Source organism: Myiozetetes cayanensis, unplaced genomic scaffold, assembly GCF_022539395.1.
Source record: "Myiozetetes cayanensis isolate MyiCay16 unplaced genomic scaffold, myiCay2020 scf1, whole genome shotgun sequence".
Taxonomy (NCBI): Eukaryota; Metazoa; Chordata; class Aves; order Passeriformes; family Tyrannidae; genus Myiozetetes; species Myiozetetes cayanensis.
In genome coordinates this window covers 10,511,739-10,645,718 of record NW_026086604.1, presented here as the reverse complement: position 1 = coordinate 10,645,718, position 133,980 = coordinate 10,511,739, and the positions used below count along the sequence as shown (strand labels likewise).

Genomic DNA, 133,980 nt, shown 5'->3' with positions numbered 1-133,980 from the left:
CTACCTATCTACCTACTGCGTCCATCTGCGTCAAGAGATGTGCTCAGATAAACACTCCTACCACACACTGCACCCTCTGCAAGTTTGGGGATGACACCAAGCTGAGTGGTGCAGGTGATTCACTAGAGGTATGGGATGTTGTCCACAGGGAACTGGACAGGCTGGAGGCCCATGTGAACCCCGTGAAGTTCAACAAGGCCAAGTGCAAGTTCCTGCGCCTGGGCTGGGGCAATCCACAGCACCTGTACCGAGTGGGGTGAATGGCTTGAGAGCAGCCCAGAAAGCCAGCTGTATCACTGATGAGGCAGGAAGGTCAGCTTTCTCACATCAAATGAACCCCTCTGGGGCCAGGGCTTGGAGGTGTCCTCTCCTGAATTCCAGGCACTCACCTGACACAGAACTACACAAAGTAGTTGGAGTACACAAAAGTACACGAAGTTGATGGAGTCCTAAAGTACCATCAAGTTCCTTCCAGTTTCCCAGAGTATCTCTCACCAGTAAACCCCATTTTACCTTTCCTATTTAACCCCCCAATGACTGATGCTGTCCCCAGAATTAGTACCTTTCCTGGGAATGTGGATCTTGCAAGGAAAATGGGGTGAACTCACCCAGTACTGGCTGTGTCATATCCCATCACCACGCTCACCAGGTTGGGAACTCACAGAGTCCCACCTGGGTTCCCAAATTGTTACCAAAATGGATTTGCTTGCCGCCTTCATCAGGTTTTTGCGTGTGTACACCAGAAAGAAGGCAGGAGAAGTTGGCACCACCTAAAACCCCTTTGCTACTGCCAGCAATAAAGGTGGCTCTCAGCTGGGAGCACAAGCAGGACCCCATGTTACAACTCTTGATTCCTTATAAGCAACCTGAAGACTTTTCACATCCTCATTTTTACAATGACATTGACTTCTGTTGGAAAGTAAATATGGTTTTGTTTTCCTCTGTTTTCTTGTGCAGACTTTGCTTCTTCTCTACTAAATCGCTTTTATCGTGAACCATGGCAGGAGGGTTGGAACTAGATCCCCTTTGAAGGTCCCTTCCAACCCAAACCATTTGATGATCCTGTGATGAAGAAAACTGTACACATCACTAGTTACAGCACTAACATGTTCCCTCACCTCCAAGCCAGCAGCAAACACTCAATAGCAAGACACATAATTAAGAGTGTGTTTGTAGACAAAAATTGTTTCAGGACCATCAGAAATAGGGCCAGAGAGTCCTTCCCAAAGCACCTGTGCCACAAGCAAGTACTGAAATAACAAAATCAAAGCTCAGTAACTGTTAAAGGATTCTCACTTGCAATGTGCAACACTAAAATTTGCTATTTAACTCAGCATGGAGTACTGATGCATGTACAAATACCAACAATAATATCGTAAGAGCCAAAACATGAAGAAATCTATTACAGGCAGATGTAAAATTATGCAGAATGTAGAAGCAACAATGAAGCATTCAGTGCAAGATGGAAACACAAAGCCCCCCATGAGACATGACCAGAAACAGAAAACTGGAGTTAGAAGAGGCATGCCAAAAAAGTGAGAAGGCGACCAAAAAAGGACGAACTGAAGTAGCTGAGATGAGAGATGGCCAGGCACAAGTTGGACAAAGGAATATTTTATAGCCCCAGTGCAATAAACACTGGTTATTTGGAACAGTAACTATGTGACACATACAGAACAACATTCATCTTGTTTTCTTTGCAGTCGTTAAAACCAACATTTTCGCTTGATTGTTATGAGAAAATACTGCCTGTTCTGAAGAAATGCCACTTGCCTTTCACTCCTGGAGCCAGTGGGAGTTAACCATTGTGTTGCCAACCTGAGAGACAACCTCATGTCAAACAACTTGCACACACACCAAAAAGTTTCCAAATCCCCTGTATCTGTTTCCAAATCTGCCATGTATTTTGGACATCTCCATCACAAAATGACAACATTTGGCAAGTATTTAATTTGCTGCTAAAACAGTTCCAATGCTATTTGTGGAGCCAGATCTTGTGGCGAATTCCCATTAAATATCTATACAGACCTGGTTCCATAAAAACTGTGTTCTGGTGCCCTAACTACTGAACCTACTCCACAGCTGAGGCAGAAAAAATGACAGCCTTTTCATGTGGCTACTCATGACCTTAAGTTTAAGAAGAAACTGGGAGATGTCCCTGTTTCATTTTTTTGCTGACATATTTGGCATTAACCTTTCTGTATTTGCTGTCTTTGCTGTAATATTCTACTGTTGATGCCAACATTGTAATTAATTTACAGCACGTTATGGACAGTCCCTACTGAAAACTTACACCACCACTTAGTCTTGAAAGCATTCCCAGCCCTTCAGGTGGCCTTCGGTGCCACCCGACCATAGCGCTGCACAAACGCACACAAAAACCTCCACCTAGCGAAGCACACGCATGACTAAACCAAGGACTCTGCAGTACACTCTGAGTGCACTAATGCTCACCAAGTGTACCTGCCAACTCATCATCTTTCGTAATGGGCTGACCAGGATGTGGTTTAATCACATTAGCTCACCAAACTATCAAAGATAATCTGACGTGGCTGAAGCTGATATTCCATTTTTCTGGAGAGGTTTCAGTCGACTTAGCAGAGGGCTACGCCACACCAAGGGTTCAGTCTCGTCATCAGTGACACAGACAAAGGGATCGAGTGCACCCTCAGCAGGTTTGCAGATGACACCAGGCTGAGTGGTGCAGTTGACACACCTGAAGGGTGGGATGCCATCCAGAGGGACCTGGACAAGCTGGAGAAGTGGGCCATGGAATCTCATGAAGTTTAACAAGACGAAGTGCAAGGTGCTGCACCTGGGTCAGGGCAACCCCCCAGTACTAGTCCAGTCTGGGGGATGAAACAGATGGAGATCAGCCCTGCTGAAAAGGACTTGGGGGTGCTGGTGGATGAGAGGCTCAACAGGAGCCAGCAATGTGAGCTTGCCCACCAAAAAAGGTGTTTTGGGCTGCATCAAAAGCTGTGTGGGCAGCAGGGCGAGGGAGGTGATTCTGCCCCTCTGCTCTGCTTGGTGAGATCCCACTTGGAGCACTGCATCCAGCTCTGGGGCCCCAGCAAAGAAAGGACATGGACCTGCTGGAGCAAGTCCAGAGAAGGGCACCAGGACGATCAGGGGGATGGAGCACCTCTGCTATGAGGAAAGGGTGAGAGAGTTGGTGCTCTGCAGCCTGAAGCAGGGCTGGCTCCAGGGAGACCTTACTGCAACCTTCCAGTACTAAAGAGGGCTATGAGAGCTGGAGAGGGACTTTTTACAAGGATATGTAGTGACAGAACAAGGGGGGGACAGTGTCAAACTGAAAGAGGGCAGATTCAGATTAGATATACAGAAGAAATCCTTTACTATGAGGGTGGTGAGGCACTAGAACAGGCTGCCCAGAGAAGCTGTGGCTGCCTCATGCCTGGAAGTGTTCAAGGCCAGGTTGGATGGGGCTTTGAACAATCTAGTCTAGTGGAAGGTGTCCCTGCCCATGGCAGGGGCTTGGAACAAGATGATCTTTAATGTCTCTTCCAACCCAAACCATTCTGTGATTAGTGACAGGTTCCCTAACCAGTATTTTCAAGATTGAAAATTCACCTAAAAGTAGTAGAAACAATTCACACATGGTGAATTACCATTCAATTGAGAGCTATTTAAATTTTCAGCACTCTTTAGTAATTCAGAAAGAAAACACAGGAAAACATGAATAAAAGTGACAGCAAAATATGTCTAGAAGATTCCTAGTTTTAAACTACATCCATTATAGAACACTTTTATAAAAAGGTACAGTTTAAGAGAAGATGGGGGAAGAGCACACCATGTACATCTGGTATGTAAACTATTTCCAGTGAAACAAACTACAGGAGAACCTTTGCCCTTTTCTGTAGAAGCCCAAAGCACCACAGCATCGGTGTGCTTTGGGCTTTCTTTTTGCATCAGAAAGCAAGGTGGTGTCTCTATCAACTGAATGCACATACGAGGCAGAAACAACACTGCCAGTTTTCACAGCAAAGATCTTCCTTGCAAGGCTTTTACAAAGGATATGATCTGACTAAACACTCTTCAGTACACATATAAACAACCTTGACAGTTTTTCTTCTCTCCCATCTAAGCACACTGAAGACAAGACTATAGCTTGTTCTACACCTGCTTTGAAGAGAAAAAATAAATCTCCTAGTTCTAAGTGAAATATTTACTACTTAGATTTTCTTCCTAAAACATATGGAATTATTCTTATTGACAGTTTCTCATCATAAATATATTTAGGATTTCTAGGTATCCATCTCTGAACAGAAAATTACTATTACTTAAATTGCCTAAGAAAATGGCTAATTCCATGGCTCTAAATGCAACAGCATTGAATTTGATACCAAGAAACTTTCAAATTGCACATCATAAAGGAAGCCTTCCATCCCACTGGCATTCCAGGCCTCAAAAATATCACAGGTGCTTCAGACACAAATTGGTGAGGTTTATGATGGAAAGTTACCTCTGAAAGCTGAATTAAAAGCTTGATTTTATACTGGATTCCTCATAATTTTAAATACAAACCACCAGTGAACAAAGAAAATGATGCAAGGTTAAGAGTTTAAATGCAGAGATTTATATCCATTCCTGAAAGACATACAAAAAGAATTCTTAAAAAATGCAATATGAACTTTATTGTATGTATCATGCCATAATCATTTGGAGATACAAGAATAAATACAACAAAACCTTTAAGTTACTAAAGGTGGGAGATATATATCTGAATATAATTGACTGTCAAAGTGTCATAAATCATCTTGGAGATTACCGAACCATTTGACTTCAAATTCCATGATCGAAGCATTTACCAGTGATGACAATGCTGAAGGGCCTATGCATTTTACCTCACCCTGAAGCTCCTCTTTTAATTTTTCTGGTATAAGATCCTGCCCCATAACCTGCAAAAAGAGTAAAACAGATGACTGGAAACAAGAAAACAACTTGCAGAAAAAAAAACAGGAAACGTGGCATTAATAAGAGATCTTTATGAGTAAAGCCCTTGTCACATGAATCACACACCATCCTGGAGAAGCTCCCAGGTCATGCTCAAGTTGCCTGCCTGTGGAATTCTGCAGTGCACAGGGAGAGCTGAGCCCAAGCCTCACAGCTGCACAACCCCTCCCAGCTTCTGGCTACACTTGCATGGTGGGGTTTCACTCCGAACAGCAGTGGAATCTCAATGCCAACTCTGCATTCAGTGCTCACCTCGCATCAGCATCAACACTCTGAGCTCCTCCTGGGGCGTGTCCAAGAAAAGGGAAGTTTCGTTGCTTAGCCTTTTCCAAACCTGAGACAGCCTGCATGCTACTGCCCTCTGATGGATGCAACCCCACAGACTGACTGCCAGCCTGGCGGTGTCTCAGCTATCACTGACTAAAGCTGTAATGCTGGCAGCAAAGTTAGAACCTTGCTGGCTCCCTTCAGTTCCTTAAGACAGAAGTCAGAAGCTCCATAAACAGCTCTAAAAATGTATCATCTCTATGAATAAAATAATGCAATATTATTCTTTTCCTTTGTATTTCTTTAAACTAGAACCCAGTACATCAAACAGAACAAAGAAATGTAAAATATCGTCTCTGTTTTTTTCTGAAAATATGTAATACATTTTCTGGAAGTGTTTAATACTGCAGCGGCCAAAGTAATCTCCACTTCCATTTCAGACTTGTGATTCACTTTGGGGCATCTAAAACTCCTGAGATAAAATGTGCATCCCAGGAAATGCACAGCAATGATGCATCTGCAAATACAAGTCCAGTGAGAAACTCAACAACCCTGAACATTCCTGAAAGGAGAGTCTCAGCAGATCAGAGATACACCTGTGACGCAGGGCAGAGCTCCGTAGGCATCCCTGTCAGATCCAGAAAACACACTGCCAGCAGCCCGCCCCAGCTAATTTCCCTTCTGCCCTGGCACAGTTCAGTAGCTCAGCAGAGTGTCACGCTTACAGGACAACCAATCTGCACAGAGCTGAGAACCTGCACACAACGAAACACCCCCTTACCTTGGTCATCAACAGCAAGGAGTTTTCATCAAAACCAAGTCGTGCCACTTTGTCATCGATTTCTTTTTGGCCTTTTCTGTTGTTCTCTAGCACAAAGGACGACTGTTGCAACTGGGTAAGCTGAAACAGAAGCCTGGAAAAAGAAAAGCAGTTAAAAATTGGCACGGCTGGCAAAAGAGTCAGCAGACCTAAACCCAACTAATATAAAACAGCCATTCCTGACTTTTGCTGACTGAAAAAAATAAATACATCTGTATTAATCTACCATGACTGTAACGTATCTGTGCTATGACAGAGCTGCTGAGAAGTATTTTTAAAAAACAACATGCCGAGTATCTCTGGTTGCTCTGCACAAATGTTTTTCTGCCCATATATTTGTCACACCGTTCAAAAGTGAGGCTCAGACCTGTGATGATAACTGCACCCACCAGGTGTCCCACGTCCTTACTGCAGCCTAACAAGACAGCAGCACGTTTTTTCCTATGCAGTGATTGTTTTTTGTAACCTGAAAAGCTAGAAATTTGGGGGTTTTAGACAAATATCGAACATCCTCCCCACACAGGCCAAACCTGGAATATTTTCTAGAAGCTTTCACGGCAGTTTTATGTGCAAGCAGTGCCCCAGAAGTCACTACCACCATTCAGTGAAGGGTAGACATTGTGCTCACGACATGGCTTCGTGCCACAGAGTCCCATCACCAACTGCTCAGCTAGAGAGAGCAGTGGCAGTTTCCAGAGTCCTCCTCACACAAGGACTGTAAAATGTCATCAGAGGAAATATTCAGGTATCCGTACGTTTGTCTCAAATCTGCCTGTCAGGTGGATTAACAGGTAATCTTCTTATTTTACACTTCTAGGAACATACAGAGAGATTGCATGATTTCCTGTGAACTCTCTGAAATTCACAATGGGCATTATTGTAGGGATAAATATTAGAGATTTTATTATGGTCCAGAGAAAGGCCACAAAGATGATCAAAGGACTGGGATGCCTGCCATTCAAGGAATGGCTGGGACAACTGGGTTCGTTCAGACCTGAGAAAAGGAGTCTTAGGGGAGACCTTATCACTGTGTTTCAGTATTTAAAGGGTGGCTACAAAGAAAATGAAGACTTCCTTTTAGCAAGGAGCCTATATAATGTGTAAGCCCTGGGCAGGGAAGAAGCTTACCCTGAACAAGTGTATCTGCAAATACACAAAGCACAGTAACGCTCTGTGAAACTGCAGCCAAGCAAGGAAATCCCACCATTTATAATTGGCTCAATCCTGAACCATACACGTTGAAACATGCAACACAAATTGTTACTATGAATGTAGCTTTAATATTCAATATCAGTACTAAATCAGTTAACTTCTTCCAAGTAGCAATTAAAGTCACCATCTCTTAGTCTGAGTTAAAAGCTACTGCATGGGTTTTTTTATATTTCCTAAATCTTGCCCTAACAGGACAGTTATGAAGTGTTCTCTGTAAACATTTGTGGAAGTTCCTAAGATGCCTTTAAATACCATCAGTGACTAATATATTACTGAGAGGCAAGAGGGGGAACAAAACATCCAAGATTATTTTAATAAAACCAGTTCCTAATTATCTCTTTGAAGGATTATGTTTTGGGGATTTTTGCTGTGTGCAAGAGTTTTAGGAAGAGGGGAAAGAAAAGGAAAGATCATTTTAATGCAGCCCTGTCAATCAGCTGTCACAGAGTTCATTTTTCAACCTCATCCATTATGCAGATTGGGGTATTATTATGAAATGCATTTTCACTCAAGCATGAGGCTTCAAGCAAATAAGACAGGTGGCACTTGCAGAAGGAAGACTGGTTGTGCCTTCCCTTTGGGGCACTTCTGCTGCTGCATCTTTAATATCAGCTCAGGGATCAGCCATGGTCTTCAGCATTTTTTGAAGAACACACCCCTTTGTACATAATTACTTGAAAAGATTCACATTATAAGCTCATTAAAAAACGCTTTACTTCTCAACTGTGCATGACACTGGTTTATTCTTTCCACTCAGATTTAGACTCTTCAAAGCTCCCATGCTAGTAGACTTTCCTTTTTAGACCTGCAGCAATAGCAGAGTGCTTCTAAGTCAGTGCTGCCAACTCTGAAACAAACATTTAAACTGAAAATGTAATCTGAAAACAATAAGGCTGGGAAAAATATGCTTTACATTGCTCTCGACTGGGAGAAGTTAAGATTATTCTAAGAATACGTATGGTTACCTTGCTCTGATAAAAGAGGCACAAGCCTTTATCCCAACTTTCTTCGACACGTTCTGCTTCCCAGGACTCGGAGTCTGCGCATTTCCCTTCGTCCGTCCTTTCCAGTTCTCCCAAAGTGCAGAGGAATTCTTTCACCACTTGGCTGCTGCTACAAGTCACTGCATTCTCCCCCTTTGTTTCTGCAGCAAGGCTGGACCAAAGGCCTTCTTTCTGGCCGTCTGATTGGTGAGGCTGCAAATTAATCTCTCTTCCAGTCGGTGTTTTGAAATGACTGTCACTTACACTAACCTCTTCAGAACGATTTCGATTTGTTCCTGGAACGACTAATGGAGACAAATTCTGTAAAAGGCCCATATAAGCTTCAGCAAGAAATTTCCAGAACCAGGGGTTGAAAGGATGTAAGCAGATCAGTTGCTGCAGACACAAGATCTTTTTTTCTACGTTTTCCACACCCTGGTAAATGGAAAACTGCAGGTTGAGAACCGTCGTTAAGTGATCTGTGTTGGTAGCGCTGTTTCTCTAGAAACAAAAGATAACAGATTAAAAACAGGAGTAGAAGAGAATCATCCTTCAGAGTGTAAGAAAATGTCTCCCTAAATAAAGACATACAAACATCACAAGGTAATTTTTAAATTGTACAAATGGTGCTCTTAATTTTAAATGATACAATGGGATACAGATCTTGCATGATCGAGCTGACAGCGCTCCCTCAAGCTGCCTTGTCCCACTCTGAAGGCAATAAGGTCCCAAATGCTGTCATTTGTTTATTTGCCTTCAGTGTTACACAGCTGCCTTTCTTTGCAGTATAAATACCTTCTATATAAAATAAACAGCATCAGTAAAATTCTAGCAGAATTCAGAGCCTCTAGATATTTTCCTTTAAGGGAAAAACTCAAATTGTGCCCAGATACTCTTCTTGGTGGCAGTTTGGCAGTAAGTATATGGAAATAAAAGGGAGTTTTAAACTGTCACTTTTAAAGTGGAAAGATTTAAGCACTCATTTATCCCCTTTCTTATAATTCCTATTACATTGCATTAATTCTGCCTGGCAGAGCATGATATTTAGTCCCTTCCAGGACTACCAGCTTCCCTGCACAGGGAGCTCATTGTGGTACAGGGTGTTCTGATTTCCAAAGAGTGATTATATCTGCAGTGACAGTTACCCTCTGTTTACCAAATACTCTGAGCACTGAACATCCTGAAGGATTATACAAATGAAAATTATTTTTCCAGAAAATGGTCCATATAAAAGAACTACTGGCAATGTTTTAAAGTTCAAAGCCTAAAAGAAAGACTGCATTATTTACCATGTTTTCTGCAATATCCAGAGCCTCCTTGTGCCTTCCTAAGCGAGATAAACACCGAGCCTGGCCCTCTTGGACATCCCGTCTCATTGCGATGTTGCCGGGAGGTAAGAGCTGTAGGCAGTTTGAGTATTCACACAGGGCTTTCTGGGAGCATCCATAAGAAGAAAAACCAAACAAAACAGCGAGAGATTTTAATTTAAAAGCAAGCCTGACAGTATGATTTGTTTATGACTACGGTCACAAAGGGAATTCAGGACCTGAAGTCCATATTTTCCTTTCTCCAGACTCAGCTACCACCTGTGCTAGCAGCAGACGAGGCCCCAGTACAGCACAGCCAAGTCTAGATGGTGATGAGCAGCCTCAATTCTAACTCATGTTTAGGCCACAGCAGGATTCACCACACACCTGTCCACCTCTCTCCCACCAGCCTGGATCCAGAAGGGATCATTTACTAACCTGGGTAATACATGACACAGGGCATCCTTCTACCAGCTACCAGTGCAATGATCTGAGCACTCATCCTAAATCTGGGGGATCTTGTTTCAAATCCATGATCTTCTCCATGGGAAGGTTTGAACCTGCAAGGACCTCACCTCACATAATCAGTAACTCAGAGAATACAGCAAGGAAGTTGAATCTCCATTGTTTCTGTAGGGTGGTTCTAATGTGCATGAAATAAATATTAATTGGGCTAAGAAAAAAGACAAGAATGAGTAATACTGCTGTAGCTTAATGCTCAGGGCACTCACTGGGACTCCAATTAACATTTAAATACATTAAATTAAGTATTCAGTGGAGCTAAGTCTAGAATCTTGATTCCTCCCCCTTTGTGTAAATGCTCAGATGAGAAGACTAAAGAGCAGTGCTCATTCTCCCATCTCTCAAAATGAATATTTAATTATTCCCTGCAAACTTTAATGGTTCCAACAGAAAAAGCTTCCAGGAGGCATACCCTAAATACTTCCTAGCAAAATGGCTGAAACATTTTTCTTCCCTGGTGTTAAGCTCACATTCCTTCTCAAGCAAAAGAGGGAGCTCTCTGCCCAGTGCGTGCAGCAGCCACTGGTGAAAATGGATCAGAGGGTTTGCGGACAACCCTGTTTGCCTTGTTACCTGAGAAAGGGATATAACCTGGCAAGGATCAAGCATTATGAATCCCAAGCAGATTCTACAGTCCTAAAAATGGGCACAGCTTAGATCCCTGCTGTCCTTGGCATTTCCTACCACGTGGTCTAGCCTGAAGTAAAAAAGCATTCACAAAAGTGAAGAGATTACTGCCCCCATTTATATATTTCCAGACCCCTTTCTAAGGCCAGTGCTTTCAAATCTTTAATTTTATGTGCAGTCTAGTTCTGGTTCTTGTTCTGCCACAGTGATCTAGGTTAGCAGTAAGACTGAAAACATTTTTAACATGGATCACCGCAACAAAAAAAGAGTATGTTCCATTTAATAGATTTGAAGAGGTGTCATTCTTTCCTGAGAGGGAACTACAGTGCACAAGGAGAAATTTGCTCTTCCTGAGGGTCACTAGCCAGGTCTGACCGCAGCCTGAGGCATCTCTCCTCTCAGCACACTTTTATGAATCCCTTCAGGGCATCTCAGCTGAGAGTGGAAAACATCTCTCAGGTATACACAAGCCTGCAGTACTGCTGGAATAAGAATAACATTATGGTCAGTGTGGTCAGTGCCAACTGAAGGTACTAAAAGATCCACAAATCCAATGGGCAAGGCAAAAGGAGCAGGGTCCGAAGTCAGCTGAGGGCTTTGAAATCAGGGAGCCTGTAATGCAAACCATGGGCTGGAACAGGAAGCTATCACAGCTGAAACACGGGCAGGAGATTCTGATTTCAACAAGGAATCAAGGTAACCGGATCCTGCAAATAGCACTGCAAACGGCAGGGAAGCATGGATGATGAGGGGCACCATCAGGGCACGGCAAAGGCACAGGCACGGGCAGCCATCCGGAGCGGGCGGAGGCAGCAGAGCCGGGGCTGACACTACTGCTACCTGACAGCGGGAGGAGCTCCGAGAGAGGTGACCCGCAGCCAGGCTCCGACAGCCTGTGTGGGACACGGCACCATGCGCAGGAGCTGAGAAACCCACACGCCGAGCTCTGTCTGACCACGACTCCCACGGCCTCGAACACCGTCCCCGCTCATGCTGAGCGGCTCAGACGCGCACGCCGGGCCGGGATCAGTTCCGGGGCAGCGCAGGTTCCTGCCCGCTTTGCTCCATGCTGGCTCCAGGGATGGATGGGGGCGGCACGGACGAAGCCCGGCCGGGGCTGCTTTCACCACGACCCAGGAGCTACCGAGCCGGCCTAACCACGGCACAGCCGCCGGGGCCGCGGCACATCCCGCACGTTCGTGCCGGCTCAGCGCGCCAGGGGCTGCAGGGCCGCCCCGGGATATCTTCCCACAGATTCCCCCCCCGCCCCGGCCCCCGCTCTGGGCATACCTCAAAGTCCCGCTGCCGGTACGCCCAGTCCGCCCGGAACTTGCTGCCCGTGACCCCGTCGGCGCCATCCCCGTCCCCGCCGTCCTCGCCGAGGAACCACTGCGGGCACACCGAGCACAGCGGGCCCGTCACGGGCTGCGCCGCGCCCGCCCCGCCCGCCCGCGCTGCCCCCGCCGCCCCGGGCCCTCACCCGGGGCTCGCAGTGCCTGGCGCCGCGGGCAGCCCCGGCCCCGCCGCCCGAGCGCCGCTCCCGGCTCGGGGAGAACAGGGAATCCTCGAACTGCGGGCCCAGCTCCATCGCTCCCAGCGCGCCCTCCGCCCGCCCCGCGCCGGGTCAGGGGGAGGAGATCGGTCCGCGGGCACTGGGAGGGGAGGGGAGGGCTCTTTATTAAATGCTGAACCGGAGCCCCGTGTGCTTTGATAAATTAACTGCGTCACTGTGGAGTTGCTCTGTGAGCATCTCGGCCCGATGCCAGCGCAGGGGTGAGGGGGAGTGTGTTTTCGTTAAGTTTTTCCTTTGGTTTCAGTTTTGCCCCGAAGCAGAAGGGGAAACTTTTGTGTAACCTGCTCTAGGTGACCATCCTTTGGAGTTGGACTAGATCTCCAGAGGTCCCTTCTGACCCTAACAATTTGGTGATTCTGTGAAATATTAGGCTTTCCACAACAGGCTTTTCCAGAGGCCCCTACACTGTGCTATGGGAGATGGGGACATGACCAAGTGAAGACTGATCCTAGACCTTCAGGATGTCAAGAGTCAGGCACAAGGACTGCTCATTGACAGTGCCCAGGTGAGGCTGTACCTGCCTCAGCTGTCTGCCCTGGCTCAGGGTACTACTGTGCACACAGTGCTGTTTTAAAGGTACTGTAATGCTGTTTCTTCTCTCCACCTTGCCTGTCCCTCCATCCAGGAAGGTCCATTTTATCTCATCTAATCACCACACAGGTCTGGAGGTGGTGAGCTGAAAAATTCTTCCTTAACCTGCAAAATGGAGAAATAAACTTCTCTATACCACAACAGCTTTTGAGGCCAAAGCACTGCTTGTATGGGTAATTGTAAAAGTTCCCTTCTAGTACACATGTAAAATATGTGCTCTGGAGTTGTTAGGGTTTTGGGGTTTTTTCCATGTGCTTAAAATACCCCTGTGCATACCAGCATAGCTATGACTGAATATAACATGACCTGACAGAAATGCCAGGGTAGAAACTCAACTTTGGCAGGTAGATTTGCTCAGAAAAATAAGTGCAGATTGAAGTTTCTTTTGCTTTTAAACTCGCTGTTTGGCAAAAAGCCCTCCAGAACAGAGGAAACTCTTCAGCAAGTCTGGAACGAATCAGGAGTTTGCTTGACATGCTTCAGTCTTTCTGCTACAAGTATCAAGGTAGTTGAGGACAGAGCTGCTTGTGTGTGCACACCAAAACCAGCTGGCTTCCTCCTGCCCACAGGCCAGGACTGGCAGAGCACATCGGAGTCAGGCTGTGGGGGTTTGCACAAGTGACTGAACAGTTACAGCGCCTGGAGGTCTCCTCACATACACTGGACACACACATTCCTTTCCCACTACCCCAGGACTGCAGGTCACGTTGCAACACACCAATCTAATGAACGAGGCACAAAAATCCAGAAAGACAAAGAAGAACAAATCAAAAAGAAAAACAAAAAAAGAAACATGAGTAATCAAAATGAAATGTGGCCCCAGCTCAAAGTAACACACAAAGAGCAAGGCACTCCCAGGGGCAAATCCCACAGCAGCTGGTTGGCTGCCAGCTTGGATTGCAGAGTCCTCCAGGGCTGGGGGTTTCAGCCATCATTTCTTTTGAGGATACAAAAGTGGTCTGCAAAGGCTCTGTGTTGCAATGCAGAAAAGGCCTTTGTCTGGTAAGTCAGTGATAGGAGAGCCACGATTCCTGAGTGCCACACAGGGGGCCTAGCAGCTGACTGTCATAAGTCATAGGCGTAATATTGCTTCTCTTCTTCTTTTCTCCCTTGCCTGGCTCTCCCCTGCCCCTGCCTCCCCTCAAGACATTTAAAAAGCTCCTCATGTATTAGTTACAGAAATAAAAAAATGCAACTTTAGGACATTCCTCTGCCTTGTCAGCACCAGAGATTTGCTCAATTTCTCCCCTAAGACCCAAGTCATCAGTGTAGCTGCCAAATACAAATTCTCACTGTACTTAAGGAAAGCTGTTTGCCTGAGTTTGCGTGGCATGATTTGCCGTGGTGCTGTTAGCCTTGGCTTCACGCAGGAGAAAACATCATCCCTGGAAGAGGCAGCTTTGAGGGGGCTCAGATACACAAGCCCTACAACAGTCTGTGCTGCTGCAGCTGCTGTGTGTAGGCAGCTTCAGGAATAAAAAGAAGCTGTAGATGAATCTCTTCCTAAAGACAGCCAAGGTCTTACTCCAACCCCAGGCTAAGCCACCAGCTCAGCACATGAACACCAGACCAGTAAAACAAATGGGCTCCAGTAAGTTGTGGTCTCCATGCAAGTTCCTGCATCAGCAAAGCTATTGTGGCTGTTCACACGAGCGTGCCTCGTGATGGCAGCAGCGAGGGGCTGTGACCCAGCTTCAGCCTCGGTGAGCAGGGGCAGGCAGTGACCGTGCTTCATCCTGCAGTCAGGGTGAGCCCAGAGACAGCCCAGGCGGTGGAGACAACTCCAGTGATAGGCAGGAATTTGTCACGCTGTGCTACTGCCCGAGTCCTCTGGCCAGGGAAAGAAAACGGAGCATGGAAGACTGAGTTTGTGTAACCTTCTTCACCCTGCTTCCCAGTCTACTCTGAGGAAACATTAATTCAGAAGAATTCTCCTCCAGTGCTTCTTTAATAACTGATGTTATTATTTGTATTGCGATAGCCTCTGGGTCCTCACCACAGCCCAGACACTCTTGTGCCAGGAGAACACACATCACAAATGTTTCAGAGACCATCAAGCACACATGGTAGAAAAAAGAAACCTCAGTCAGCAACTAGGGCCCTGTCTTGGTGGGCACTACCCACACACAGTGGCTAGGGAATAATGCAGTTCTCATATGGTTTACAGCTTTATTTAAATACGCTAGAAAGGAGCTGTCTTTGGAAGAAAGCAAAAGAGAGACTAGTTCCCTCCTCAAAGCAAGAGACAGCCTGTAGTGAGGAGGGCATAAGGCCCACGGACAGCATTCCTCAAAGGATGGGGTGGTTCCTGAATTGTGAAGTGGATTCTTCCAGACATTGTGAAGTATTCATACCTTGAGGGAAGATTAGTTTTCAATAGTCACAACAGAGGCTCTTCCCTAAACACACTCATGAAAAGAGGGGCAGCTCTATTTGCTGACATTGTCTCACTGTCCTTGTCTCAGGCCTTTTATTTAGACAGCAAGTTCTTTACAGCTTCATCTTCTTTGCATGATGTCACACCTAAGGGGATATTGTCCATGACTCACTGGGAGGGTAATACAAATAACAACATTTCATGGCTGGGGGCAGACAGAGGTTATCACTACTACAAACTGCAAACAAAACTGCAGTTAAAGCTCCCATGAGCTTAGATGAACTCTAGCATATCTTACTATGATGGTAGTTAAGTTCTAGTTCTAGTAAGACACAACAAAAATTGAGTGGGGAGGTGAGTGGCTGTGCATCATGGAAACCAAAGAGTACAAACTGTTGTTAACAGAAGCCAAAAGTTTTTTAGGGACCCTTAGGACAGACGGGAGAAGACGCATCCCCCAAAAGATGGTTCATTTGCCTTCTCTACCTTAAGGCAGTGCAGACTTTCAAATCCCTGGCAAGCCATATTAACTAGGCCATAATCCTTCCCCCTCAGGCCTCACAAAACCCAGTAAAGTTGTTATTGCCAAAAGGGTGCTCGGCACACAGATGTGTTCAGCTATTAACAGGCTCTACAACTATTTTCTGTCTAGTGAGATAAATGGTGAGCAGAATGAGCATGCCCCTGGGTTCTACCAGAAAGCTGTTGAAAAGCTGAAAAAAGCTTTCTGGGAAGACAGAAAGGTGGTGGTGATCAAATGCTAGAACAAATCCTAGAGCAGTGATCTTCCTGTGCAAGCCTGCACATTTCCAGTACTGATGTGACCGTGTGTCTTGTCTGAACTGCTTCACTCAGCCATGTTGTACAAGCACTAAGGTTGTACCTTGATGGTCTGTGGATACAAGCTCGATGCAGATGTCATGGCAGAGGGTGGTTATCTCCAATCTACTGCTCTAATTGGAAAAAACCCCAACAGACCAGTGGTAAAACCCATGGGAATGGCCTGAAGTTGTGTCAGGGGAGGTTTAGGTTGGATATCAGGAAAAGGTTCTTCACCCAGAGGGTGGTCAGGCACTGGAACAGGCTCCCGAGGGAAGTGGTCACAGCATCAAGCCTAGAGAGTTCAAGAAGCGTTTGGACAATGCTCTCAGGCTCATGGTGTGACTCCTGGGGATGTCCTGTGCAGGGCCAGGAGCTGGACTCGATGATCCGTGTGGGTCCCTTGCAACTCAGCATATTCAGTGATTCTGTGACTCTCTGTTGGGCATGGTGAAGTTTGTATACCTTCTTCTGTGCCCTTTTTTCAGTTTTATCAGTTTTTCTGAAAACTCATTAACTCGCCCTGGCCACTGTTAGGCTGGTTGCTTAATTGCTACTTGTGATGAAACCAGGCCACAGAGACCACAGTGGATTCGTTACCTCTCTAGGTTAAAACTTTACTCCTGTGGTTTTCAAGACTGCACAGGACTAAGTACCCCTGGTGGTAAATCCTCTAGGACATCATTTAAGACCTCTATTGTAACAATATCAAATAAACTGAGCTGACTTCCTACAATATTGCTGTCTTGCAGCAACAAAGAGAAACAATTTAAAAGAATTAGAAAAAAATATGCTACATTGAAGAAATACACCCAGAGCTTCAGTACTGGTCCTCAGTGACCCTCACAACCCATGGGCTTTTTCTGTTCCACTCTCCTTTTCCATATGGAGGCTGTCTCCACAAGGGAAACAGCCACACTGTTGATTCTACACTGCCTCATTTCCCATGCAGCTTTTGCACTCTGGAGAGGACCAGTGGAAACTGCTATTAAATTTAGCTTCTGCAGCTTCACATTTGCCTTATATAAGTATATAGTGCCCACAGAAAGTGTGAGGTGCAGCAGAGAGAAAGCACTGCTCAATGAACACAGGCAAACAAAATGCAGAAATCCAGAATGGACTTTGCCCACAGCTGCTCCCTTCCCCCAGTTACTGCACTTGAAATTAATTTAGAGCAAAGAAAACCATAAAGTACATCAGTGATGCAGTTTTCAAGTCTGTGGCGTCACTAAGAAAAGCAATGAGCCACTTCCATCACAGGGCTTCCGTGGACCTCCATTTCTGCACTTTGGGGGTGCCAGGAGTGATGCTCGCACAGAAATCCTTGCAGCTGGACTTCATCTGGAGCCTCTGGCCAGCCTGCTGTAAAGAAACTTCAGAACTGAGAGCAGTTACAACTGCAATACTATTTGTACCATCTCCTTCAGTTCAAAACACGTCACTGCTAGAGGCAATTTGTGGGCCCTCTTCCATATCTGCCTCTTAAGACTAACTTCTTAAGAAATAACTTCGCTGCAGTTATGTTATTTCCCCTCTTTGGCTTTCATTTAGGAAAACTTTTCAAAAATCACTAAAAGGAGAATTACTGCCAACACTGACCTTTATTTTCACCCAAAGGCACAAATCAACTAGGTGTGACACACACTTTCATTCCCTTTTTCTTCCTTTTCTTTCTTCTACCAAATATTTTAAAGTAATGAAGATCAGCTCAGCACTGAGCCTGCAAAGAAAACGCACATGGGAGAGGAATTACTCATAATGCTTACAGTTCAGCATTACAGCAGTAGAAACATATATTTAAATGTCTCATTTTACAGTATTTTGAGTGCAACAAGTCATTTAACCACCAAAATGTTAGAAACCACCATGTGAGACTAAAGACCACCACAAACAATATTTCAAATGCCAACATTCAATATTTCAATATTTCAGTATTTCCACAATGCCAAGCCCACAGGGAACAATTTATAGAGGGAACTTTTTGGCATACAAAGGAAAATAAGGCAGTGAACAAAGTGGCTTGGTATTTTAAATTTGTAAAAATAGTAATTGACAGTATTGTTATGAAAACAAATGCAAGATAAAAGAGGCTGGGAGAGGAGGCTGAGAGAGGGGAAACAACCCACAGGGCCAGCTGGTCTCTTGTGAAAGTATCTACTGAACTGCAGAATTTGGAATGGCTGGTGACACTTTACACAAATAAGGTACCTTTTAAAAAAAGGTGACTGCACACATAACCTGGAGTTTCTCATAACTCCCTCATTAGTCGATGGATTCTTGAATAAGCTTTTGTTTTTACTGAACTAAGTAAAACTATGTGGCCAAGCACGAAGCTGTACTGACCACTTGTGCTCAAAGCAGTGTGCGTAGGTCACTGCTCCAGCTCGGGATGTAATGCTTCACACTACCATGAGCTGCAGCACAGAAACCAATCTATGGCTCTAAACATCTTTTTCTAGGGCATAGGTCCGTAGGCACAATGCCGAGTCGTGCTGGAAAAACCAGGTCTCGAGCCTCTCCAGCTGCAGCACAGCAGCTGAAGGAGATGGGTGTGATGAATCACCCAGTGCAGGACATGGCACTGCCTCCGGCAGGGAGCTGTAAGCGATGGCAAAGGCAGAAATGCAGAGCTCAACAGCAGCTCTTGCCTCAGACCCTTCTTCTCTGAGGACAAGGCACACGTTAGAGTACCCATAAAGCATCATGTCCAACCGACAGGGACCTCAGCGAGGAGGTGGTTCTTACTCACCCCTACTCTTCCCACCCCAAATATTTAAAATGCCTTAATAAAGACAATCTGCCTTAATGAGAAAAATCCCATGAACGTCCCTGGGCTGCTAACATGGCAGAACAGTTCAGCAACGAGCAGCTGTAGTGACTCACACGTGAAGCTGACCTCACGCTAGCTGTTCAGCCAAGCCACTTCTCTAAATTCAATGCATCTGAGGAATTGGGGAAATTCACTTTTTGTGTAACAGGAGAAAACATATTTGAGAAGATCTGGTCCATGACATGTTCATACAGACATGATTCCTGGTTTCCACACCACCTCTTAAAACCACACACACTCAGTAAAGAGACATTTATTCCATTATTTCTGTTTTCAAATTTTTGGTACAAAGTTTATTTTCAGAAGTTCTCACATGATCCTTTCTTCTATCAGCGTCTTTTAGGATTTTTCTATCTCTGATTTATTTTCTTTATCTGTTGAAGCAAAAGCAATAATTGCTACAGAAAGCAATAATGGCAATATTACAAATATTTTACAGCAGCATCCATTCGTTTCTTTGCCTCAAAAAAATAACAAAAATAAATCCAAAGACAAGATCCATTCGGCCACAAAGGCTTAGGTTTGTAATATCCGGAAGTATGCTGCGTTCCCATATATGAGTTGTACAAGTCCAGCACAACCTTCCAAGTTTGTGCAGAGCCTGATAAATAAGACACAGAAATATCAGTTACGTTATACTGTTTCTAAGAACTTTTACTCTGTAAAATGTTTGGTCACTCAAAGCTATAAGCTTAATCACATATCAAAGAACACAGGCAATAAAGCCCATCTTACTAGAACATATAGTATTAGGCCAAACAAAATATAAGAGGACAAAATCTAGTGGTCACTGAAGCCTCTTCAAAAAAGGTCTAAAACAGAATGTTTCCATCATGTATCAGAATAAAAACGTACTGTATTAAAATTTGATTTTTTTTTTTTTACAAGCTGTCTTTTAATCAGTCTTCTATTTACAGTGCAGAACTGCCAACTGCAGTAGTTTAACTTTGGCACAACACTAAGTTCCAATCCTTTTGAGTATTCAAGTCCTGTGTGTGTCCAAAAATTTTCTTGGTTTCACGAAAGATTAGGCCCATTCACAGTTAACCAGTTATCTTGAACTTTTTCAAGAATTGCTTCCCCTTCACCACACTGGGCAGCTACAAAGGAAAGACATTGTAAGCTATTGCATCATTCAAAAGAAACTCTTCATTCTAAACAGTGACAGTATTGTTGCTTCCTTTAACATCACATACACCAGACAGATCACACAGACAGCTACATACTGGACACCTTTCTAAAAACCTTGCTGGTCGTTAGTGAATCATCTTCCTCATACTTCAAATACATAACAATGCATTAACTTAATTTCATTTCACATGTCAAACAGGACATTTAAATATATTGCAATATATTATAGAAAATTGCAAAGCGCCATCATTTCTGTAAACGAGACTGACACCTGTTAACTCTCCTGTGCACATGAAGAGCAGTACCTAGTGCCACATTTTCTATACAATATAAAGCCTTCCCAGGTAGGGCAACTCATTTTAGTGCATTTCTGTACAGACTGTAAGCATACATGCAGATAGCCAACTATGCAGGGTTGGAAATACTTCTGTAAGCTGAAACTGGAGGGTGGGGGGGGAACATTCCGAAATCATAGCAGAGCTCTTGTGGTTCATTGTTTTGTAGCTTAGATGAAGACTTGAATCTTCTGCTGTTCTAGCAGACTCTTTAGGGAGAGTTTCCTGATAAGTATCTAGTGTTGAATAAGCATAAGGAAATACTTTCATCAACTGAGACACAAATATTATGTGTCCTAACACATTCTAGGTTATGCACAGTCCAATGTTCACATAGTAACCTCATCTCTAAAACACTTGAGAAAACCCAAAGCATTTTTATGCCACAGTATTATAACCAAGGATCAGTTACATTACCCATCACTGTAGTGCTACCTGCTCTAGAATATAAAGAAAAAAAGAAAAAGGGAAAAAAAAAAGAAAGGCCTCCCGTCCCAACAAGCATCAGGTTGGAAGCAGAGGTAAGTACCGTTGCTAACCACAACACAAAGCTCAGCGCTGCAATCCAGACAGAAGATCCACCTCGCCTCATGACAGGTGTCTGTAGTGTCAGTGGCTGCCTGCAAAGCCACGTGTAAGTCAGGGGAGCTGGGGAGCAGTTCATCGACCGACTCCAGGCTCCAGGATGAGCAGGTTTGCATTCCTTGGCTGTACTTGCCCCAGTGCAAACATCAACATGCAATCAGAATCCCACCTTAATTCAAGAAAAGTGCTGTGGGATCCTCAGTTATCACTCTATGTTTTACAGTGTTGTGTAAGTCCATTTTGCAATGACTGTTCACTGAAAAAGTGCAGATGTTCTTCATCACAGAAAGAGAAAACTCCCCCAAGAGCTCCAGCCATTAAACTTACAAATACTGGCTATAACCCACCTGTGTTTCAAAATCTCCCTTTTTAGAAATGGGGAAACAATGCACAAATTTGATCTATTGTGTGTAAGTAGCTATTGAGGGGATTTTTCACTTTCTGTGGCAACTTCCATTTCAAAATATTTTCCTACAGAATACATCACCAAACCTCAAGTAACTTCATCCATAAGTCTGTGTCATGCTACTGGGTAAATCTACTTATCCTAGGATATCACAAGCTTAATGGAGAATACAGGTGTAACCTAGTACTGTTTAGTGTAGGGAACTGAGCCCTCTACTAGCTCTTTCCATCTCTAACTTACAAAGTCATTCCAGGCATTATAGACAACTCCCAACAGTTTTACTGCTCTCTGGTCATTGATACTATCTTTCCATTACTACTGAATGCAAGCAAAAATATTTTCAAAGAAAAAATAAATTAAATCAAAGAAAGTAGCTATATAGTTCATTGCACTCTATTTTTGTGCCTTCCGGTTAGGGCAGGGATATTTAACACTACAGAAGGTTAAAGATTATCTTCTCTCCTTGGGAGATATGAACATACACGGGTATGGGGACTCGGGTGCAGGACGCAAATCGGTACTATCATATTTACAGAAGCAAATAGTGACATCCAGCCTGAATACACAGTACTCTGTCAAGTGCAAAAGGGAAAATGCTCCCCACCTTAAACTACAGCCTCGTTACTCAGCAGCCAGAGACTGACTAGTTGTCAGAGTTACGGCTGTGCTCTCATTTCAGAGGAAAACAGAGGAGGAGAGTGTCTGCATCTTTGGGCTTTCTGGCCTATGGGGACTGCGTAAGGCCATGAATCACTTTGTACGGGATCCAGAAATGCTTTCTCCGCTCTGTGGAGGAGAAGGGAGTGCATTTTCCTGCCTCCAGAGCTCACTGGTGAATGAAAGAAAATCGGCTTTTGTCCGAAGTCAGCAAATCATGCATCGGGAAATTATTTCACATAATGTGTGGACATTGCATGAGTTTCCTTCCCAATGATCAAAGTTATACTCAGACACCATATTACATATAATGTAATGAAAAAGCCATTTTCAAAATTGCACTGGACAAGGTTAAAAAAGGGAATGGCCTCATTTACTATAGTGTATTAAGAGATAATACACTAAATTCTAATCATTAGGTATTAGATACCTCTTTCTCTCCTTTGCTTTAAAACAAAGCAGATATTTCTATGTGCTAAAAATTAGTGATTGAAATAATTTGCTCTTTCTGTCAGAACAGAACGGGTTAAAATTGTTTTGTTTATCAACTTCTACATAAGTAAATTCTGCAGGGCAGGCAAAAGAGCCTTCAGGCTTCTGCATTTTCCCTTCTTTCCACTTCTTACAAGCCAGCACTGTTAGATCATTCAAACCTTAAGGGAGGAACAGGTCTGACTTTATTTTTACAACACTAATTCTGGGGTCACTGAGAGGCTGACACTGGGAAGACAGCACTTTTTAAGATGGAACAGTGCTCTTTCACTGCACTCAGAAGCAAGGGCGAAACATGCCATGAAGGGGACAATACTGGGATGTCTCACCCAGCTGTGACATTGCTTTCTTTCTTTTAGCTCTTTTCCCTCTCTATTCTGGCTCAGGATTAAGTGTATTCTCTCTTTAGCTGAACTCCAGAAACAGCACAAGTAGCATCATCAGAGCAAGTACTCCTGGCAGAAACAGCAGATGAAGAGGAAAGCACCAGCTTAGCTCTACAGGAACTGATGCTCACAACTGAATTCTGAAAGAGTGGTCCCAACAAATACTGAGAAACCAGCCATCTGGGGGTAAGATCTAAGCAAGATCAGGGTTTCTTCATCTCACTGTCAATGACAATCACTGAAACCTGGCTCATAATGAGCTCAAACCCAAGAGGTGAAGCTGCACAGAAATACAGAAAACATACCACAGGTTCATCCAGACAGAGTCCTTTACCAGTCAGGAAAATTAACAAAAAGCCACATGGGCAGTCATCCCTGGACAGATGTATTTTCTTGCCCCCTCCCTTCCCACTGTCAATACAGTTCAGTCCAAGTGGCTTCCAAAACACCTTACAGGTGTGTATAAGCTACAAGAAGGAGCTGGTCTTGCAGGGGTGCACTGTCACAATAAATTAAGACACCTGCTGATGTGCCTGAAGTTCAGGAAGTTTCCTGCATGTAACGAGTAGAATGAGAAGGTGCCATATCAGGCAATTTCTGTTTCTCTCAGGTGACTGAACAGTGTGCCCTGGGCCCCCAGGTAAGGAGCAGAGCAGCCTGAGGTTGGCTGAGATGAATCTGGACTAAACCAATTGTACCAATAGCTTTGAGTTCCTACCACACATCACAAATACAGCTGACCAGCATGCTGACAGCTCTTTCCAATGCTTCTCCTGTCAGGCCTGACCTGGGAGGCCTCCAGAAGGAGTTTCCCTCTCTCCCAGCATGCAGTGCAAATACACACATGCTGTAAACACGAAATAAACTGGTGATTAATGGACTCTGCGTGTTCAAACAGGTAACAGTCAGACTATGAGCAATAATGAATGCACACAACTTCTGTCTTCAGGCTGAATCCATCCAGATTCTCCTCACCCTTAGCACAACTGAAAGGCTTAAAATGTGCAGGTTGCCCAAAGGAAACGTGGGGACTCTGCATCTCTCATCAGCTGATCCACAGCACATGGTTTAATTTAAACTTTACATTCTGCAAAGAGACAGTTTTCTCAGTGAGCTGTAAATACTACTATAACCAGTGGAATACATGGAACTCTTAATATTTACAACAACAGAAAATCTGGCCCAGTGTACATCAGCCACTGTCTCTGACCATTTTACGGAAAGAAGACCTCCAATCCAACTATATTTAGTCTGACAAACAATGTATTTCCTCTTCCTGTGTTTCTGAGACCAGATGTGCTAAGGCCTACTGCTGTAGCTGTTATTTCACAGAACAGTGCCAAAGTAGAAAATATTCCAGTTTAATCATGTAATTAACTTGGATCTTTATTTTTTTTCCCGTCTTTTAAAGAAGGTAAGATTCCCAGCTAACCTAAATGCAGTCTCTGCTAACAAAAATGGAGATACTTATTTGGACACATCGCTTGGTTGTTGTTTGGGGTTTTGGTGGAGTTCTTTTGAAAGAAAATTAATTCTGGGTCAACCTTAAGGATTAAGGCAACTGCAGATTTTGCCTGCTAGAGGCATATTCCCAAGGATTTGTTTTAATGTTTTTGGAAACTTAAAAATAGCATCTATTTTCATTCTAGCTTTTTCCTTTCCTACTCAGCAAGCACAGATTCTTGACCCTGTATTCCCAGCAGAACTTAAAGCCAGTGTGAGTCTTTTTTTATATCTGCTGGCATCTACAACAGCCTCATCCATACCATTACCAGCCAAACAAGAATCTCTCCCAACCACATGGAGCAGTCAATGCTGAAAAGGCCAGATCCTGATCTCTCTTTCACCATCTCCCATCCAGACTCACAAACACTCCCCTGAAATATGCTGACAACATGGGTTTGCTCCTCTCCCACCCCAATGTTAAACTGAAGGGATTCTTTGGCTAGTCCTCTTTAGTACCACTGGCTGCTCTGTGCCTCACCAACTTGAGTCCTCCAATCTAGGGAATAATTTTCATCATCACATTCATGATACACACCATAAGCTGCTGCCTTTTTCTCTCCAGTAATCTGAAGCAGACAGAAGAGCTTGCCCCACTAAATGACCTTCATAAAGAACATCCTTCCGCAGCTCAGAGAGACCGTTCAATCTATGAGAAGGGCAACTATGAGTGTTCAGAGACCAAGGTGAGCCTGGGAGGTTAATATATGTTTTTTAGATATCATTTCCTTTCTTGCTTTGACTTGGGCTTCACTCATAATCAAGTATGAAAACCAGATGTAACACAGACTCCTCTGCCTCAGAAAATCATGACTAAAAGGGCTTTCTTGGTCTTTTCACAATGTGGGAGAAAGAATAATTCTAGAATAGGTTCTTGGAGATGGGGAAACATTAGGACACATTTTCTCTATACTAATCTCTATAATCACCAGATGCAGGAGCCTACAGAGAAGATGCTGACAGATGTGCAAAAGGAGACTGCTAGTATCCTTTCCATTAATGCCAATGTAAAAAGCAGACAATGCTGGTGACAGCAGCACCAATTCATCTTTTGACATCTAAATATAAAGTAACTTATCCCTAAAACTGCAGGCTGCCAGTAGCAAGAACACAAACTACTCTTCCTCAGAGCACCCATTCTCTAGGATGCCAAACATCCGCCTAAACCAACTTGTGTGAATTTGGCCCACTGCCTTTAAGTTCCTAATTCAAACTGTACTACGATGATGTCACTGTCTCGAGACCAAATTACTTTCTCTTATTCTCTTTTAAATACACATACTCATGATGTGGATGTTTTGTATCAGATTAGACTACTTCTGGAGTTCAGTTCAGGTAACTCAAACCACCTCTAAAAATAAGTGCGCTCACCCAGCAGTGCTAAGAGCAATCAGCCCAGTGGAAGTTCAACAGTTAGGATGAATTACAGTTAAACCTGCACACAAATCACTCAACTGGGCTATCACTGAAGAACAACTCAACACTACTGCGTTTATAATTCCTAAGCATCTAAAAGCCATATAACTTCATTTTGTTTGAGAATTAAACACCATGTCATTGCCATAACTTACTTGAAAACCTTTCTTAGTAGCACCAAAAGATGCTTTTCATCTACGTATCTGTGTACTCTTACAAACCCCTAAGCAGCTGTGAATGACTTTTAGGCAGTTTCTACCTCATGTTTACCTTAAAACTCAGTGTAAGATTTCAAGAAATTATTCTTTTTAGCTAGAAATACACATACTTCTCTTACCATTTCCAACAAAGGAAAGAATGCACAAGCTAAAAATGAGTGTTATTATCAACTGCATCATGTCTGTCAGGCATTTAAATTAAAGTGATGTAGGATACACTGATTAACTGTAACAAAAAGCATCTTCTAGCATCAGACTCAGTTAGCTCGTAATTATCAATAAGGAACATTTCAGTCCAAGTTCTGTAAACCCCAAACACTGAAGATAAGCAAAAGGTGCCGGTATCACCTTATTTTCTTAAACCAATCAATCCTCACCCCTAGGTTCATTGATTCCTTTTGTCACACTTTTCCCCTTCTCTTTTTGATTCCAACTCTTTCCTTAAGAAATAAACCCAGGCCTTGAAACCTTTCAGATGAAGTGATGTTTGCAAAAAGACATCTAAGGTTTTTGTGTTTTCCTCCTTCATGAGCAGGCAAAATGTTCTCCAACATCAACAAAAAAAGGTGTCTGTGGTTTTTTGGAATTAAACAACATAAGGCAATTAAATATTGAGAAGCAGTCACATGTATGATGAACATGAACCTTCCCATCAGTGATGTGGAAAAAGAGCTGAACTTGATCTGATTTATAACCCCCTGTCCTAGGCTGGGCCTGAGGATGTTCATCTCTTGTAGCAACGAAGCAAGCAGTTGTTGCCCACACAGGTAGCACCTCGCCCATGTTCTCGTAGGTGGAAGAAAGATGCTAAGCAGCTGCTTGCTAAACTGAAGGCCATGAAAAATCATTTGGCTCTTCACTGTAACATTAAACCTAATTAATAGGTTTTTGGCCCCCAAATCTCAAACTGTACATCAGTCCGTTTTTGAAAGTTTACGTTTAACATGTCTGGGGGGTTCCCAAGTATCACTATCATCTGTTTCTTCTTCATCTTCCTGATCGTCCAGCATTTCATCTTCCTCCTCGTTCTCATCAAACAGCTCTATTCCAAGATCTAATCTTCTTTGCCTCTCTGCAAACCACTCTCTGACCTGCTCATATCCCATGTGAGATTTGGCTACCAGTTCATCGAGGTCTTGCTCATTAAGGAATTTGTGCTTCATATAGTAGTCCTTCAGGATTGCTGTTCCAGTTTTAAATTTTATGACAGACACACCTCTGTCCCAGCAATTTAACCTCTTGCTTCCCCGAGGCCTCCCCCGAGGCCTCCCTCTCCCCCTCCCTTTTGGTCTTCCTCTCCCTCTCTTCCTGGCAAAGCCTTGGCCATTCAGACTGTTTGCACTGGCGCTCTGGTAATAGTAATACCACTTCAATCCACCATTTTTCCAGGCATAGCGAGTATCTCCAAACCAACTCACAATTTCCGATCTCGGAAGCCCGGTTTCTTCTGCCAGCTTGTTGTATTCTTGTGGAGACGGCCACTGAGTACGCACAAAGGAACTTTTGAGCATGTGCAACTGCTCTGGTGATTTTTTGCCTACTTTGCTTGAAGTGGAACACCCTGATTTTGTTCCTGCTGCTCCATCTCCCACAGATGTTTCTCCAGCCTCTTCTTTTGAGCTGCCAGCATTGCTTTCATTCAAGTCAGCTCCCTCTTCCTTCGAGACATTTGATTTCCTCTTTTCTGCAAACCAGGCATCAATCTCTCTCCTAGTCAGTTTGGTTTGGGCTCTTAACCTATTCATCTCTTCATCAGTGAGGACAGGGTTATTAAGAAAACTTGCTTGGAGGACTTGCAGTTGTTCAGCAGTCTTCTCTTTGAATTTCTGTGGGGTGAAATCAGGAAAAGCACTCCATGATGACTTGCTCTGTGGAGTGACTCCTGTTGGGGACTCGTTCATTTCATCGCTTGAATCAATAACAATGGTGGCACATGAATCACTGTTGAGGTGAATCCCATGATTATTCTTTGAGTTTCTCTGATTGTAGCGTGTATCACTGAACCACTTTTTGATCTCTCCTTTAGTCAGACCTGTTATTTTCATAAGTCTAACAATCTCCGAGTCTTGAGGAAACTGATTTTTAAGGTAGCTGACTTTTAATTCTGCCAGTTGTTCCTTAGTTTTTTTTGCTCGGATGCCAAAGGAGTCAGGATTCATCACCGTGGATTCATTTTTGATGGGCTGAGGGGCTGGAACGGCAGCTACTTGTTTGGTTTCTGCAATAGGCTGAGCACTGTGAATCTGACTCTTCTGTAGCTGTGTTTGGTTTGGGACTCCCGCTACAGTCAAAGCTATTGGGGCTGTTACTGGTAATGTATTTGCACCTGCAACTTGAGTGAGAACAAGTCCTGGCTGACCAACTATTTGGCATGTCTGTAAAATGGAAGGTAAACCATTGCTAGCGGCAGAAATGTGTGCAGGAATAACGGTAATTGTCTGTGGCACAGTATGCACTGTGCCATTAAATTGTTTCCTCCTTGCTTCCTCCACTTCCTCTGGCGTCCAGCTCACACCGTGCTTCAGACGCTGGGCAGAAAACCATATTTTAATCTGTTCCTCTGTGTACTTGGCTTGGGTGGAAAGAACAGTGATTTCCGACATGGTTGGATATGGGAATTTGTTGTAGGTGTTAAGCAAAAGAGGATTGTTATCCAAAGCAGTATTATAGGCTGGAATGCTATTTACAGGTATTAGGACTTTTGGGATCAGGTTTGAGTTCTGTGGGGCTGTAACAGCTGTTATAACCTGTGCCACCCCAGGCTGAAGCACTGGTGCCGGGGTCACCACTGCACCAGCCACATCTGCTGCACTGCACACAACTGAATGGCTTGGTTTTGACTCAGAAACTGCCGGTGGGGGGTTTTCTACTGCTTCTTCGGAGTTTGGCTCATTTTCAGTTCCCTTTTCTTCACCAGGAATGTCATCAACTACATTGTGGAAAACAGCGATACGTTTAGTCTCGGTTTTGTTTTTCATCATTTTCATGATAGGAGTTTTGCTAATTGAGATCCCTGATGAGGGGACCTCAGAAGAGTCGGCCTGTCCAGCATTTTCCTCTCTAACAAAACTTCCATCAAAAGTGAGATCATTTACTGTTTGTTCAAAGATTGTCTGATTATTACGTTTCACCATGGTCAATTTAAAATTCTCCTCTCCAGGGTGGTGCTTCACATTATGCTCTGAGAGGGCATCATATCTTTTGGTAAGGAAATTACATTCTAAACAAACATAGGATGAATTTAACACTACGTTGGGATGTTCTGAATCCACATGAAAAGTAAACATATTGAGATCTGGAGTCTGAAAAGTACAGTATTTACACTCATAACCACCTTCTACTTTATTTGTATTTTTCTGATTGTCTGAATCCACATACTCATGAACATCCTCATCACTTGTTACACTTTCTGCTGGAGGGTTTTCTGCTGGCGTGAGCACAGGTGGTCCTTCCTCCAGGTCTGATACCATTTCCAGATCCGGGTCCTGCTCATTGGCTAAGACCATGCACGGTGTTGTTGATTTTCGTTTACTTGCCATGACTGTTACTGTGAAAACTCTACTGACTGGTCAGATACAGACTTTGCTTCCAGCTCTTCTTGACTAATAATAATAGTAATAATGGCTTTCGGTACTTCAAGTCAGTTCTTGTGAAGTCTCAACATTTATCCCATTAGCAGCTTTTCTTCTGTAGTGCAATCAGATTTAAAATAGATAGTTGAGGATGAGATGTTGAGACACGATGGTTTAAAGTCCACATCCACTACCTGTAGCAAAGAAGAGACAGTGAAATTAGTTCAATTTAAGGAGTAACTTCTATTCTGCTACATATTATGGCTTAAGGTTATTCAGTCCTTTGAGGTTCCATTGTTATCCCCTGAAACCAGTAGACCCATTCCAAGAGGAGATAATCAAAGCTAAGAAAGGCAAAATCCAATCAGCTTATTACAGGCTGAAATTTGTTCCAGTTCACGTAAACACAGTGAAAGACATAAACAAACAATGGTATAAAACAGGTAACTTCCTGACTGTTTCCCTTTCTTCAGAAGCCTTTTTCTTGGCACAGTGCTGGGGTCACTCTTGACTTTGGATTGCTTTGCTTAACCTATCACAACCTCTCTCCACAGCTCTGTGAGCTCAAGTCCTTCCTATCATTAACTTGAGCCCAGTCTGACACCTCCACTACCAACTCTGTCATGTCTTTTGTGTCAGAGGCTGTGAGGAGTCCCAGAAAAGGCAGGTTTAGAGAGTTTTACTATTGCATCATACACGCAAGCATGACCATGTGCAGGGGTCTTTCTCTGATGTCTGAAAACAGGCAAAACAATGTCTTTTTAAGGCACTTCAACAGACAAAAGACTACTATCCTTTCTTCATAGCTTCCCAAATATCATTCTCCAATTGAAGACCAATCCCAAACCAATAAAAGTTGGGTGCTAGCACATGGCAATTAGCTGAAATCTGTTTTCATGCCTCTGTGCATTAACAGAGAGATGACTGGTTGTGTGAACATACCACAGAGAAAGAGAATTAAAGACGGATATAGAAAGCAGAAGCCAAACAAAATTATGTATTCTCTGTTCAGAATTCTTTGTGCATTTCTAAGAAAAACTGAAGTACCACCAAATAAAGCTGAGGCTGACAGAAATTCAGAGAATATATTCTTATATTAGCATAGACTGAGGTGAATTTTATCCCAGAGACCACAACTAGTCTGCTGGAAGTGATGCACAAACTTATGCAGAGGGTTATAAACTCTGTAATAGTTTTCTTCTTGAATTAAAATCCAACACTGATTTCTCATACCAAAGGTCCCATAGGTACAAGAACTCTGAGACAGTGGAACATCATCTACTTCCCTAAGTGGGGGTATCCTCAAGTCCAAGAGGAATGCATCCCCAAGTAGCTGTTTCAGAAAGTTTAGAAAGGGAACAGCATGTAACAGGTTAAAAAACAAAGGCCATTTTTGCATGACGAGGTAGAAAAAGAACAGTGTAAAAGGAAGAAAGGCAGTTATAAGGAATGGGAAGGGGAAAAGAAATACTATTTTTCACTGTATGATTATTCTTTTTTGATTATGGGAGGGCAGAATAGGAAGGAAGATAAATAGTTCTTAGCTTCACATTTTTTCTTGCAAAAGACAAAAGTGTTCATCGATAGATGCCACCCAGAGCTGCTCCATAAGCTCTGTTTTTGAAACTGTGTGTCTCACCTCACTTCTTTAGAAATATCTTCCCCAAATGTTTTTGTCACTCTCTGCACTACTTCTGTGACTACATCCAAAGTGCACAGCCTCACATGATACGCTTTTTATGCCAAGGATATGGTTAAATGGCATTAAGGACACTGACAATGCTCAATAAATCTTGGGTAATCATCATTGCAGGATGACAATTACTTAATGGTACTGGAGTAGAAAGATACCCTTCTTCAACAAGTTAATAGAGGCAGTCTGTAAAGCTGAGCATAGAAGTGCAAAAGACATTTATTTTAATATATATACAAAGAATGTATTGCTGGCCACCTCATTTCTCCCATCAATGAGAGAACCATGAAGCAAAACTAAATGGATCCATTTGTCTCAGCGTCTTGAGGGACGAGAGGTAGAGCATTACTAACCGTGCTGCTTCTCTGTGGGGCTGGAGGGCTCTTGACAAAAGAAAGACAACTGCCAAGACAGTGTTGAGCAATGCTCTGGGGGAAGAGCTGGGTGGTATTACCTAATCGTTCTGTGATCTTGAGTAAAATTTCAGAAATGCCAGAAATGCCCATTTTCAGAAGTGGCTGCACAGCCAGTTTTGCTGACTGAAGTTGCATTTTGAGAAGGGACTGTGGTGCTCTGCAGTGCCTCCTCCCAGGACAGCACGTAGGATCTGTACACAGGGCAGCCTGAGTGAGCTCAGGGCCTTGCCAAGGATCCCGCTCTGGGATGGCCCAGAGTGCAAGTGAAAGCAACATTTGACCTGACTTGCAGTGTTGATCTATGCTCAAGATAAGGCTGGAGATGAGGAATAAAATGGGAAACCTGTCCAAAAAAATGATCAATTGACGTTTTTCCCCAGTCCCCTCCTGTACCCAAAGGCATTCAGAGTCTGTAAGCACACAGGTCCACGTGCAACTGCATCACCTGCAGTCTTTTAGCTAAGTCTCTGTATCACATCTCTGCTGTGGTTCAGTTTTGCTCATAGTTCATAGGCAAATTATCCTATTCCTCTATTGTTTACCAACAGAGGAACACGTTTCTTTGATGCAAGCAGGTCTCAGAAGAAGAAAGCTGCATCTGTGCTCTTCTGATTACACTGTGTAAGATTTTTTTTTTTAAAGGATGTTGTGGTGTCAAAACCCTGCTTAATTCAAGGCTATGAAGTGCTACGACAGCATTCACTAAAATCTCAACAAAGAGAGATGCTTGCAACCCTTCCCAGCCTTCCCTCCTCTACAGATGTTACAGAAACCTCCATTCCCTTCTCAGTGCTGTTTATGTGATTATTCCACCTGTAGTACCTTGCTTGGCATGTTCTCTCAGGTTAGCAGGGGATTATGAAACTCACACTTGAGTAGTTTATCAAACCAATTAGGCATCACCCTTGGAACCTACAGTTCCTCTAAAACACCTCTCCTGTACTGCTTACAGGAATGTCAATTGGGACCTTGCCATGTATCTTGATTTCAGTAAGGTTTGCAACATTCCATTCCAGTAGGCCAATGGCTCCAAGAAAAAATTAAATCAGATTGGCTCGACATAGCGTGGTTTTGACAAATCCACCTTTGTAAGAACCTTGTTACAATTCTTTAGGTTCTTACAGACTGGTTTTTAGTAAATTCTTCCTGTGTCGTCCCGGGAATGAAGACCCCATTAACCAATCTGTGACGCACTATGTGTTCTCCTCCTCTGCTTAAGTGTCTCCCTTGTTTAACAGTAGGTACTACGGTACTATGCTTGTCTGTCTGAAGTCTGTTGAGACCTCCTCCCATTTTCCATGAGTTCCTGAAGACCATCACTAATGGCTCAGAGATTGTGTTCCCTTGTCCCTTACATATATTAGGGTCCAATATGCGACTTAATATTGTTAAAGATTTTCTATTTTGATCTGGACTGTATTTTTATCCCTCGCTGTTAATATTGACATTATATTGTAAAATTTGGTTTGTAATGAAATATTTCAAGGTGTTTGCTTTATGTCACAAGCAGAATTTTTTAATAAAATAATGTGAAGAAAAATAATTTACATTCTTAATTTCTCAAGACACTTATTACTGCAATCTCCTTCTCTAATTTCACCTCAGATTTTCACAGAATTGATATTCCTAGCAAATCAGCTCACAAACAGACATTTTGCTAGGAACATAAAAACAGTAAGTGCAGGCATATTTTCTGGAAGGTCCACAATCTGGTATTTTATTTTTTTAGCAAGAAATTGGTCAGGACACAGTTCTTCAAAAACAAGTTAGCAATCCCGATTAATTAATAATTATACTAAGACAGATTAATTCCAGAGTGGAATTCAGTATTTAAAGTTGTCTCTATAGCAGTTTTAGATTAAGACTTACATAAATATTTTCTAAATGGAGGCAGAAACCTTCTGCCCATTTGATTATAGTTTGAGAACAAAAAGACGTAGAGTTGACAGCAGAAGACACACGTAAGGCACCTGCTTCCAGCACAGGTTTTTTACTCACTTCTCCCTTCCCTCCCCCAAACAGGAGTAGCTGATGCAGCAAGAAAATAAATGAGTTTACAGAAAACGCTGCATGTTCAGGGTGTATGGTTTATGAAAGGCATTGCTTCCTGCCTGCTGTACAGCTCTTCCGTCCAGCGTGCAGGAAGAGCATGCCAACAAAAAATCCAAACCCATGTAATGTGATTTTAAGAACATACACAGAGTGGCTCAGGAGAAGATGAAGCAACAGAAACTGCTTCTAACTTTTAAATCCAACTACATTACAAATTGTCCATGATCTCTCCCAACACAGAAAATGTTGCTTTCTCCTTATAATCCATGACAATGTGCAGTTGTTGATCCTTTGTTTAGTCTCCTTTTATTACCATTTATTCAGAGTAGATGTATCTATGTCAGAAACTATTCTGCAGAGAGCCCAGAATAGGCTAATATGCTCTGATTTGTGCTGTCTCTCAGTGAGAAGGGTGAAGAACTTTGTTGTACAGTGCCATTTTCTTCAGTTGTTCATTATCTGAGAAGTTCAGAAGGCTACTGCTCATGACTATAAAACAAAGTCACATCTCTATATAAATCCTGAAATATTCACATTTGATTCCCATTTTCCAATAAGGTCTGGTACTAATTCAACATGGGAGCAGAACCTGTCACACTGATTCCAGCAGGACTTCACGTGTGCTACAAAGATAAGGGCACACTCGGGGGCCTTGCCCCAGTACAACTGGTAATGAGGGAGACGAGTACCAAAAGCGACTGTGCTGCCCATGCAGAGCTTCAGGGTGTGCCAAAGCCAGCCCCGTGATGGAGCACTGGGCAGCTGACACAAAGCCCAGCAGAGGCTGAAGGGAGCCTGCCACAGGACATGTGACTAGACTTTCTCAGCTACTTCCTCTCAACACTGGTTTAATGGGTAACAAGCAGGTTCCGTCAAAGTAAATTTCAGAATTTCATGCCAGAAGTGACTACTTAATGACCTAGATTATCTTTCTCTTCCAAAATACACTCCAGCTACCTCTACAGTGAGCACAGAAACTTCTGCCACTGCTTTTGATACAGAAAGCCATTACCAGATTTTATACCTCATCATGTATAACATGATCAAATATCCCACTTACTTAACAGTCATGGGTGCACTGGTGAAGACTTTTAACATATAAGGTGCATGTCTCTGCTCCTCAGTCTTGTAAGCATGTGTTTTCTGTGAGATAGTCACCTTAGCAGCTAAACCTCACACAGGCAGATTGTTTATTTTGTTGGCTCAACAGCGTCCAATTCAAATTCTGAGCACTCAGAACTTTTAACATCAGACATCTCTACATGGTTACTCTTAGAAGCGAATATCAGACTTGTGTAAATACTTATCATACCCAATAAAATGGCAGTAGAGTTGGGAAACTTTTTTTTTACATATTTACAGCTCTGTTTTGATTGCTTTTACATAGAAAAAAGAAAGGACAAAGAAATAAATTACTGACATGAAGTTTTAATTTTAAATATTTAATTCAAGCCCCCAAAATGTTTCATACTGGTTTTAAAAAAACCAGACCAGTAAGAAATTACTCATTTTAAAAATTGTTTATAAAAAAGGTTTCTCCTTAAAACATCAAAACAAAAGATTTTATTCTCATGGGATTTCCTTCTTTAAAACGAAACAATCTGGCACACATATGACTGCACAAAATGTTCTTTCGACACGATTCTGCCTTTTTTTTTTGTTTTCCCCAGAAGAAAAATTTCTAGAGGCATTCATTTTCCCAGGCCCTTGTCTAGTACTGCAAGTACAAGACCTTCCTTTAACTTCCTGGAGTTCATATCCCCAGACACCTTTCAGCTTCTCCAGAGCCCGAAGCTGCAGTCCCACAGATGGTGTCCTCGCTACCGAGCCCGACTCATTCTCTAATCATCCCTGGTGCTGCACAGGAACCCCCGCGCTTCTGAAGGTGACACAGCTCAGCACAGATTGTCTCGCTCTCCTCTCCCCCTCCTCCACTGATTCCCACTATCCGTACGCACCCCTGTCACGTTGGAAACCACACTTCACATCGGCTGCTCTCTGCTTTCATTAATGTTTGGCTGTCACCGCTCAAAATATATTTCTCAGCAGTAATTAAGAGTATTAGAAGAGCTCTACCCTTAAAAAGTAGGACTAGGATTCAGGGCTGACCAGCTCCCAGCACCTTTATACCTTCTGCTTGGCCAGTGGTGTTTGCAGAAGCCCGAGGAACAGCTGCAGGTCAAGGATTAAACTGATGCATATATATATATATATATGATGACAATACAAGAACCTAGATAGACAGAGAGGGAGAATCCATTTAATATAGCTGCTTTAAAGCAGTCTGCAGTTGTGCATGACAGGCATAAAAGCATGATCAAGAGCAGGTAATAAAACATCCTTCAAATTCTACCTTGGATACAAAAAGGTAGTGAAATATTATGTCTCATAATTCTGTTTTTGTTTTCTTTTTTAAACAGTGGAATGCATTTCTCAGACCTCAAGGCTAGATCCTTGCCAAATTTCAAGTTCCTATGTCAAATCCCTGAGGCACAGAGCTGCTCAGAAAAAGAAAGATAATATGGCTTTTACATGGAGATCGCTTCTCTTCCTCTCCTTGCTTCCCTCCTCTCTCTGTTAATTTTGCTCTTGAACCAGCTGAATATTCCCCCAAAACTCAATGAACAGAGAACAAAAGCAGCCTCAAGACAGAAACAATGTGTGAGAAATTCCCATTTCAACCATCACACGAAACTGAAAACAAGGACTTACAGCGGGCTCACCAGGTTACACTAATACACACTGCTACGTGCTCCACGTACACACACAGACTTGCATATACTAGGATACAGGCCCATAATTTAAGTAACTTTTAAAGGATCCCAAAATACTTGAAATAAATGTATAAACTCAGTGTTTGCATCAACCAGTGTTTTATGAATGAGGAAAAGCAAGGACTTGGAGTGTCACTTGAAAAGCAAAAAAGATCACAGTTCTATTGCACTGACCTAGGTAATACCATGTCAAGTTGAAGGCTATAAGGCACATTACCAAGGCTTCAACTGCTCTTCAGAGCCTCCTCTGCCGCTGGGTCCACGATGGGCTTTTGCTCACATGTGCAGAAGAACCCTCCCTTCGTGCCTTGGACTCACCTGCTTCCCACTCCATGCCCTCCTTAAAGCCTCTTCCAGCCTCACAGGTCTGCTACAACTCTGAGAAGGTCAAGTGCAGAGTGCATAAAAAGTCCTTTATGTTCTTTGGTACATGATTTGCATCTCCACTTATGAAGCAAAAAAATGCAACTTCGGAGCTGGTATTTTAGGATGTTTTTTTAATGTGGCTCCAGAATATTTCCAGTATCATATAACAGCTTTAGAGCTGTAAGCTGAATCATGCTAGTTAAGGACAGACAAAACAAAGAACTGATCTAGTCCCTACTGACAGACTTCTCTGTACTGGAAAAATGCAGAAGAATTTTGCGTTCATGCTTGCAAGCACAGATGATCTTACAGAATTTCTCTGGGATGTTATCCTCTGACCTGAAACAACCAACGCTGGTCACAGAACAGCACATTCACAACTCAAATACAGCACACAAGTCCCCCTCTCTGTATTTAGGGTACTTGGTCACTGCCACTCAAGTGCAAGTATTCCTAGTGCAGCACTAAATTAGGGTAGCACCAAGGTGAGACTGTCAAGGTGACTCAGGCTTGCCTCTCCCTGCAACACCAACATACTCTTGGTCTGCTGCAGACAACTTTAGGGGCATGGTGGTGGTGGAGCAACAAGCACCTCAACACTGGCAAGGAATTGTCAATAGTTGTCTGGAGAGGTTGTAAAGATCTGTTGGGAACTTTTAAGGAATTTCTACCCTTGAAAATATTCAAAACTTGTTAAGACCCTGAACAACTCCATCTACCGTCACAGATAACTCTGCTTTGAGTGGGAGGCTGAACTTGGTGATCTTCAAAAGTCCCTTCAACTCTGATGTTTCTCCTCAAGATTTTGAGATGTTTCAGCCTATAACAAAGAGGAAGGAGAGTAGGCCAGCTGCCTGCATAAACACTCTCTGCAGGTCTCAACTATCTAGTAAAATGCCATTGTGTACCAAGTTAACCTTTGTGAAAAGTAAAGCGGTTTTATTTGCAACACTGACCTGACTCCACTCCCCTGCTGAGTACTGTACTGTACTTCTTGGATGCTCCCGCTGATTTCTGTGGGAGATAATGTCTTACTCCGTGTGTGACAAGACCTACTCACTCACTCTCTATCCAGCCCCCCCCCCTCATGCATTCAGAGAGTGGATAAACATTGTTTACTGCCCATCAACCAGTGACAAAAAGGTAACACAGTGGACTACAGAGCCTTTCAAACACACCCTGCGTCACTGCGGAAGTCAGAGAGGTGACCACGTACTCAAGTTACCAGGGAGTAACAAGGATCTTAAAGAGTCAGCAGAACAGAACAAGTACCTCAGCCCACGGCACAGGGAGCAGGAGGTTTGAAGTTACTGTGTTTCACATGTTCCACCCCGCGGGCTCTCCTGGACCAGGAGCCCACAGTCCCACTTCCTCCTGGCTCACCTAAACCAAGGCCTTCACTGCAGCAGCAGAGTAACCCAGCACCAATCAACAAGTCTTTCACCAGCCTGGTTCCCTGTTCCACTATTTTCCAGGCTGGTGCTCCAAACCTTGCCTGTGAACCCCATCTCTGTGACTTCCTCTGCACCAGACCCGTGACCCTTCTTGTCACTGCTCAGAACCTGCTCGAGAGGACAATTCCCGCTCTGGGAGCCACCGGCTGAGGAAGGTCAGAGGCTGCATCTTTTGCCCCGTTCTGCTGGAGCTGCCTGTCATGTGAGTCTCTCTTGCCAGAGAAACACAAACCTCCGATGTTCAGTCCTGGCAAGGAAGTAGAAGTGTGGATTTCCGAAAACAGACTACCCACTTTCACTTTTTGTCTCTCAAGTACAAAGTGTAATGGCGGAAAATTAGCAGAACAGGATTTAAGTGGAATATACGGAGTTAAGTAAAACACTGCGCTTAAAATTAATAGCTGTGGACCTGCTTTCTTCTCTTCTTGCATTAGATTTAAACACCATCAAAAAATGGATTAGTTCTGTTTTAAAAAACAGAGGTAGCCTAAAGCTTCATAAATATCTCACTGATTTAAGTGAGAATGAGTAGTAAAATTTTATTAAGAAATACTGTATGGGTTGATAAAAACACATTTAAGAGGCAATAGAAAAGCTTAAAAAACATTAGACAGCACAAAACAGCATCAGGGTTGGGGGGGGAGGAAGAGATAATAATAAGTATTGTGTTTAAACCACCTATTTAGAGTAGGAAAATCAACCTAAGTTTTACTCAGAAACACTTTGTTCATTTACATTCATGTTTCAAGGACGCATTCTCTCATACGAGAAACACCTATTTAATTTACCAACGTTAAACCAGACACACTCATTAAGAGCACCAATGACTGCCTGAAGGTCTAACTGTAAGCAGTTTTATTAACAGAATTAAAAAAGAAACTCAGCATTACAACGGTTTTAGTTCATATCACCATTTTAGTTAACTAAGTTGGAAATTCTTGGTGAAAACACTGAATAAATGGCAGTTAATGACTAACCTTTATACACAGACATTCACTTGGTAGACACTGAAGGCAGAAATTACTTTCTGAATGACAGAAGTGTTCTGCCTCAAAGTTTAAAAAGCAGGACAGGTTTTTTGTGTGTAAGATATCCAATTCAGACTTAGGGATAAGCTCTGCCAGGGCTAAAATCTTAACAGACATGGATATATCATCACAGAAACAATAAATTTAATGTAGTAAGTATAAAAAAGTATCGTATTTTGTCTCCCAAAACAGTAGGTTTAAAAAAAATTCATATTTGAATAAATGTGTTCTTAGATAGGCTATATTTACAATAGTTCAATAATACAGACATGTTATGCTGTTTGGGTGAATTTTAAATTTTAATTTCCAATCAAATGTAGTTTGACATAAATTAGGAATAACAGGAACAAATAACTAACTGAAAAACAGGATATGCATAATTCACTGTTTTCTAAGAAAATGACAAAAGCAAAAATGAATACTCTGAGCATATGCTGAGATAAAGGACTGATCAGGTAAACACTCCCTGATATAATGTATCCCTTTACAAAACAAAACTCTGCAAAGTACCACAATATCACACAATGAGAATCAGACGCCATTTGTTAAAGTTATCAGAAGCACAAATCCAAATCAAGACAAGGAGAAACCATTTATATCGAGGTTCCTACACGCAGATTTGAGCGGTGATAAAATCGCCGATTTTAATTATTCCAGTTCCTATACATCAGGATTGTTTTTGAAATAATGCATTAGTTAAATATTAACTGGGGGAGACAGGGGAATACAAATACTAGTAAGGAGAGGTAAGATGAACATGTGTAGTATTATTATTAAATCAACCAAACCAGAAGGGCCCAGGATACGACTGGGGTGTGGTACCCAAAGAGAACGTTCATAAGAGTGTCCAAGTTAAACATGGAGAATAGGCAGGCCTGGAAACCCCATGGGATTAAGATGCATCTGTTGTTGTAGGTAGCCCCAGCAAAATGTTACTGGTTCACTAGCCTGGGGCAAGCTCTTTCTTTTTTTCCTTCTTTTCCTTTTTTGACAGCCAAGTACAATATTAGCTTGCTTTTTTTTGCTTTTTTTCTTCTTCCTTTTTTTTTTTTTTTTTTTTTTTTTTGTCATCGCCAAGCTCAGGCCGGGTGAGAATATTTTGTGTCTAGACTAATAAATGTTTGTAAGGATTTTGCAAGACTGGTTTATGGGAACAGAATCCACTTTTTGTTTTTCTGCTGGAAAAAGCAGCATTAAAAGCAAATGAGCACCATCATGCATTTGTTTTAAATTGCATATTAGAGCACTGCTATTTTGTGTGCAATCAATACATAATTTGGAAGAAAAATGCTTTTAAAATTCAAAGCTATCCCTGAGCAGCTAAGGTTCTCTTGGAAACTGAAGGAGGAGTCTGAAATTATTGTTCTTTTGTTTGCATCCCCCAGTGGGAAAGGCAGCACACAACTAGAAACCACTGTGCTTTGAGGCAGCACGAATCACTAAGAATAAAGATCAACCCCCCCTTCATTTAAATATTAGATATGAAAACTGAATCTAGGATGAAGACAAACTAAACACTCCCCTTTTCAAGCAGTTTTTGGGTTAAATCAAATATCAAAGGGACTACATAAATCTTGTAACTCTCTCTACAGAAATTAAAAAAAGATATTTTGCAAAACATGGCCTGTCTAGACCCCAATTACAAGCATCAACCTAATCAGTGGAAATTACTAGGATATGCATGGGCCAAAACCTACATTTTCTTTTTAATATTTGTTTTGGAGGGCGGGGTATCTCAAGATGAAATGGCTGACTGAGCTTTTTATTTCACTGTTTTGGGTGGAAATGACTGAATCTTTCCACACAAAGTAGTGCTGAAGAAGCTGCTCTGGTGCAAAGCAATCTCCAGTCCCAACCCTCCAGCCAGCTCTCACCCTCTGCCTGCCTCTCTCTCTTGCCAGCTCTCTGCAGCAACAGGGTTTAAATGTAGCCTGGTGAGGAAGAGGGCTCCTGCTCAGTAATTCACTGATAGTAATTACTGTCTGTAATTGAGCATGACATCTGGAAATAGGATATTCACTCATAGAAAGGAGCATATAGCTGCAGATTCTGCCCTTAGAACTAGCTTGTGCCTATATGCATCTGGCTTAAACTGCAGCAGAAGTATTTCCCACTCTGTCAGTAAGCATGTGTGACATCAGAGTACGGTGTTCACACCATCACCATCATGAAAATATTAATATACTAGAAAGCTTTCAAAGCAAAGGATTCTTAACTAAAATTTCAGTATATTCAGTAATGTAAAACTTCTCCCTCTTTGGACATTATACACAATGACTAATGTATCTTGCTAAGGATGTGCATGTGTGATTATTTCTTTACTACGTGTGGAAAGAGTAAACTTACTTTACTTCAATATTACTCTTTTCTCCCACCTCTTCTCTCCTATCCCCAAAAGAAACAATAGCTGATATTAACAAAACCTTATACTTCCCCTGAAAGAACCAAAGAAGTAGAGAATTAATTAAAAATAAAAAAAACTACTTATCAAGAATCAGAGTTAAAATGAATGGTTTTGGACTGTAGGATAAAATACCCTAAGTTGTAATCACCTTACGAAAACAGTCTCCGTCCATGCTAAATTATTTCTTTTAATGAAATAAAAAAATTAGTTCTCTACTCACCAACAAACTCCAACAAATTTAAGTAAAATGTATTAAGAAGTCAAATTTGAAAAACACTCACAAGGTACAAGGAGTAAAGTTGTGTGTGTTTGCATCATATTTAAACAGATATCTACAATGCCTGCAGGGATCTTGTAAGGGCATCAATTCCTCACACTGATCCATGCATAAAAAAACGTGAACCTATGCGACACTCCAGGTATGGTGAACCTTTTGTTAGACAGATCCCCACTGAGAAGCTGGGAGGACAGAGAGCCATTAAGTATTCAGCACTGCAAACAGGGCTGAACATCGTGCAGTGCTGAACACTCCAAAAACTCCAGCGAAGCTACAAATGTGTTTCACCTTGTGGGGAACGGGAACACCTGAGCCTTCATGCTTGCTCCATGTAACTCACTTGGCAACTGCTGCCAAGTGCCCAACTCCTCAGAGAGCCCTCAGCTCCCACTGACTTTGCTGAAGGCATCTGACCCATGATTAAGAAGTCAGTATTTTTCTACTTTGAAGGTATTCTAAATATTACCTAGAAATCTGGACTTTCTGAAAAAGCACACAGCTGTAACTAAGATATTACCACCAGTCTTCTACAGCCTAGGTAGTAATAACTATTCTTTTCTGACTCCTTGCCCACTGTGTCCCTTTTACTCTTTTTTGGACACAGAACATTCCTAGATATCAGCTAACCTGATTAGCAAGAACCTTACACCCATGCACAGAGCCAGCAGGAGAGTTTTACAATCAAAGGCATTTTGACATACAAAGCATGTCTTTCCATTATAATACAGGGAGGAAATAACCACGTTAGTACCATGTTTTGTTTACATTAGTGTGTCTCATGTTTTAGGAAAGGCAAGCTTAGAAACCTCTACCAACATTGCCCTGGACTATGCAAACATGCATGTCCAGCTATGAAGTTCTCAGCAACTTTCTAAGCTAAGACAATGCTAAGATAATCACATCCTAACCTATAAGCAGTGACTCAAGCCTTAAAATCTGTATAAAATAATTGCCCAATTCACAGAATTCATTAAGCCAACAGCTATTTTCCATCCAACACGGTTCAAAGATGCTTTGAAGGTTCAGAGTGCTGGCTGGACACGTGGAACTTTTACCATCTCCATCAGAAAGCTCAAAAGCTCCTATCTGTCCTGCTGCCTGGTGGAGTGAGTTCGGCGCTCACCCCACGACGCTGGCTTTGCCAAGCAGCGAGGGCTGGCGTTACACACGCCTCGCTGCACAGCCCGGGCTGCCCATTCTTCAAACAAAACTGCCAGCCTTTGGGTCTTGCTTGAGCAACAGTTTCAAACTGTGGGTCCCTGGAAGCATGTTAAATTCCTTCAGCTCCTAGGGAGTTCAACAGACAAGGAAGGTGAGGACTGTATTGCAAAACACCACTGCGAGAAGGCCAAGCTGCACAGAGTGAACCTAAAATACCAAAATCACTTTCTTAAATGGCTCCACACATGATGTGAAACATGTTCTTTCAAAGTAGAATACACTGAGCTCCTTTAGACCTGTCAGGCACAAGCAGAGTTTCTGTGCTTTAGCATGATAATGTGTCTTTTTATAATTTTAATGGTTTAATAAACATACACTATATTCAAGTTTCTGCCCCTTTTAGATCATATTCCTTTTCAGAGAATTCTACCGAACTGTAACATTTACTACGATCTCAAAGTTTTTGAGGATAAAACAGTGGTACACATCTTCTAACAAGAGACAACAGCAGACTTTTGCTCTATTTGGGCTGATCTCTGAAGCTAGTTAGAAACAATCCACTGGTAGTAGAGACACTTCTAAGAAATATGTACCACTTCACTGAACTTTGAAGGATATGAAAAAGACTTGAGTGCACCTTCTGAACTTCCTTCCAATTCCTTGACAGCAAGACCACAGAACTGGGAATGCACCATCAGTTTAAGTGATGCAAGGCATAGAATTATGGAATGCCATCTGGGTCGCTCAGGATAAAGAAATGTATTGTTTTTGCTGGCTTCCACTTCCACAGAAAAAGAAACAACTGTTTATGCAGCAAAATAGTTTGACTAGGAAAGATCCTGGACTAGCCATGAAAATTAAAAAAAAAAAAGAAGAAGGAAAAAAAAAAAGAGAGAGAAGATGAATGGGAATAAAGACAGTAATTTTGAATTAATAAGACTAATGATGCTGACAATATAAGAAATTTAAAGAATAACAACAAAATTGTATTCTTAGGTATATATTCACCAAAGGTCATGCCACTGACAGGTGGGGAGCTACATGAGTAGAACACTAAGATCAGTACTGCTGTCTATTTAGGAAACAGCAAGAAAACAAAAGGGAAAATGGTACCATACTGAAAATTGCACCACTTGTAAACAAGTCCCTGACAGCTCAGAGGCAAACCATCTTGGACATTTATGGATCAATGACCCTGCATCTGAAGCACAAGGAGAGGGAATATTGACCATTAATGCAGAGAATAGAACAGCACGTCCGTGCACTCAGCTAAAAACGGGCAGAACATTCCCTCACGCCATGCCCCCAAAACTGTTATCACACAGGACTTCAATTTAACAGACATTGATCATTCTGTAAATGTACAGATCATCCTGTAAATTTTACAGCAGGCTCAGGATTTATAAAAATCAGAAAACATAAAAACACTGAATTTGGTACTGTGAAACCTTGACTAGACCTCAGCTTGACAGGTAAAGAGAAACTGATCACCAAAATAAAGATGAGCCAGAGCTTATCTACAAGTGATTGTGCCTTGGCTATATTTATTATGCACTAACAGAATAAAACCCAGTTCATATGTACTTGGTTTTTTTAAAGTTCCAGCTTCATAAAGCTGCAAAAAAATCCCGTACTCAGATTTGAGGAAAGAATCTGACTTCAAAGACATATGACATTTTATCAAGTAAGACTCTTTGAAAGTCACATACAAACAAATGGGTCACTGGTCACAAGTACAGGAGAATTAACCAAAAACTTAAACCTTTCCCTCAGACTACCTATAAACAAATGGAGGGAAAACTAGGGGGGACACGTCAGGATAGCAATAAGCTTAACTAAAATGCTACAAACTACTCAGTGAAGCAGAAGACACAGGAAGGAGTCTTTTTGGTGCATTAGGAACAAAAGGAATCCTAATGTTATTATGTAGTCCATTATTTGATAGGAGTTCTTCAGTACTGAGAATCTACAAAAGACAGAACTGTTCAATTCACAGCTCTGACAATCTCCAACAATAAGTATTGTGACAAACTTTGTGATAAATATTGTCTATTCCAATAACAACCTACACTTATAAATGACAGCAATTAAGGCTAGACACCAGGACACTGCCAAACCACTCACAGGTCACCAAGAGTATTGCAAGAGAAGAAATAATCCAGAAGAGAGTCATAAGAAATACTAGGAGAGTAGAAAAGTAAGCCTCACAAAAGAAAGCTCTACCTCAAAGTACTATGTTTCACAAAGCCAAGTTTGGGCACAATCACAGTATACACACGCATTATCCAGATGTGATAGCAGAGGGCTTTTCAGTCTAGCAAAGATACAAGAACCACTACCCTGAATTTAAAAGCAAGTAATTTCAGTTATACAAAATGGCACCTACTTCTAATCGGCTCATGGGAATTCATTTAACAGCACAAGTAAAACAGACTGCCTTGCTGGCAATGTTTAAACACAGCAACAAAAGGTTTTCTAAATGATGCATTCTCACTCAAAGAGGTCATAATTCAGGGCAGTCCTCTAGTCTGCATCACTCAGGACGTTTTAAACAGAGTTTCTGTAAGTACTCACAAGCTTTTTTTTTGGCCTGAAAGCCTTCTGAACTAAAACAAACAAACCACTAGTGAAAACCATCAGCACAGCTTTTAAAATTCCTCTTACATTTGAGTGAATATTTGTTTTCATGTAACAAGTCTCCTAACAAAATTCACTTTTTATTGATATGCTTATACGCAGTTTGACACGCACAATATGCTCTCTGTACATCTCTATTTTAAAATGTAGCATCTATTCCAGTTTGCAGACCCAGCCACCTCAGCCTTCAGTATTTTACCTGACACTGTGTGCACAATAAACTTCTCCAACCTTCCGCTATTTAACCTGCCCGAGTAGCTCAGAAATTGTGGGTCCCTTCCAACTCAAGAATAATCTGTGAATCTGGGCAAACAAATAAAACACAAGTACCTACCAGATGACGTTCACTATTGCAGGTTCTCTGAGCCCTTTCAGAGATCCAGAACTGCCTCCATTACATGGTTTATTGAAGTCGGTGTTGATCTCCAGTGCTGCACATCGTGGTATAGGGGAGAGCCGAGCGTGAGAACGCACCCCCAAAAACCCAGACACCCCCGGAGGAGCAAACCAGACATCTTCCCCAACTTTGCCTGCACATACACTGTGCTGCTCCTCCACGCTCGCCCCCGCACCGCAACGCCACGGGATGCGAGACAACTCTGCAGCCAGAACTTCATGGCTTGTTGGCTGCCGTCAGTCTGTCTGTCAGTCTGTCCGTCCCAGCGCTGACACCGGGCGGGAACTCGCCGGCTCCTCCGGGCGCACCGGGATTACTGAACTTCTTTGACTCTCTTTTCTGACTGACAAGTCAGACATATCTTCCCCCACCCCGTGACGAGCAAAACCCCGCACAGGCTCCCGGCACAGGGCGGAGGAGGGAGGACCGGGGAGAGGAGCTTGGGCTCGGAGGGGTTTAAACCCGCTGGGCGCCGGGCGGAGGGGACACCCACCGCCCGCTGCCAAGGGACGCCCCGGCGCTCCGAGCCCGCCCGGAGCCCGCCGGCCCCGCCGGGCGATGACCCCCGGCCGCGGGGGCAGCGCCGCCGCCAGACAATGGGGAGGAGGGCGGGGCGCGGCCGCCCCACCGCGCCCACACCGCGGGCGCCGTCCCTGCCGGGCCCGGCCCGCCCGCCCCCGCCCGCGGGAGCCGCCCTCGCCCCGGGGCGGCGGCGCTGTCCCGTCCCCGCCGGGGGAGCGCAGGGGCCGCTCCCGGGGGAAGCGGAGGCGGGCGCAGGGCACCGCCTCCCCGGGGAGCGGGGGTCGACCTCCCGCCTGCCGGCGCCGAGAGCCCCCCCCAGCGAGCCCCTACCTGCCGGCGCCGCTCCGCCTCGCCCCCTCAGCCCGCGCCGCCGCCCGCCCGCCGCCTGCGCTCACGGCCGCGCCGCCATCTTGCGCTCCACAAACTACTGCACTTCTTTCGGGGCGGGGGGGCGGCGGATGGGCCGGGAGCTCCCAACGCCGCGGCCGCCCGCGCCCTCGCCTCGCCCCGCGGCGCCCACTCGCATCCTCCCGGCGCGGCGCTGCCCCGGGGCGGGAGCGCGGCGAGCGGCGGCGAGCGCGGCCGCTGCCTCAGCCGCCCTGGCAGCGAGCGGGGGCGGAGCCGCTCCCGCCGCCCCGCCCGTCGGGCGGTGGACACCGGGCGCGGGGGCTGCCCCGGCCCCGCAGCGCCGCGGCCCGGGGGGTACCGGCGGCTCCTGGGCCCGGCGGGGAGGAGCGGGGGCGGCAGGGCCGGAGCTCCTGGGCGGCGGCGGCGCCCTCGCAGCCGCCTCTCCGCCGGCAAAGTTCGGCTCCGCGCTCGGCCCTCCCGCCGCGCTCGGGACGAGCTGTCAGGGCAGCGGCGCCTCCTGCCCCGGGAAGGCTCTTCAGCGACGCCGGCCCGGAGGTGCCGCCGACCGAGGACACGGCCTTAGGATCAGAGCCCCAAGGAAGAGAAGCGGCTCTGAGGAAAAGGCAGTCCGCCCCATTCCTTGGGTTTTTTGGGTTTGATTTATTTTTTTCGTTTTTTTTTTTTTTTTTTCCCCAGTTACAGAACTTCAAGAAAGGAGATCTCTCTCACTTTAGCCCATACAAAATATTTTAGTCAATATTTGGTTTTTACTCCCGCTGCACCCTTCTGAAAAACATTGTTTCCATATACTGTTTCTTTCATCACTGTGCGCTGCTTTGGGTCAGACACTACAATGTGGCCGTTTCCCTGAGAAAGAGAAAAATAAAGATATGGCTTGTGGGAGCCTTTAACGGTTCACAGCTCGACATGGAAGACGACGATCTACACAATCGGAAACATTTTTTAAAGATCTGCCTAGGTACAGTATCCTGTCAAGACTAGTGACAGGAAAGCATTTGATCAAATCTCAGAAGAGCAAAAGTCTTGATCCCAGGAATGTTTCTGCTTCCTCATTTCAACCCTGTCACTTCTGTTCAGTTTTCCAAACGGTTCTCCTGGGGAATGCAGTCAGCAAACCGCCCCCAGTCACACTGGAAAGCGGTGACAGCAGCCAAGATAGAGATCAAGTTAAAGAAAAGTAACAATTAATTTATTATATTTCCAATGTAATACATCACATTAAAATTTTTAATGTAAATTTTTTTTTCTGCTGGGCTTGCCTTTGTTGTGTAACATACACCAGGAGTGGAGAGGAAGCTGCTCACATGCACCTCTTTTAAAACCTTAATATCTGTGCTGGTTTGTAAGAGCAAGTTTATTAATGATCAAAATTACTCTGTGATTAAAATAGAGCAGACAACACACCACGAAAAAGAGATTAATTTTTTATTAATACCCAACCAGAGAAAAGAAAATGTGCGTAACAAACAAACGTTTGAAGAAACACACTAAAAGGACACAAAGAAAGAACACTACTGACACAGGTAAGAAACCAAACACAGAGGGATTGCACAGTTCGGCGTTCAGTATCACCACACGCTGTGTGTGAACAGCAAAGGATCATGCCACATATCTTATGAGAATGAAATTTTGTATAAGCTGTGATATTGTGAAACTTTGTCTTGGTCTCATTTATTAAAAATAATTGTCAAATTAACAGATAAATTTTCTCTGCTGGTTTGAGAAGGAACACATCTTCAAAACAGGATATTGCTTTGCTTTTACTTCGACATATTTATTGCAAACAATATATTCACTTTTATGTAATAAACAGATTTCAATCTCCCCAGGTAACTAGAAAACTATTTACAACTTAATTTAGCTAGAGGCCACCTGATCAACTAGAAATGATATTAAATGTTTTTCTCCAGTATTAAGATTGTCATTATTACAAACACAACTAAACTTTAGAAAGTTACAGTAGTAAATCTTGCTTTGTTTCAAGTTAGTTTTTCTTTTAAAGAGAGGTACTGAAATTATCTATTCAGATCTGTGTTCCAAAGGCAATCACAGCAGTACATCACATAAAAATATACACAGATAGCAGGGAAATATCAAATAAAAGTCATTAAATTACTTTATTTGAGCTTTCTTAATAAATTTTAAGATATATTTGTTTCATATATGTATAAATATATGTGTAGAACTAGTATTTATTGAGTTATGCAAAGAAAGGAGCATGCAACCAGAAGGAAACATTACAGAGTATGTGAAGTCAGGTATCTGAAATCAAGTATCACGGATAACTGAAGGCTGTAATTTCTTTCTTCATTGCCTAAAAAGAAAGAAAGACAAATAAGGAGTCAGTGTGAATACAAGCTTAAGAACCCTGTTTACTTCTTCATCAAAAGAAGCAAGAATCTGTATATACATACAATAGTTAGTAATAATTTAGCTGCTTCTGCCATCACAACAGTGTTCTATACCCATTGGCTTCAAACACATCCTTATGCACCCAAAATAGTGTAGGCTAGAAAAACTGCAGGGATCTGTATCAAGGAGCTGTGGATCTCCATCAATGGTGCTTTTAACAAATAGAAATGAGACAGTTCCTGAAGAGCCACAACTAAAAGCTGTAACTGGTTTTATTCTGAATAAATACTTTGTTAAAGTCTCTCTCTCCATACAGTAGAACTTGCTCCTGGACTGACTTGCGCTGTCATTATGAATAGGAGATATTTTTTTCATTAAAGCTCAAAGTAAAAGACAAAGAAAGAAATCCAGTCCTGTCACAAAAGCTCACAAGCCCCAAAGGTAACAAATCCTTTGTTATGCTGAAACACATCATTATTCAAGAATTTTCATTTAGGTGGGTGCCATTTTCAAGAATAGCATCCCTGGATCCAAATAATCCTTGCTGTTGCACAATCAGAGTGGAGCTTCTGTTCTAACTCCTCACTGGGCATGGAAGAAGAGATCAAGATGACCAAGGCTAAAGAGAAGAGGCTTCCTGGTTTTTTTTTAAGGAAGACTGAGAGGCATAAAGAATTTCATCTGTTCTTAGGCACAACCACCTGAAACAAATGGATTCTAGGACCTTGAAGCTGAAGACTGAATATCCAACCTATCTACATCAACTCAATACTGGGAATGCCTGACTGGGTTCCTATGGAATATTTCTGACAAGTTCTGACATGTTGGAAATCCTCTCTTAGAGGAGAATGAGATTAGAGAATTTGACTCATTAGCATTGTTAAACCATCATAGGCAGGAAGCTCCCCCTATGTGAAATTAAAGATGCTTGAGCTATGCTAGTTAAAAAGAAAGTCTGGTGAGACTAGAGACTAAAGTCTCTAATTCTCCTTATGTTTCATAACTAATTAATTTCTTTTCAAGAACAGAATAACTGCTATACAAGTGTTACCATGTGTGACTGCCCACAAGGGGAGAACAAGAGAGCGACAGACTGAGAAAAGCATCCTCCTTTCCCAGCCCCCCACCCCTGAAAAGGTGCCGGAGCAGGACTAGTGACAGGTCAACTGCTTTGAAAAGGCTCTCTGAGGGGACCCATCATTTAAAGCCTTTTCCTGCTGGAACTGCCAACACTGAAGCCAAATGCAACAATGGATAAATGTTTTCCAGACTGAAATGAACAAGTCTTGTAACACAGGCAACAAAGCAGTAAAGAGTAATGCTAAATAAGTGTGATGTTCACAGGGCACACATACACATGTGTAACACACACACACATGTAATAACGGCAGAAAATGCTCTAAGACAAAAGAAATCACCTTCACTAATTCCTTTTTGTTGCCATCTTCCCGGTGTTGGTAAATGCACTGGCTAAGAACAGCGTATAGTTTCTCCATGCGAAATATACTGACGTTCTCAGTCAGCATGGCGATAGAATGCAACACTTCCTGAAGAGAAAAATGGAAAGGAGTTCAGAATAGCACAAGATAAACTGCAAACAGAAAAGGTAGGATGTGGCTCCTGTGCATGGCCAACATCCCACGTGAAACTATTTCTAACTGCTGCTACATAGGTGACTGCATGCTCTTCTATGTGTTCATCAAGTTCTAGGCTTATTACCAAGCAAATAAGTGATAAACCCAAACAACCAAAACCCCAAACAAAAAAAATCACCCCAAACAAAACCAAGCAGCTACAGATTGGAGGTTCACCCAGCTTATTGACTGCAGGTGAAGGGGGTCTCTGGCACAAGCAGCAAGTTCCAATGACATTCGTGTTAAGGAAACAAGTTTTCTAAATGACGTATTTCGTGACAGTTGCTCTGTCCTCACAGTTGAAACATCTGTAAGGGCTGTACAATACAACTTATCCAGTGGGCAACAACTCTGCCCGTGCTATTAGCACCCTGGCTCTAGAGAAACCTATGTGGATTCTCTACACACACAGGCAGACAGGAACAAGAGCTTCCTCACTGATGGGAAGCGGAGGGGCAGGACCAATCTCTGCTCTCTGATGACCAGTGACAGAATCCAACAGAATGGCATTAAGCTGTGTCTGGGGAGGTTTAGGTAGGATATTAGGAAAAAGTTATTCAGAGTGGTTGGGCACTGGAACAGGCTCCCCCAGGAAGCAACTATGACCCCAAGCCTGACAGAGTTCAAGAAGTGTTTGGATGATGCTCTCAGTCACATGGTGTGATTCTTGGGGTGTTCTGTGCAAGGCCAGGAGTTGGACTCGATAATTCTTGTGGGTCTCTTCCAACTCAGGATATTCTATGATTCTATGAACAAAATCTCATGAAATTTGCTTGCTTAGGAAGCCAGCCTTAAAAAGTTAGTTTCCCTCTTTTCACTCAATTTCTCATCATGGCAGGTAAACAGCAGCCTGCCCTGATTTGACCAACCTTCAGGACGTCAACCTAGCAATTTCCCAAATTTCCCTCACTGCAACATCTCCTGAAGCAGGCCAGGTCATTCTTTTACCCTCTCCAATTCATGCAAATGAACTTTGTTTACCACCTGCAGCTATGCACTTTTTTGACCCTTCCCCCAGCTGTATCCTAGGATAGCACCTTCTCTCCTACAGGGGACTGGAAAAACCTTGTAACACTGTACCTGTATGAATGCAGAATTCTAACACTGGATTTTGAAAGCATTTGAGAAAAGTAGGTATTAGTATTTTATCCAGGATGAGTTTTGGGTCAACCCAAACTTCAGGTTAACTTCAGGTTAAAAGTCATCACTGCTAAAAATCAAAGTCCTTTTCCAATTCCTAATAAATGAAAACGTGCAAACAGCAAACCAAAACAACCCCCAATCCATCATAAAAATTGCCAATACATTAATAACCAACAGTAATAGCAGTGGGATATTTTAAAATTTAACAAGCCCTGTTATATTAAACTAGGGAGATAACCCAGTCTCCTGAAATTTAGTTCACCAAAAGCAAGAAGAGCAGTCTAACCAGTTGTGGAAATAATGGTCATAGTCTATTACAGGTTGAATTATTTCACAAGCTACATATCCCTCCCATAAATTGTCTGAATTCGCATTGATTAACAACTGATTTCACTTACAATTCTATACGTAGCAAGAAAATGTTCTACTTTGGTATTAATAAAATTGAAATTTAGACTTACTTTGAGCTCACAGTAATCCACAAACACGTTCTGTGTGCCAATTTTCACGGCTTTCCCGACACAAACCAGCTGTTTTTCCTCCACCTGAGAACATCTCGCACGAGTCACACGCTGTACCCATGAATCTGGAACGACAGATTCCTTAAGTCAGGATTTCTCTTTATTTGGAATACATAGTATGAATGAAGTATCCTGTACCTGGAACAGAGTACTTCTCTGCAATAACAGAGACAGAACTGCTACCATTTTTCACTGATAAATGCTTGACTTTTACATTCTTTCTTGCAAAAGTCACTTCTCCATAAAAACTAGAAACTTGCACACACACAAAAAGGCACTAGACAAAAAGGCAGGTAAAACCAGGAAAAAACCCAGTCACACTGCCAGTACAGCACTGCACAGTAAAACTCCAAAGTAATTTAGGTTAGGAAACACATCTTACACTGCAAACAGCAGTTCATCGTTTCTATTTCACACACAACCCTGGATCCTCACTGCTTGAAGTACAGCTTTTTAACTTACACTGCTTGTTGCTGGGAAGATCCTCACGCAATAAAAGAAAGCCAACAATTGTTTTTCAATTAGGTACCATTTGAAAAACAAAATTGCAGAATCAGAAATCCAGCAGTTGCAGAAAAACACAAGTTTGGCCGGCATAACTCGAGGGGCAGCACCATTATGCAAGAAACACTGCGTGCTGATTTGAGAGAGATGCAGCAGACAGAACAGAATTCAAGAAGGCTAAAACCTAGTAAGTGGTTCTCCTCAGGAAGAAAAAGGAGGTAAATGACCTGTTTGACCTTTCACTTACCATTTGAACCTCCATCTTCAGAAGTTCCAGCTTTTTGGCAATCTGGCGTTTCACTCTGCTCTCTTAGGTCATGATGTTCTCTCTTCTTTCCAGAAGGAGATTTAGCCACAAGGAGAACTCTCTCTCTTTCATTTTCTGTCCCGTTTTTCTGTCTTTCTTGAAGTACATTTTCATGTTCTTCAACAGGAGCATCCCGGGAGGATGCAAATTCAGTGCAATCCGTGTTAGACTCTTCATTACTCTCGACGTCAGTTTGGTCTTCAGGAATTTTGTTCTCTTTATTGAACTGAACATTCCTCTTTGCTGCAATACTCCACTTTCTGGTTTTTTTGCGTTTTCTTCTTGACTTATCTACAAAGAGATACAAGAAAAAGTCATCCAAAACATTACCAAAACAGTTCTTCCTTTAAAATCCAGCATCCTCATCTTACTTGACTTACAAGGAAAATGACCAAAGGAGCTCAAGTACTCAAGTCTGTCTCCCTACATACGGCTAGAGAAAAAGTTGCAATTTAATGGGGTCACTTTTGTACTAGATGTAAAAAAAAAAAAAAAGTCAGCTACAGAATTTCATGCATAAAACTATCAGCTTCAAGCTGTTACGAGCAGAAAATTCTTACTTTAGTTAGGAAGTATTACTGCAAAGCAAGGTCATTAGGTGACTTAGTATGCAATCTAATATAGGTGAACAACAGAAAAGCATTTGGAGAGGAGTCCTTCTTCAAAATCCAGTGCCTTACGTCAATCAGCCACTTGAACCTCATAACCACACGGAAGGAATGACCTCTGGATTTATCCCATGTTTTGATGCATATTGATAAATGTAATGCCTCTGGCATGAAGAACCAAGCATCACAGGAACATGTTAGGTCACAAGAACGGAGAATGTAACAGTCACTTCAGCACCTTCTCCAAGAAACTCTGAATAAAGTGCATCTTGCCTTTGGAGCAGGGGGTACTGGCATCCACAGGCACTGCTGGCATCTTCGATTTTTCATTACACTTTGGGTCTGTTTTCTTACACACAGGAACAAAATCCTCCTTTGGCATTTCACAGAAGTAAGAGGAAGCACAATTTGAACCTTGCAATAAATAAGAGAGAGCAAAGAATTATGTCTTGTGTGGCTGGTTACAAGTACTGAGTCAAGTCTTTAAATCCTCAGTGTCACAAAACATACCTCTTTTCTTCCGAGATTCTTTAATTTCTTGGCAGCGTTGTTCAAAATCTTCATCCATTTCTTCCCTCACTATGGAATATGCAGTATCTCTCAAGGCACAAGCTCTGTGCCTAAGGAGACGATCTGAAATTTTACAGTCAAAAAGCAGCAGTTACTGATCAACACGTCTATCACATTTTCCCAAATAGTTTATTTTAATGCTACAGCATTCACATCCTGGCAAGAAATTGTCCTTGAGGATGTTTAAAATTGTCTAATCCCATGTCTACTGTCCACAGATGATATTTATCAACTTACACATTTTAAATTTTTACAAATTAGGGATAAAACCACATCCTCACCTCCAGGATCTTTAACTGGGTTGTACTCTAAAGCATTGCTACAGATTAGATCAATGTCTTTTAGAAAATCTCTTGCAGTTGGGTACTGGTGCATGTCAATCTTGGAGAGAACTGTTGAGAGGTCCATGGGCTGTTTAATAACAGCATTGTAATCAGGTACCTACAGAGGAAATATGAGTGCTTGTAGATTTAACACAGTAGCTACCAAGAGTAATTATTGTAATAAAGTGAAATAAGGGACTTCTTAAAAACCCCAATATGGCACATCCAAAGATGCAGAAATTACCCAGTTAGTTTATTGAAAATAGAAGGGCTATTTCAGCTGGCTTTGAAGAGACAGACTAGAAGACAGGAAAAAAAAGAAGCAGAGAGGTCAGAAGCATGTGTGAGGCAGAGAAGGGAACTGGCACCAGAGTGGGATTCATTTCACTTCTTTTCAGAAAATAACAACAAAGAAACCTCTCAGTTAAGTCACCTGAGAGTCTTTATTGTTGGCAGCAAGAAAAAGGCTGCAGGAATTGCACCTTTCAAGCACCTGTCCTAGGCACCTACTTTAGAATGAGATAACTGGACCCAGAGGTGCTGATTTCTTTATTCAGATCACAAAAGAAGCTTAATGGGTAGTTTAGATGAGGACATCTATGTTTGTTTAGATTATTCACATCTCAGAAGCTACAAGGAAAGGAAATGACAAGTCCCTGGAGGCTTAGGGGAACAGGACTTTGCTGAAACACAAAGCTATCTCTAAACTACAGCTGACTTTGAAGTATGTGCCCCAGCTTACACTTATTCAATAAACTGAGAGGTATATGGGAAGATGTGAGAAACTAGATTATTATATTAATTAGTGGCTCGGACCAACTCAAGTGTGTGTGGGGAAGGGACACACCTTTTTGTGAATGGTGAACCACTATCTTCCAGACTCCTGTAGCTGGATCTAGAGATGTCACCCTTCCAACTTTTGCCAAGTTCCCTTATTTCCTAAAGTGTACCAGTAAAAGTACACTCTGAGAAAATGTGTACAGCTTTTCTCCTATGCATTCTCTCTGAGGTGTTAAATGAGCCAAGGGCTCTTCTAATATATTTGGAGGGTGGATATTGTAGAAGCCTTGTATATTTTTTAAGTAAAACCCCTTTGGTGAGCTTGTAGCTCGAGGCTTGGGGTATTACAGAGGAAGAAAAAAATATACAAGCCCATGTGGTTGATCTTATACCAAGGAAAGCCCCCTGAGAATAGAATCTGAAAATTCATTTGACGAAACTGTTGCTTCTACTCCTGTTCTTGCAGAAACTATTGACAGATAATCAAAGGGCTTTAGGCTTTATTAAAACAGCCCTAGAGGTACTGTTTATAATTACAGAGAAAAAAGGTTTTCTGCTTTTCAGTGCTGTAACACACCTACATATCAAAGCCTTTTCATGGGCAAACTGTGTTGGCATTTGGTGTAAATGGCACTTGGACTGGATGATACTTGTTGGTCCCTTCTAATGGAAATACTCTTAAATTTTAAAGAGGTTTTAGAAGGAACACAGGAACTTCAGTGAAAACTCAAAGACCTTGGAGAGCCCCACAGAGTCAACAAAAGTAAAAGCAAAATTCACTTCCAGCTTCCTGGAAATTCAGAATATTACAGTCCTAAAAATAAAGATAAATCTTCCTAGAAAGAGCACACAAACACTGAGGAACATACACAGAGAAACTGTGAATACACACAGCTATCATGGTATTGCAGATCAACAATAATTTACCTCCTCTGGGTCAACAGGCTTTGTAAATGCTCTGAAACGTCTATCAATGACCAGTCTGTGAGTCACATCCCTTAAGTAAATCCTAAGTTCACGCAACGTATCTTCTTCCTGCTCCTCCACCTGTCTCATTTCTTCCTCTGTCAGCTGTCGAGGCTTAGGTGGTGGTGCCACAGGTAGGACTTCCAGTGGCCGCCGAGCTTCAATTAATCAGAAAATGGTAGTCAATTAGTGGCACTCAAATACAAGCCCATGAAAAATGGTTGATAGAAAATTACCCCCAAAGCAAACACTGTTAACTCACAGTTAGTAAAATTTTATACTTAGAGTATCCTCACCTGCATTGTTTTTTGATGCAGGAGGTTTAGCAGCTTGCTTCATAACTAAGTCTTCAAAAAAACTTCTTCTTTCAGCACAGGTAGGCCACTGGATTTTGAAAACTTCTTCACAGTCATTATTAAACAATACTTTTATCTGAAGCATGAGGAGAAAAAGTATTTCAAATATAAGGTCACACAGATTCTTTATATTCTATTCCAAAAAGATGAGTACCTTTCTAAATTTAACTCAATATTCATCTGGATAAGACAAGCTATGAAAAGTTTTCATCTTGGCTTTAAAAGGCTAGATTTTCATAACATGGCAAATTAAAACACCTGCTCTGAGAAACACCTTCTACAATTTAGGCTCCATGAAAAAGAGGTTATGATAAACCACTAAGAAAGGAGTCACATTCACCACCTCCAAGGCTGCTTATTTTGAATTTACCTGCCTTGCTGTCCTTTAGCTTGAATATGGTAACAATAGAAAGAATAGGCAAGGTTCAGCAGAGCAGTGCCAGCTTTTTGGTAAGACAGCTTTATGAATTTTATTTTTAATTAATTTAAGTGAGGAGTCCAAATTTGCATACCTCCAAGTTGTACTCCATTTTCCCATCTCTATTACCAGAAGGTATGGAAGGAAATTTTATTCCTTAATTTAGAAAGCATTTCTTAACAGTATAAAAACTTCTGCTACCAAGACAAAATTATCAGAGCAGCACATCCACATTTTGAACACCTTCCTTTAATGCACACTCTCAAGTGTTGTTTCTGAGATCACAGTACAGCTTGAGGGGTGCGGTTGTACCACCAGAAATGTTTAGAAAGCTCAACATGTACTTCTACTGAATTTTGTTAAGGAGTATGACTAAAAATTGACTCCTGAGTTACTGAAATGGAATTTGGATCCTAGCTTTCTAGCCTATAAAGAAATCAAAATTTTTATCAAATTATTTAAATTTGAAATTATATTCCATCAGTAAGTGTGACAACTGTACTTTTTCAGTAAAAATGTTTTCAGAAAAACAATCTTTTTCCTAGCTACATCTCAAGCACAAAGTACACACCTAACCATATTGAATCACTGAAATGATCCCTTGAAGCAAATTTGTACATTTGTCTAAGCATGAATGTGTGAGAAGGGTGAAAGAGTTGGGCCAAAGTCTATCTCTTTACTCAGAAACCACTTCAGACAAATGCTTTCACCATTGTTTTGTCTAAGCAGATTTCAAGAGACTGGGTTTAGGTGCCTACGTAATAACAGACAGGCTTCCAGAAGTTATAAATTAACAAGCAAAAAAGAAAGAGTAAAAAAGGAAGAAAAGTATCAACAGAAATACCTCTTCTGGGAGATCTTCATGTTGCACATCAGATGTTGCAAGGAGCAAAACTGGAGCAAACGTTGGAATGTTCTGCAGTAGTGTCGAAAAAACAGCTCTCACTGTAGGTCCAACAGTGTCCCACCACAAAGGGATTTGTGGGATATACATGATACTTGGTGCTGTTCTTTGAGCTTCTTGCATTAGCTGGTGAAATGAAAGCTTGGTTAAGAAAACTACATCACGTAAAATAAGCTACTAGGTAACTACCAGTCAAACTATCTTATGAAAGAGGACTACATGACACCAAAACGTCAAGACAAAACAATAAAAGAATAACTCCTTAACAATAAGGTAGAACTTTGACTTAAACATAGACATTGCTATGCAGACAGAAACTGACCTAAATCTCTGCCTGATTTCTAAACTACTTAGGTGTAAGATAACTCCTGAAGAGCCTCAGAACTCAGCCAATGTGATGCTGTGCCTGAAAAAACAGGACTAACCGTTCAGCAAGATGCATTAGCCTGGGGAAATCACCACACACTTGTGACTACAGCATTTTCAGTTCACAGCAGCCACATACCTGAGAGAGACAGGAGCACAGACTGAACAAACAAAGATCTATGTGAGAAGACAAGGGCTGGGGCATGGTACAATAAACCTGGTGTGGTGGTTTTAATCTAGGCCTTCCTTGGTTACCAGTTTGTAACCAAGGAAGAGGCAGTGTTCCCAGTATTCCATACGATTTTTACGTAAATCGGGGTATAAATAAGAAGGGAAGAGAGGCCTTCATTCTCTTCTCTTCCGGTGAGGTTTGGGAACAGTGGGTCCCTGCGTTGGTCTCGCTTATCTAAGGCTGGCTGAGGCCTGCAGCGACTGCTGTCCTGCCACGTGGGGGTTTGGAGAGTGCTGGCTGTGTCTGCCAATCCTGCTTTTCTAAGGGACGTGGTGAGATTTGTTTTACTAGTTATTTTACTAGTTCTCGGGTTTGATTGCGTATATCTGCTCGGTGTCCCTTTTTTTTGTCTCCTTTTGTTCCTTTTCCCCTTTCCCTATCCCTTCAGGGGGTGTTTGGATTCCTTTTTGCTGTGTACATAGCATCTTAACTGTAATATACATCAAATATATATTTTTTATATAACTAGCTTGATTTTTGGCTTCTTCAATTTGCATAGTTTTTTTCCTTTGCCCTGGGGGAAGAAGGAAGGGGGAAGGGGCTGTTACTGGGGGTTCAGGCATTTGGCAGTGAGCCAAGTCCGAACCATCACACCTGGTTACAATTCAAATTTTCAAGTACATTTTCTAAGAGGTGACCAGTCTTTAGCCCTCCCTGAAGAGCTAAATCACTCAACTTCTCATTAACAAAGGATCCACCAGAAGAGATGATGTGCTTTGGAAGAGCACAAGCCACTCCTTTCAGATGGCACCTCAGTTACAGAAGACAACATGTATCTACCACATGAGGGAAGTGCCAACAGTCCTTTCACACAACAAATTTCTCCATGGATCCTGTCAGATTAACAATATTCAGGGAGTTCCCGTTGCAAGGTGGGAAGTGCACGTGGTATGTCCAGGCAGTGACTAGAGAGGGTAGTTACATTCCAAAGATCCCATAACAAGAAAAGGAATTATTCCTCCTATGTGACAAACGAGTATCCAGTCATGGAATCTGTCTGTCCTGACTTGTACAGCTCCCAAACACTGCTACTAAAGGTCAAAATAGTTTGATACAAACAAAATGGATTTCCTACCTAAAACTGAAAAGAGGAAAACAGCACTAATCTGCTTATACTTAATTTTCCTAGCTATGGAAAGTGCACCAGTGTACATGAATTTCAGTGCCTTTACGGCATGTACTGCAGCAGTAGAAGCTGTATATGTAAAAAAATAAACAATTATTTTCCCCAAAGCCTTGACTGCCCTACAAACATAATAAAAGATAAGACTTCAGAAAGTGCATGATGCTATCGGGCTGATGCAGTGCCATCTACTGGGAGCACAGAGCCTTAAAAAGCCATAAAAACTTTCTGGATCCCACCGAGATCAACAGGATTTCTTGCCACAGAGAGGGCTTTATTAGCAGCATCTCCCTTCTTGCTGAGCTGCTAGCAACATCCTCCCTGTTTCATTTCAAATGGAAAATGTGGCTTTGTATAATACCTTTATACGGTATCATCTAGAAGAAAAATGGATTTCCTGACAGAAGTAAACATAACAGTACCTTCAAGTCAGGCCACCTCCAAGAACAATGAATTTTGCTTATTTCACTAGTTTTTATACACTTCATGAATCCTACAAGAATAAAGAGAAAAACAGATACCTGTGCACATGTTTCTTCCGGGGACGTGGTGCTAACAAACAAAGCAGGCAGGTCTAGGGTATAAACAGGAAACTTTTCCAGGGCATGTATTACTGCAGGTGCCAAATGAAAAGCTTGCCCACACCCTGGATCTTCAACTAATAAGAACCGTGGTCTGAAAGATGTTGGCTGGCAACGAGGATTTCTACAACAGCAAGAAGAAAACACATTGAAAAACAAGTGATTAATAAGCATACAGATGTTAAAGTTGGGGTTTGTTTTTGGTTGGTTTTTTTGTTTGTTGGTTTGGTTTTTTTGTTTGGTTTTTTTTAAATTGCAAATATGCTTCACATTCCACCAAATAATAAGCTGGTGTGTGATCAGGAAGACTATCAAAGCCTATTTTCTCACAAACTGGTACCAAACCTCTGCTAAGAAATCCTACCAGTCCCCAGCATGTCTGTTATTCCTTTGGCTGGGTTAAGTAACAGCTCTTAAATCCCACAGGGGAACCTGTCCAGCCAAATACACACATAACAATTGGTCATTAACCTGACATGGGGTAGAATTACAACTCCCTCAGCATAAAGCAGTCTGGGTCTCTTCACTGCCCATACACAACCCTTTTCAGTGTGTCTTGACTTTAAGTAACTCTGCACCTGTCGAGTGTAGCTAAAATTTGGCCATACATCCTGGAGATGGTGGAAAGCACAGAACAGAACAACATTTTTAGGAAAAAAAATTAATGTGGGCACTGAAACATGTTAGCAGTATCTGAAGAAGCACACGATTGAGTTGGTTAAAATACAGCAGTACATTTATTTTATTCCATCATTCTAATGTTTTCATCTTCGAATTGCCTATTAATTCCCTAATAATCTTGCTTTACTAACATGAAACACACTTGTGAACAGGGTTATGGTTTCTTCCACCACAATACTGCTGTACCTTCACTTGCTGAAGTCAAAGGTCCTAGAGACCTAACCAAGCTCAGCAGGTCACATCTTCTGGACAGCACAGCTATAGAAAGGGGGAAGAATAACTGACCCAACAGTGACCACAATAATCTACTGCATCAACTGTTGGTTTATATGACTGACTTCCAAAATGAAAACATCCCAAGATTAATACAAACTCAGTAGGGTAAAGGTACAAAATGCAGACACTGTTTCAGTTTCTTTCATAGTGTTTTAACAAACTATTTCTCATTCGTATTTTTTGCTGCTACATAATTTGCTACTGGTTTAACAGCCTTGGAAGGCAGAAGGGCAAAAGATGGCTACAAAAATCTACAGGGGTTTTTTTTTAAACTGAAAGGGGAGACAGTGCATTTTTTAGGTCTTGAGTCTTTCAAGGAATATCACTGATTAAATCAACATGTTCTAATAATCAGTGGATCACTTTGATGTAGGAAAATAGGGCTGGGCCATTCAGTTTGATGGGTCAGGGCAATGCACTCAGAACACGATCATCTGGTTAGATCTTTGCACTTCTTGCAAATACTGATCATCTTCTCCACACCCATCACTCCTTCACCCAACATCCCTCACAACAAAACAGTTTACAGACCCGGACATCTTAAAAATGTAAAGATAAAGGGGACAAACATGGACCTGTTAAAAGTGAGGAATTCTTCCTTTTCACGATCAGGCACTTTATGAGTTGGCCTCTCTTCAAAAATTGATGGCGATTCCTCATCAGTGTCAATCACATCATTTCCTAAAACAGGAAGACATAAGAGCTTTGTTAACCTTCCTAAATAGTCCAAATCTCACCCTTGCATTAATACACCTTTGAAATCAGTGCAGGAAACCATTCTGTTGTATTCCATCATTTTAGAGTACACACTGAATGCTATCAGGACCACAAGCCCACCTATGCTATGCAAGCCAAGCCCCAAAGTACACACTACTAAAACATTCTGATCTCGTGTGCAAGTGTACACTGTGATCCACAAATATTTCAGTTAAGAGACCATAATGGTTAAAAGTCATGATACCTAAAACTGTATTTAGCTTAAAGAACTTGCACCGTGATTCTGACATTCTTCAGACAGGAAGTAGAAGCATTTATGTAACAATACTCTTCTCCCTGCATGTAAGCATTTATTTGGAAAGAGGTGCTCATATATTACACTTTCAATCCATCTCTACAAATGATGTGATGTTAGCTACTCTCAGAAACAGGGTGCTCCAGCAGAGAACACGGTTCTCTACCGTGTATGGCGAGTCACTCACAGCTCCCACCCAGTGCCGTGCACATGCAGATATAAAACTGTCATTATGGTTGAGGGGTTTGTGTATGTTATTGCACAGATCAGAAGTTTTTGCATTGGTAGAATTTTAAACAAGTGGATGTTATTGTTATACCTTGCTGTTGGTCCTTCTTTAGTGCGAGCTCTGCGTGGGGAAATACTCTCTGCAAGCCTTGTAAAATTCTTTCCAGTGTCTTTTCCAACAGGGGTTTTAAAATAGGTGATAGCGCTCGCCCAGGTGAAGCCACAGCCCTCTGTGAAGCTGGAACAGTTTTCTGCATGGCCGTGACAAAATCCTTTGCTGTTATTTTAATCGAAGTGACGTCCAGCTGCAGTTTCTCGCTCCTCTCGTATATCTGAGGATACCGGCGGCGCAAAGCACAGAGAGCAGCTTCAGCACATAAGGCTTTGATGTCAGCACCACAGTACCCTAATAAACAAAACATGAGTCACATCTTGGGTCGGTCTCAGGCAACACCAAAATCAAGGCCAAAACTGCTAAAGTGCAACACTGGAAGACTTTGCACGCAGCCAAAAATTAACAGGGTAAGTAATAATTTAAAGAATTACTGCACTGCAGAGAAGTTTTATTATGTGGTTCACAGCCTGATATCCCGCCCTTAAGCAGCAGCCTCCTAGCCAAAACTTTGCTCCTGGGAAAGATGTCCCAAACCCCATCACTGTTCTGAGAAAAAAAAAAAGAACTTTGTTTGCTTTCAAGGCATGCCAGCTGCCCCACTGCCTTGCTCTGCAGCAAGGCACAGGAGCTCGAGCACTGCCTGGTACAAGCTCTGGCTCCCTACGGCTCAAGTCATGTACAGTGTGTAGTAACCCACACTGTTTTCAAACTCACCAACACATTTCTCAGCCAGCTCTTCAAGAAATTTGTCCACTGGTTTCAGGGTCCAGTCTCGTGTGTGAATTTTGAAAATCTCTTTTCTCGCCTGAAAACAAAACAGTTGCCCTAAGTTTAGTTTGCCCTATGTTTTCTCTTAAAACAATCACAACGCAAAACCCACAAACCCTGACGCTAATAACAAATACTTTTCTTGTCTGCTAAACTTCAAAATACTTAAGGTCAGTAATATGCTCTCTTTTTCCACAAGGAATTTTCAGTATTTTCAACTTGTTACATTAAACTCTTGCTGAGGGCTGCAGTGAAATAAAAGGCATTTACATCTTCCATAAAAAGTGAGTTTTCACAACTGTGAGACCAAATAATCCTGATGAAAAAATTGTAGTAAAAACCCCCAGACTTATGTGGAAAGAGATTTTTAAAAAAAAATTCTCTCAAATTCAGCAAAATTTCACAGTGACAATCTCATTAGTTCATCAAATCTGCTCTTCTGCCAGCTCATCCAAGGAAAACAGTACTAGCACTCCATTTCCAATTGCTACAGTAACTACCAAGAAGAACAATAATTATGACTCAAACGATTGTCACTCATCCAGATAACATCAAACGTTGCCTATCCCCATCTCTGATCTTAGCAAGACTTTCACTGAATTATTTAAGTATTTTCAAGTACACAGACCAATTATAGCAGATTTCTAGAATTCTTTCACAGTAGGAATTGTGTATTAGATCTGTTTTATGGCACCTTTTCTCCTGTTCCTGAGAGCAGACAAAAACTGGAGACAAATGTTTGTTTTAAATGCACTGTTTAGTGCACTTTTACTAGACTTCAGACCAATATGGTTTTTATCCTCTTTCCAAAAAGTGCTAAGAAAAAGAAATATCAGCTGAATTCAGAAAAAAACCAGAGTATTCCAGTTTTGCCCACTGCCCCCTCCAATATTTTTTGGTTGCTAAATACATGGGTTTTTTAATTGCTTAGCTATTGCCATTGAACTGAAAGCTTCCCAAGCCCTGCCCCTGTGCAGTGACTTCACCTTTTTTTCCAAGCCCTTATTACTAAATACCAGTGGAAATATCACATCCCAACATACTTCATTTGCTCCAGCACCAGCCTTGATCAAAGTTTTTGTTACCAAAAACGAGTTCTTGTCTGTACACAATTTCTTTCACTTTCACAGTGCTATAGCAGTACTTTGTAACTAATTTGCACATACATTCTTAAATATTTCAGTGACTAGTAGCACCCCATAACCCCATAGTCTTTGCTGGTCACCAAAAAGAAACCAAAACTAAAGCACTAACTGCCTTAAACTAACAGTAAGATGTTGCAATCATCTTACTGACAATATATTGAGTGCCAGGTCTGCCCTCCATGGTACAAGACAGTCTCTCCAGACAGCCGTCGTTTGTCCAAGTTGTACAACACTGACAGAGACTGTCACTGCTCCACAACACTGCCCTGTTACAGGGGTTGGGTTTTAAGATGGACTCTACCCCACTGGCATTAAGGTGGAGCTGAAGTTCTGACCTCTTTGTTTGGCAAGCTGAAGAGGAACTCTCGATCGAAACGTCCCGGTCGTCGCAAAGCAGGATCTATAGAATCCAGTCTGTTGGTGGCTCCAATCACCACAACCTCTCCTCTGCTCTCTAAGCCATCCATAAGGGCCAGAAGTGTCGATACAACAGAGCTAACAGAAAAGTACAATTTTCATTCAGCAGTTTAGTAAATCATCTTGAGTTCCACATAGATCAGGTAACACAGACCTTGTGTGCTGCTATCAAACTTAGCAAACGGTTTTTAATTAGTGTTTAAAAATAATCTGAAATTCAGTAGTACTGAGTTACTAGTCTTCAGGATAAATGAATGTGCCACATCAAGTTAAATAGGTTTTCTTTCCACAAAGATCAAGCAGCCTTCTACACAGATACAAAACATGTCCTACCTATGAACTTGGTCTTGTTTACTGGACCGTACAGGAGCAAGGCCATCGATCTCATCAAAGAAAATAATTGAAGGTCGCATCTGGTAGGCCTACAATGGAAGCATAGGAATAGTAACACCAGGAAAACTATTTGAGGGAGAAATGCAGGAACAACATTATGGTTGTAAAGTCACTGGAACTAGATTTTTGAGGCCAGCATCAGGGATCTCTACTAAGATCACCAAAGATGTTCATAAGAAGGCAGCAATTTATGTCAACCCATTGAGATTGGCCAACAGCAAAATCACACCAGCAGTTTTTACAGCTATTTAGCAACCACCAACAACAGAGCTGGGACTTAATTACAGGTTCTGGAAGCAACCTGTTTTACCAATTTAAATGATCATGCTTTTAGCCTGCCTCTGTTTCCCTCTGATCTAAAGCCACCACCTCTTGCCTCTTGAAGCCTTTTCGGGGGGGAGCTTTTGTAAGGCAAGGAGTGGCAGGTGTGTGTTGCTTTGCAAGGTTTTATTGATTTACTAACCTTTCACAATACATCTCAAGACTTCAAGTCCCTAAAAACCCCACTGACAAAGGAAACACTGACAATTCCATTTCAGTGGAAGGAGCTGACAAAACATGAAAAAGAATGAGTTCTTCTTGACCACGGAAAATTAGCTACAGCTCAGATAGAACACAGGGCATGTTTCAACCTTACCTGATCAAACAATAAACGAAGCTGTCGTTCTGATTCCCCAACCCATTTACTCAGGCAGTCGGCACCTTTTCTCATAAAAAAGGCTACTCTCCTGTCACCTTGGCTGCATTCATTAGCAAGTGCACGAGCAACCAGTGTCTTTCCAGTCCCTGGTGGACCATAGAATAGACAACCTCTGCAATTCAAAAAAAAAAAAAAAAAATTCCTGTAAGAAAAAACCATCATGGAAAAGTACCTGTTACAACATTCATCCCTAAAACATAGAACTATTCTTGCCTAAATAAAATATCCTTTCAATTGTTTGTAATATTTTTAAAGTTACTGAAAGGAAACTTTCCAAAGTCCTATTTCAATATACCATGCCTGAGTTTTGCTGACCAAGAAAACATAAAGCTAACAATTAAATCTCTCTAATTTAATTTCGTAACACAGAACTAATTTAGCCCTGTAAGAAGTGGACAGATTCTTATTTTAGCTCAAGCACAAAAACACTGCAAAGTTCTAGCTGCAAGTTCAATCAGTTGTAAAACTGATCCTGGAACTCTAGGAACAAAAACAGAGCTGGAGGAGAGACAACTGGACTTCCACAAAACAAACTGCAGTTCACTACCAATAGATAATTCCTTCCTGCTTACAAACTGATCAAGTCCACTTGCACATAGAACTCGGAAGAAAAACACTCCAACCCCCCCTTTTAAAGGCAACACACTTTTAAAGCAGTCTTGTCATGCAGTAAATCTCTGAACCTACATGTACACTGGATTCTATACATTTTTAAAAATTACTTTTTACTACTGCTAAAAAAAGCCTCATCAACACTGCTTAAAATTTTGAAGCATGGAAATATAATGATACCTCAGTTGAATATTTTCCTGAAAATTTATAGTTATATTATAGTTTTAAACAACATCTGTTACCTTGGAGGTTGAATTTTGAACCTCTCAAAGACTTCTGGATAAAGCAATGGAAAAACGACCATCTCTTTTAAAGCTGAAATGTGGTCAGAAAGACCACCCACGCCATCAAATCGTACCTAAAGATGAAATCAACAGAACACATTTTGTAGGTTAAAGAAAGTTGCAACCTCTGTAAGGTTCCATCAAGAATTAGATGTCAGCACAAAGGAAATGTTCATGCCAATTTTCAAATCTCTTGAAAGAAAACTGTAAGCCAAGGTAGGTGTAGACAGCCCATTACTGAAAGCTTTCATAAATACTGAAAACATCTCACAATGAAGTAAAAATGCTTACTGAACAATCTATTTTCACTGGATCAACATCAGCCAGACTTGTTCCAATTTTCATGCGGTCCTTGTGAGCTCCCTTTAAGTCACCTTTCCGAAAGTTGCCAGGAAGAGACCTGATTTGAAATAAAGAGAAAGCTGCTTTCTAAGTTATTACACAGATTTCTGATTTTTTAATGATAGCAAGTGAATGCAGACAGTCTTATAAATGAGCATAAACTTCCTGAATAGTTAAATATTTGTTTAACCTGTTTTACATTTACTGGTCATGAATAAATAAAGAAAAATGGTCACTCCAGACATTAAACTCAGTTGATTATTTTAACAGCTCTTAGCACTTAAAAATATCCATGCCAGTCAACAAAACACATATAGGAATACAAGCTTATTCTGTTATGTGTAGACCATGGACTGACACTGATTTGTGTGATGGAAGAAATTGCCTCCCCCAAGCACACTATTACCTTTCAAATTCTTTTAGCTTCTACACTTTATTAGTTACAGCCCAAGGCAATACTTGTTTCAGTGGGGATTAACATTATAAAGGCTGCCTGGCACTGCTGGTCTTTCCCAAGGCCTATGGAATGTGTGTGCCAGAAGACGTCTGAAAGATGTCAGGCTGAAAACTCATTTGTTAGAATTTTATTAAAATAGTTTTTCTAGAGCATTTGTTAAGTAACAAAACCTCCATCATTTTCTCTATTTTTAGCATTCTCTGTTATGGTGGCTTTCTTTATGAATCAACTACTGTAAAGCACAGGAACAGTAGAATTTTACACTAGGAAGTTACATCAAAGTGTTCCTACACCCATTCCCACCTAGAAATCAAACTGCTTATCAAAATCAATTGTGTAAATCCAGTTGCAGGGTCCAGTTACAGTTGGCAGCACCAACAGACAGGACTGCCAGGAATTACAAAGCATACAAGGTAAAGATGGCAACACTTCACAGTTAGGCAGATGTAAAGCCCTCCCAAGTAGACTCTTCCCTCCCCTATTCTCCACTTTCATTAACCTTCTTAAATTTCTGTTCTTCCGCTGCCTCTCAAAATCCTCTTCATCATCAGATGAGGAAGAGGAATCACTGCTGGGGACTGTGTGTCTCCGTCTGCAAACATTCAAACAAAGATGTGAAAAAAATTCAAATATACAGTAAGTAGTATCAAAGTTTAAAGTGAGATCTATTACATTTCCAGATCATTGTACTCCTTATGAATCTCATTTCAAAGTACATTATGTGATTTTCCTCGTGACAGCAAAATTTGATTTTCTCATGAACCAGCATGCAAAGAAAGTTCCTAACCAAGTTACTCCTTTTGTCTACTTACTCTCTCACACAGACTATAAACAGAGTTGCACTTAACATTATATATCTGCTCTGTGAAACATCAACCTTTTTAACTTATTCCAAAGAGAAACCAGAATCTGTATTCAGGTGATTAAAAAAAAAAATAAATCATTACATCCTTGAAACAGGTTCCCTCTTCTAACTAAATTGTCTTTGGTTTAGAAAAAATAATTTGTATCCTTCAAGATTAAATAGTCTATGTTTTTCAGAGGGAGATTCTGGCTTCAATTCCAGAAAAAACAAATTTCAGTTACACAGTCTCAGCCACAACCCACATCATCACCTTTTGAGTGACCTGAAAAAACTGCATTTTCAAATAAAATCTAATGGCTAGTAAAAAGGATGGGCTATAACCAGTGATACCATACTGTTAATAACCATATTAACAATACGGTTAATAATAATTATTAACCATATAATAATTAGCAACAACTAGACTATTAATAACCAGCAGTAACCATACTGTTAATCTCTAATTACCACCAGTCCAAAAACCCTTGAAAGCTTTATTCAGTCATGTGACTGACAGCACTACTGAGAAAGAAGAGCTACCACTAACTGTACACACACCTGTTCGTTCCTTTGCATGAGTCTCTCTGTCTGACAGGTGAAACCCGGTCTGAAAAATACATCTTACGTTGTCCTGGTTCTATTGAAAGTAGAGAATTTAGAATAATGTTACAAAAAAGTTTAAGAGAAAGTAGGATAGTGAAAGAGGCAGAGAATGGGATGTGTATCACCCATCTCTAAGTTGAGGGGAAGTTTCAAGAGTGGAGGGATGGTGATTTTTTTTTTTTTTTAATCAATGCACAATAAAAGTGAAAAAACACATACATGATATTAAGGAGAAATGAAAACCATAAGAGTAAGATCATCAAGTCTGTTCAATTACTATTCTTTCAAGGACATATAGATAATATTTTTCCTGAAAAACAATAATATGGATGCCGAATAGCAAAGAAATAGAATGTGCAGAGGATACAGGCATTTAATAAAATTCACTTGCAGGTAAGGAAAGACATTTAAATAGAAGTTGAGTGTGTGCAAGTGCATTTTCCTTTTAAAAAAAAACCCCACAACACTCTCACTTCCATGCAAGACATTAGTTCCCAAGAGAAGCTGTGCCTATAACCTACTTTGCAGTGGTGCTTGATAGCGCTCAACAGTTTTCCTCTGCCGAAAGGAGTAACGCTTCCGGGTGTCTCCACCGTCGTCTTCTTTTGCTTCACTTTCTTCTGATGAACCATCTGAACCTCAACAAAACATTAGACTGTTTAAGTTCTGCTGCAAATGGTAATAAATTCAAAGTGCACTACACAGCATGTATTCCCACGCGTCCACAACCTCTTATCTTGTGTTTTGGAAAAACACTGACTTTTTTTTCCCCTCTGAATACCTGTTCAGAGCTTACAACAGTACAGTCCTAGAGTCTGTGACTATGGCTTGTAATGTCAATAGCAGCACGGATTTCTTTAATAGATGAAAATTACCCAGAATTTTGCCCCATCTCCGTTGTTTAAGACAAGGTTTTTGGCTAGAGCATAGTCAGGAAAATTTAAAAACAGAACTAGCCTACAATGCTACCTTGATTATCAGCTGTTTCTTCGTCAGTCCGTTCCGTATCGAGGCTTTCCTAAATAAAAGAAACAAACACCAGTCCCAAATATGCAGAAAACCCTTGGGCATATTTGATGCCCATATAGTATCATTACCTAGGCACTCCATATACACAAAAGATTTAATTATTGTATGACAGGAGAGAAGAACATCATCATTCTGTCATCCAGGATTAATAACAAGGATTTCTGCTCTAAAATAGGAATTCAGATCCAAACAAAAACTTGTGAAAGTAGACCATGAAGATGTTTAAAAAACAAAGTGACTGCCATTCAAAATAACATTGGATTAACTTAATTTATAGAGCAAAATTAAGACAGAAGAAATATGATGGCTGTCTATCACTTTTAACAGTAGTTCCTCTCAGGATAGGATAGTTGAGCTCACAGGCAAGGTTGGCACAAGAACACACAGGTAAACCAGGTATCAGTGAATTCAGGTTTTAGTAAGATTTGAAGTGAAAATCCAAGCCCTGAAACAGCTGTTTGTAAACAGTGTCCAATCAAAAATCATAAGACAATTCACAAAGTGTAGCATAAGACATTTGTTGCTATCTTTCACTGCTACTTCTTGTCTTCTGAAGTTATTTCTTCCACCCTTACAGCACAGTTGTGGCATGACTGTAACAGTAAGATGTTAAATTGTATCATTATAGAGAAAAACAAGTGTTATTTTAGACCACTCTATGCTTTGGATGAAGGTTTTATTCTGCTGAAGTAAAACTACAACTAAATAATTTCCCTATGTGAAATACCCTACTAATACAAAACCAGCAAAAAAAATTAGTATCTACTTCTTCTGTATCGTGGAACACCTCCAGGTCTCCCATCCTTCGCTGTTTACGCATCTTCTCCATGTCATCCATTTTTTGCAAGACTGCTTCTGCAGTACTGAGATACAAAGTTGTCATATAAGAGCAAAAATAGGCAAGTACAAAAAAAACCCATTTAAAACAACACACGCAATCATCACGACATTTTAATATAGTGTGCACAAAGCAAGAGTCATTGACCCTTAGCCAAGCTTTTCTACAATACTTAAAAATTAGGTCAGATGTTTACTTTTTTACAGAATTAAGGACAAATGTTTGAGGATTTGCAAACATACACTGCTCAGGTTTATTTTCCTCTCTTGCTGAACACAGTAAAAAACCCAACCCCAGGAGGAAAAAAATGAATTCTGCAGATAGTAAGAGCAGATATTATGGCAAGTTTTCATAGTATTTAAGTTGCTCTGCACGATAATATTAAGTCACTTTTGGTTCACAGCCTTCTTCAGACAACAGGTTGCTTATTCTTCTCTAAACTGCAATTTAAGTTTTGCGTTGATTTTCCATGACTGTATATGCTAGAGAAACCACCCTACTGCTGCTACACTTCACAAACCTTTCAAGGAAAGCAGTATCTGTTTGGGCTTCACGGAGAGAATTATGCCACAGACAGACAGGCAGAAACAACAGGACTGCTTCACTCTGCCTGTATCCAACTTTCCTTAGCATCTTAAGCTAAATATACTCTAGGTCACAACAGAAACTGAGTGTTCTGGTTCACAGGAAAACACATAAACCCACACAACCTGTATGTACCAGACCAGGTTGCTCAAAGCCCCATCCAACCTGGTCTTGAAAACTTGCAGGGACGGGACATCCACAACTTCTCTGGGCAATCTGTTCCAGAGCCTCACCACCCTCCCAGTAAACAATTTCTTCCTAAAATCCAATCACTAGGATGTAACATATACATAGTGGTACGTAGGGAAGTCTCAGCCAAACCACTGAATGCATTTAGCTCTTGCTGCCAGGAGCAACAATACCTTTTTCTCTTGTCAAAAGGAGGAAGTCTCTAGCCAGTATTTTGCCACAGGACAAGGGGTTGCTAAAAAGGCTCATTGTAGCACCTTTGCAAGACGAGAGAAAACTACTTACTTCGTTACAAGTTTGTCAAACAAAACAGACTGATTTGCAGAAGTGTAACGGCTTTGCTGGAGTCTGCAGCTCCGGCGGACCTCCAAATCCCCATTTTCTTCATGGACTTGTTCTGCAGCTTTTGCCTCAGCTCTGGTCTTCAGTGTTCTGGTCACTGAAAAGCAATAATACGTAAAACTTTCTAGGAAGGAAAATATGTCAGTCCCTTTATTTCACTGTTGCTCTAGCAAAATGTAAAATCCCCTACCTTTAATCGATTTTTGCCTTTATTTACTGAATTAAAAGTTACTGTTGTGGTCACAGCATTCAACTTAAAGTCCTTATGTTTAAACTACCTTTTTAGAAGTGTGATTTATATAGCAGCTTCTTCATAGACTGGGAAGCCAGTATGATGAAAACAAACACCTAGCTTTTGTTCCATGCAGAAGGCAAATTTATTCCAGTTACTTCTCTCTGGAAAAGTAAAAACAACAACTACCTACCTCTAAAGTGTTTTTACTCCATTCACGTAAAATTGTATCTGTCTAAAAATTGCTTATGTGGAAGTCTCTAAAGAGGCATGTTTTTAGTACACTGTTTAAGCATGCATCTCTTCTATTTTCTGCGTTGTGACACAAAAGCCCTAGAAGATGAGAAATGCCTTGAGATAAACTCCCAGATACAAAAGAACTCAAAATGCTTGCTTGTTTTAAAAGAGACCTGCCCAGTATTTACCAGACAGCATCCTTTGCCACAGGTTTGATACTTGCACTATCATTAAAACAGTTAAAGAGCTCAGTGAGAGAGTAATAGATGTATCACCATGTTAGTTTAGACACAGGTGGGTTTGATCTCATCATCACCAACTATAAAACTATCTTTGAGCTCAGGAAGTAATATTTTACATTGCACAAGTAGAATTTGAGCTACTACACACAAAGTGCATTTTGGGTCCCTTCCCATGTTCAGCCTGGAGTCGGCAGGATGCTGCCAGGACCTAATGGATTTTTCCAGCTGCCACCAAGTCCACTTGTGTACTCAGCAAGGCAGTTCAGCTCCAAGGTAATTTGCTCAGCTTCAGGGACACCTTCCACGCCCATGGGTTTGTGCATCTCATGACTAAATTACTTCTAACTCACCTGTATTACGATACTGCAATTCCTTCCTACTTACAAGACAGATTTACACTTAACCTGTGTTCTACAGACTCTAGAAAACCCATGTCACAAAGGAAACCTGAGCTAAGGAACAGATTCTCTAATGCCTGAGAATTCAGGAATTCACACTGCATTCTTCCCAAGCCTGAAAGGAATTAATAACATCTCCTCCTATTTGCACCTACATCTTTTGATAGAACTCAGTGGAAATTGTTATCTTTGAGATATCTATTCTCATAACTTCAGTTGATTTTGGCTGATGAATTTAGAAGTTTTTGGGGCCAAGTTAAATGGACAGAGTGACCAAATGCAATCCTTCTCAGAAACTAGACTAAAAAAGAATCCTAAGGTGTTATCACTACTTACCTTCTTTATAGTTGTCTTTCTTTGCGTCTGATTTCGGCTTTGCCAGCTGCCTGCATTAAGAAAGAGGGCAGAGAAAAGGAGAACAGAATTGTTGTATTACAAGTACTGTATGGCAGTATTATATTGCATTGCATTGTACAGTCCCCCCTCAACACTGGGGAACTTCTCCAGGTTTATAATCTGGTGCTACATGTCATGCAAAGAAAAGCCTGTGGACCCCAGGGAGGATTCAGATCCCAAGTCTGCTGTGTACCATATGCACACAGTTCTCTAAGGACAGACATTTCCTAACTTGCTTGTCTGGATGTCTCAATAGGGCAAGTAATATCTCAGTAAGCAGTGGAGGAGAAACCTCAAAGGACAGATCGAGATACAATGCTTTGTATACAAGCTGAAAACTTTAACTAAGAAGAGTGATTCCAGTTCTAAGACACTGGCACTAACATACTCATGTTCCCCTGTGGATTTTTAGTTGTTGATTTATCTTGAGAAGACTCACTGTGCATTCTTTCACTTTTCCTTTTCACTGTATAAATTGAACAGAGAGTGAACACCCAGAAATACGATACCTCGAGAAGTGTCGGTTGACATTTTCACTCAATATTTCCATACTTTTGTCAAAGCTGGAGTCTGAACAGGGCGGCATGTTTTTTCTCATCGATCTTAAACAGTGTCCATTGAAACATTCAACACTGCCAGAGGAAAATTCCTAGGAAAAGAAGGACAAATGTATTTATGTAACCACATATATTGCCTCATTTGGGCAAGTTTATTCTCTTACACTCCTGACTCAAGAGTGATGTGACTGATTGTAGGTAAGCCTCAAACCACTTCTGCACCAAAAAGTAGCTCTCAGGAAAAAAAACCCCACACCAGATTTCGAAGGAAAAAAACCAACAAAACCTTTGATTTCAAACTTGGTACAGTGACCACAGTAACCAAAAGCTCACCTGTAACATGTAATTTTTCCACTCCTTTAAGAAGGGAGAAAAATTATATCATAAAAGAAGGAGGGGTTTGGGGCCAAACAACCCACAAAACAATAGGGAGTGAAGAAGCCTCTCTGCTTGGATTGGATCAGTTGAGGGACTGTGTTTCTCCTCTTCCCTGAAGGGATGCCTTTAGGTGAGCTTTGTGCCTCCCAACTGTTTTGGAGCAGACCCAGGAATACTCATTTAGATAGACAGACACACTGCTAATAGATCTGTCACTACTCCTTCTTAGCAGCACATACTAAGACTCTGCAGTTGTTGCATTTACCACCAGCAATTCAGGATCTGCTTTCCAGTTGCTTCAGTGAACAGGGCTAGTCACGAACCTGGACCATGTAAGTTCTTACTGAACTTGGCCGGGCTGACAGTGCCGAATTGGCTACAGTCAGAAATTAGACCCAGCTGCACCCAGCCCCTCTGATCTCTGAGGACCAGCTGGAATGCAAGGGGTTCGTTTTCTGCCAAATTTCTATATCTTTAATGCAACAGAAAAATGGCTTGTCCCGGGAGAGTTTTTCTCCTGTCTCTGTTCCATTTATAACAGCATTCAGAGGGACATAAAAAGAATTGCTTTGGGAGCATGGCATTTATCCACAGACAACCAAAGGGAACCAAAGATATGCTTCTTCATGGTTGTTGGTCTTATTTGCATTGGTGTTTCTGCAAGGAAGATGATACTACTGACTTTTACTATGTGAGGAAAGCTGTGATGACCATGGGAGGGGGCTTGTTCTGTTTACAACCCAAGGTTTCATTACAAATACACCAAACTAAATCTTACACTGAAAAGGGCAGAAAACAGACCAGATTCTTCTAGTTCTTCACACTAATGTTACCAAGAGGTAATTCCATTACTTGTTGATGGAGGTGATGACAGAAGAGTGAGGAAGGACTATATGAGGACTACAAGATGTGAGGAGGTTACACGGGGAGAAAATTACATGGACCAAAGCCCAAGTAGAATTTAATCTGGTTACTGCTGCAACAGACAACACAAAATGTTTTTACCAATACATTAGCAACAAAAGAAGGGCTAAGGAGAACCTCTATCCTTCACTTGATGCACAGGCAAACGTATGACAAAGTACAGGAAAAGGCAAAGATACTTTGCCCAGCTTGTAACAAAGACCGGCAGTCCTCAGGGTACCCAGTCCCCTGAGCTGGAAGACAGGGATGGGGAGCCCCATAATCCAGGAGGAAATGGTCAGTGACCTGCTACTTGGACACTCACAATTCTACAGGCCCTAATGGGATCCACCCAAGGGTGCTAAGGGAGCTGGCAGAACAGCTTGCCAAGTCGCTTTCACAGAATTATTAAGATTGGAAAGGACCTCCAAGACCATCAAGTCCAACCTTTGACCGATCACCACCTTGTCAACTAAACCCAGCACTAGGTAGCCACATCCACTCGTTTCTTGAACACTTTCAAGGATGGCTACTCCACCACTTCCCTGGGCAGCCTGTTCCAAGGCTTAACCACTCTTCCCACAAAAAAATTTCTTCCTGATGTCCAACAGGAACCTCCCCTGGCACATCTGGAGGCCTTATCCTCTTGTCCTGTCGGTAGTTGCCTGGGAGAAGAGGCTGACCCCTTACAACCTTCTTTCAGGTAGTTGTAGAGAGCGATAATGTCTCCCTGGAGCCTCCCTTTCTCCAGGGTAAACAACCCCAGCTCCCTCAGGTGCTCCTTACATAACTTACTTTCTAGACCCTTCTTGCCCTTCTCTGGATACATTCCTGCACCTCAGTTGCCCTTCTTGTTGTGAAGGCCAGAACTGGACAAAGCACATGAGGTGAGGCCTCACCAGTGCTGATTAAAGGGGGACAATCACTGCCCTGGTCCTGCTGGCCACACCATTTTCAATACAGGCCAGGAGGCCCAGACAAAAAGGGAACTCAGGAGTACACTGCCCTCAAATACAGGTCACCAGACAACAAGCTTGGTCAGCCCGGGGAATTACACCAGGGCTATAGACCTCGAGGGACAGCAGCCACTTTGGATCTCACTGGGAAACTCACTCATGAAACTTACTGAGACTGGAAACTTGGAAGAGGATGAACCCAGCAGATGTTGGTTTACCTTTCACTTTCTCCTGCACGCTCCTTACTGTGTGGATGCAATGAGCTGTATAACTGAAAATAACTACACAACAACATCAGAAAAAACTGCAAAAGCTGCCACCAGCAAGTCCTCACACATGAACGAGACAGGAAAGAGGTATTAAGGCTGGAACACGCAACCACCACCAGCATCATGACCTCTGTCAGCTAGGGCACTTCTACATTATCTCTGCAGTTAAAACCTCCAGCAGAGCCCAGCATTCTACAAATGAGGTAATGACTCAATGCCTCGAAGCATGGAATAGGTCTACAAAAAAGGGGGGGGGAGAAACCAAACCAATGAACAACGTTATAACCCGTTTCATAACAATGATTCTGCTTTTGTTTCAGGGATAAGTTTACATTTAGCTTCCTCATTCCTTTTCTCCACACTGAGAACACATGCCAGTTGTGCTATCTGCTTAACACTGCATAACCTTCCCCTCAGAGCAAAGGGGAGCTGCAGAGAAGAGCCTGACTTGAAAAGAGCAGAGTTTTAGCTTTTGAAGGCTATGTTAAAAACAGTGAACTTCTGAACATCTCAAAATGAGATGATTCGGTTATTAAAGTGGCGGCAGAGAGGCAGGTTTGTGTTCCCAGGGACCGGCTCTGAGGCCGCTGCCAAGGCCGGTGCCGAGCCCCCTTCAGCCGCGGGACGGCCGGGACGGGAGGGCCCGGCTGCTCCTGCACACGCACCCGGCCGCGGGCGCTTGGCCCAAACACGCCTTTTCCCCCTTTTTTCCCTCCGTGGGACCTGCTCCCCGCCGCTTCCCCAGCTCTCCCCACACCTCCAGGCCGCCCCCCCGGGCCAACAGTCCAGCGCTGCCCGGCCCCGGCACTCACGGCCTTCCCGGCTCTCCTGGACCCCGCGGCCTTGGCGGAGCCGGAGCGCGTCCAGACGCCGCGGCTGCTGAGGGCCGGGCCCTCCAGGGAGATGAAATCGGAGCTGGATTCCAGCAGGTCGAAGGGGGGCCGGCGGCAGCGGCTGTCGCGAGCGGCCATGCGTGCCGGGCGGGCGGCGCTGCTCCGCAGGACCACCATGGTGTGTGTGAGGGGGTGACGGACACAGGAGGGACCAGCCCCCGCCTGGCCTGGCCTGGCCTGGCCTGGGGCGGCCGCCGCTCCGCCGGCTCCTTCCCGCCCCGCTCTCCCTCCGGCCGCTACTGCCGGCGCGCGCGGCGGAAGGACACGGGGCGCGCAGCGGCTCCGCCTCGCGCGTTTGGCGCCCAAAAACTCGTATCGCTACGCCCGCCGAGCGCGAGGCGGGGCTCGCGCGGAGGCCCCGCCCTCCCGAGGGGTCCCCGCGGCCGCTCCCGCCGAGCGCGCGGGCCGGGCCGGGCAGGGATGGCGGCGGCGCCCTCAGGGCCGGCGTAGGGGCCGCCCCGCCGGGCCCAGCGCTGCCCGCTCGCACGGGCCATGGCGCGGCCCGCGGCCGCCTACGAGGCGGCGGTGCCGGCCCGCCCTGCCTGCACCTACACCAGCTGCTACTGGTAAGGAATGACGGGGACGGGGACCCCCGCACCCCGGGGAGGCGCTGGGGTGGCCGGAACCGCCGGCGGGAGTGGCGCGGCTGCCGGCTGGCCTCACGGCTCTCGCCTCTGCCCTCAGCTCGCTTCCTTGCACCACAAATAAAGCTGGAGGGGAAAAAAAAATATTTTTTTGTGTGTGTGTTTTGCAGCGAAGAAAATGTTTGGAAGCTTTGTGACTACATCAGGAGTCAGGATCGATACCCCTTAGAAGAGTTTTACGCTGTTTTCATATCCAATGACAGGAGGATGGTGAGTCAATGGGATGTGATCGGTCGGCCCTGGAGAGGCTCGGGCCTGCAGAGCGCAGCCCAGAGTAGGTGAGACGTGGCCGCAGCGATTCAGCCACAGCCCAGGGTAGGTGAGTGAGCCTTTAGCCCGGTCTCTTAGTGAAACACAGTCCAAACCCATGTTATAGATCACTTTGGCTCAGAGGTGTGCCATCCACACCACGTGAGGTATTTTAATTACGCACTGCATCAAGGACAGTGGGGAAGAGGCGTGGTGTCCCTGTGAGCTGTGGGGTAATTCTTCCCTGTAATCTGTCAATTTAGGAGAATGGTTATCTTTGTGGAATCACAGAGCCATTAATAACCATAAGGTTGGAGAAGACCTGTAAGATCAAGTCCAGCTGTTAACCAAGCACCACTGCATTCACCATGAAACCATATCCACAAGTGCTCCCTCCTCATGTCTTTTGGACACTTGGAATCACAATGGTGGTTTGGAATCACAATGGTGATTCCACCACTTCTCTGGACAGCCTATTCTAATGTGGCCCAGGATAGTATCTCAAACTCCATGCTTCTGAGGGACAAACTGGAGAAAATCTGACTGCAGCACAGATTTAAAGCGAGGAAGTTGATAGGTTAGCAAGGAACTAACTAATTTACCTGAAATTAATCTGTATTACTCTGAAAGATTTTATTCACTTCAGATTCACCTATAACTTGCAGATTCCCCTCTGGAAGCAGAAATCTGGACATGGAGATGAGCCCGTTGTCTGGGTAAGGCATTCGTTCTCTCTCAGTAATTTCGAGTTTGTGCCTCTGTAGTTGACAGCTGCAGGATCAGATACAGGTATCTTCACTGTGAGAAATTGTTCCATCTGAACGTAAAGGAACAGTTTTTTTGCTGTGAGGGTGATGGAGCACTGGAGCATGTTGCCCAGGGAGGTTGTGGAGTCTCCATCCTTGGAGATGTTTCGAAGCTGTCCAGACACAGTCCTGGGCAGCTGCCTCTAGGTATGCCTGCTGGAGCAACAGGTTGGACCAGATGACCTCCTGAAGTCCCTTCCAACCCCAACCATTGAATAGTTTTGTATTAATTTTTATTATTCTTTTACAAAAGATTTATAGATAGCTTAAATCTGGTGCTCCTTTGTACCATCTATCATAAATTAACAGCAAGATGGTAAAATCAACAGAAGACAAGTCTTACTTTGGTAAGAGTACAGATTAGTGAAAATTATTATCTGGGTATCGAGGCTGCCAGCTTTGTAGAATTATGAGTAGATGACTGTACTTGTAAGAAGTAAATGGTTGAAAATATTTATGTAGGCTTGCTAGATGACAGAAAACTATAAGCAATATATGTATTCTGGTGTCAGCAATTAAACTGACCCATAAATGGCGGCTTTGGAGTGTCATTTGATCAATTAATGTAATTCAGTGATTGCTGCTACAGAAGTCCTTGGTATCATTACAGAGTGCTTCCAGTTATCTGGCACAGAAAAAACTATTTCTTGTGGCAATTTCTATTTCTGAAATTCTGTGAAAGAATCTGCGGACTTCTGAAGTTCTCTGATTTCTGAATCATTCATTCTCTCCCAAAATGTTGGTCTTTTTGCAGTACAAAAAAAGATTTAGTTTAAAAAGAGATCCATGTGTAACAGAGATGACCTAAAAAGAAATAGGAGAGTCTGGAAAGGCCATGGCAGAATGTGGATTTCTCATAAAAATTCATGTATTGGAAGGTATTTTAACTTTGTTTCAATGGATTGTAGAATATGTAAGGCTTGTAGGTACTTTTTCTTATAAGTTTAAAGAGATTCTTTTAAATACTGCTGGATACAGTTGTAAATATTGGCTTGGTGAAGTATCTTGCCCAAATCCTTTTCATTCGAATCCCTTTGTGGTTTTAATATTTAAAGTGTTGAAAGACAGTGCTCCAAACCCTTTTTGTGAGTGGATTCAATGTAAACTTCAGTAAGCTGTTAACAGCTGCCCTCAGTTTAATTTTGGAAAACATCAGTGAACATACCTGACTCCTGACATAAGTAACTGCAGTGTCCCCAAACCTCCACCACACCTGTGTTTCTTAGAAGTTAAGGAATAAAACTGCACCCCATAACCCAGGTGTCAAGACAAAATAGTTCCTTTTAAAAAGTGTGCCATATGTGTTTTCTCCCTGCTTCAAGAGCTGCTACAGGAATTTGTCTTACTCCTGCAATCCTCTTGATCTGAGCTGTTTGCTGGTTCTTCAGGTGCTTCTGGCACTGAACACTCAGCATTCAAATTCACAGACTGTGTTACTGCAACAGGTACAAAATCTCTTACTAGAAGAGATCACTAGAAAATTTTAATGTAAAGCTATCATCATGTCTTACTGTGAGCTTTTGTTTAGGACTGGGTCTAAGACGAAAATCCTTGTCCCATTCAACTTCTGTGTTTTGGTGTGGAACACGAAAGAGATTTGCTGTCTTAGGAGTAAAGTACACTTTAGTTTAGCTGTCTAGGCTTAAATCAAAGGAGGCTGCAAAGAAATGGAGAAAATACCGGTGTCTGGAAAAGCATGATGAGCAAGACAAGTGTTAGAAAAATCTCTCTCCTGGTGCCAGAAATGTTACAGGCTCAATATTCAAGGACAGAAAGCAGGGTTTAAAAAATGGATCTGAACTTCTGCTTTTAGGAAACTTTTTTTTTTCCCCCACTCCTTTTCGAGTTTCTCGTTAATTGCTGTTTAACTAATAGCTATTGCCCTTCTTCCCAGGACTACCATGTTATTCTACTTCATGTTTCCAGCGGGGAGCAGAACTTCATTTATGATCTTGACACAGTGTTGCCATTTCCATGTCCTTTTGATGTGTACAGCGTGGAGGCCTTTCGGCTGGATGACAGCCTTCGTCCAGAATTTCACAGGTGATGACATAAAATACAAAGACTCTGAATGGTATTTTGTGAACTCGAGGTTTTCTTTGGATATGTGTAGTGACAGAGGGTTTTTTTTGGTTACTCCAGTAAAATAAATGCCCTGTGTTATTTTTCTAAAGCTCTTTACCTTAATCATCAAAAGCCCTTTTCTTTCCTACTGTAGTTTCTTGTTAACTGCTCGGTACAATATTGCCGATTTGTGTATTTAATGAAATTAATGCTTCTTAATGAGAGGAAAGCACTCTTGTTCTGAGTGACTAAAGCAGTATTGTATACACGCATCTTTTGATACAGTTTTGCATTTTCATTTAGAAAAATCAGAATGATTCGAGCAGATTTGTACTTGAAGACGTTTGCTTCAGACAGATCTCATATGAAGGATGCAAATGGGAAATGGCAGAAACCTCCTCCTCCATACCCTTGCATTGAAACTGCAGGTAAGCCCCCAGAACTCCTTATTCCTGCTTACAGCGTTGAATGACATAATCAAGGATGTACACCACAAATAAATATACTTCCATAACATCTGTCCAGCTAGCTGGGAAAAAATAGAGGTTAAAAACATTTGGCGCTCCCTTTTCTGGACGTGTAGTCTAACAGGCCTTCTGGCATTTACCGTTATCAAACATTAATTACTAATCTTCATAAACTGAGCAGAGAGTGAGAGGTAGGTAATACTGTTCTCTCATTACAGCAGGGGACTGAATCAAAGAGGCCAAATAACTTGCTTAGGGGTCACAAAGTGAATTTTTTACACACTGATTATACCATGCTCTAGCTCGCAGGTCCCATTCTGGCAGAGCAGATTATGCTGCCAGGAGGAAGTTTTCGGGCTCTGCTCAGCACGATGGCTTTGCCTGGATGAGATGTTTGAGATTTCTGTACCAGGTGAATGGACCTGAGGATTGCTTTAAGGCACGCTGGCAAGTTGGCAAGTTTTTCCATAAGCCTCTTTTGGGTGGTAGTCTAGCTAATGGCCTCTGGGCCAGGCAGAGAGAGAGGTAAAGATCTATTGCCATCTATTCTATAGAACTGCTTAAACCATTCTTATCACACAGCACTTGAGCTTATTCTAATCATGTGCTTGGCAAGCTGACTAACATTTGGCACGTGCTTGTTTGTTCTCTCATTTTCTTCCAGGGAAAGCGCGGTGTAGTTTTGCTTTGGAAGAGTTTTCATGTTACCCCTCTGCATGTTTGGTTTTGCCACTTTTTTAATAATGCAGTACTGCTACATGCTTATATTAGAGAAGGCAGAGGCAAAGAAACGTATTTTGTGTTTAGGTCTGAGTGTATTGCAGTTTTAAGTTGCTGAGAAGTTAACTCTCAGTCTTTACTTTGGCTTCTAGGGAAGCTTGATGTTGCACACGAGAGTAGAAATGAACTGTGAGAGTGAGCAGGAGCACAGTCTTAGTTATGAAATTTCAGGTGTTTTCTTGACAATCCAGTCTATGATGTGCCTTAAATTCTAGGTCTTGGTTGTTATGTTCAGTAGAGTTTTATGCAAAGGTGGTGTAGGGAGCGTAGAATGCCTGAACTACAGTGGATGGTTCACTGTTAGCTGAAGCCTCCTAGGGGCTGAGAACTTTTTGCCTGTGGAAACGTTGTTGTGATAATTGAGAGATAATGAAAGTGTGAGAAATATAGGTGAGGACAGGCCCGGAAAGTGAAAAAGTTCTACTGAAATCGAAAGAGTAAAAGCCATTTACTGGTAGATAGTAAGTTACAGAATGACTCAAACAGTTGCAGATGTGTACATGTACCTGTAGCTCGAGTGAATGACTCCATAGTTGCAAACCCTGTAACTCTTGCTCTTTCCTGTCTTGTTTGGCTGAGCTTTATCTCACTGAGGAGCAGCAGCCACAGGTCTCAGCCAACCTCCAGACTGTCTCTGTGATGCTGCTAGATAGTGAAAGATACATAGCTCTTCCTTTCTCTTATGTGTTAGTTCTTTGCTCTGTATCTTGCCATGCTGAAGGAAACATCCATAGGTCACCCAGTCAAACACCTAATCAAAACAGAGGTTCCTCAGGGCTCTGTCCAGTGTAGTCTTGAATACCTCCAGGGATGGCAATTCCACCACCTTTCTGGATAGCCTGTTCCAATCTTTGATGACTATTGTGGTAAATAAATAAAAATTCCTAATACATAATCTGAATTTCCCATGTTCCAACCTGCTTTTTTAACTTGTCCTCTTGCCAGGCTCCTCCAAGAAGGCTCTGGCTTCATCTTCTTCGTATCCTCTGATCAGGTAGATGTAGGCAGCAGTAATGTTCCCCCTTTGTCTTCTCTTTTTAAGACTAAACAGACCCAGTTCTCTCAGCCTCTCCTTGAATATAATGTTGTCCTGCCCCAAAAAACTTGATGTTCTTCTTTTGGGCTCACTCCAGTATGTCCATGTTTTGGGTTTTTTTTGTACTGAGGAGCTCCAAATGGACACAGTGTTCCAGCTCTGGGTTCATAGCCTCTGGTCTCCTGGTCAGGTGGCTGAAAGAAACCTGTTACCCTGCACCCACTGAAGGTGGAAGGTGATTCACTAGGGAATTTCAAGGCCTGAGTCAGAACAGGGATAGATTGTCCCATATTTAGGATGTCTAGTTCAAGTTGTCTTTCATTTACTACCAGCTCCTCCCGCTTTATTTTTTGTCTCCCCTTGGTATTCACTGGGGATACCTTATTATGGTGTGTGCTTCAATGTGCACGGTGCTGTAAGTCTGCAAGGAGTCCGGGTTTAACTGCGATGTCTCAGCACAGTTTTATCAGGCATAAAAGTGCCTTATTTTTAACTTGTTGGAGAAGTGGGTGGTAGACCTTTTGTTATCATAGAAGAGCCTGGGGTATTAATATTCATGTCCGTGCCAAATTCCATTGCAGATAACTGTTTTCTCCCCGCCGTTTCACTTCGATAGAGTGCTCTGCTTTCCATGTTGATTTGTGTTTGTGTAAGATTAAATTGCTTGCATATTTCACATTAGAGGTGACTGCGGTTTAATGGCTGACAGAATTGACCCAATATTGTTTTAATACCAATTTATTTCTGAGGCACATTTGTATCAGAGTGGTTTGTTTTGGTTTGGTTTTATTGCTTTCATTTAGAGTAGCCAAATTCCTACTCTCTTGAGAAGATGTAAGGTTTTTAAATCACTTCTGTTTCTTAATGTCTTTTTTGATGTTTGTGTCATTTGACCCTGGCTGGTTGCCAGATGCCCACCAAAGCTTCTCAATCACTCTCCTCCTCAGCTGGACAAGGGAGAGAAAATATAATGAAAGACTCATGAGTTGCGATAAGGATGGGGAGAGATTACTCAGTCACTCACTGATTACTGTCACTGGCAAAACAGACTTGACTTGGAGAAATTAATTGAATTAGTTGAATCAAAATCAGAGCCTCAAAATCTATACCTCCTCCCTCCCCCCTCAGCACAGGGAGATGGAAAATGGGGTTACAGTCAGTTCATCACATGTTGTTTCTGCCACTGGTTTTTCTTCAGGAAGAGGAGTCCTTCTCCTGCTCCATTGTGTAGCCTTTCAGGAGACAGTCCTCCGTGAACTTCTCCAATGTGAGTCCATCCCATGGGCTGCAGTTCTTCACAAACTGCTCCAGCAGGGGTCCCTTTCCACAGGGTGCATTCCTTCAGGAACAGGCTGCTCCAGTGTGGGGCCACCATGGGGTCACAAGTCTTGCCAGCAAACCTGCTCCAGCGTGGAGTCCTCTCTCCATGGGTCTGCAGGTGCTCCAGCACAGGCTTCCCACTGGGTCACAGCCTTCTCTCAGGCATCCACCTGCGCCAGCGTGAGGCTCCTCCATGGGCTGCAGGGGCACAGCTGCTTCACCACAGTCTTCACCATGGGCTGCAGGGGAATTTCTGCTCCAGTGCCTGGAGGACCACCTCCCCCTCCTCCTTCAATGACCTTGGTGTCTGCAGAGTTGTTTCTGGCACAGATTCTCGCTCTGGTCTTCTCTGGCCACAATTACACCTGTGGAAGAGCTTTTTTTTCCGTCTTAAATATATTATCCCAGAGGTGCCAGTACCTCAGCCTTCGACGGCAGTGGGTCCATCCCAGAGCCGGCTGGCACTGGCTCTGTAGGACCTGGGGGAAACTTCTGGCAACTTCTCAGAGAAGCCACCGATGTAGCCCTCCCGCTTCCAGAACTTTTGGAATTGAATTGAGGAACCTCTGTCAGTGACCAATTAAGCACTTTTCCTACTACTAACTCAAAGGGATTAAATCTTAAAACTGTATTTGTCCCGCTCATGGGGTTGCAAAATTTGTTTAAAAACATTTTTTAAACACAAACAACCCCAGTCCAACCAATGAACGGAAGAAACCCTCCCTCAAACTCCTCAGTATCTCCTCAGAACTCACATGCTAAGCATTAGCCTTTTGGAACTGGCTCTGCTCTAGCCATTTCCCAGAGCTAGGCCTCTCTATTTATTACTGGTATTGCTCTGGCCTCTGTTCTGCTCTGTTGCCATGTGTGCCAGGAGAAGCTGGCTAACCTAACTGGGTGCTTGGTGCTTTCTCACCCTGCCCTGTCCTCAAAGCAGCTCTGCTGCAATAATCATACCTGAGCTGCAGCAGATTCCCCCCATCCCACCTGATTGCAGTGACCTCCTGTTGAAAGAAAACAGGGTATTTTGTTCAAATAGTGAAAATTAAGAAAATGTGATTTGGTGCACAGATTCATTATTCCAGGGCTGATGAGCCCAGCCTGGGGTTTTCTTTTAAATCTTCTTTCTGCAAATTAATGAGGTCTGATTCTGCTTAGTTTATGAGTCGTGATGAGATCAGCCCTCCTTACTGCAAGCCCGTGTAAAATACAGCCTGCACAGTGCATTTCAGAATTACTCAGAACAGATGGCCGTCAGCTTACAGACAACTGTTAGCAGCAGCTCTAGCACTGAAAAGCATTGGTTTGAGTTTCAGCTCTCCCAAGGTGTTTGGTAGCACACTCACAGGATTGATTTATAAAGACTTTTTGTTCTTTATATTATTATTAAAATCCCTGGTAGTCAATAATGATGGGGTTTTACTTCGGTTGGGTTTTTTTGTGGGTAGGACAGCTGAGAAATTCTGGAGGCATTGTGTATTACACATGTATGTAACAGGAAAGCTGCTAGACAAGAGGCCAGGGCAGATGTCTGCAGTTGCTTTCTGTATCTTCTCTCTGAGAGATGATGGTGGGATCATAGTGAAAGTGAAAAGGAAAGCACTGATACTGGTAGAAGTAGCTCCTCTGCACTTAATGGGAACCTTCTGCTGCTCTCATTTGAGAATAAAACTCTGGTCTGTTAAGTTAGGTCCTTACTTCATAAGCTTTTGTGGAAGTAATGAATCAAGTTGGATAGAGGCAATAAAGACACATCTAAGGATAGAAGTATTTAAATTCCCAGAGTGGCTTATTGAAATTAGTGTGAAAGATAATTTAAAGTGATGAGCTGTGTTTTACACCGAGATCAACCAGGAATGGTTTGCACAGTCAGTTGTATCTCAGCCTTGGGGACAGCACCCTCCAGCTGAGTGTGGGAAGAGTCTGTCTGACTCATCTCCCTGCTCAGACAGGGGAAAGGGATCTGCAGAGAACTGTAGACACCTACACGAGTCTGTGAAGAGCCCAAGTTTCTAAGTATTTTAGGTGCCCCCAAGGTGAGGCATCAGCAGAACTGACCTTGGAGGCTTTGTTCCAGACTTCCCCGCTTCCAGCAGCCCTTGGGCAGCTGTCGTTACGCTGAGTTAGTCCAAGGTCTGTGAGCCAAGCTGAGGCTTGGCTGAAACGTTGCTTTCTAACTACTGTTGGCAGAAGCCACAAGTATCATGGCTAACAATGCCACAGGATAGTGCGTGGCCTTTTATTTTGTCCTTGCTCTGGGTAAAAGTGTCAGACTTGATTTAAGCAAAAGTAGAATTATTCAGGAATCCCAGAATTCGCCAGATAGGTCTTTTTGATGGGATGTGTGTAACTAAGTATATTTGGGAAAAGAGATAGATGAGCTCTAAGCATACACAAATGCAAGCTAGTGTAATAGCCACAGCACCTGAGGAGAACTGCAACTGTAACATAAATCTTAAAAAAAATAATTGTGCTGCTCTTGATCTTGTGAAAATGTTATATAACACATGCTCCTTGCTTTTGTGGAGAAATCCTCTTGGTGTGTCAACTGTAGTATCCAGAGGTCTCTTTTGTAAATTCTGATGTTCATCACTGTGCATCACTAACGTTCATCTTCATCTGCTTAGGGAAGAGGACTTTGTGGTGTTTTCATGCATTTTTGCCGAGCTGTTTTCTGAAGCTGTAAGGTGTAACCTGACAGGCACGGCCTTCAGATAGAGCCCATGAGAGAGGAGCGGCATAGAGGGACTGTTATTGCATGAATAAAACGGGAGAGGTCTCATTAAGTTTTTCCCTATGGATATCTCCCGTGCTGCTCCAGTGCCATCTACTGACTGGTTCTTAGGCCATTGCTCTTCACAGGAATGGGCTTGTTTGCTTTGGTAAAACAATATTTCCTTTCTAATGGACTTCTCTGATGGACTGCGTTATGCTCTGCCACAATCCTTCTGAATTTAAGAGAATATTTCATTTCTTACAGGCATTGTGACAGCAACTTTGAAGTTGCTAACAGATCTGTGTTTGTAACTACTGAACAGTCCCCTTTGGACTGCTTTACCAGTCACAGAAAAGTTCTATGAAATTATTCTACTATGCTTGTGCACATAAAGCAGAGAATTATTTATTTATTAATCTTAAAGTATATGAAGACTCACATTACTTAAAACAACACCATCTGTGAGGAAAAGTCAAGTTCCAAGCTTGGAACTGGAAAACAGACTTACCAGTCTACCCCCAAGCAAGAGCTGTTATCCACTGCTAATTGTGCTTGAGCTAGGACAGCAAATTGCTGAGCTTGTATTTTAAATTCCCACACAGTCAGGCAGAAACTGTGCATGTGCTGCCAGACTCACTTCAGCAGTAGGACAATGGCTGGACATAAGGATTTTCCATATGCAAAGTTCAAACAGGTTAACAATAAAAGTTTTAGAGGCCAGACCTCAAAAGGGGTGAGAGTGAATAGTCAAATCACAGAGCTGTGCTGTAGTGTAGATGTGGTGCAAACAGAGGCCTTTGGGGGCTGGATTATGGCTGGGGCCCTGGGTCTGGGATTCCCAAGTCTGGGATTCCTGAACATCATCTTCCCTTCCTTGTTTATGCCGTCCATAATGATAAGCCTAATTACACAAGCTTTTTGCAGATGAAGCAAATTCCATCCTTTGGATTTTATAATCTGTTCATTAGAGCCTCCTCTTGTTTGGTTCTTAATCCTTAAATGCACACATCCATGTTAAAATAAATACTTAATACAGTGGGAAAGCTGTTTACAGTAAATCTGTAAAGTAAAGCTGTAACAGTGGCTTTACCACTCTGTTCCTTAAACTCATTCTCTTCCAGTTTTCTTTTAATGGGCATTTAAAAAGATGATTTGCACACATCATCAGTGAGAACGTAAAACAACAAGCCTTCAGATGTTTGTAGTCAGAGCTGAACCTCTGACCAGCGTGGTTCTGAGTCAGCAAGGCTTATACCAGGCCAGCTCCAGAAAAAGGATGTATAAGGCACCTAAACCCAAAACTTCATACAAGCACTTTCCAGTGTGCTCTCTGGGATCCACGAATAGGACAGAATGGTTTCTACCTCTACTGCAGGGGACAGAGCAGATTAAACTCCTGTCAAAGAGCAGTCATGGTTATTTTTCTCTTGAAATCATGTCAGTTAAACTTTTCCCCCTCTGACTTCTATTTTTGTTCAGGATTCACAAAAAATAAATTGAAGTATTTGCCCCTAGCCTAGGTTTATGCCTTCCTTTGCCTGAGCATCCCTCTAGGCTATGGGCTGTGTGAGGTCAGATATTTCCTCCCCTCTGCATACTCTGGCCTCACAGTGGGCTGGTGCACAGCAAGGACAAAGTTTGGGGCTGGAGAGAAAGCAAATACTGTAATCTGGGAGTAACAAATTGTAGGTTTGACAAGGGGCTTGTCAATTCTAAGAGACAATAAGCAAATCCCAGTTATGACTGCTGTTGTTCCTCTGTGGTCAGTGTAAAACTTGACTCCATTAACTTTAGTTCAGAACTTAGGAGAGGGAATAGTGTCTTCCCTGATTTTGAGTAATCCCATTTGTGTGAATGCAGGAAGACTATGAGCACCTGTTGCATTGCAGTTCCCTGTGTTGGTTGTTATTTGCGCTCCAGTTCTGTGACACTGCTTGGCCCTTCTAGGCTGCTGATGTAGGGAAAAATCTGACCCTTTCCTACATATAGTGGTTTCTAATGACTGAGGATGCTTACTGATCTGTAATGTGATTATTGCCATGGGCAGAAAGAGGAATCGGGGCAAAAGCAACATTTCAGAGACTGGAGATAGAAGGTTTTGTAACACCATACAATTTGCAGAATACCTTTCCATAGTGAGCTGAACTATCAAAGAGGAGTTTGGGGCATTTTCTTGATAAATGTATACCTGTGCTACAGAACCTGTATCAGGAACTTAAATATTTCCCTTTTCTGGTCCTTTTTTAGACTCCAAGATGAACTTGGATGATTTCATCAGTATGAATCCCAATGTGGGATGGGGCTCAGTGTTCCCCCTTCCAGACTTTGTGCATCGATTTGGCAGACAGACTGATTACAGCTACTCCTTGGAAGAACAGTGAAGTGAACAAAGAAGTTCTCCCTGCTTCTGTTTTGAGTGGATGTGTTTTGTTTTGCTGCTCTTACATTGTGTTTATGGTTTACATTTCTGTACATGGAATAAGTACTTGGAAAAATAGAATACCCAGTCAGAAATATCATGAACCGAATAAAAACTTTTATTTTGATTATGTAAGAATGAACTTGTTTTTTAATGTCAAATCAAAGGCAGACGTCCCACCATAAGCATATTGCCTTTCCATCTACTCTGCCCAAATGGAGAAGAGCTGTAAGAAAAGCTTTTGGAAAAATATGTGCATAAAATACTGAACATTGTAGCTCATATTGCTGCACGTTGACACATTTTAGAAGTGTGATAAAATGTGTTTTCTTTGTGTTCTGATTTCTGTCACTTATGTAAGCAGACGGTGCATCTCAGTTTACTCACTGGCTTTACAGATTAGTCCTTATTTAGCAGAAGCCTAAAGGGAACATTGATGGAGTAGCACAATCCTGAACTCCCATGCACTGTGTAAAACCAGGTGAGTGTCCAGGTTTCTGAGCTGTATAAGGGCAGGATTAAATCCTGCCATTTCAGTTAAATGTTCCAGTGCTGACATTACTGGAAGATGCAGTTGCTATTTTTGCTTCTCAGGCTGGCTGTGCATTTTCACCTGCTCCCATCTTCTTGCACTTGGTCTTAGCCTGGCCTCGTGGTAATCCAGGGTAGGAAGCTCAACTGACAGAAAGCAGGAAAGTTTGTTGGGTTTTTTCCTGCACCTTAGCTCCTTGAGCTGGCCTGCCACGAGGTCAGACAGCTGCTCCTGCTGGAGTAAGGAAATCTGCAGGGCCATATGGCTGGGGGGAAGGGAATGAGAAAGCCTACCCCACTGGGGTCACCTGCTGCTGAGTATCCTCAGAAGTGATACCAAGCTGCATCCCTGCAGGGCATCCCAGGAAAGCCATCATGCCGATCAGGGGTTTGGAGCAGTCTCCCACGCCTTAGAAGAGTGCTTTAAACATGGAATTACAGAAACAGGCTAAGATGGGGTATGTAATTCTCAGCTTTGGACCTGCTCTACTTTGCACAGTAGCACATTATAGAATCACAGACTGGTGGAATAATTCAGGTTAGAAGGGTCATGCAGTCTCTAGTCCGATCTCCTGTTGAAATCAGGTCAGACCAGGCTGCTCAGGACTTTATCCAGTCAGGCCTTGGAAACCTACTGGGGTTGACACTACAATAAATATTTGTGATGGACTTCAGTCCTGGTGAGGAAAAGCACAGTGAAGGTTTTAAGTATTATGGGATTGTTTTATTTGTAAGTACATAAAAATATAAAAACCACAAAGAAACTTATATGTATATTACTGTTACACAGCTGTATTGTTACACACAAACTTTATCACTGTATGTCACATCAGTTCCAGGGATTTTACTCAGCATGTTAGCAATGGGCACAGCTGACTGAACATCTGGGGAGTTGATTCACTTCATCCACACATCTCTTTCTGTGTCAAAGGGCTGCTTAACTTAATAATAAGGAACTGAAACTCTGTTGCCAGGTGCAGCACAGCTGGTTGGCTGTGCTGCCACAGGGATTCCTTGGGTGCCAGCAGAGACTATGGATAGGAGGCTGGTTGTTGGGGCACTCACCTGTGGACTGGGAGTTGATCTGCAGTTTCTGTCACTCTGAACCAGCTTCACTAGAATAGACTAAGATGATGAAACTCAGGATTCCTGATAAACTATTGCACAGAACCCTCCTGAGAGATCTGGATTCAACCAGATACACCTGAGTAAAAGGTCTGATTTAGCCACGTTTGATGAAACATCAGCTCTTTCTGCATGACACTGATGTGGCAGACATGCTCTGAGTGAATGAAGATGCTGTTACTTGCCATTTTTGAGTGATGTTAAGAGTGGCTGTGACTGTGCAGAGCAGCAGCAGTTTTCCTGCTCAGCTCTGTGCAGATGCCAACCCAGTGCCCGGGTCAGACGTGGCAGAAGTGAGAATGTAAAGATCTGTGGTTTAGATGAGCGCTTCTTACCCTTCAGGTGATTGATTGTCATGCACATAGAGTTCCTGTGCATTGCTCAACAGACCCTTTGTTACAGAACATTAGGTTCTCATCCCTCCCTACTTGAGTGTGTCACTTGATTTAACCTCAGCTGGTTTCCGGTGCCTGAAATCTGTGACACACTCCCTTTAGTGGGGGTCAGACACAAGAGTCTGCCTGGTTTCATCTAGTTTCAGCATCGAGGCTGTTAAGAAGGAGGACAGTCACAACCATTATTCAGAACATGCAAGTTAAAAAAAAAAAATCAATGTGTTCTTTTTCTCTTTCATCCTTCTGAACAGGTGCTTAATGTTACATGTAGCAGGCTGGGGGTGTGTGATGATAGCTTTTCTATAATTAACAACCTTTTTGTAGCTCTTGTAAAAAGTTGTCATTCCAGAGGAATCATAGAAGCCAGAGAATGATTTCTTTCAGTGCTGAGGATGGTGATTTTGTGGTGCTGCCTCTGTAGCCCTTCAAGCCTGGGAGCATTTCATCAGCATTTCAGGAGATGTGCTATCAGAAGGACAGAATTCAGGAATAAATCAAGTGCTCATTGAGGGCCCCAAATACAAAGAAGAACTACTTGCTTAACTGTAACTATCAGAAACCAGCCCTTTTCTAATGCTGATTAATTCCATTGTCCCATCAGAGGGACTAAGTGAATTCCCTCCCCTCTTTTGTCCCTTCTCTCTCCAAATAACCCCAATCCTGACTATTTTGTGGAACCTGCTGTGTTTAACCTCTCTGCTGTCACCTCATATTGAGGTGTGAGGTGTTTTCCCACTGAGCACCACAGTAAGTTGCAGAAAGAAATGCAAAGTTTTCTGAGAGTCACTTGGCCGTGTGCCTGCAGGAGTACAAAGAACTGCTGCTGTGAAGCTGATGGTGAGGACTCAACTTCGCTGCCAGACATCACTAATTATCATCTCTGTGATCACTGATGTATTTAAACACCTAAGATTGAAGCAACTTTATACCACAGGTGTATGTATGTGTGTGGGATGCACTGCATATGCACACCTACAGTCCATGCTGTCCATAGCCCTCGAGACTTTGAATCTTTCCTGTGTCCAGATGCTGTCCCAATGTGTCCAAGACAAAGATATGCTGCTTATGCACTTTAAGTACAATGACTTCTTAGTGCAGCTTAGCTTTCCATTCCCTTTCAGCCTTTTTTACTTTGTCCTTTCCCACAGTGATGCCTTTCTGCTGTCCAGTTATTACAGTATTTACGTGCTCAGAGCCCTTAAGTGGTGGCTTTCTGGACTAGGTGACTCTCGAGTTGGGTGATTGAACAAAGCAAGGAGAAACCTTTTGCCTTTAGGTCAGTTACTCTCAATCCCATGGTCTCCCAGTTTCTGGGTTCAGTTCATCCACACATCTCATCTGGCCACCAGAAATTCTCCAACACCTTTACTTCTACACATCATAGGGCAAGACCCTGAGAGCCTTATAATGAGGGGCACATCCTATCTCACAGGTCCCCATCAGGCTATTGCAGCAGTAAACTGCAGCATGAGATGGAACACCCACATCTCTCCTTCCTTCTTCCTCTTCTTTGCTGCCGCTTTTTACTTAAGAACATAGTTTATGATGCGATAACTAACCTCCTTTATTTACCTGATTGGGACTTTAGAAGAAGAAAGGCTGGTTTTTTCTGGCATGCATTTGCTTGGGCAATGCATTTTTGCAAACTTGTATGTGACCAGGTCTGTCTTGAGAAAATCCCATTTCTCAGTTGGCCAGCAGAGAGAGCAGTCAGCATTCAGTGGATGTGCACACTTGGCCAGAGGTGATCTCCTGCACACTCAGCCTTGCCAGTAGCTGTTACAGTTTAAAAAAAAAAAAAAAAATCTGAGAGCATTGCAGAGGTGATTGGTACCTCACAATGTTGCAGATGAAGGGTTACCTGTTGCCCTTGCCTGCCTGAGCCTGTAAGGTCGGTGCAAGTTCTTCCTGAGCCTCAAGGGCTATATGCCAGCATCCAAACCACCTACCAGTTTTTGGGGGCATTCACAATCCCTACCGAAATGGGTGCGTGACACCTTAGAATGTCAGACCAATTGCTTTGCTATCAATTTATGGACTTTGGAGGCTAAACTTGGGTACCTGGGATGCTGCAAACTGATCTGGACTGTTAAGGAGGCAAAGGGACACCAGGGTGCATTTGTATGAATAAAATTCCAGGATGAGATCCCTGGTTGGGACATTTTGACCTCCTCATACCCTCATTGCCCAGCCAGAGCCTCATGTGGACTCTGAAGCACCATTGATCTCCAAGAATCTACAGTAAAATGGCCATCTCTGGGGTCTGGTTGGTTGTGGGTTTTTTGTTAGAACAAGTTTGGTCCAAGTTTTCTCATTTTCCATGTTTTTTTCAGCCACCCTTTCAGGAAACCAGGGTTGTAGACTGAATGACCTGAGAAAGCTGTACCAGGGAATGGGAATGAGGTGTGAAAGTCCCACTGTGTCTGTACAGTAGTCACAGTCACCTCCCACCAAGTGCCTCGCAGAACCATTGCCGAGGCACTGTCAGTGACCCAGGGGGTGGCTGTCCCCTGTGCCTGGCACGGGCCATGCTGCTGGAGGGGAGGACCTGCAGAGCATCACTTCACACATCACCTGGCGGAGCAGATGGCTCCAGGTCTGGTGGGGCTGCCCTCATATGACACCTTGGATTCGCAGGCTTGGAGAATCTCATCTCCTCTCGAGGCGAAACCTGTCTGGACGTAAAACACACATTCAGGTAATTACCTACTCAGAGATTTGAGGGAGGGAATGCTGGTGATTTTCTTCTGCCTTCTGGCTTCCTCCTCATGCAGGAGTTGGCCTAGTTGAGACCAAGGTTAATGAAGTGTACCCGAAGAGGGACTGTCTGGAAACTTCTGCCCAGGTTTGTGCCCACTTTCCTGTGGAGCTCAGCTCTCTGGGAAGGTTTTCGTTTGTGATCCTGGAGTCAGAAGTAAAGCACTCTGTACAAATGCAGCCTTTCAATAAGTTAAGTGCAGCTGCAGTAATGGTTCTGGAAAATCTCTTCAGTTTGACCTAAGATAAACAAATATGGTTGCTTAACTATCCTCAATGTTTCCTTATACTTACAGTAGGAAATACCTTGGATACTGAGGGCAGTTAAAACAAATCTTACTTAGTTATCTAAGGCCTCTGGCAAGTCCCTGAGTTTCTGAGCAAGCTAAGCCACTTCCTTGGCATGAGGTGTACCAGGCTTCATTTTATAGCGATAAAAACAAGCATTAAGGGCCTGAGCTGTGAACTGTCACTCACAAAGTCTGAGTGAAGCAGCATTATTCACCTGAAACTCGTGACAAATGTCTGGCTGGCACAGAGGGAGATGAGCAGGGTGTTTCCAATGAGCTGGATTCCTGACATTATATTACTTAAAAGCAGGAAATGCTCATTTGGCCTGGTTCAGCGTCATACCAGCCTTCCCATGCAAGGCTATATCTGGAACCCAAACACTGCAATAAGGCAGGAATCATTATATGTTTTTTTTTTTCCTCGAACAGCCTACACAGTAAGAAGCTGGTAGTTATCTCAGCCTTCCCTTCTTTTTAGTATGCAATTATGGTGGCGTGCTTCCCCCCTGTCTCAGCTTGGCTGCTGAAATGGCAGAGCACCAGCTTGGAGCCATCCCGAGAAAACGCTCTGCTGTGGCTTTTAACCATTTAGCTGTAAAGCTCCGGCCGCCTCCACCGTTTCTAACTGCTGGGGTGAAGCAAGGGTTGCCAGTCCTTGTTTATGGCGAGTGTAATCAGTTTATTTATACTGTACTCATCATCACAGAGCACTCTGCTGTATGAAATGGTCACAGTTATATTTATATCAGTACAAAAACAAAGTCATCACAAATGGAGGAGGCGACATTCAGAGTAATTTTTCCTTGCTACGTGATACTCTTTCTTCTGCAATTCAAACATTTATCAGGCAGAGTCACTCTCCTAGGAAGAAAAAACAGCCCACTGTAAGTCAGGAATCCCACCAGTGTTTATCTGCACTTGTGTTTTTGTCTTGCATGAAGTAAATGCAACTATTTAGTCAAGTAACCTCTACCAGCTGCTACCTCAGTATGAATATGCAGGGCTGCCAGCAAAGTCCATGGAGTTGTTTTAGTACAGCAAAAGCAGAGTTTGACCTGCTTTGCCAGAGATACTAAAAATAGCTTTTAATATGCTAAGGTATGTGTCTGGCCAGGAGTTGTTTTCAAGTGCATCCTCCAAGGAGTTGCTACAAAGTAAGTGGAGCTCAAACAGCTGAGCCCCGAGATGCAAACTAACCAGTGCTGTGGGGTCCAGCCTTACTCCTGGCTGGGGTCACTGGCAAAGTGCTCCCCCTGCTTTGTTTCCAGCAGTAAGTTGGAAAGAAGGGACTCAGAGGGGATTTGCAGTGCCCTACCTGCCGTATTTGTGCAAGGCTAAGAGTTGGACTCAATGATCCTTGTGGGTCCCTTCCAACTCAGCGTATTCTGTGATTCTGTGACATTTGTTAGAGATGCTTTAGTAGGTGGCTTGTTTACTTAATTGTCATTCTCATTTATTTGATAATTGTTAAATAAAAAAAAAAACACAACCAAACAGGTTGGGTATTTTTGATATCTGAAAGGCCAGGTTAGGGGCTTTGTTCCCAGCTTTGTTCCCAGCACAGTCCCAGCAGCCCAGGCTCACCAGCCTCTCCGTGCTCACACTGTGCAGAGGCAAAGCCCCCATCTCTTCCAAGCTGAGGCCAAGGGCTGTGTGAGCAGGGGCAAAGCACTTGCCCTTCCCAGGGTGCAGAGCCTGAAGGGAACCTTTCTGGCCTTGCTGTTTGAGCTGCTGTGAAAATGCACAGCTGAGGAATGGCTCAGCCCAGCCCTGGCTGCACGGGCGCAGGTCCCCAGCCCTTACCAGGGACCATGGTGTCCCCACTGCTGGCTCCCCACAGGGGCAGTGCAGACAGTGGAGGTTGCAGGACATTACCACCCCACTCAGGATCATGGAATCATGGAATCATGGAATGGCTTGGGTTGGAATGGACCTTAAATAAGGATCATCTAGTTCTAGCTCCTCTGCCACGGGCAGGGACACCATCCACTAGACCAGGTTGCTCAGAACGCCATCCAGCCTGGCAAGGATGCTTGCTGGGCTTACAGAAATCCTCAGAAATGGGGACTATTTGTGGTCATTCAATGAGCAAAGGCCTTGCCTTAGCAGGTGGAGTCCATGGCAAAAAACCACATGTGGAGATTGCCCAGCACTGACATCTGAGGCCCAACACCTGACAAAAACAGACATGTGGGGTCCAAAATAGGTGTTACCTTCTTCAGCGACACTTGGTCTCCTCTGAGCTGGCATCCTTGTATCTCTCTGTAAGGTCCTCTGCCCAGCCCGCATAGCTCCCAAATAACACTGTAACTGCTGCTTAATGCCATTGGGAGAGTATCTGTGGAGCTCCAGTGGCACAGCCATTGGAACGGCTGGATTAGCACTTGGAAGCTTTGTTTTGAGCTGTCTGTAATAAAATACGGCTGTGCTGGGGCACACAGGCTGGCTAGGGTTTCACTGACTACTTAAGAAAATGAGGGCAAAGGGTGATTAAATATTAAGTGGGATGCAAGATCTTAGCTGATGCAGTTCATTTAGTAACCTGAGGATGGGATGGAGGTAAAAGTGGCTTCCTGAGATACCTGAGAGGGTACTACAGGAACTCATCCTGGCCAACAAGAGGAGCTTTGGGGTTCCTCTGTCAGCTTCCAGTGCCAAAAGACCTCAGGGGTGATGTGTGCGGTCATGGAGAGATACCAGGATGAGGATCCTTGGAATATCTGAATCCTTTTCCTATTCAGCTTTCCACCTCTTCTGTAAATCAAATACGATTCCTGGCCATGTTAGACTGTCAAGCAGGCTCTACTGACATCAGGCAGAAGATAATAATGAAAAAACAGAAAAGAGATTTGTGATTAATGCAGAAACGTTCCCTCCCTACCATCGAATGAGCCATGTCCTACAGCCTCTCCTTCAAGCAGACCTGCTGCTGACAAGAAAGTTGTCTGCCTTCCTTACACTACAGAGCAGGACTTCTGAGAGGCAGCTTTTTGGGGTGTGTGTCTGTCGGCAGGCGCGTGTCCGTGGGCCTCTCCATGCGTGCAGATATGGACAGCTCCTTCCATGGCAGCGTGTTTCGCAGTGGGTGTCAGTTCCCGTGCTTGCTAAGCTCACCTTGGCATTAGCAATGGGAACATTAAATTATATCCCGTTATCAGTTGGCTCTTCCTGAGGAGGACCCACACCTTGGCTGCTGGCACCTGCTCAGGTGCAAATGCTGCGAGAGCTCCTGCTAACGCTCCCTCCCTCCCTGGCACAAGCACAGGCAAGTAAATCTGGATAAATTGAGGCTCTTTCCTTTCTGGGGCTCTTAGGCCAACATTTTACCACACTTCTAGTGATTATAACTCCCATAATCCCCCTCATCACATTCACCCCTGGAAACACTTAAAGATGTTATTTTTCCCTGATATAAGCTGTGCCAAAGCTTGGTTCCTTTTAGGAAGACAAACTGGCAGTGGAAACATTGACAGCTACACAAGCAAATATTGCATTGCTTAAAAAGCTTTATTTAGATTGCACCATTGTGGGGAGGGTTGTTTCTTGGTTAGTTTTTTTTTTTTTTTCCATTTTGGATGGTGCTAAAGATGCCATAAAATTAGCTACAGTATTATCCCAGTGATTTGTACACTTCATATTCATGCAACTTCAAAATTAAAAGAAATCATGATAAAACTAAGGAAACAAACAGTCCCCATGAGGACCTAATCCCTTTCCTCCATGCTCCCAGCAGCCTCTGAAGCCAGTGGGGGTCGCAGGAGGAGGGCAGGGGTGGGAAAGCCCAGGCTGAGCGGCGCGAAGGATCCTTGGGAAGGCTTTGTTGCTCTGCCATGGGGATATTGATGTCTCTGGCCAGCTGACAGCATGTGTGGTGAGCGTAAACATTTGGCTCCAGCAAAGAGCTGCAGACAAGGGAGAGAAGTCGGGCACAAGAAAAAGAGGGTCCCCTGTGACAGCAGCCGGCTGGGCAAGGGCTGTCTGCGGCGGATGGGAGTGGGATCAGGTGTGAGGGCCTGCAGCATCCCTAGGGAAAAGTGAGCACAGACAGGCAGATGAAGGATCCGGGGGAGGACAGTGATTTTGGAGTGGAGCAGGCACTTGCCTGCTACCTCTACCTCCTCCTGGGGCCTGAGGAGGATTGAGAATGCCTTGAAAAGACACTACTGGGGGCACATTGGTGGGCTGAGGAAAGAGCTCAGAAGAAGTATGGAAGATGCTTGCAGCACCACTTTTGATTGTGGTGTCTGTTAAGTCCAAACAACAGCCATTTTGCAGGGAATGGGTGCTAAGTGATTAAAGAGCACCCAGGCCCTGCTTTCCAGCTCTTTACAAGCAGGCCAGCTGTCCACGCTGGTTCAGGCTTAATTCACACTCTGGTTTCATTGCAACAGCCCTTTCAAGCTGGGGTCTTACCCTGTAGGTCAGCAGCCAGAGCAGAATTGCTGTGCTGCTGCCTGGGGCCAATGAGCCTTCAGGCTCTTACTTTCCTGAAGAGCCAAGCAAGGGGATTTTGCATTTTTGCAGTCTATAATTCACATAAAGCATAAATAACTTTGTAAATATTTTTTAAAAGCCTTGAGGCCTTAGGCAGCCTGAGGAGAAGGGGTACAAGGTGCTGTTATGGCCGGGGGTGTTACAAAGCTCTCAGCCTGGCTCCGTGTGCCCAGGACGGGTGCTGTGTGGTGGCTGCTCTCTGGCAGCTGCCTCACGTGCTCGTGCCTGTGTGTGAAACTGGCTCACTTGGCTTTTCCTCCTTCTGAATGCTCAGCATAAGCAGGGAATAATAAAATGCAATTTTTCCACAGGGACCAGAAGAAACAAATTACTGCCCGGGTGTAGCTGAGGGCAGAGTCTGGCGCATTATTTTCTGTGAAATAATTCCCAAGAGGCCTTGTGGAAACCCAGCGCTTTTTTTTTTTTCCTTCTCATTTTTCTACTTCCTTAAACTTTCCAAAATACTCTGCTGTAACATATTTTCCTCAGTCACATGTGTTAGCGAGGAGAGAAAAGGTTAAATTCTCCTTTCGTACTATAATGTAATTCATTTCCTGTTTTTCACAACTGTCTAGACACAGATCTAACGAGCATTAACCCTGAATCCCACCATTGGGTTAAAAATAGAGGCTTTAAATATAAAAGTGCGTGGTAAGATTGTAGGTTTTTACCTACCACCAGGAGCCAGCTCTTTTAAATGAGAACCATTTAATTCTCTATAAGTAAGAAAATAAAAATTATTTCAAATTCAGAAGTTTAAAAAGGCTCCTGGTTGCTTTATATACACCAGCAGCAACACAGGCGCTGCTGAGCCATGGCACGGACAGGTTGATCCCCCCTCAGGAGTTATATTTATCTGGATTTACACCTCCCGCTATATTAAAAAAAGAAAGAATAAATTCCACTTCAGTGAGAGAGCTATAAAAAGATCAGGAGAAAGTCATTTAAGAGAGAACCCATGCTGAAAACTGTGGTCAGATTCTGGTGGGAGACCCATGGACAAAACGTGCCCCAAACCCCAAAGCCATGGCTGTGGTACCAAGAGGCACCTCATGTTGTGTCCCAGCCTAGCACAGCGTTTAAATGCTTGTACAGTCACAACCAGACCCAAACAGGCTCCCAGCAGCTCAGGTTGGGTCAGGGTTGGGCTGGAGGCTGGCCCCAGGTTAAGCCAGGCAATTGCCCCCTGTGGGTGTGTATCCTCCTCTGACGCTGGTAAGAATTAGCTTAACCCAATCCTCAAAAGCCCTGTTAAAATAAGTCGAAATTCCTGGTGTGCTGCGATGAGGAGGAACTCACATTTCCTGTGCTGACTGCGTTTGTCCGTCTATGACCGCGAACCCTGTGGGGTGGTTTGTTTATTTATCCCCTGAAGCTGGGAGTGGGTGTCTTTCCTGTCCCGCCACCCACTTCCAGCTGTCGCATGGAAGCAGCAGCACCTCTGGGGGAGGCTGGGATGGACCTGCCACCTTGGTCGCAAACCTGGAGGTGCTGCCTTCTGCATTTAAGGCCTGTTCTGACCAGGACTGAAACTATCCAAGGAAAACATATTAAAAAAAGACATTAATTTGTTTTCAACCAGAAAGTGCAGTATACTATGCATCAAGAACGGTGAGGGGTGAACTGGTGTCCTTCCAGCTTAGGGAAGGCTTTTGAACCCACATGAGTTATTTATAGAGCCTTTTAGAAAACAGCTCTTTCCAATGTCTGCAATTTGGATCACAGAAGCAGCTCTGGTTTTGTCAAAAATAAATCAACCCCCTACGTGGTTCACTGGGTTCACTCCACCCACCTTGTAAAGCAGAGAAGCAGAAATGAGGATTAGGGGAAGGTGAGGCAAAGCAAAGTCACAATTTTAATATTCATTGTGTAGTTTTCAAAATGCTTTTTGCCCAAACTGTACTGCTTTGTTAGGCTCTAAGCCAGAAAGTGAGCGCACTCCAAGGAATTATACCGGGTGACTTGTTATCACTGATCAGGGCATGACCTAACCCATGCTTCAGCCTGCCTCTCCATCTATCCCTGAGTACTCTTAAAAGGGTGGAGGTGTTAGCAGCACTAACGTGAAAATGGGAAAAATTACAGCCAGACCTCAGCAACTCAACATATTCCTAAGATCCCATATTCCCCTTAAAGGATTTAGTTGTTGTACATTTAGTCTATTAAAATAAGTAGAATTCAATATTTTCAAGAAAGTTTGAGTGAGAAGTGTGTCTTAACAACAGCTTCCTTGTCCCCTTGTTTAAAAGGCACTCGTGATCTTGTCAACTGTGCCACCCCATGTTTCCAGAGACTTGTGTCTGGGGAGTGCAACCCTCTAACTGTAGACCTGAGTCACGGCATAACTATAGAAAGACTTAGGGAACCACTCACGCATACCTTACTTGACAGTGCAAATGAGATTGAAAACAAAACATCTGCGTTTCATACTTATTTTCAGAGCTGGCATAGCTTTCACAAGGCAAGTAATCCTGTTTTACCATCATAACTTCTCCTGTTTCAAATAGAGACGTGTCATTTGCCTTTTCAACTGCTTTTCCACAATTTACTGAGAGTTGCTTCAGTGGGCTCCTACTCACACTCCTTCTGAGCAGGAGTCTGGGTCAGACTGTTTGCAGTCCTGACACTAATGAGAAGCAATTGTACCTGAAAAAAAAAAAGAGAAATATTAAAGTAATAAAAATCAACGTTACTGGATAACACATCTAGAAAAACATTTTGTAAGCCAAGAAGTTGGAGCTGAAGGTCTCAGATCATTGTGAGCACTGGCAATCTCTTCTGGGGCAGCAATCACTCCCGTGCTTTGGGTGAGTACAGATTCACGAGGACAAGCTCCATGCAAGCACAGTTTTTGTTAGACACAAAGCCTCATTTCCCTTTGAGGCACGATGAAGCAACAGCTCTATCTGGGATGTTCTACTGTGACAACAAGCCAAGTTCTGGATGTTCCTGCAGAAGAGTCTTTGCTTACAGTCACCAAAAGCTCAAGGCTGATAAGGTCACCAACTTGGAAGCAATGAGACAACAAATTCTGTGGTTCACATTGTTTGAACATTTATTGCAATTCAGTGTCAAAAATGTTTTACAAAAATACATTACTGTCTGCACAGAACAGCTGTAAAAATCAGCGTTGAACATGCAAGGGAAGAGGAAAGAAGTGTGCAAATTTATAATGGAAGGATTTTAACCACACAATAATATTAAACAGAAGTCTTATATAAGGGATGCCTTTCACTTCATATCATCTCTAGTTACAACTTTAAGGAAAAACAAACAGAACACACGCTCTCTTCCATATATAAGTACATATTTATAATTACTGTAGATTAGTTCCTAAAGATGAGCGTATTTGCTATTTCAAATTAAAATGCTCTCTTGCTAGCAGACCTGTTAGCATTCTGTGCAGCACATGATGGCTAAACAAATGCAAGTTCTACCCTCAGCTGCCCTCCTAGGAGGAGAAGCAGCAACACTTGATCAATAAAGGGGGAATTTCTCTGGTGTTCCAGGTATTTACGTAAGAGAGATTGCATGTGTCAAGGACAAGATGGATTTGTTCTCCCTACGGCCAGATCCTGCAAAGCCGATTTGCCACCGGTGAAATCACTGGAGGAAGATACAGAATAGAAATTAGGTGCTGGTAAAGACACTCAGGGAGCCCAGCAGCCACGTGCTGACAGCTGTGTGAATGGCTGACCACAGCTTCAGAGCCTTTAACCAGCATCACTATAACCAGTGGGCTGAGACACACAGTACAAGCAGAACACCAGGGTCCCAAACCTTGTACGAGGGAGTCTGTAACAACCCGATCAGCCATCAGCTCCACAGGGCCTATGCTTGTGCAAACAGGCCAGCTAGGAAGAGGGGCATTTTAATTCAAAGCTATGTCATTTTGGCAAGGTGCTGATCTACGGGGTAGCCGTGCAACAGGTTTGTAAAAACAAAAGGAGGACAACGCTGGTTTGCTGTACCGACCAGGAGATCAGTGTGAAACAGCACACCTGATTTGTTTGCTACACAACAGAATTGGAAACGTTCCTGCTCTAAATTAAATTTGAGCTACTGAAGGCCAAGGAATTTTCTGGGCAGGAAAAGCTGGTTTAGTACCTGCATATGTTCTAGAAGGTGACAGATTCATGAGAAAAACTGAAGTCAAACAGAAATGGGAATACAAACAGTTCAAAACCCAGGGGCAAATAATAAAAAATATATTCCCATATACACAAAGTGGCAGGGTGCAATTAAATGTTTACATACAAAGCAATGTCTTCAGAGCAATACATATTTTCCTAATCACTTTACATAATAAAAGGATCTAGAAACTCCCACAGTTAAAAAAAAAAAAAAAAAAAGAACCCAAAAAACGTAAGAGGATGTACACACTCTTTATGATCAAACTTTAGCATACCGTAGTTAGGATAAATGGCTTAAGGTATGTACAGCTGAAATTGTGCCTCTTGAAATGGCCATCACATCAAAACAAACTCCAAACAACTGCCTCCTCTAGAAAGCTGAAACAGATCACTGAGATCTCTCCCTTCCTAAGCCTCCTCCCTGGCATGGATCTATTTTTTTTTTTCTCTTCACAGCACCATGTTCTATGTTGCTGTACTAGTTAATACATCCTCTGAAGACAGTGAGATTTCTCTGGATATGCTGGCAAGAGAAAACCCCAAAGAGAGGAAAAACTCTCCTAGTATAAGAACCGATGCATGTCTAATGGGAATGCATCAACTGACTGGAAGGTGAAATGTCATTTGAAAAGAACATTCTATTATTTCCAAAATACAAGCAAAAGTCTGTTTTCCCTTCAACAACAGCTTTGCCACAATTGTCTTCAAATAAAGAGGTCCTTTTTGCATCACAGCAGCCTTAAATCCATCCTGCCTGGAAGCCCCTGTTATCACTGTCAGTTTTGTTACTCTGCCATCCTCAGCCAAGCAGATGCCTTTGCACTGCTAAAATACTGATTGCTTTGTTTATAAATGGTTAGAGTAAGGTATTTGGATGCAACAGCATTTTGTTTTAAATACAAAGCAAGAGGATTGAATTCACCACAACATCTCCCTGTACCAGCCACGTGAGAAACAATGAGCCTCCAAAGAGACCAAGGTCATCTTTGACAGTTGCTGCAGCAGGACAGTAATGACTGAGGCAGTAACTGAATAAGGCTTATTCTGTTTCTTTTTGCTTAGTCTGTTTTGTTCTCCAGTACAGTAGTTGCTTGGTGTTCTGCTGGTTTAGACACTGACAGCAATATCTTAAGACCTCACACAAGCAACACACAGTGTCTATGTATTAACAAATCAGCTTCAACACTTTGACCCTTCCAATGCTAAGAAGTAAAAACCACACTAATTGAAGTAAGTTTTATAAATAGGAGCCTCAGTTGCACATTAAATCTGTTGTCAGCATGATCCATGCTCTCTGGGCAGAAGACAGAATAAACTCTTTGCTCAAGGCAAGTGAAGAGTTGATAGAGGCCATGGCTACACTGAGACATTCCCCAATCACAGCTCAATGCTGGGATTTTCTGTCTTGCAATACAGGGAATGCACCAGGCCAGATTCAAACCTGAGCTTAACATTCACTCAGTGTCACAATCTCACAGTGAGTATCATCTGCTCAGCACAGATGCAGACTGGGCTTAACCCCCCAGCATTTCATACGAAAATGCTCTTGCTTCCCATCACAACAGGTTGGCTCACGATGGGTGGCAGAGACAAAACTATGAAACAAACCAATCCCAAGTCAGAACTGGAAACAGAAGATGCCAAGATGGACAGGTCCTCTCACTGCTGGAAAAAGGAGTTACAGGACCCTTCAGATTCAGTTCAGTGGCAATGCTTCACTCACTTCACTTGCAAGTTTCTGTTCTTAGCGTCCTCACTCAGCAAGCCAGATTTCAGCCTTGTCTACCCGCCATCAATGCGGGAGTGAAAACAAAAACTGGCCTCCCTCACTCACAAACATCCCCCAAGACAAGCACAAGTTTATTTTTCCAAGGTAACAGCTTTTAAATCACTTTCAGTTGACATGATTATGATCCAGCAGGCTTATGCTTTCCACCAGCAGTCAAACTGATGGAGGGGCCATCAACACCAAGATAAAGCTCCCTATCCTGCATGTTTTCTCCTCACCTTTGGAGACTGATGAGCTCTGGGCCATGGCTAAGGGTGGCACAGGCTCACAGAGCTCTCTGAAAGAGCAAAAACTTGGATTTGCTGTTAGGTGGTAGGAGAAGGGAAATTCTTGTCAGCATTTTCCTTGTTTTTCTCCCCTATTCCCCACTGCTCCATCTAGAGGCAGCTTTTTTCCCTTTCCCTGTCTCTTCCAAGAGTATGCAAAGTGATTTAGTTTGCAAAAATGCAAATACTATTATTTTTAAGTACAAACAGCTGCAGAAAAGTGTTGAAAGTCAGTTATAAAAATGTAAAAAAAGGATCAGAATATTTAACAATAATTAAGTCAAGTAGTTCTTCCTGAATTGTCCTGAGTACTCCTCTTCCTCACAATTCTTTGTACATAGTCACAGATAACCCACTAAATATTTACCCTTCCGAGGTATCCTGCTTACATCATGCACAGAGAAAGTGCTATACAGGAAATCTACTGGCAAACAGCAAAAACTTTCCACTGCAGGTTTTCAAATGGCTCTGTATGAGCTGGATTCTTCAAGCTCCACTGTGGGGAAAAGTGAAGCATTGTACACAGGAGACAGTGAGCCAGATCACAGCCAAGTGGCCACTTACTCCGCAGGACTGAAAATTTAGCTCTAGTTTAGGGTTAGAAGATCCCATAAAGCAGCTCAGCGCTGGAAGCAGAAGGGATTAGGGTCTTTGGGTCTTTGCCACCGGCGTGGAGAAGTAACCAAAGATGTATCAAGTGCCATGTTGGAAATCCCTTGCTACTCCCAGTCCTGACTACTAAATAATCCCTCCAGAAACTCCAATAGTCTGAAACTAAAGATTTTGTTGCCAGTCTTCCAGTGACTAAAAACCGCATCATTTCACAAGATAAATGGCCCAGTTCTCCCTATAGTTTACCAGCTCCAAGATGACTGAATTCACTTGACAGCAGTGGGAATACAGAGCAGCATTTATGTTGGAAAACATGGGCTTGAAAAAACAGCTTCTAACCTTACTTGGGATTTCAACCAGTGCAATTAACCCAGTGGAGCTGATACAAATTTACCTTGTGAGATTAAATCCAGTCCTTTGTTTCCCCTATAACAGAACTTCCTCCCTTATAGATTATAGTCATCCTTGTGGCTTCTCCTTTCCCTTTTGCTTAGTCTTTCATAAAGCCAACAAATTAAAAGAGGATGGAGTAAAGTCTTAGGTATTTATAAGGTGCCTATCATCTAGGCATTCAAGCACTGAGTAGAGCGAGAAAACTAATGTAAAGAGGTAAGCACTAATACAAGAAAAGATGCTTACTATCACAAGCATTTCCCTTTAAATCATTGTACAAAATACAAAAGTTCACATTGTACACTGGATTTTTGTTTGAAAAGTACTCAATCTGTTAGAGGTAGAAAGTGGTATGTTGCGATTCTGTCTTGCAAGTAGGCTAGAGTTCTATCCTAAGTATTTCAGAATGTGTCCTTTTAAAAGCATAAAAGTATTATTAAACTTGTCACAGGGATATTTTCATAAATATTTTTAAAACGTCATATTTATAAATATGTATGCTAAATAAAACCAGATGGAGGAACAGTTCAACAGTCCTAGCCTCGTATTGCTTTCTTTCTATTAGAAACAAAACAAAAGAGTTCTCAAATGGTTATGGGGCAAATTCATTTTTAACTTCTAAAAAAACAAAAAAAGAAGCTTTTTTGCCCTGTATATTGTACTCTGATGATAAAAAAGGGACTCTGTACAACACGCTGTATTTATACACCAGTCCTGTAGAAGTCTGTATTCCTTAAGTGCTGCATGTCAGTGAGCAATTTCACCTTTCACCTCCAAGATCTTCTTGTTCCTTGACTCAGGAGCTTCCAACAAACACGAATATTTACACTATTTACAAATGGAGTGTCCAAGCTCAGTGGCATAAAGTGTCCTGTAAGAATCACATAAGCTGCGGTGACCCAAGTTCAGAACCTGAACAAGTTGATAAACTCCTGTGGTGAAAGAGAGGTGGAGCAAGTCTCTGGGTTGTTGGCTGTGCAGGGGTGATCAGTACCCTGGGAAAGGAGAAAACAATTCCATTTAGAGAGACTGCAGAAAGGGTGCCAAAGGATCAGCCAGCTTAGCACTGCCCCTCTGCCAGACATCCCATGTGCAAACAGAGCAGAGCCCAGAATAACAGCTCAGAACTGGGCTTCATATTTTAGGGGCTACTGGCAAGTCATGGGGAAAAAAAAAAAATGAGCAAAGATCCAATTCATTCTTTTCCTCTCTTCTAAAGGGAAGAGAGGCTAGAGCCTGCCATCAGCTACAGGAGTTTAGCTCCAGAGACATGCCTTGGATGTGGCCACAGTGGCCAGCAGAGTTTTGTCCTGGGCCATTTTGTAGCCCATCAGCTTTCACTCCAGCTGATCCTGTTGCCAAGACTTCCACCTCCATGTAATGGGTGGAGAAAGCTGCTGGCAGTGCCAAAATGACTTTTTGCAGGCAGCCCCACAGCACACCCATCTCCCTCCCCTCCAGACCCAATGGGCACTACTTTTGTTGGAGACAGAGATGGGATCCCTGTGAAGCACAAAGGAGAAATTGTCTGAATAGCTGAGGGAGGACTAAGATGTAAGAATTCACTAGGCTATGCAGGCAAAGGAACTGCAGGACCCTAAACCAGCTGCAATCAGAGGAAGCACTGGGTGCCTCATGGCTCCTGTCCCAGTTGAGTCTGTCCCACCAGCACCTCGTACCTTCCAGGAGAGGATGTGGCAGTGCCTGCACAGCTGTAGTGTGTCACCATACTGCTCCTTCCGTGGGTAGCACCTTATAAGCTTGAAGTACATCTTTTTCCAATCCAGCTGTCCTTTGTCAGACAAGATCAGCCGTTTGCGAATCTTAAAAGATAATCATAATTGTAGCAGGTCAAAAAAAATAATAATTTGTTCTTTCCAAGGCATTTCCCCCTTCCCTCACATGTCATCCTTGCCAGTCCCATAACAGTTCCCTGAACTGTTGGCAACGCCAAGAAAAGCTCTTACTTTGAATATCCAGCTCTAAGTACCTTCCTGATGGGAACAGCCTCACCCAATACCATTATGAGGGTCTGTTCCCATTTCGTGAACTCTACTGTAGGAAGCCTGAAACCCTGGGAGCTATTTCATACTACTCTGGCCACTCTTTCTGGCTGGCAGGACAGCAAGTACAGTTGTATTTAACAGTTTTAGAAGTTGAAGTATTTTGCTTTTTCATTGACTCTATGAGTCAGTGATGTATTACATTAGCTTGGGAGACACCTACCTTTCTTTTAGGGTTCATTAGTTGCAGAGGCTGGATTTGAATTTGCTTGTTAATAGGAATAACTTCCCCAGAGTCAAAGTCAGATCCAGAGTGAGTAAATAAAACCAAGCCAATAAAGAAATCTGGCACATGTCCCCTCAAGTGCAGAGGTCTCCTATAACCACCCCAGACATTCACCCATAAACAGAGAGGGATTTTTGTTTGGTTTTAAGTTTAGACAAACCCACATGATTACCAGCCTGCAAAGGGCCAGAGATGTTTATACAGGTACAACGTGGGTAGCAGTAGGACTGTTTTCCACACACCATTCTGTCACTCACAAAACAGCTCAGAAGGGATTTCTTGCTCTAAAGGGCAAGAGAGCTCATGGACCTCACCCACCCTCTGTGAGGTGCCTGGGACATGAGGGTGATTGCTGGAGCTTGCCTGCACGTTTTCCCTGCACACGTGGAGCAAGGAGCCACTGCATGACTTGCAGTTGTTCCCACCTGGATTAGGGTTGAAGTTCATGTATGATTAATTCCTCAAGCTCCTATTTCAGGAATCATTGCTGTGGCATGTAAAATCCTCTACATAAATCATCTTCACAGCCATTCTCATGCCAGCTTGTATTATCAGCACAGTCCTCAGATCCTTGGTCAAGCAAGAGTGTCCTACCCCTGTGTGTTTGGTTGCTAGTGGGGTACAACAAGGGCCTGATGCATCCCTCCTTGTACCTGTCTGTCTGTGAAGTGGTACTGGCAGAGTTTCTTCCATAGCAGCCGGTCTTCACTGAGGACTTGCAGGTCAGGAGCCACCTGACCAAGGCTAACCAGGTCCCTGCCATCACTCAGTCGCTGCATGATGTTCAATTGTAAACACAACGGCAGGTCGGTGAAAGTGGTTCCTTTAAAGGGAGGCTGGAAGAGACAGACAAAAATTGAACTCCCAGAAGATGAAAAACCAAGAAATCAAGCTTGCAGTAGAGTTACTGCTTTTTAAGCATTACTCCTCACACAAAGAACAAAGCAGCAGTTCCTTCTTCTGAATAAAGAAGACATTTTATACAAAACCATTTGACCTTCTGCCCCAGAACAGTTTGAGATCTTCAAGGAACAGGACACATATCTGTATTACAGTAGTCAGAAGCAAAGCTGCAGTCCAAGCCTCTTTCTCCCCTTTTTATCCACCCCACCTCCATACTCGTGAAGTTCTACTCCCAGAAGCACCACCATAAGCTTTCACTACAGCAGGACATCATGGCATCATCCAGATCTCTCCACCATGAGGGAGATGGGACGTACTTCTCAAGTCCAGCTCCAGTTAACACACATTGCTGGGAATCTCATGATTTTCTGACACATGTTTTAGCTTGTGTCATCACAGGATCCTGCTGTAACCACAGCAGTGGCCGATGAGTACCCACAGCAGGATTTTTCCTGTGTGGCTTCCCACGTCACTGCTGTCAAGGCTAACTATTCCTCTGGGAACACTTGAAGGACCTGCCCCCTTCCCATCAGCTGCAGACCTGTTTATCCACGCTGTTCAGCCACACCAAAGCACACCCTAGCCTAAAGAGACAAAAGCCACTCCCATCCACCTTTGCTTGGTCTACACAGGATCCAGGATTGTTTTACAAACCCCACATGGGGAACAGCTCCAGGAAAAATTGACCACAATGAATCTGCAGGTCCTGCACTCGGGGGAAATCCAAGGCATACAGAGGAGCAAAGCATCAGCAAGGACCACAACACAGGCTCCAGCTGCTTCAAAATCAGCTCCAGCCTTATTAAGGCAAACAGCAGCTTCTAGGATTGGGCCCCAACAAAGAAACAATGTTAAATAGATGTGCCAAGTTCATCATCATCTACCCTGCACAGAAATGCTGCTATTTTAAGTTGCAGAGTCACAGCTCCCACCTCGCCTTTGGCAGAGCTATTAACTGTTTCAAACAAGCAGCACACAGACTGCCATCATCAGGGGAACACTCAGTGAGGCTGCTTTTGATCACACAGTCCCATCTCCAGCCATCCTACCGCATGTGGGACTCCACAGAACGAGTATGTCAGTGCACCAGCAGCTCCCTCCTGCCTGGACCACGCAGCACTGACCACAGCTTTTCAACCAAGATATCAGTTCTGGCCATCTCCACCAGCAAGGCAGACCTGAGACAACCCTTCCAGAAGGAGTGACCTGTCTTCAATATCTCCAGAGGACACTTCCTCCCATAACTGCCTGGGTCTTTTTTGGGGTGGGAAGAATACGCTGGATCCTTGGATGTCCACCTCCCATTAATCTCCCTTGCCAGCCTGTATTTTGCATTCTCCTGCACTCTCTCTGCATATAAGCTTTGCTAGGGCACAACAGGCAAGAATAATCTCAGAAACTCTTGGGTCAGAAGAACCCCAAAGCTCATGCTTCTGCCTTTATTCTGGAGAAACCTGTGTGACTCAAACAAATCCTTACAGGTTTTCTGAGTCAGGGCCAAAAACTTATCTGCTACTTCATTTCTCTCCTTAGTCCTTTCCAGAACTTTTCAAACATTACTTTTTTTGGAGAAAGAACACAGATTAGATCAGAGCAGATCAGTAGTATGCTGTCACTTTCTGGACAAAGGTTTGTCCTTTTTTTTTTTTTTTTTTTTTTTAAGCAGCTCTAGCACACACAATATTTTGCAAGTTTTTCTTTTTAAAAATTGTTTAGGTCTTGGGTGTTGCAAGACATTTCCCCTATCCATAAACACCACAAGCACTCAGTGCACTCTAAGTAACTGGCTGCACAGAGCTGAGCTTGTTCTTCCTTTCTCTGAACTCAGCTGGTTTTGTTCTAGCTTGACCTGAAGTTATCTTCAGAGGTGTGAATTCCTTTTTTGCAAGCTCTACATCCATTTTATTTTTGAACAGTGTATTTAAATCTATATATAAGTAAGCATGTATAAAAGGCTGTTTCATTCACAAGCAATATTTTGACTTTGGTCTGAATAGGTAGAGTTCTTTTAGGTGCTTGTCTGTGTTTTGAATCCCAGGAGGGAAAACCCCACGTTGTACTACTGAGCTGAGCAGCAGGAGGTAGATTCTGACCTCTGGTGCCCTCAGGGCAGCAGCTACCTGAGTGGAATTGCCCCGGCACTGCATGGCTCCCCAGCTCACAGCCCCAGGAGCCACCCCACCACTGGGCCAGCGGTTCCCCTGCAAGGCAAAGGGAGCTGCAGCCCTTCTCAAGAGAGGGACACCAGGAAAGACAGCAGAGGTGGGGCAGAAATCACCATCAGATAACGCACTGCTGCTTTTGCAGCTCCTCAAACTGCCTGGGACCTCCCAGAGCTCACTTTCTACACCCTGTTCCCTGTATTACTCTAACTGAAGGACTGAAGATTGTTCCCTGGTGTTCCCAGAGAACACAATCATGTAAAATTATGAAAGCAGGTCCTTTGTTTAATCCTTTGTGAATGCCTTTCTGATTGAGCCACTAGAGAAAGAAGTAATTTTTATATTCCCTTGGGCTATGCCTTGATCTGCCTAAACGGGAACGCCAGTTCACTGCAGAAGAGACCTACAAAAGGGCACACCAACACAGGTATCAGCACTGAGGGAAAGCTTCAGCATTTCAATGCTCATCAAGTATCCATCTGAGGTGGAAAAAAAAAGTCTAGAAGCAGTCCTGGGTAACATGTTGTCGGTGTCCCTGCTTGAGCTAGGGGGTTGGAGCAGATGGTCTATTCCAAGATCAAACCTTCTGTGAAATGGAGCAAGTTCAAATTTGATTCCCATGCAAAGCCACGTTAGGAATTTATCTAACACATCCTTCCCATCCCCAGAGATGCTGTTGAAAAAAACACGTGTTGTGAAAGCAGGACTCGTCCAGTTGGAACAGGTAGCTCCAGACTACTGGAAGAATAATTGATATTTTCAGCCAGGAAGCATGAAATTATGCACCTATTCAGAAATCTGCATTTAATTTACAGATTAAACAAATCTAAAAACCTCAACCATCTGATAAACAAGTTTTGAAGTCAATTTCTCAATTTGAAAAAGACTGAGTTGACTCTTCATACTGAGGCCCTGTCTCTGAAGACTGAAAAGGGGGAGATGGTTTCCTGCCCAGCTCTGTTCACAGAGCACTTCACGGCCAGTACAGAGTCAAGCCACAGTCTGTGACCAGTAACCTCGAGCATGATCCTGGGTTATGTACATTGAGTTTGAATTAAGGGACTCAAGTAATGCTAGGAATGCATTCAGTTATTTTGGCAACTTGAAGTCCTTCCACTCTGTGCTTGCACTGGGAGTACAGTGGGAAGCAGTCACCCAAACGAGAGTTGCTACATGAGAAGGTTTCATGAAGAAGCCACAATATTTTTAGCTTTCAGGGTTTGTGCTTACCCTGGTGATCTGAATGTTGTTCAGTTGCTGCTGCCAGTGGAGAATGCTCTCCATCCTGTGTACCCACATGTTGATGTTTCCAACCAGGACAGACTTGCCAACTCGTTGAACTAACGTGCAGAGGGATGTGTAGAGGGTCTGCAGCAATTCCCGTATTAGCCTGATGTTCTGCTGATCTTCAAGGACTTTGGAAGAACAGGAAAGGTTAAAAATGGGAACTGTCAAAATCCTTCCCTGAATCCACGTTTCTCAGGCAAGTCAAGTTATTTGCTTTAACCTCACAGGACAAGAGAGCCAGCCTGTGCTTTTCTTTTCAGAGGAAAGCACTTAAACATTAGCCAGGCATAGCAGGTTAGACAGCAGATGGAAAGAGATCCTCCCAGGATAAGCAGATGAGATCTGCCATTTCTGCAGCACTTCCCATTTCCAGCCACTGGCAACCAACCAGTTTTCCCCTCCAATATTGTGCTAAAGGTTATCCATGTGCTCTTCGCTGTCTACCCCAGCTGATGTGCAGGGAGACAGCTCAGGACCTCCTTTCTCATTACTTGTACTAACAGGGTGTGCTCAACTCCCAGACCTCAGACAGAGCTAAAATTCCATGAGGGAAGTGCCACATCTCAGCCACAATCCATTCCCCCAAACAGGTGAGGATACACCTCAAGCTGTCCTTTCCTCCAGAGCAGTGGGAACACCAGAGACAGCAAACTGGCAACAAGGCGGCAGCAGAGACTGCAGATATGCCCAGCCTGGGGCAGGAGCAGCCAGCTCTTCTGCAGTCAGAAACAGGACTCAGTAGGATGCAGAAGGGGGTGACAGCGAGGGAAGCTGGAGAAGGAGGAATTGCCTCTCAGATACCTACAGACATTTCTTTCCACTCCCCTCAAGTCCTTCATTGAGGGAAAAGAAAGCAGAACTGCACCACAGAAATAAGCAGTGGTGCCCCTCTTCACCCATCTTGCACTGCCTGACTGTTCTCAAGGATGTGGTTTCACACAAAGTACATCAGATTAAATCAGACTCCCCCTCACTGTTTCCGTTTCTTACCTTTCTGCACCACTTTTTCCAAAATGTTCATGTAGTTTTTCTGGGCAATGCCACTCAGTGACGTCAGCTGAGACTTTGCTATCAGCTCCAACAGCTGTGGATAAAAATAGAAGTTGCAAGCCTTAGAGCACAGAGATACCTTTCTAATCTTAACTCCTGGTCACATGACACAGCAAAACAGTCCAGAGACTTGTTTGCTGCTTGAATATAAATACAGAACAACAGAGCAAAGTAACACAAAGCATGAGGAGAGCAGGGGTCAAATACTTAAACTCACATCAAAAGAGGTGGGGGAAAAGAAAAGGTATTTTAATTATCTTTGCGGGGGGAGATGACTTGATTTCTTGGTTCAGAGATGCAGAGAAACCACAGAGCAGTGGTCAGACTGACAGCTGCTACTCACACCAAGGGAACAACGAACAGCTAACGTCACCATCCCTCACTGGGGCACAAACAAGCAGTGTCATAAGGAACACGAGCAAATGCCTATTTGGATGGGGATATTATTGATGGAGCATTAATGAGAATCAGACTCCACAATTTACGTCAACTCCAGGGTTGCATGGGTTTTGTCAGAATGCTGTCGCCACGACAGAAAGGTTAAGTACTGTAGGAAAAACAAGCTTTCCCTGCAACAAGCCCCTATTCTCCCAGCATTTCCTCCCCTGTTCAGCTATTACAGCTACAATACCCAACCACCTTTCCCTGTCTGTCCTGTTTACTTGTTAACCTTCCCCCTAATGGAAATCTCACTTTTACTTTCGATTAGGATTTGCTTCCCATCACTAACCTCCTGACTCCTGTACAAGCTGAACATTGAATTTGGGCTGCAGTTGCTAAAGGAAGCATTCCCATGGGAAAGGATGCCCTCTCAAGAACAGCTGTGGAAGTTTCCTATGGATCATGCCCTGCAGAACATGTGGCCTGTGATCTTGCAAGCCCTCCTCCCTTCCCCCAGCATTATATAAATGCACAGACTGTCCACGTGTCAGTCCATTTGTTTTGGATGTACACAGCCTTCTGTTTTAATTTAGAAAGGAAAGGAAAAACCTTTTATGCTACAAATCAATCAACACATTACCGCATGACCGGCTTATTAATCCTTTATCATCCACAGCTCCAGTGTCCCATTGCTGGCACCACAGAGAGTCCAGAGAAGGCACAACTACTTGTGTCAAGTAACTAAGATGGCTTTTGACAAGACTTGATAAGTCATGAGCTGAACTGTTTGCCCTGCTGTAAGAATGACAGGAACGTATCCAAAAAGTCACCGGCAGCTTGCCATGAAGCGGGGAGAGCTCGGGGAGAGCTCAGGGAGAGCTATCACTGCAGCCACTCGCCTGCTCTGCTCATCTGGGGCACTGGCATGTGACTGCCACTTAGGAGCAGTGCAGTCGCCTAGAGTGACCGATCTCTTCTTCTGTTTAATATCCAGGCCAACACCATCATCAGATGGCTTTGAGTTTACATTCTATTAATATCTTGCCCCTCACATGACCAGAAAAAAAATCCCAAGATGAAAAAAGACCTGTGCTAACTCCTGTGAAGGGCAGGCTGCTTGTTTTCTTGGCTTGTTTGGAGGAAACAAGAGATGGAGGAGAATTGGGTAATATCTGGTGCACAGGCATCAGTGGATCTTCTTGCTATATCAGCTAAATGACACCATAATAACTAAATACTCTTAAAAACAAGGCAGCTTCCAAGATGTTTGAAAAGTTTATAAAAAGTCTTTTCTTCATTCTTTGAAATACTGGATGAATAAGTGGAAAAAAAACAACCAGTGTCCCATAATAGTCTGTAATACTCTGCTTACACTAAACTGTTTAGCCTTCAGACCTTTGATTATAGTGATCAATTTGCCAGACTCCATCTGTACATTAGCCACACATGCACCCAGATCAGCTCCTCTGTGCACAAACAACTGCTGTCTCCAGATTGCACTGTTCTGGAACTGGCACGGAGACAGCTTCCTCCAGGCTGGGTGTTAGCAATATTGTGCCCATTACTAAAAACACCAAAATGCATGCAATGATAAACAGCATGTAATGTAACACCATAAGGGTTAGACGCCAGGGCCATTCCTCTAGAAGAATGAGGATAAAAATCTCAGTTCCTTGAAGAGAGTTAAATTGGTAAAAAATTAATTTAGCCAAAGGAACAGATTCAAATTTGCCTTGTCTGTGTTTATCAAGGTTCAATTTATGTTCAGTGAACCAGCTCAGATATCATGTGTCACCTCCCTTCTCCTGCAGCAATAAACACAGGATGAAATTCCATATGAAAACTATGTTGTGAATACTTCCAGGACTACTCCACTCCCCTGGGGTGGTGGCTGAAGCGACTAGCTAGCCCTCCAAAGCAAAAGACATTCTTTATTCTTCTGTACTCATATACAAAAAACAGGTAAGCAATACAGTCCATCTGTGCATTGAGGGTCTGTTAGCATCGGCACAGGCCTGGAGTACGGTCTCAGTTAATGGACTGCCAAATTGGGGTCTACGGCATTTTAAAAAAAGTAAATCAGTGTTGCCACATGCATAATACAGACTAAAAGCAGACTGATGAATTCAGATTAATGCTGAGTAGGGTAAAAAGGCTGGAAAACTGCAAGCATGTGTTATGATGCAGTTGCATTAAGTCCAGCCCACGCTCAACTGAGAGGGACAGATGGTAGGAGAGAGTGCACAGGGAAAGGTTAAGAGCAATTTTAAAAGGTCTGCTTTTCAAAAACACCAAGTAATTGCATTCCAACTGATTTTAACTGGAGCTGGGAAGTCTGCAACACCTCTGGAAAAGAGGGTATTAAATTCCAATTCATTCTTTTAACTACTCCGAAGTTGAGAAAAGGTAACTTGGTAGTTTTCTTTAAAAGAATAATAAAAAAAATGTTCCTACACCCTTGCCCCTATTTTGTTTGCTATCAGAGGTGTGCCAGAACTACAGAGAAAAGGCAAGAGATGCAGTGGGTTATCACAGAGCCCCTGAAGAGTGAGCAGGAGGCAGCATCCTCCACAGCAGGGCAATAACCTGCTCACTTCCCTATGAGTGTGATGAAGCTCCTGCTCTAACCCCACCAGCAGTTGGTCTGGAGCAGTCTGTGCAACCAGCCTTTCAGCTTCAGGAACAGAGCAGGTTGTCCTCCTCCCATAAGCAGAGGAAGAAAACAGCAAACAGAACAGTGCCATGTGGCAGGGAACAAGGGCCCCCATTTCAGGGCCATGAAAACACACTGCTGTGCACCCACGACTAGTGTGTGCAGCATTGCTTAGATCTGCTACAGCCAGATGGCACTTCGGCCACTGTCTGGGTTCAACACAGGGGTGTGCAGGCAATCCACACCCCAAATAACCACTGCTAGAGGTTTATAGCACAGAGCCAAAAAATTCTCAGCAGTCCTGCTGCACTGAGCAGGGTGTAACCTCGACTCAAAAAGGGAAATGCTCTGTAGTGATTAAAATCATGAGTCTCAAACTACTGAAGTGTAAATCCCCCTCTGAATACCCCAAACCAGCTATAGGGAAGCTGGACTGCACCCTGTGGGGATCCATAAGGTCCCAGTCATTGGGGATGTGGCTCCTCACATCTGGACTGCTTAGAGAAAAGTATCACAGTGAAAAAATTCCTCCTCCAGCCCCACCTTACTCTCCCAGCCTTTCACTTTCTGTGGCTGAAATGTCACATTGACCGTCAGCTGAGAGGTAGAGCAAGAGCAAGGCGAGTTATAACGATGTACAGTGCAGGTGCTGACAGATCTCCATGAGCTACCATCCAGCTGATATTCTTTCAGGACAGCATAAATCCAGGACTCCTGGAGCTAACTGCTATTAAAACTTAAGAAACAAATTTAAGAGACTACTTTAGAAGGCTGCACACAACCTAGATCATGTTATTCCAGAAGAGCTGTGCCCATGCAGCCTAACCTGACCTAAGCTTTTATGATCAGAAACAGCACCTTCCCTTGAGATTACACAACCACCACATGATAAATCTTTCTGAAGGAAACAGCCTGCAAAACCTGCCATCTGAACAAAGTGTTCCTGAAGGAGAACCAACAACTTCTGGGCTACAGGCAATTTGTCTCTGCTCCCATTAATTATGCTTACAGAATGCTTCCAGTCTTTTCATTAATCTGTAAGACCAGAGAAACCAGGGCTGCTTCAAAGACCAACAACAGTTTGGGTCCTCTGGGTCAACCACACACTTCCTGTCTAGCCCTGAAAAGGGACCACTGATTATCCTGTAACACGTAGACAGATGCAGTAGTTTTGAAAGATCAAGAACCAAGTTATGGTACCAATACGTGGCACTTCCAGCACTGTATCAGCAGACAATTAAGACAAGATTAATGGTGGAGGAAAGTTTCTTTCGCTTCAGTTACGTGAACTCACTGCCACTGCCTCCAGCTGATAATATCTGCCCATGAAAAATACCTGCTAAGCTTGCAGCTCACACCTCCACTCACTCCAAGGAGGTGCCCCTTTTATCAGTGCACTATCAGAAACTCCAAGCATTTAGTTTGATTGTATCTGAAGAAGACACTTCTGTGACAAGGAAGTCAGCACTGAAGACACAGTGGCACTTAAGTTCAGAGAAATTCAGAAAGGAAAGCTTTGAGAAAGGTAAGTTGATGTTAAGCCTGAAAGCCCATTTTGCTCTCAGCAAGTGATGCAGCTTATTTCTCTACAGGGCAAGCTTGGGTATAGCCAGCAGAACCTGAAGCCTGCAGCTGTTTCTCTCCTTTCTTCCCCTACAGACATCCTAATATTCTTTCCAAGCCTCCAACTCTAAACTTCCCTCCTTGAAAAGCATTTGCTTGATGAATTAAGTAGTGTGACATTAATCAGATACCCGAGCAACGGGTGGAACTAGAGAGAACAAGGAGAGGGAGGGAAGGGAAAAATATTTTGCCTGCCAATGTTCAAGGCATTTTCCATGTGACAGATTGGTCGTCTGTGATATCTAGGAGGCCTATGACTTGCAGAGGACCATAAACATGATCCACATCTAGGCAGAGCTTTTCATGAGTAAATCCGGCATATAAGGTGTTTTATGAGCTACTATCCACCAGAGACTTGGCTGATACAAGCCTTTCATTTTAAGAAGTCAGTTTTATATTTATATATCCATGGTACCAGGTTTCTTTAAATTGCCAAACCACAAGTCAGCCTCAATTAGAAAGCTTCATACTTCTCAGTAGTGCTGTATCTGTAAAACTACAGGGGCGGGGGCTGGTGGGGAGAGGCAGGAGGCAGAGGGAAGTTACTCTTAAAAGCTCAGAAGAGAGGTGATTTGTAGAAACAAGGACACGTGTCAATTTCCATAACAGAACACTTATTTTGGAGAAAAGCATCCCAGACCTGCTGTGTATGAAATCTTCATGAGGTCAAGGGGGAAGGTCAGCCTGAGCTCCCACACCAAACCACACTGACTTCACTGAAATTTGATTTTTTTTCTTCCAAAAAACAATGGGACTTCTGCTCAACCACTGCAGTCCCATATGAGATACCCATCACATTGGGCTGAGCAGCAGAAGCCAGTCATGTGGCACAGCATGACCTGAGGCCAGGTTTAGCAGAGTCTTTGGAGTTCTTTACTGCCACAAGACAAAGTCTGCCAAAGAGATACCTGCAGCACCAAAACCAAGTTTTATTTTATGTTCCTTCTTCATATTTGACTAAATGGTTGTGGCCTTGGCATGATTGTTTCTTCCACACTAATCCCCCTGAAGATGGCACAACTGTGTGTGTATATGTGTATATCCAGTATGAGGAAACACCGAGTACCTCAGCACTGTTGATCACCCCTGCACAAGGTGCAGGAGAACAAGCTGTCCCAAGATCAGCAGAGCTGATCACATGGACTGAGTTCACATGGACTTGGACCATGTTTTCCCTCCCCCAGCATCCCCACTCCCTCCCAACACCCCTGCACTGGAACATCTAATGATTGTTCTTCCTGCACAGCAGGTGGGTCATCACCCTCGATGCCTGTACCCTTCCCAGGGTGACTGAAGTTTCCACAGGCGACTTGTCACCTTGACAACAGGTGAACAAACCAAGGTGAACTTGCTCGGATCACTTCTTCCTTACACACTTTTCATGACATTTGACTCAAAGGGAAAGCAATACCAACGCTGCCTGCTCCAGAACCTAAAACCTGAACAGCTGTTGCCTCACCAGTGATCAGCTGCTCATGAGATGTGAAAAGGAGCTGTTTATAAACAGCCTCAAGTTAATAACAGATTTTTTTAAAGCTTATTGAATTCCAAATCTTGCTAAGCGTTCTGAAACTCAAGATCAATTTGCAGATCACATGCAGATAAACATACAAGCACCCACAGCCCTCGGGACAGTAGCTCCCCCAACCACAACCTCCTCCTTGGCCACCCCAGGCCAAAACAGAAGCCCTGACCTGTTATGCAAAGCCAGAGCATGGGGAATCTGAGGCTGATGACTCCTTCTTACCAACTAATGGTGTCAGGACTAACTGAATGCTTCACCCACTGAAACCACTGACAGTCACACAGGATTAAGAGCAACCATGATCCTTTGCAGAGAAGTTAAGATCAGTGCCTCCAAGAGGTTCAGCCCATTCCCAAAATGCTCAGCTCGAGTCTCTCCTGTGTCACCATAACAGCAACAAAACCCCACAGCCCTCACACTGGAGCTTCCTGTGCAAAGACGCCTCCACTGCTCTATGGCCTCTGCAGACAGCCCATGCCCTTTTGGGGCTACAGAATCATATTTAGAAGCTGAACTGAAAAAAAACAGGAATTAGAAAGCCAAGCTTTCTGGGTTTTAGAAATGAGTTATACAACTGAAAAGTAGTGGGAATGCTAGACAGTTCATCTATGTTATCACCACTCCCCTCCCCTTCATTTTAACAGATCAAAGACAAGGTTTTAGGCACCTATCCACTCAACTTCCATGAATTATTTCATGCAGCAAAGCCCAACACATGCATTTGCACGTTCAGGCATCTCTTCCTTGCCAGTGCTTCCCATTAGCCAACTGGTGCTCAGTTCAGAGCCTCCACCACCCTCCAGTGAAAGAAACACTGGCCTTTCACTCACCCTCACGACATAGTTGAATCTCCTGGAGTCCAGAATAGCACTGGAGAAGTCAAGCCGGTTGAAGGCTTCTCCCAAGGTGCAATAACCATGGCGCTGCAAAGGAAAAACAGCCTGGGTCATGTTTTGGTAGCCCGAGTCCAGACAGCACCAGGTAGACACAACCCAGGGCACCTCAAATTGAGTTGCACAAACATGGGAGCAGCTCATAGCCAGAGGAGGCAGGCCTGTCTCCCACTGAGCCGCACTTACTGACGTCAAAAGTGGGCAAGGCCCAAGGGAGACTATGGTAGTTTCCCAAGAGTGACCCAAGCTCTGCTCATGACCCATGAATTTGTGGGTGAGTATGAGCCACACATTCCTGGGGTTCGATAGAGTCTGAGTTCAGAGCAGTCTCCTACAGCCGCTTCTCTCCATGAGTGCAAGCGAGCCACTGTGATGAATTCCAATGATTTTCCATGTTAGGACTGTACTGGGTGAAAGCCAAGAACAGTATTACGGCTTGGCCTGCAAATGGTTGGTTTTTTTAACTGAGGGAAGCAAACAAGTCATATTTTAAACACATGTACAAAGCATTGTACAGCAAGCCCTGGATCCCCTGATAGGGGCTTAAAAATCATTACTGAAATTCCAGCCACAAGCCAGGTCTTCCGCTTATCTCTTAAGAGCTTCTGCTGATTTATATCAGCACAGGATCTTCCACTGCTTGTAAAAACCAGTAGAAAAGAGAAGAAAGAACCTATGAAGGTACTCACCTCTTTTGTGCTTCCCTTGTGAACATAGATCCACTTCTCCTGGTGGAAATCTGTTTGGACAAAGACATTTTGCTCAGTTGATCTTGCACCTCAGAGGGCTGCATCTCTGTTCTGCTCATAACATTCACCATCTTTTAGTACAAATGAAGTTATTTTGTTTACACCACTACACTTGAAACCAAATCTAGCAACTTGCCGGGCTGCTTTGTTTCCATATAGCTTCATTTGAGACTGCAGCCCTGAGCCTTGGAAAGGGCTTCTGTTTCACTGACACAGCTCAAGACTGTAAATGTTTAATCTGCCAGCCACAGATATACCATAGCACCTCCTCTTCTTTGGTCCCAGACAGTAAGTGTGGCTGACAGCCAGGTTTTGTTGTTATTGATTTCATTAACTATTCATTACCTTGGTTACAGGCTTGGGATTGTATGTCAAATTTGAAGTTGAGCAAAAATGTCATGAGACACCAGGCATGTAGGAGAGAGCTTTTAGCAGTGAGGTCAGGCTCAGAGGAGCATGCTTGTGCTTGCAGCTAACTTGCTAAAAAACAAAAAACTATTTGGGACCAAAATTTTCCTATTTCTAATTGCCCCTCCCTTCCCTCAGAATGGGAGTTGTCCCATCCACTCCCCAAAATAACTTCCCTGTACCCGCCACATGCTGCTAACCCGGTTTGCAGAAGAGCCTGTACTCTAAGCAGTTACACTGCTCAGTCGTTCTCCCACTCCATTCTCACACGGGCTTTTGACCCTACTTCCTCCACACACTGGCAATTCAAGAGCTAGTGTAAAAAAAAGTTCTCCCCACCCTGCTAGACTCCTTCCCATAAAAAAATACTGTGCTCCTGGAGCAACCTGTGAACTGATGAACTGAGGTTACTGCCTGGTACTGTGAACCCAAGGACAGACCTAGTCTCAGTTACAGGCACACTGACCCTGCACTGAGCCCTTTTTAATGGCAAGTCACAGAAGAATCCAGCCAAAAACTGTCATGGTAACATTTGTTTGTTCAGAGAACCGAATACACTGAGGGGCCAACTTTTGGCATCAGTTTCCAAAATCCTGGGGGATGCACAATGAGCTAATAGTAGTGTGGGAATTGTAACTCATTTCCTCTGTGTATGTTTACATTTGTAGCCTTCACATGTAACTCCAGTACCCATCTCGCAAATCAGCCCAACGCAGACCTTGCTGTCCCTGCAGGCTCCCCTGGGTCCTCCCACAGTGCACCATCTGAGACCCCGGCCGCTCGCTGTGCCTACAGAAAGATTTCAAGCCTTCTATTGTTTCGAGTGAGCTGAAATCTTATTTCATTTTTCATGCACTCTGCACACAGAGATAGGATCAAAGCTTACATTCAGGACTGTAGCCTCCAGTAATGTAGATTAGTGCTCAAAATGCATATGGAAGGAAGAATAAATTTAGCCTCTTGTGCACAAGGAAGTCTACAGGGGGAAAAAAAACCCTGGAACTGGTTCATTTGAATGTACCATAGGAAAAAATTACCCTCCTTCTGACAAACACAAATGACAAAAATTTGAACACAACAAGCACAGTTCCTCAGAACAGGGATTACTAACAGGGGCATAAATCTTCACATTAAACTGTATCCAAGTTGTCTGCTTAGGTCAAACATGGGCGCAAAGCCCTTCAAGACTCTAGAAGACTCTTCATTGTGCAAAAGCCATAGATATGAACCATTTTCCATTCTTCTGCAGCAACTTTTGGTTAAAGAAAAAAGGCCCAAAAATACATCTTACATTGTGTCTTGGCTTTGTTATTTAGCAGGTCTTTTTTTCTCTTCTTGGCAGCAACATCATAGTTCAGGCTGTTGAAGAGATTCTCTTTGTTGTGATCATCCTTTTTACAAAAGCTGTGAATGACACAAAGCAAGGATTCTGTTTATTTCTGCAGTCTGCTGAACACTATGTTTCCTGCAAGGAGAGAAAATACACAGATTTTCATTGTGAGCTCCAAAAGCTGCCTCCAAGAAGTCTGCACACAGTTTTTTGCATCCAGTAATGGTATTTTTAAATGAACCTCCGGTGCCTCATTTCTGGGCTAGCCAAGATACCCATAACACACAGGAACAGGCAACACAGATTGCACAGTTAGTGCTGGGACACTGTTGGGCAGTATTCTTTTCCTCCCTTAACCATGTTTCTATCCTTAAGTAACACCATGTCCACCTACTGTAGGTAGCAGATTCCTCTGAGCCAGTCAGACTGCTACAGAAGGACATATTTAGAAATGCCTGAGGACATATACAGGCACTCAAAATATTTATTAACAAAAGAGTCCCTACAAAATATTATTTCAAGCTTACAAGAAAAGCTCAGCTGAGGTTCAGACTTAGCTAATGGTTTTGCAAACCCCACATAGCACTGACTATACAAGTTAACAGCTAGGATCTCTTGTCCAAGACTGCCCATCATCTGCTTTTGCTGGAGCTCTGATGCAACTATATTATTAGTGAAGGGAACTATAACCCCTCATTTCCTTCAAGGGCAATGACAGACTATCTGTACAGAGGCTGTGCATCAACATCTCCACATTCTGCAGACCTGCAAATCAGCAGATCCAAGCCACAACGCGAAACCGAGAAGCCCCTGGGCAGCCACAGAGCTGCTGCAGAGATCCCTGGGGGTGGCTGGGGAGGGCAGCACCCACCAGGGGCCCTCAGCAGCAGCCCCAGCACGCAACCTGCTTCCCAGAGCTGCAGGGATGCCTCACAGGTGCCAGGGAGAAGACAAGCAATGCATCCAGGAGAATGAAACAGAGCTGCCCACACTGTGCACCGCTCACAAGGGACAAAGTACGGCTGTCTTGGAGGCCTAATCTCTCAGAAGGGTTCCAGGCACACCACTGCACCTCTCAGCTGCTGTGGTTCAGGCATCCCTGGGGCTCTGACAGGTGCCAAAACACGCTGTTGCTTGCTGTGCTGGGCAAGCTTCCCCTGTGACAGCCATGAGGACCATTACACAGCCAGCAGGCTTCCTCTACAGACCAAGTGTTTACACTGTTTAGCCTCCAAAAAAAATAACCCAAGCACCATACCAAACACACCTCTCACAGCTATTCAGCACAGGCTCCTGCAAAGGAATGAAACCTGTGGGACCTCCTTGTTTCCTCTGTTCACTGGCTGGCCACACCACAAGCATATTCAAAACTCAAGTGACCAAGTCAGAGTTTCAGCCCCATGAGGGACCCAGATCCCTTCTGGTGTGCTCCAGGTGGGTGTTCTGGTTTGGCACCTGCACACGGCCCCAGAGGTGGAGGAAAGCTCCCCCATGCTCAGAAAACTACAGGCCTTAGTTCCCCCTTCCTCCTCCACGTCCCCCTCACAGGGCAGCACAGCTGTGGAAAAGGCACCACTCCTGTGGGCTCCACCACAACACTGCAGAAGGGGAACAGCAGCAGCATTGCAGGTGGACAATACTCACAGAAACAGCAGTTTGGGGAACCAGACACTTCTACCAGATATAGCCAGCCCAGAACCACCTAAACCTAAAAGCAGAACATTTCATCTGCTCGTGTCCCCCACCCGTGCTGCCTTCTGCTGGGGAGACCAAAACCTGAGAACAGAATATGGTAGTAAGGAAGAAGCTGTTTTGAGATATTCAAGCTCATATTTTATTATGGTTGCACAAAATCAACAGGGGTCAGGTTAACATGCCCCATGCAGTGGCAGAATCTGAGCCCAAGAGTACAAGGGGGATCTGCTTTAAATCTCACATGTCAACAGCACACCCTTGCCTGTTGACTTCCTACTGAATGACTCTGTAATAAGAAACCACCACAACAGCAGCAGTAAACGAACTCCAGCATAGGAAGCAGATTTTTCCCCTGTTTATGTACCTCCAGGTTTCCACACACTTCTCCAGGGCATCTTGACAGGGTGAACAGTTGGGCATCAGGACCTGGCACTGCAAAGACCTCAGCCCAGGGCCAATATGTCACCTCCTCGCTTTTAAAGGGGAAACATTACATGCCAAACTCAGTATTCCCAATACAATCACACTACCAGCAGCCAGACGTTTTTCTACCTATTTACAAATCAACCTATTTACAAGTTACAAACCTATTCTACCTATCTACAAGCTTATGCTTGATTTTTTCTTCCAGTTTGCACGAAAGAGAGCAGGAGATACCTGCTACATAAGCCTCTTTGCACAACAACATCTCAGCAGCGGTTCACAGCAAATCCCTGCTCCAAGTCCCTTTGTCATGAGCATTTCTGACACACAGCAGAGAAGTAGATGCAGCTCTGTGAGAAAAGTTTGGGTTTTGACAGGAGCGATCTGGCCGGAGCCCACGACACCCACGCGCTGCAAAGGCTTCCTGCCCGCACCATCTGGGGGGGGTGTTGATGTTGTGCAGCCGGATTAGTCAAGCCGCACGGAAGGTACATTACTCACGGCCTGGGGAAGATTTATGGCTTCAGATAAATCCTCCTTCCCCAGCCGGGGAGTCGGGATGCGCGGGGAAGGTTGCTTTGGGAGGGGGGTGGGCAGACAGCTCCGTGGCCCCCAGGAGATGCTCCCCGGACACGCAGCGCCCAGGCCGCGGGGCAGCGAGCGTTTCACCTTCTCCTCCTTTCTCCGCCCCATCCCGCAACCACAGGGCAGGGGCAGCCGCTCTCCGCGACCGCGGGAGACCCCTTCGGGGTTCACTGCAGGCCTGAGGGGGGTGGTCGATCCCCTCAGGCCCGGGGCTGCCCACACAGTGCCCCCCACCCCGACGACACCGCCCCGGGGCGACCCCGCGCCCGGCCCGGGCCCCGCTCGCCGCCGTCAGCCGCCCCGGCACAGCCGGCGTCCCCTGGCGGCACCGCCGGGGAGCGGGGCCGGGCCGAGCCGAGCCACCGGTACCTGCTGAGGTCGCCCACGAAGCCGCCGCTCTTCTCATCGAGGAAGCGCGTCCAGCCGTCGGCCGTCTTCACCCAGCTCTGCCCGGGGGAGCGCCAGTCCTGCCCCAGGAACGGCATGGCGGCGGCGCGGAGCTGGAGCAGCAGCGGAGCGGGAGCAGCAGGGGAGCGGTGCCGGGAGCGGTGCCGCACGAGGCGAGGCGGGAGCGGCCGGCGGGGCTGCGGGCGCCGCTCCGCGCTATTTATGCGGCGGCGGCGGGCGCGTGTTGCCGGAAGCGCGGGCCGGCCCCGCCCCCCCGCACGTGGCCGTGTTTATCGGCGCTGGCCCCGCCCACAGCCCGCGGGCGCGAGGACTGAGGGGGCGGGGCCTGACAGCAGGGGGCGGGGCCTAAGGACAACGGGATTGATCCGCCCACAGGGGGCGTGGTTTGTCATATGGGGGCGTGGCCTGGCTGGCGGCCGAGCGCCCCCCCCCCCAATTACGGGTATGTGCCAAATTTGTGCGCTGTGCGTGACAGCTCTCGTGTGTGTCTGCCTTGCGTACATAAAACATTGAATGTAGAACACCAACATGCATAAAAATCATGTTTTATGCGCGTTTTGATGCCATATATAGCTCCCATCTTTGATTTATTGACTCAAACAATAGAAATATTTATACAGGCATGGTGGTGTGGGCTTGTAAATATGTTTTAGATATTTGTGTACTGCAATTTTATATAATACAATAGGACATATTATAATATTATAATATAATAGGGTAATAATAATATATGCATTGCAAAATTACCATTATAGAAACACAGAATTGAATCCTGCCCTGCAGAGTGGGTTAAGCCAGGCAGATCCGTGTCACTGAAAATACCGTCATCCTTTTAAAGAGGATCACTTGGCAACTCTGAAGCGCAGTTGGGTTTGGCCTGCAGGACCAGACGAAGAGAGAACTGAGTGCTAGGGAAGGCAGACACAGGGATTGATTTCTCCTGTCTCTTCTAAAAGCCATCAATTTAGAACCTTGTGAAAACAGACAGAATACATGAAATAATGTTACATGTTGTTCTATATGGAGAACACTATACATATATAAAATACTACCAATAGAATTTTTTTAAGAGTATGCTTTGTATGTGTACATTTTCTACTGGTGTAATGTTTTATGTATATTATTTTTTGTATCTATGCTTTATGTATGGTTTTATATTCAATTCTATTTATTTTCATATTGTATAGATAAGTATGTATGACTGAAAGCTATATAAATATATATTAGACAGTATTATATATGAAAATATGTGTGTTGTATAACATAGTGCATGCACTGGCACTTGTTAGTAAAACTGTTACATATTGAACATTAAAAACACAGGGTTTTTGCATCCAAGCCCAGGTTGAAGGGGTACACCCCAGCCAGGAATGCGCTAATTTCATAAATATAAGCTCATTTCATAAATATAGGATGTTTTGTATTAGGATTAGTACATATTTGCCCTGTGCTGTGGTGTACATACCTCAATATACAGATTTTCTTATTGCCAAGACAACATTACTTGGGGACACCATGCGTGGGGTGTCCCTGGGTGTCTGGGAGCAGCTCCAATCCCACAGGAGGGGGTGAGTGGCTGTCAGGACAGGCAGCCAGTGGCATTGCCTGGCCTGGGCTTGGGGCTGGGGGCTGCAGAGAAGAGACACGGCGAGGGCCCTGCTGCGGGGCCAGGGGGATAAGCTGTGCTAATCCGGGCCATGCTGCCAGCCATTCCCTATCTGTGCTGCCGCTGCCACGGGGCATTCGGCAACATCTGGCACTCGCAAGTGACAGTGCTATGGATTCACTCTCAAAAAATCAAAAAAAACCAATGAAAACAAGCACTGGAGGTGCGGGAAAGGCTGCACGTGCAGGTGCAGCACCACCGGGGCAGAGTGGGAGCCCTGCAGGCAGGAGAGCTGCAGGGACGGTGTCTGCTGATGGTGGGAGCTCCACATCAGGAGTATGGTCTGCCCCTGGCCACCCCATCTCTATTTCCTGCCGTGGCTCCCCTGTGTGGGTGTTACACAGGGTCAGCAGGAGGCAGGGATAGTGAAAACCCACAGGCTCAAAGCTGCTGTATGTGAAGGGTTCTTGCAGCCTCTGGGGACAGAAGGTGCTTGAGAGCGGTGGTGAGCCCCAGTGCATGCAAAAATTAAAATCCAGACACAAGGACACTGGAGCTGAGGTCTCCTCACAAGCCACCCCTACAGGACAGTGGTCTCATGTTCTCTTACAAGCAGTGATAGCTACTTTTTGAGTATCAGGAGACATTGTTTGATCTGTAAGAGTGCTTTGAGCTCCAAAATCATCTTTGGTGTGTTTCTTCTGCAGTTTAAGTGCCCCGTGCCTTCAACAAGTGAACATCTTTCAACAGCATCACTGCAGGTGACACCACCCTCCACATGTCAGGAGACTCCATGGGGGACCAGGTCTGCAGCAGTGGAGCTGCTTGGGGTGAGGCAACTCCCAGCAGCATCACTGAGCTCAGTGTGTCCCTGAACAGCTGCAGTCGCCTGTCACCCACGTCCTGCCCTGCAGAGTGGGTTAAGCCAGGCAGATCCATGTCACTGAAAATACCTTCATCCTTTTAATGAGGATCACTCAGCAACTCTGAACTGCAGTTGGGTTTGGTCTGCAATAGGGGATGAAGAGAGAACTGAGTGCTAGGGAAGGCAGGCACAGGGATTGATTTCTCCTTTCTCTTTTAAAAGCTGTCATGATCTGTCATGATAACCCACAAACACTGTCAGACCTCGTGAGCAGCCAGGGAGCTGCCAGTGGGCTGCAGTAGGTGGTCGCCTGCTGAATGAAAGCACTGTGTCAGACCATAATGCAGCAAGAGCCGTGGGTTCAGCCAAGCACGTGGCACGTTAAAACCTTTGGAGATTTTAACATGGTGTGGCAGGAGAGCTGCCACCACTGGCACTGTAGCACAGCCTAAATCAAAGCTAAAATATTGTAGGATTGAGAAAAAACCAACAAAAAACCCAAGAGTGAAGCTCGTGGCACAGAAACACATAGGCAGAGCCAGGGTTAGCCAGGCTGGACCAGCTGCAGGAACTGACATTTTAGAAATGGTGGCACAGACAGAGCTACTGCTCCAGAGCATGGGCCCTTTCCCCAGAGATCAAAATAGACCTGCTTGTGGATGAGCTGCTCAGCTCCTACTGGCCAGGTGCAGTAGCAATTGCCTGCACACAGCAGGTCAAGGGGGCTTTTTTGAGGGCTTCTCCCACAGGTGCTGCCACATTGGGGTGTTGAGGGGCAGCAGCCTCCTTCCTTTACTTCAGCCTTTACTTTGCAGGTACCACAGGTGCTTAAATTCTGCCTTCAGTCCTCCACAGGCAATTGATATGCAGGGGTTAATGAAGCAAGGATAAACCCATTCAGATGGCTAGGAAGGTGCAGGGATTTGCAAAGGAACTGGTGGAGGCGTTGGATTTGGTTTTATTCAAAGCTGGTAAATCTGTAACCGATTGTGGCTCCGTGTTTGCAGATCTGGGAATTGGCAGCAGAAGGGTTAAAAGTGGCATGTTTAGCTGTGAAAGGAGAACATTCCCCTCTCTACACCAATGTGGTGGATCCTGCAGGGCCCTTGCCTGCAGCATGTCTGTCACAGCCGGCATTACTGACTGCTTGAAACTGGCTGGTGTGAACGTGTGCATGTGTGTTGCACAGACATCTAAGCAGGCTCTTATGCACCCTCCTGGAGCTCCAGGACACAAGCCACCTCCCCAGCCTTGAATCCCTTCAAGGTTGGGCTTTTCATGCCAAAGAATGAATTTTATCTCAAGGCACACAGGAACAACAGAGGGTGGCTCTGCCATTGCCCATTGCTGGTTGGAGCCAGGGGGGATTCACCACAGCACAGTGTCAAAGGGAAAAACTGTATTTTGGGGACAAACTGAGTACACAGTGACCTTGCAAAGTGGCCACAGGGTGCACTGGGGAGAGGGCACAGTTCTGGTGCTGCCACTCTGCAGGTGAGATGGTGAGGATTTTATTCCAGCAATGTCTTGACTTCAACCTGTGAACATTCACAGTCAGCACATACAGATACTGCAGGTAAAAGCTGACACTGAAAATCAGCTCTGGTAGTGAAAATGGGCCCTGATGCTGTGCATGAAAGGTGCTGCACTGGGCAAAAGCTGGCAGTGTTGGTTTACAGAAAGGCAGTGAGTGATGTCGTGACCCTCTTGGATTGGCGCAGGTAATCTGGACAATTATTGATGTGGTCATTGCATTGTCAATGTCTGCATTAAAGGATGCATTTCCCACATGAGGATAAAGACAGAAAGACTCTTTCAGACCAGACTCTGGGCAGCAAACCCTCATTTGACACATCTTATAGGATCCTGTCTGTGCCACAGGCTCAGGCCATCCCAGATGTCCATCTGATGGGAAGAGGCAAGGAGCTCGTGTTTGGCCGTGGCAGCCTGTGCTTTCAAACCTCAGAAGCAAACATATTCCTTTTATCTAAAAAATGATCCAGATGATAGATATTTCTTAGGGAGACAGATTTGGTAGCCTCCATGCCCCTGTCATCCCCAGCTAGGCATGCCAGCAGCGGAGTTAGAGTGCTGTGGCTCATGCCACTGCAGGAGGGTTTGCCATCTGTGAAAACCACACAGTGATGATGAAGAGCAACTTCGGGAACAGGGAGTTGTGATGTGGCCCAAGCTTTATTTTTCTACCCCTCTGTTCCCTGAAAGCAGCAACTTGCTGAGCGAGAGCAAATGCCAGAAATAAGTTTGACTCACTGGCCTGTGCGTTCCAGGGATGCTTTAGGGGAGCTGGTTTACTCTGGGGCTCTCTGGATGCTCACAGGTGTCCTCTAAAGCCTTCTTTCAAAAAATGCAGTAGCTTTACCCTGGATCAGGCCTTCTATGGGCCATGGGCATGGGAGGGAACCCTCCTGCCCATGCCCATCAGCTTCCTGGTGACTACATGGTAGATGTGGGTCCCTCCAGGCAGACAACAGTGGATCCCTTTGGGATCCTCCTAGAAGAAGGATGTCACACAAACACCAATGACATAAATGACTCTCACTATGGACTCCTGACCTGTGCATTACTGCAGCCTGGGCAGAGCACAGGTCTAACAGCAACAGCAGCAGCACTTGGGAATGTATGCTGTTCTCATCTTCAGAGCATTAGCTGGTGGGAATTAATCCTCATACCATGCAGGCAAGTCTCATGACTCTCGCTCCACAGAGAAGCAGAGTAAATGATGTGATGAAGGGTCAATCAGGTCACAGCTGCGATGAAATCACGGCAGTTCCTGCCTGCCCATCCCGTGACCATTAGACCTTATATACTCATCAAGGAGGCAGCTGGCATGCAGGGAGGTGCAGGAGCCAGCCTCTGCTCTGGAGGCAAGTTATGCAGCCCATGGGAAGGTGCTGGGCCATGACTCACCTTTGGAAGCAGGTTCTAGTGCTGGATGAGGTCAAAGAGTTGCAGGGTACATCCTCTAATGACTCAGTCTCAAGGTCTAGCAGTACAAGAGCACCCAGTAAAGGATGCAGAAAGGCTGAGGGAAGTAGCTGTGGGCAGGTTTGGGATACCAGACTTCTTCCTGGTTGCTCTGACAGTCTGAGCTTAAGATTTTAACCCTCTAGATGGGATTTTGGCTGCTGATGTTGGGGTAAGAGGCCCATTTGTGTTAATCGCTAGTGGAGACTCGGGCCAGGAGACTGGACCCAAAGGTCATTTGGTCTTGCCAGCTGATGCTGTGCCTTGGATGAGTTACTTGATCTCAGCAAGGAGAAGCCTTCTCCACACTGAAATGGGAGCAGTGCAGATCAGCTGCTTCTTGGGAACCGGAGGGAGAGGAATATCATTTCCTGGGCAAATACCTGCGAGTGGGTTCAGTGTAAAAATAAAAAATATTTAGGAAAAGTAAAACGATGCCCTTGGATTTACCTCGGTTCACAGAAACACACCCCTAAATGTGAGGTGATGTGCTTAGGACAGATAATAGAGATGAGAAAGCCACAATAGTACTGGCAGTTCCCTGTGCACAAAAGACAAACAGCAGGATGTTGTCTGCGAGCCAACTTCCACATACGTCGCACGCAATGGGCCAGCCCATCCTCCCTCATCCTTGTGCCATAGGTAGATCTAAAGGAGGCAGGAGGCTGGCAGCAAATTAATGGCAGCAAACCAACTGAGAAGAGGAGAA

General features: G+C 43.7%; 5 protein-coding genes across 10 annotated transcripts; 1 reads left to right on the top strand and 4 right to left on the bottom strand.

The window, feature by feature from the left end:
- Positions 1–4,632: 4,632 nt before the first annotated feature.
- Positions 4,633–12,325, bottom strand: CUNH8orf76 (chromosome unknown C8orf76 homolog). The gene is given in 7 exon segments (XM_050319446.1): positions 4,633–4,922; positions 6,026–6,158; positions 8,242–8,300; positions 8,302–8,760; positions 9,549–9,692; positions 12,006–12,104; positions 12,196–12,325. Coding segments are annotated over 7 exon segments (1,155 nt in total). The 5' UTR covers positions 12,304–12,325; the 3' UTR covers positions 4,633–4,769.
- Positions 12,326–17,824: 5,499 nt separating this feature from the next.
- Positions 17,825–47,341, bottom strand: ZHX1 (zinc fingers and homeoboxes 1). 4 transcript variants are annotated; one of them, XM_050318278.1, is made up of 3 exons: positions 47,118–47,341; positions 27,453–29,800; positions 17,825–20,005 (listed from the first exon to the last, which is right to left on the bottom strand). In XM_050318278.1, exons 2-3 carry the CDS (start codon positions 29,571–29,573, stop codon positions 19,949–19,951), a joined length of 2,178 nt encoding a protein of 725 aa, XP_050174235.1. In that variant the 5' UTR covers positions 29,574–29,800; positions 47,118–47,341; the 3' UTR covers positions 17,825–19,948. The 4 variants fall into 4 exon arrangements, 2 of the variants coding, with proteins under 2 accessions (XP_050174235.1, XP_050174060.1); XR_007629260.1 differs by having other exon boundaries at positions 19,776–20,005; positions 26,412–29,800; positions 47,118–47,340; XR_007629262.1 differs by having other exon boundaries at positions 19,916–20,005; positions 26,154–29,800; positions 47,118–47,340.
- Positions 47,342–48,567: 1,226 nt separating this feature from the next.
- On the bottom strand, positions 48,568–78,408 carry ATAD2 (ATPase family AAA domain containing 2). Of its 2 annotated transcripts, none has more exons than XM_050317425.1 (28): positions 78,085–78,408; positions 74,719–74,858; positions 74,150–74,199; positions 72,648–72,801; positions 71,517–71,613; positions 70,691–70,739; positions 70,243–70,359; positions 69,677–69,755; positions 68,774–68,866; positions 67,767–67,875; positions 67,434–67,549; positions 66,517–66,691; positions 65,820–65,908; positions 65,405–65,564; positions 63,871–63,961; positions 63,133–63,447; positions 62,377–62,482; positions 60,785–60,968; positions 58,483–58,668; positions 57,161–57,296; positions 56,826–57,022; positions 55,077–55,236; positions 54,736–54,858; positions 54,499–54,639; positions 53,558–53,908; positions 52,747–52,871; positions 50,927–51,055; positions 48,568–49,470 (listed from the first exon to the last, which is right to left on the bottom strand). In XM_050317425.1, exons 1-28 carry the CDS (start codon positions 78,280–78,282, stop codon positions 49,432–49,434), a joined length of 3,909 nt encoding a protein of 1,302 aa, XP_050173382.1. In that variant the 5' UTR covers positions 78,283–78,408; the 3' UTR covers positions 48,568–49,431. The 2 variants fall into 2 exon arrangements, with proteins under 2 accessions (XP_050173382.1, XP_050173391.1); XM_050317434.1 differs by having other exon boundaries at positions 70,243–70,353; positions 78,085–78,407.
- Positions 78,409–78,572: 164 nt separating this feature from the next.
- NTAQ1 (N-terminal glutamine amidase 1) lies at positions 78,573–90,796 on the top strand. 2 transcript variants are annotated; one of them, XM_050314301.1, is made up of 6 exons: positions 78,573–78,731; positions 78,920–79,019; positions 79,724–79,774; positions 81,759–81,907; positions 82,232–82,356; positions 82,698–90,488. In XM_050314301.1, exons 1-6 carry the CDS (start codon positions 78,658–78,660, stop codon positions 82,922–82,924), a joined length of 726 nt encoding a protein of 241 aa, XP_050170258.1. In that variant the 5' UTR covers positions 78,573–78,657; the 3' UTR covers positions 82,925–90,488. The 2 variants fall into 2 exon arrangements, with proteins under 2 accessions (XP_050170258.1, XP_050170267.1); XM_050314310.1 differs by lacking the exon at positions 82,698–90,488 and adding an exon at positions 90,495–90,796 and having other exon boundaries at positions 78,575–78,731.
- Positions 90,797–103,295: 12,499 nt separating this feature from the next.
- Positions 103,296–128,002, bottom strand: FBXO32 (F-box protein 32). The gene is made up of 9 exons (XM_050314112.1): positions 127,777–128,002; positions 124,666–124,778; positions 122,907–122,956; positions 122,155–122,247; positions 115,083–115,176; positions 114,036–114,220; positions 110,394–110,576; positions 109,131–109,274; positions 103,296–108,446 (listed from the first exon to the last, which is right to left on the bottom strand). The coding sequence occupies exons 1-9, from the start codon at positions 127,890–127,892 to the stop codon at positions 108,357–108,359; spliced, it is 1,068 nt and encodes a 355-aa protein (XP_050170069.1). The 5' UTR covers positions 127,893–128,002; the 3' UTR covers positions 103,296–108,356.
- Positions 128,003–133,980: the final 5,978 nt, after the last annotated feature.

Coding starts and splice junctions, on each gene's coding strand:
- ATAD2 (XM_050317425.1), bottom strand. CDS start 78,282: ATGGTGGTCCTGCGGAGCAGCGCCGCCCGCCCGGCACGCATGGCCGCT. Junction 72,802..74,149: donor GAAAGACAACTATAAAGAAG/GTAAGTAGTGAT, acceptor ATTGCTTTTCAG/TGACCAGAACACTGAAGACC. Junction 65,565..65,819: donor AAACAAGACCAAGTTCATAG/GTAGGACATGTT, acceptor CTTTTCTGTTAG/CTCTGTTGTATCGACACTTC.
- NTAQ1 (XM_050314301.1), top strand. CDS start 78,658: ATGGCGCGGCCCGCGGCCGCCTACGAGGCGGCGGTGCCGGCCCGCCCT. Junction 79,775..81,758: donor GAGATGAGCCCGTTGTCTGG/GTAAGGCATTCG, acceptor CCTTCTTCCCAG/GACTACCATGTTATTCTACT. Junction 81,908..82,231: donor CTTCGTCCAGAATTTCACAG/GTGATGACATAA, acceptor ATTTTCATTTAG/AAAAATCAGAATGATTCGAG.
- ZHX1 (XM_050318103.1), bottom strand. CDS start 29,573: ATGGCAAGTAAACGAAAATCAACAACACCGTGCATGGTCTTAGCCAAT.
- FBXO32 (XM_050314112.1), bottom strand. CDS start 127,892: ATGCCGTTCCTGGGGCAGGACTGGCGCTCCCCCGGGCAGAGCTGGGTG. Junction 122,248..122,906: donor ACAAGGGAAGCACAAAAGAG/GTGAGTACCTTC, acceptor TTTCCTTTGCAG/CGCCATGGTTATTGCACCTT. Junction 114,221..115,082: donor GGAAAAAGTGGTGCAGAAAG/GTAAGAAACGGA, acceptor GTTCTTCCAAAG/TCCTTGAAGATCAGCAGAAC.